Genomic DNA, 102,466 nt, shown 5'->3' with positions numbered 1-102,466 from the left:
CACACACACACACACACACACACACACACACACACACACACACACACAGACACACACACACGCCAACTCCAAGCCGGGCTCTGCTGGGTCATGTCACCCTGTCTTTTACTTTTCACCGCTGTCCGTCCCCAGCCACACATCACAGCATCCAGCATTCTCATTCCTCACTGATTACTTTGCCTTTTCTTTTATTGCTCAGATGGTACATTCTGGATGCTATTTCAGTTTTAGCTAACTATAGAGCAGATGGCTGTACTGCAGACAGGTCAAGAATAAAATACAGCCTGGGTTTAGATTGACACAAGCGTCCTCTTAAAGGCTGCAGCTATTGTTGTTTCCTTAAGGGCAAAAATATTTCTTAGTAAAACCGGAGCTGTTGAAGTCGCACAGCATTCAGGCCAACCAACGGTTAAAAGAGAATTCCACCTTATCGCTTCTAAGTAAAGCGAGAGAGCGAATCCAGCAGTAGACTAACAGCCCAGTTTGTGGGACTGGCTCTCTTTGTCTTTAATGAAGAGGCCGTGGCTGGAAGGGCATTGATAGAGGGAAGGTTGGGTCCATTGAGGAGGATGAGACACTGGAAGAGATTTACAATGAAGGTTAGAGTTGCTTAGTTAGTTATAGAGTCTGTTTAACTCTTGAGGAGAGTAAATCAGATTAGTCTGAATCTGATGTGTCAGTTTTAAATGTTGGTGTGGGGGTCATTTCTATGTGTTATCACCTGTCTCCGTCAAAACATCACGACCATCATGATACACAACACAGGAACACTTCATCATATAGAACCCTCTCCTCTCCTCTCCTCTCCTCTCCTCTCCTCTCCTCTCCTCTCCTCTCCTCTCCTCTCCTCTCCTCTCCTCTCCTCTCCTCTCCTCTCCTCTCCTCTCCTCTCCTCTCCTCTCACGACACATATCAATTTCTCCGTGTGTGTGTGTGTGTGTGTGTGTGTGTCCATGCCACACACTTGTCACATTCCTCTCTATGTTTACCTCCCTCTAAAAAGTGTTTGGAGCCCCTGGTGCAGTTGCATGAGATTGCCAGTTTTCTGTGTGCTGATATAGTCCCAATCTCTCTCTTGCTTTCTGTCTCTCTCTCTGTGTACTTGTGTGTGTGTGTGTGTGTGTGTGTGTGTGTGTGTGTGTGTGCGTGTGCGTGTGCGTGTGCGTGTGCGTGTGTGTGTGTGTGTGTGTGTGTGTGTGTGTGTGTGTGTGTGTGTGTGTTAAAGCATGCCTGTTGGTGAAGGAGAAGAAAATGGAAGGAATAAAGAGTGGACACTGTCGGAAAGTTTTTGCCAATCACAACTTCCTCCAGATAATTGGAGCTTTGTTGTGTCCCATGTTCCTCGGCGCTGTCTGTCGCCTCTCGTACGCAGGCTGTTCGAGGCAGCGCCGTTCGTCTGCTCCACCATTTTGTACAAAAGCTATGAAGATGAAACAGAGGGACATTGTTCCTCCATCTGTAGACCGGCAGTGGAAGTAGTAACAGAGTTGAACCAACAAACACGGTGCGGATGCAGACCGTGACATTTGAGATGTTGTTTCCTGTCAGGCCTCTCTTGCTTCTGGAATACAGGCTGTTGTTTGCTGTCCTGCAATATTCATTTGTTGTTGTTTTTTTGCTTTTTGCATTTAGGATATTTTTATACTGTTGTGTTTGTTCCCTGTAGCAGATTTTGACGCTATTGCAAATCCACATACACACAGACACACACTCCTACCTGTTGAGCGTCACTCCAGGCCACTGCCCACGGCTAGTGAGCATCAATACAGCATTGTGCAACAGCAGAGCCATCAGTAACTCAGCTGTCCTTTATGCTGCTCTCCTCTCGGCAGGCTGCCTCATTAAACTTTCAGCTCAATGGTTAAAAACTCTTCTGCTGTTTGGTCCCAACTGACTGCAGCAAGACTAGTAGATTAAATTCAGTCCATCCGTTCGGCTTTAAATCAGCGGCAAGGATGGAATTTGGAGCAAATGTAGCGAACACGACCACATGGAACACAGCGATAGACCTCACATGATGACCCGGGCTGGGTTAAAAGAGGTTTTGGTTTTTGTCTCATTCTGTTTGTCTGCCTGTTTTTGTCTTTTCTCCTAGTCAACTCCGGAGATGGCATCGACTACAGCCAGCGGAAGAGAGAGAATATTGGTGACCTGATCCAGGAGACTCTGGAGATGTTTGAACGCTACGGAGGAGCGGACGCCTTCATAAATATTAAATACATGGTGCCCACTTACCAGTCATGCATGATCAACTGAGGGGGAGGAGGGGGTGTCACACTGTTGCTGCACTGCAGAGTTATTCCTCTTCTTCATCTGCAGCTTCCAAACAAAACTGTTATCCATGCATTCTCAGTCTTATAACTTTAAAATTTATTTAGCTGACTGTTAAGGATCCTGTGTGACAAACAGTTCAAGCAGATGTGTTTTTGAAAACATACTGTGTGAAATTCTATTGAATGTGAAATTCTTGTTGCTCCCTCATGCAGGATAAAGTAAATTCCACTTCGTGGTGACAAGATTGTAAGAGAAAATGTCGCAGGTTTGTAGGTTTTTCTTTTACCCCGCAGGACGTGAGTGTGACTCGACAAACAGGTTTGTGCTGTTAAATCAAACATCACATACATAAAATACAGTAAAACCTTTGTTTTCTTGTGCGGAAAAAATAAAACATATTAATGCAGCTTCAGGGTAGTTAAGTGCAAGGATACGGTTTTTGTTGTGTTGTCCCGTGAAGCCTGTGTTGTTCAGGTTGTGTTTTGCTTTTTACAACAGCTTCTGTTCACGACTGTGATGCTGCTGCATTATTTTCTATCACTGTTCTCATTCTGTCACAAACGAAGTCGGAGACAGAGCCTGTCTAAACATGCAGGGAATGACGACCGACAGCATTCCACCGCGCGCGCTCACACACACACACACACACACACACACACACACACACACACACACACACACACACACACACTTACTCACACACTCATTCACACAACATCCTTTAAACTCAAGTGACCCCCAGTTATCTTAGTGTTGTGGGTGTGCATCTTGATGTGTGTGTTGGCTTGGCTGGGGCTGTTTTTGCCTGTAACCAACAGTGTGTTCTCACAAAAATTGCTGAATTGAAAGAGGTCTTTCCTACTGTAGAGCCACAGCGGAAACTTCTTCCTAGACGCTGTGTAAGTTTTATCAACTGCGCCCGCTCCCCATACGCTTCCACCATTCACACTTCTGCATACATGGTACATATGCAGCACAACCTTGTAACCCACGGGGGAACCATAACATAATTGATTTCCGACACTCACAGGGACTCTTGCGCCATCTCTTATTGTAAGTCATGTCCCAAGCAAATGTAACTTTACAAGCCTGCGGAGGAATCCATTCTCAACCAGAAGACGGTTTCATAACACTCATATTTCAACCTGGTCTCATCTTGAAAAGAATGTTGCTGAATAGTTCCACGCTGCTGAACCCATCCACGCTGCACCTTGCCTGCTGCTTGATCTGTGCGGTGACAGACGAAAGCGCGGTGCAACGGGGTTCCTTTCCAGCACAAAACACATATTTCGACTTAACAACTTTAGCTGCATAATAAAGAAAACACAACAATGGTGCAGGCACGAGAACTACTTCTACAGAGGGTGGATTTTCTCTTCTCTCGCTCAATGAGTTGATTGAACCCTCAACAGCCCGCGGCTCGGTTGAACTGTATCAGTGACGCCCCGCTGTCCCGCTTCACCTGTCCAATTTTACTGAGCCACAGGCTAGCAGCTAGCCAGTGACGAGAGCGAGGTTTTCAGATAAAGAGGACATAAAAAAAGGTAATAGGAAAACATGGTGAACAATTCCGTTAAGCTTCAAATATTGTTTTTTAGAACTGGCCTTTTTCTTTTTCTCAATTCGTTCATTATTGCCCTGAATATCAACCAAGTACACAAAGTCATACAAGTCAAGGCAAACAGAGTTCATTACACTTCTTCAACCTTAAAGGAGTCCGATTGCTTTGACTCGGTTAGGTCACACTACAGAAGCTAATGGGCATTAAATGCTAAATTGTGTCTGTTCAAACCTCTTCAGGGCCCCATTGAAGCTCATTAAGAAAGGTGATAATCTGAAAAGGAACGTCAGAGGATACATATTCCAATCAAGCTTCGTACACACATGCCTGGGCTTAAGCACGAAGACACACATATTAGAATGGCATAACAGCACCAAACAACAACACCAAGCTGTAATTGCTCATGCAAGTAATGGACTGAACTGTGAAATGAACAGGAATGAAGGCAGCCAGTGAGGTTATTTGGCTTATCAAAGGCATCAACGCTTCACTGGACTAGATCTACAGGCCGGAAAGACGAAGCATGATATTGCATGAATTCCCGCCTTATCTTTCCTCGTGCTTCAACGTGCAGTGAAAACAAATGTACCATAGAGGGGAAATCACCTGATCATCATAGTCTAACCTTTTTTTCCACATTGACGTAATGAGCAATTGATCATTTTGTGACTGTAGCTGCCCTAACATACCTAAGGAAATAAATTGCATCCTGCTCAGTGTATTTCCTCCAGTCATCGAGCACAGGTTGTAACACCATGCTCTACTTCCCCACGGCAGATTGTATCTGTTGCAGATAAAGCCACGCTATTATTTTCAGCTGAGCAGATTTCTAAGGTTTTTTTTTTCCTCTTAAATTCTTGTCTATTGTGAGAGATCTGCCTGATGACACGTGAGGGCGATGCTGTTGATTTGACTTTATTCAGCAATTTCGCAACGTCTTTGTGTTTCATCTAGTTGCCCCCCCCCCCCCCGATAGATGTTCATCTGTTTAGGAACATTTTGGCCTCAGCATTCCGGTTAAAAGACTGCATTTCCCCTAAGTGTGTGAAATCCAGACACTCATTTCAAACTGGGTTTTAAAAGGACTTTTATCAGCCCAATGTTTAATGTTTAAACCAATGTTCAATAGTCGTGTTTTACCCTGGTGCATTGATGGTGCTCTGACCTCAACCATTACCCACTCAGTGTGTAGCATTCCTGCACACCTGACCGTGTCCTTACGAGGGTGAAATAACATTCTCTGATCCAAAACCTGGCCTCACCCTGACTCTCTACTGCAACTGGACTCCGTAGGTCAACCCATGACGATGTGGGGCGCTTGGGCACTCACTCAGCTCCTGGGGTTATTATTAGCTAGGAGCTATCTCAGCTCCTCACAACAGCTGCCACTGCTCTGCAGCCAGCGAAAACTCCCACTGAGGAACACATGCAAGCCATTTCAATGATGGAAACACCAAGCATTGCAACAACATGGGATGACTTGTGCACAGGATCCACCCAACCATCACTCAATCAACACAGTTAACCACACAGACAGGAGTTTACATGTGTGTGCAGCTTCTGCTCTGGGTTAAGCAGCTATGTTGGAATGAGCCATGATTTTGTAAAAGCTGGCTCCCCAGAGCTCAAGTTTGTCCACGTGCATCTCTTTCTCACCATACCACAGTGGGGGGCATGCCAAAAAAGGCTTTTGTGTTGCAATGAGGCTTGCAACAACATCAAAAAAGCACGAACACACCAATAGTTTTCTGTTGACTAAAGGAAAAAAAGAGATTGAGGAAAGAAGAGAAACGGCTAAGACTTAGGAAGGACGGAAAAGACAATTATGGAAGAGGAAAGACGGCGTGAAGTGTTTGTGACATGTGTGTGTGTGTGTGTGTGTGTGTTTGTGTGCGTGTGTGTGTGCGCGCACGTGTGTGCGAGCCTGTGTGTATGTGTGTGTACATTTGGGAGAGAGAGAAGATGTCAAGTAAAGAGTAACAAAAAGAGATGCATTGAGCCTGAGCAAGAGACAGACTGGCAGTCCGAGATGAATCCAGGGAGAGAGAAATGAAGGGAAGGAGAGCCTGTGTGGGTTGAGTCAAGATGGATGTATAGAGGGAAGCGTGTCGCCTGGCAGAGAGAGCTGTCTCGCTTCGACCAGAGCCGAGATTTAGGAGCAGTCAGCTGCAAAGAGAGGAATAAGAGACCAAAGACAACGAGGAGGTGGGAAGGAGCAACGGATCCCATCGCTTGGTTGTCTGGTTTGAAAAACAGAAGAGACTTGAGGCAGCAACTGGCACTTAACAACATCTCTGCACTACCTTATCTGAACAAATAAGCTCAATGTGAATGCTCTGTGTTAAAAAGCATGCATCAAGTGTGTGTAAGTCCCACTTAACATGATCAAAATCGGGTTTTCGTGTCGCATGTTCCAGCCCCGTGGACAGCGGGTGATTTATTTTGCAGTCAGGATGTTGTCATTTGTCTTCCCCTTATCACTTCCTTCCCTGTTGTCCTATTGTCCCTTCCTTTGCTTGGGCTGTCTTCCTTATTCCAATGTTATAGTCTCAAAAGGCAGATTGTTAGGACCAGCAGTGGGGGGATTGTGCTGTGCAACAGAAATAAATGCCCCCCTGGGAATGATCTGTCTTGTTCTTGTCTGCCTCGTGGACTTCATGCTCATCTGGGGAGCCACTGAGCATGCGTGTGACGGGATGGCACAATGAAGATTTATTTATCTGCCTCTCCATATGCCAGGTGTCTGTTTCACAGGCTTAATTCTCCAATGGAGAAATGATGTAAACATTTTGAAAGGGGAGATCATGTACGTCTGTAAAAGCCCCTAACACACACACACGCACACACACACACACACACACACACACACACACACACACACACACACACACACACACACACACACACACACACACACACACACACACACACACACATATACACACACACATATCTGTAGCATGGATGTTCATATCTCTGAGTCGGCCATACCACGGGTTCAGTCCATCTCTGAACAGATGTGATCAGTGAGGATTCCCTCCGTCACACTTTGTCTCTTCTTTGCCCTCCTCTTCCTCTCCTACAGGTCTTATCACTCACAAACACTCATTTCTTCCCCTGCTACGGGCTGAAAACCACACACCACCAGGCAAATGAGCAAGTAAACAGATTTGGGCATCTTCATTAGGAGCAGGAATGGATCCACTGTGTTAACAATTGGCTGAGACGGCTGCTGCATCGGCAGGACTTCCTCAAGCTTTATTGACACCGGTGCGTTCTCCACAAGAGAAGTAGGACGAGGAACGGCAGAGGAAGAGAGGACACATGTTGCGTCTTAATGTAAAATGTGGGATTTTACGTGTTTCCTTATGTTGATTGATGACGAGCAGGTTCGAGGTGGGATTTTATATGTGATGTTTTCCCATCAGTCTGTTCTCACAAGTGGCTCCAGCTGTCAAACCCCCCTCCCCACCCACCACCACCACCACCACCACCAACCTCCAATCCCATTCTCTCCCCAACAGCCATACCAACAGGCATTTCCATCACCAGACTGCAAAACCACTGGAGCATTTAGACGACAACACCCAAAGGTGACCTTTAGCAAAATACAGAACTAACAGCTGAGGTCATAAGAGTGGAATTGGTTATTGGAAATGTCGGAATGTTTCAGCTTCAGATTGACTTGCAACATCATTTTCCTTGTGTAGAACTCCAGCTGGCACTTCTTCCTTTAAGCACACTAGTACGTAAATGGTGTACAGCCTATGTTTTGTGGAGTCAATCTATCACAGTCAAGCTATTATCCTTCTCTCGTCTCCAAATTGTTCTGCAGCCACTAGTAAGCCAAAATACTGCACAAGAAACTACAGAATTCTTGAGAATGGTTAGAAATAATAATAATAATAATAATACTAATGATAATACTAATAATAATAATAATAATAATAATAATAATAATAATAATAATATTAATAATAATAACAATAATAATAATAATAATAATAAAAACACTTCTGTTCATCTGTTCTGGTCTTCTGTAGCTCTGTGAGTCAGCGAGGAGGTGTCAGATATAACACAAACGCTAGAAGTCTACCCCCAATAACAGATCATCCTCAGGCATAGATACTATAAGACCAAAGGGGATGTGGATGTTTCTGAATCCAGTACGACCAGTTGCATGCGTTGATGCAGGACTTACCTGTCTTTGCTGTCCTGTCAGCTGTGGAATTCCCCACCAGCTCGGCAGCATTCTCAGTATTCACCAATCAATGTTGTGTCTGACTAACTTTTGCCATATGTTTTCTTTTCTGTAACTAATGGTATTTGTTTAAAAATTATTTAAAAGACATTAACTTAACATTAAGTTCTTTTATTGGGTAAACCATTGTAATGGTGATTTTTTTAAAGGTCTGATAAAGTTCTATCAGTTCTTATATTACAGCTACATCATCAGACTAAGTTACTTCTTCATCCACATTAAAACTCCCAAACAATGACAAAATGGCTAAATCGTATTTTCTCTTTGTACTTTTTGTTATTTTCACCCAATGTGTTTTAATGCAGCTAAATTCACTTCTTATATTTGCTTTCATGTCTTCTGTGCACGCATATTTTTCCACCTTATTGTCTACAATTCTTACATTAGGTGATTCAAGACAAATAAATAATGCTCAGTCACTGACAATAACAAATGCACACGTTACATTCACACACAAACAAGTGTGAGTGCAGCGGTGCATGAACACACGAGCGCGTACGGGGAATTTGTCATGTCATGCTTATGATATGAGTTAAAATGAATAATAGGTACATTATGTTTTTCTCTGTGTATGCTCAGTATGTGCTGTGCTTGCTCGGAGGAAATTTATTTCTGTTTCACACCTTCCTCAAAATGTAAATGACCCAGATTCTGCCAGCTTGTTTCACCCACAGTCCCTGAACTACTAAGTCAAAAGAAGAAGGGAATGATATTGGACTTGCTTGTATGTAGGCATGTTATCTGAGCCTGTGGGCCTCAGTTTGCCTCCTCCAGAGCTACAACCCTTATCTCAGGCAGCATTGCCTCGACAGAGTCACCGTCTCCCACTCACTTTCCTGTAGCCATGGCCCCCGAGGCACGCTACAACCAGCCACAGCACCCCTAACGAAGGCCCACTCGTCTCTTTGAATGCAGATTCAGTAGAAAACCCAGGGCATACTCCAGACTCATTGTGAGCGAGCAAACAGTCTCTCTTCAAAAGGGGCTAAAAGCATGTTCATTAATTATCTGGATCCTTGTTAATTGGATTAATTTGTTGAATAGAAACCGTGTTATTAAAAATGACGAAAACACAAGGGCAGGGGGAGCAAAAGGGAGTATTAATATTCTTTCAGTTTACTCTCAGGCTGTCAAACGACACAAGCGTGCACGAGCTCTTCCACACACATTTAGGAAAACACTGTTTGCCTATTTCCACGTCTTTCTCTTCTTCTAAGTCTGTCCTTGTATTTCACACACATATCATCACGCACACAGGAGCCATGACCCAAGTGAGAAGAATGCGTGCTAGGAAAGGTGCAAATTACCATGCGCATCGTTGAGATAAGAAGTAAACCCATTTTCAAAGCTCAGAATAAATGCCAGATTCTTTTTGATGCAAGAAGTCTGTGACTTTTTCCATCGGGTATATTCAAAGATAAAGTCAGGAAATAAAAGAGAAACATAAAGTCAACACCATGAACAATTTAGCTATCTCTAAATCACATGAAAAATGTGGTTTCTCATTTCCTCTGCCTATCTACACACTCTTATCCACCAAAATCACTTATCAGTATTAGACTTCAGGGGATGTTTTATCATTCTGGCTTGAAGATAGCACACTGATATTGGGGGGACCACTTAGATGACAGGACTAATATCAAATGTCCTGTGTAATTGGTGAAGGTGCACATAACAAGCCATTACGCCAAAACCTCATTATCTGCATTCCTTCCATGGTCACTGTTTGAAATTATGATAATAAATGCCAGACACCAGAAACACACACTCCAGAAAAGAACGCTAAGCTGAGAGGTTTTTCAGTAACTGGTCATCCTTTGCAGGGTTTCGGGAGGCCAGAGTTTGTGTGTATGTATGGGTGGGTGGGGGGAGTCGGAGAATTTGGATCAACTGGACAAGGAGACGCTGAAGCAGAATCCTCTTAATGTGAGGCATTTCTATTATCAGTTAAATACAATCAAGGCAGGGCTTTCAAAATGCAGCCCAGGGACTGCTGCTCGGCATTTTGTCCAGTCTAAAGAGCGATGTGCAATATATGCATCATATTTCAAAAGTCAGTTTAAATACTTTCACATTTAATAGCCTACATTTTACTGCATTAATAGCTTAATGCATTAAGCTACCCCCAACCCCCCCAAGATCATCCCTCAGGTTATGAATGACAATTAGATGAGAGTTTGGGATTGAATGGCAGCCATTGACACCTCTTGAGTTTGGCAGGAGTTTCATTCTCTCTATGTATGGGGGAGAAGAAAGGGAGGTTTCACTCAACAAAACTCTGAGGGGACTGATAAAGCGATCAGATCTTGTTTGCCAACAGGCGATTTAAATGGTCAAGGTATTCAGTGTGAAACACCGTCATTTGACCAATCGCAAACCCCAGGAAAAGCCTAGTGATTACTCTGTGAAGCCCCTCAGTCATACCCACTCCCATTCCATCAAGAAAACCCCAAAATGAAGGGATACTGGTTATATTCTGATATACAGTAAAGTTACAAAGAAAAGTTCAGAAATAAAATAAACATTTAATAAATGTACATTTTGGTCCCATTTTAAATGATCACTTCTGACAGATCGAAACAGGAGAACTGATTAAAATGAACATGTAATGCAAGTAACCAGACAACAGTGTCAACCTTAGCACCCCCATTATACCATTATACCTAAAAGAAAAAGTTCAGAAATAGTGTGATCTTAATAGTATTACTCCTTGTGCCCAATGCACAACTTCATGTGCATTTCATGTGGTTTATTACCACATGAATACACTGAATCCTTACCTTGAGACCAGTGCTCCTGAAGTATTTCCCAGCTCTAATGATTGATATATTCATTCCTGTCAGGTCCGCAGAGGTCTATGAAAAATTTCTTGAAGACCAGCAACTTGTGTTTTGAATGTTTTTTCTCATTTGTTTGGTTTATCTTCGACCCAACTGCCCCTCAACTATAAACGCAGATGTAAAAAGCTGTGGCATGTTGTGTGGACGCTGGCTGAAAGACGTTTAAACATATACAGTAGGTGTGTTGCACTGATTATTAATGCTGCTTTTATGTGGGGGGTCATGTCGCCTGCTCGCTCACAGACGTGAAACTGGCTGTAGGACTTATTTTCCGGAAAGTATATCTTTTGTGTGCATAAGAAAGTTTCCAGTTTATATATACAACATGTTTAAGTGTGTGGCATATGACTCTTGAGTTAATGATTGAGACAGTTGGATTAAACTTGTCCAAAAACATCACCAGATCTATTTTGTATGATCAAGTTATTGGACATGCCACTCTAATACTAAGATTTAACTTTCCTCCTCTCACAAGATAACATCTACATACTTCATCCAGAAGATCATAGTGCAGCTGTTTGAGCAATTATGCTCCTCGTGTGGGGACTACTTTTACAAAGATGTGCGAGGGTGAACAGTAAGCAGACAAATTGGATAAGGTCCAAGGTCAAAGCTCAGATTTTACTGGGCCCCTTTCAGCCAACAGCTGTTAAAATCAAACTGGACCAGTTGCGTATGTGTGTGTGTGTGTGTGTTTTTTTTTTTTTTCCACATTAAGCGGGATGTGAGAAACCGGAGGTAGCTGGTTTGTGTGTCCCATTGATCAGGGATGTTAATCTTTGGAGGATGTGTGGAAAGGTCCTCCCAAGGACAGAACAATGAAAAGGCCCTATTGATTCCTGGGACGTTGATCAATCTGTCCCAAGGCAGCTAACAAGACGTACAACTTTTGAGAAACAAAAGACACTGTTGTTGTTTGTTTTTTTTTAATATTTTGATATTCATAATTTATTAACTCTGTTATAATTATGAACCATATTACTGGTACTGCATGAAATTCAACTCAAACCATAAAATCACACCAGTCTTGATAATTCCTCCATGTGAAGCTTATGTGACAAACAGAGCTGTTGTGTTTCCATGTGGTCACTGAAATGTTGTTGTCACACTGAATCAGCAACGGGAAGGGCCGTGGTGATCATCTTGTGTAAGAGAGGATTTCTCTGGCTTCACACTGTCTAAACAGGATTACTGCATAGTTTTTCAATGCTTCTACACCACTATTGTACAACAGTTTGAGCCAAGTAGGCCTGTGGAAAAGGAAACCAAAATTAAATAGTTTTAATTGTATATGTATACTGTATATCAAAATCAGAAATTTAAAACCTCCCCTTGTCACAAATAATATTGCCAAAAGTACTGCTTTTGTATAGTAATGTATGAGACTATTGACAGAAGCGTTATAGTAATGTGGAACAGCTATAATACTGTCATTAGTGAAGAAAAACGGAAATAAGGAGATGTGTGGTATTTTGTTTTGACAACATTTCAAGGCAGTATGCATTCCAGCGCACTGCTCGCCACTGGCCCGAATACGTGTCATTCATTCGCCAGCCTCTTCAGCCCGCCCTCTTAACTTTAGTCTGGGCGCTCATTGGCTATCACAGTTGTCCCCTTGGAGCCTCGCTGGCCAATAGTTGTCGAGGTGGACGGAGCCTTTCCGGTGGAACAGTCTCGCGCCTACAGTGGTAGAATCGAACGTCCCCGAGCGCACACGACGTAGAGGAGAGTACGGCGCGCGAGTCTCCGGGAGGAAGATAACGGTTTCTTGTTTTGCCCCCTCAGCACTCAAACAGCAAGAACAAACCAAACCTGTATTTCGAGGGGGGTTACAGTATATTTTAATCAAAGGAGGAGGGAAGTGAGGGATTGGAGCCGCAAGTTTTTTGTTTTTTTTTTCTTTTTCACATTTTTTTTCTCCTCTTTTTTTTTTTTTTTTTTTTTTTAAAAAACAAAAAAAGAGGATTCTGTGTTTCGTGGTGGTTTGTTCTCCGCTCACGCCGCAAAGATGATGGTCGGAGAGGTCGAAGTGAAGGAGCGACCGAGGCCGAGTCCCGACTATTTGATGCAGTTATTAAACGAGAAGAAGCTCATGACTAGTTTGCCGAATCTCTGCGGCATCTTCACACACCTGGAACGGCTTCTCGATGAAGGTAAGCGGGGGGGGGGAGGGATACGACCACGGTGCAGTCCGGTCTTGGCATGGCTTCCCGTGTCGTCCTTGATGCGTCGCGGTTTTACCTAGATTTCTTTCAGTAGCAGACACAGTAAAGCAACTTCCACTGAGCAAGTAATCCCTAAAAAAAACCCTTAGTTATCCAGATAGTTTTAACACCACTACGAGCTGCTAATGTTAGGCTTCCACGGAGTTTGTTGCTGCACTCCCGACTTTGTGGTGACACGACAAAAACTTTCTCTGGTGTAAAAAAGAAATCACAACTATCCGTCAGCGTCAGCTTACTAACCAAAAAAAGACCCATCCAACCGGGGGTTATTTAACCCCACATGATCTCATTATTAACCGTGGATCTCCATACATTTTGACGGGGCCCTGATTCCACATGTTCCACAGCAGTTTAGCTCGCGTTAGCCACAATTGACGCTAGCGAGCCCGAGTGGCTGCGTTCCATTTGCGCTCCCGTGGAATCACAGCCACGACGCTGTAACTTCGTCCCGTCGTCAAACTAACACGTAACAAGTCAAACTAGTGTTTTCGGATCAATGTTAAAAAAAAGTGCTACTTAAGTTGACGATCGCTTCCTGTGTTGGTGGGTAAGACAGTATCGTGGGTCGTTGTTGCCCGGTGGCCGAGCTTGAAACACGGTGGAATGCGTGTGCTTGTTGCCCAAACAATGGCCAACGAGTTAACGCCGGAGGGAGGAACACGAAGACTGTTTTATCCGGACAACTTTTTCATTACAACGTGTAGGTCTGTCTTTGTTTCCCTTAACTCGCTCTAAACAGTATTTTTTTTTTACTCCTGTCCCTCGTTTAGATTTCCTTCCCTTGTGGCTGCAGTCGTCGTGGGGTTGTTTTTTTTTTGCCAGTCTTGTCGGCTCCGAACGTTTCCAAGATTGCGTAGCCGTTTATCGGCGGAGGGGAGTTATCCGCAGGGGGGGTGACCGTCTGCGTGGATTTTACGCCATTCGCCACCGGCGACGCAATCGGACGAGGTTTATTCACCATTTGTGTCGATAACATTAATAAAAAAATAAAAAAATCGCCAAGCTGGTCTGAGCACAAGGTTGAACCCATGATTTATGAAAGTGGTCTTGGGGACACTAGAGAGCGCCACAGCCACCCCCCAAGCATCCTGCCCCAATGCCGTGTGTGTGACGCTGGCTTTGGACGTAACTACCCCTGGATAGAATAAATCTCGTCCTGATTGCCTCTAGGGATGAATCTGTAATTTCTTCAAACATAACAAAGGGCGTGAGGAGCACTGCATACCTCTTAGTTTCGGTTGCATGTCTCTGTGAGTAGGCTCTGAAGTATGAAGTTGCAAAACCGGTCTGCAAAGATTTGTCGTGCTTCCGTGAATAGTGATAACTAGCCACTGTACTTCATATGCCTTCATGCACCAAAAGAATATAACAGCAATGCAGAAAAATAAATACATGATGGAAGAAAGAAAAGTAAGATCCCACTAAATTTGGTCATCGAATGCAGCAGACAGCATAGTCATGTTATAATTATTTCCTCCCCAAGAAAAATCACCATTCAAGTTTCACCTGCCTGCGGGAAAGTAATCTTTTAACCGACAAATCACTAGGTGTTTTTAAAAATGTGAGTCATAAATTCCTTCTCTTTTTCGCCAAGTTTAGCAACTCACCACACCCAATTGAATGCTTCACAGAAGGGGCATTTTAGGGCTTTCTCACTTTTTTTTTATACTCCAGAAGAGTTCGCTGCTTTTCAGACATATTTGGGAGTGATGGGTGTGCTCATATTTTTGCTGAGGGTTAGGTCCGAAAAAAGACGTTTTCTTTTTCATTTATGCTCACTTTTACTGAACTCCATAGTTATAGACAACAATTGTCGGGACAGGAAAGAAACACGATCGGACATTACCTATGTGTATCTTTCCTTTACCCCACAGTTAAGTCATGCAGCCAAAGACACCGCCAGAGCTACCTATCGCCAGACAGTTTTTCATCGATAGGATTTAAGCTTGCCTAAACTTATTTTTACTGAAACTTAGATATTGGTCTATTAAAAATATTCTACATGTGCCACGCTTACTGTAACCCTCTAAACCAGCTAATGGCTGAATGCAGGACTATAGAATATGAAAGAGAAGACACTGCATTTTGTAGATGACGTTTGTGCTGTGAGTTATTTAGTTTAATGAAGTTAATCCAATGACATGTAGACATATGTTAAATTGGATATTGTAAATAATAATTTGGACCTGTAGGGAATTTTTTTTCTGCACTTATATTAGTTAAAAGTAGACTGAATAACACTGAGCTCTCTCACTGTTTTTCATTGAAGGAAACGTCTCCAACGCATCTTTTTTTTTTTCTACCATATGGTTTTGTGGCCTTAACAAAATTTCTTTTGTAAGCGATTAAAAATCAATCCTGTAATCTCACTTTGGTCCATTGTTCCAATGAAGCTGTTATCACAGAGGAAACGGAACGAACAATCCCACCTATGGTGTATAATTAATAATAGCCAGGACGTTTTGCGATGTCTGGATTTCAGATATGCTCCTATAAAGCTTCACACAGCTGAGGTTTACAAGTGTTTCCATGGCACCAGTTTAAACTTTACCCTGCCACCAATTTTGCGTGTATTTGTGTGTGAGAGATGAAAGTGAGCTCCGTGCCGCCGAGGCCTTTTAGACAGCCAAATTCCCGTCAGGGGCTGTTTACTTTGCTTTCCCCTTTGGACTAGGTTCTCCTCGTGAGCCGCGTCCTATGCTGGTGTGAAGTGACCCACCCAGAGTAAAACCAGATGAATAATTATGTCTGCAATTTTATTCCAAATCTAAAAATACAAGAAATTAACTATGACTAACAAATAACAAACATTTTCAACTGCACTATTTTAAGTGTGTCGCGCTAGGCAGCATGTGCAGTCACGTTACTTCAATTCCAAAAGCCCAGTAAAAAATGTTTTTTTAGGACTTTAATACTACCTACTAAAATAAGGTTTTTTATTGCAGTGGTCTCAGCTGGTTGTAAAGTTAACACTGTGACTGTAACTCCCTAGTTTGATTATTTGTTATAATGTGCTATGAGTTCATCTCAAAGCTCTTCTGTTGCGTTCCGTTGAGTGCGCGTAATTATTAAAAAAATCTAACTAGTTGAAGCTGTACGCTCCAAACTCTCCCTCTAACGGTCCATCTCTCAAGAGTAACCCCGTCCGACAGCTGCACATTACCCACCCGGTGTTATGTGTAAGTCTGCACAGCTGTTACCACGGTGGTGGAAAGCCGACACCGCCCTTCAGTCTCATGACTACCCCGACCCTTCTTTAGTGCCACGGATGTCCCTGTTATGTTCCCAATGTGTGTTGTAGTACCTCAAGGTCACTCTGGACCGAGTGACAGTCCCCTTTCTGGAAGCCTCTTGTGTTGCAGTTGTTCGTCTCCCTGAGGTGACACCTGCTATGGAGGTTTTTTTTTTAATTTCTTTTTACGATTTGCCAGCCAACAAGCTGCTTCAAATTGCTATATTTTCTCTTGGCAGGAGGAGACAGCCCATATAACATCTAGAGATGTAGCCTAGCAGTGAAATACAGGCGCTGTTGTTAGGTAACACAGTATAGGAGAAAGGGAGTTTTTTATGTTGCTGTTGTCATGAACTGTGGCAAGTGTCTCTGTGAGGAACAGAACAGTCAAATTGATCAAGACTATTTAATCCAGGCTCATTTGTGTTCTGTTGTGTCACACCATGCAACGCACCGCTTGTCTCGTATTCCCTTTGCATATACAGTTTTATGTCTGCTTGTTTGGCTGCATGCGCTGTGATTTAAAAGTACCTTCCCAGGAGAGCCGTCACTATCGAGAGGACAAATTGTCTGCTGTCCACTGCGGTGCCCGAGTAGGAAACTGCTCCTCTGGGACAATCTGTTTAGAGAACAGACTTTGATAAATAGGAGCATAGTTTTTGGATTTCTACTTGATGTCCGATATCTCTCTTAGTCCGTTTCCGTGGTTCTCTCTCCCTCTTTTTTTTTCCTTTCCCCGCCTGTGTGTGAATGTCACGGCGCCGTACCCTCCCACATCAGGTTGACCCTGTCCGTACTACAGGGCCAGACCTGCACTAACCTCTGGCATGCAATCAATTTAGCACCTAACAAGATTGAGCACCGCTCGCAAAGTAAGATACGGCTTAAAGCCATGAGAGAGCGCCGATCGAGACTGACGTGAAGAGAGAATTGGGGCTGTTAGGCCAGGACTATTGTCTCAGGCAGAAACCTGTTAATCCCCCCTTGCCCCAACCCCCTCTCCCCACATTCTCTCCCACAGCACCACTTATAAGCTGGAATTTAATTAACCGCAAGCCATTCTGTGAGTTGGTTTACTGAACCGTCACCGCCGGTGAGAAAGCAGAATTGCAGGCTTTGTGCTGTCTTTCTTTCTGGGCCTCTCTGTTGCCCGCTTATGGTCCCTGTATTTCACCGTCTTTTCCTTTTAGTAATGCATTAGTTAGCAGCATCATTTTGACGGTATGAGGTCCAGTGGTCGTGGCAGTACTCAGCATTCCCTTGCCTGTCGCCCATCTGACATACCTACTGCATAATCCAGCAGCTCCTCAACGACGCCTGTCTTGGTCGGTCCCCCAAACCTATCTTGCTCCCTTGGCCCCAGTCCAGCCCCAGCAATGCCCACCACCACCACCCTTAGCAGGTACTGTATGATAAAGTCATCCAGTGACAGCTACAGGCTGTTATCTCAGGCTTCAATCCCTTGAGTGCTGGGCCTCCTTATCGCCGCTGCCTCTGCCTGGCCCCCTGTCTCCGGGCCGTGGCCGTCTGGCTGGCTATCTGCCTCGATGATGCCAAAACTAAGTGCCTTTCCTGCCTTGACTGCCAGCTGTATAAAAAGCACACAGTAAGGGCAGTTTGTCTTTGTCACCTTGTTCGCTGTTTATTTTGAATGCAATTGCTCTGCTTTAAGGCTTGAATAACAGATTCATAGTGAGTTCTACTGATGGAGCTTCGTAATGTGGTTTCTATCAAAGGGAGGGCTGTTGTTCTGTTTGTTTTTGTCTGCTAGGATTTGACAAGTGTCATTAAAGACAAAGATTAATGGAGGTTGTGCTGTAGTAATTACGCCACAAAGGCTTCCTGACACAAACTTGTTCACTCATTTCATTCAGTTTATTTCCTTGCCCCGCCCACTACCCCTCACCTTTGATAAGGCAGCTTTTATAGTATTTTTCTGCATTTTTTTGTGCCGCTTGTGGAAGCATTGAACAAGAATTAACTTTAGTTTTAGACAGAAAGCAACACATTGAAGCAAAGTGTTTTTTCAAAAGGGAGAGAGTTCCAGTCTTTCACTATGGATCAATGCTCCTTGTGAAGAACTCAATATTTTTTCAATATAGTCTTAAAGCCGTGTTTGCATGCATACATGGACCACGCCCTGTTACATTCTTGGACTGCTTCAAATCGCTCTCCCCCTCCCCTTACCACTGCCCACTCCCCCTTATCGCCTGTCTACAAGTTTGAATCTCACAATTTGCAGGACAGGATCTTACAGGTAACACTTCCAGAAGTCATACCAGCAACACTCATCACCAGATCCTCTTCACTTTCCCATTTTTATCCCAGAAAGGAGGTGGGAAAAAGAAGTGAATGCCTCCTCTATTCCTCTGTAACTCACCCACCCCTCCGCATTCAGATTCATTTGCCTTTCAGAGAAGGAATGTCAACCAAGCGTTGGCAGCTAGCACAGGAATTTTACCGGGAGCACAGTCAGAACACTTAACCCCCGGCCTGGTGTTTGTTTTCCTCGCACACTCTTATCGTGTGTTTTAGCTCTGTTTAATGTGAGTACCATCCACAGGCGAGGCGAAAGAAACGTCTGCTTTGCCGTTAACATCTAGGAGCATTGAATGCATCGTTTATCTTGAGCTTGCACCGACACTAGCAGGCACCATTCCACTAATTACTAATAACATCAGTAATTCAATAACCCGGTGTTGCCACAGTCTCAGTCGCCTGCGTTGTTGAAGAAATGGTTTGGAAGATGTGCTCTCACATTAATGCTTCAGTTTGTCAGTCATGCTTTTGTTTCTAGTTTACCTTGGGCAGTCATTGTGCGACTGCTTTTGTTTCCGGAATGCAGATGATGTCTTGCAAAGATTTTTTACCGTGTTGTTGTTAGACGCTCTTGTCCCTTTAGGTTTCCACGCTCTTTCTCTGCGAGAAATTGACGACATGTGGGAACATCTCCCTAACATGTGTTTAGTATCCACCTTAGAGGAATTTCTCAGAACAGAGGATAAATAAAATGTGCAGAGTATCGTCAACATTCTGTCACATAACTGTAGTTTGTTTTTTCAAGTCAAGATAGTAACTGCAATGAAGTGGAGAATATCCAATCCAGTGGTTTGAAGGTGATTACGGAGCAGAAATAATGGGTGGTTTTGTACGATTACACTTAAAACTGGTGAAACTGAAGCTCCAAGTCACAAGTCTGGTCCCCCCCCTCAGATGATTGGCTGTCTACACGATATGTCAATAGGATGACGAAAAGACAGAAGATGTCTATGTGCTCTGAATGAGGTCATCGTGTTGGTCATGAGGAAGGTCGCTAACCTCGTCTCCTACTCCATGCCCTTCCTCCCTGTCAATCCCAACCCCCCAGCTATTGATATACAATGGTGTTTTGTACTTTAATGAGCCAGAGAGACACAGTGGGTCATTCTTACAACATTCCCATGGTAGTCTGCACAAAAGTACGTCTTTGAAATGAACCCACAACATATCAGTGCGTAAGTATGTATGCATCTATCACTACTTCTATTGTCACAAACAAATGTACTGTATGTTCTATTGTCTGCGCTGCTGAGTGACGTGTCAGTCTTTTAGTAAAGCTTCTCATCAGATGAATGGGAGAATGTTAAGTAACACAACTTACTACATGTCACACATACTCACTTAACCTATGCATATGCAGATGATTCTGTTGTATCATATTTTTTTGTGGCTACCAAATAAGACGAGTGTTAAGGTTTTGTTATTGGAGTCGGCATGTTCTATGCTGGCAAAATACAGAAAATGCATAGAAAATACAGAAAGTACAGAAAATGCATTACTTGATACCCCCACCCCCACCCAAGCTGTAATTCTGATTAGTGGGTCTCAAACTTGGGTTACGCCCCTGACTTCAGGAGACAGGGTGGACAGGTCTGGCTGTGAGCAAAGTTTGTCAGCTTCTGTTGATACATTAAGGTGAAGAACAGTCTGCCAGGAGATGGTTGTCTGCTTCTCTCTCTCTCTCTCTCTCTCTCTCTCTCTCTCTCTCTCTCTCTCTCTCTCTCTCTCTCTCTCTCTCTCTCTCTCTCTCTCTCTCTCTCTCTCTCTCTCTCTCTCTCTCTCTCTCTCTCTCTCTCTCTCTCTCTCTCTCTCTCTCTCTCTCTCTCTCTCTCTCTCTCTCTCTCTCTCTCTCTCTCTCTCTCTCTCTCTCTCTCTCTCTCTCTCTCTCTCGTCTGTCCATTCTGTCCTGTTCTACTTTCTTGGAGAGTAATTGTCTTGCAGGAGTTGAAGGTGTTTGTGATGGGAACTCTTCCTGCAGCCTTATTTTTATTGAGCGTCTGACACTTTCGATGAACCGGACCTCTGTTATATCCTCATTTCTCCTCCTTCATCACCATGAGAATAATTCTTCTCCCCCGGTGTACACACAGACACAGTTTACTACTTCCTTTCCATCTTAAAAATGCACTTGCATCTCTCACATCTGTTTATTTTACGTTATCTTCTGTCATTGGCATCACGTTTTATAAACGAGTAGCTGCTCTCCCAAAGGGCAACAACTCCTTTTTCCAGTCTTTTTTAACCATTTTTTAATGCAATCAGTCTGTAGTGCCAGAACCCCACCACCACCACAATTGCTTTCTTCTTTCTAGTTTCTCCCATTTACTTCCCCCAGCTTCTTTGTCTACTCGTACGCGAGTGTGTGGCAAAAATCCAGCCTTGGGGCTACATTGCCTCTTTCATGTGAGGACCAGCGGTGACATTAAGGGCCTGCTACGTGGTCTGTCGCTTTGCATCAGCTCAGCTCCCACTGTCTGTGTGCTTAGGACACCGGTATGTGCTTGCCTCTCCGTTTGATCGCCTTCGGGCTCAGAATGTTGGTTGGTACAGAACAACATGTCTGCTCCCGCTGGCTGGAATTGTGCACATGTATATAGACTCGCGTATCTTTTAATACCTTCCATTGTCGAGGCAGATGTTTGAGAATTTAAGAATAGCAAAAGCCTTGTTAATGACAGCCGTGTCCATGCCCCTCTCCTCCCTTTACGAAGCGATGAATGGGTTGTCAGAGAACCTCTGCCGCGATTGGTTTTTTTTAAAAAGGCTCTAAATGGAACATTCAACACAACTTGGCAGATCGCAACAGATCAAACACTGAGCTAAAGTGCAGATCTGACGACCGTCAGACTGAAAGGTGTAGGTCAAGGGGGTTCTTTTCCTCGTCTTGCTGTTGTCAATCTTCAAGTGCGTCAGACCCAAAGAGCTCTTCCGAAGCTCTAAAAATTGACAGACCAGTTTGATCTTAATGGACAATCTGGATACACCAAATTCACTTACAAATATAGTCATAATCAACCTTATTGTCAAATGTACCATATATGTGCGACACACAGCACAGATGTCTGCCGCTGTCCTTCTATTGTTGAATGCTCCAGCAGAGGGACAACCTGGAACCACAACGTTTATGCTTACTTACATGTTACACATGCCTTGTATGCATTTATTTGTATTTTACACAATGAACTGATTGAAGTGGGAAGATTCTAGCCCTGATAGATGAGCACGATGACCTGTGAAGGCGATGATGAGCTGGTACAAAGACAACAACTTTGTAGCTGTGATTAGTCTGTCTGCTGTCTGTTAGAGTTGAACTTCACATGGTTGCTACAAGCCCCAGCAGGCCCGGTGCCTGGAGATCACACACTCATACACACACACACACGCACGCACGCACGCACGCACGCACGCACGCACGCACGCACGCACGCACGCACGCACGCACGCACACACACACACACACACACACACACACACACACACACACACACACACACACACACACACACACACAATGTGATGTAACACACACCATGTAGCACTGTCTTCATAGCTTACGCTACGCTGCTCTGTCTTCATCGAGAATGTCATTGTTTTCCTTGACCGCTATCTCTTGTGGTGTGTAGAATGACTTCAGAGGAAATACAGGAAGTACATCAGCTAATCGGCACTAAGGAATTTTTGGGATATGGTTAGACTCACATTGGGAAGAAGGGAAAAGTGAAGATCAGCTGCCTACTGGTGACATTTGATGTCAGTTATGGTACGATGGTACACAGCATGTCTGCTATGCACCAGTCTTTTCAAAAACATTGTGACATTATAGCCATTTTTCTTCCATTCTACTTAATATTTTAGAAGGTTTGAATTTCAACATTTAATTTTTTTTAAGGTAAGGTCCCATCAGTCTTAGCCACACGTAGCTATCAGCTAGCAATGGCCGAGCATTCATTTAAAAAGAGAAGTTGGCATTGAGCTTGCTTAGCTCTACTATTTCTTACTTACCCACTGAAGGGGGCACATAGGGGATAACCTTTTCCATCTATACGTAACAGGATACGGTCTATCTACATCTCCTGTACAACGAGTGGGCAGACTTCAACAATTTAACAATGAAATAAGAACACAAGCAATACAAATGTGAAGCATCCGTAGAGTTGAATCGATGCGTCTCTGGCAGGCTCTTATCAACAGCTGAAAATGATAGGTAGAAGTTATTGCAAGGCTCTTGTATTAGATTGCATCAGATTACAACAAGGCTTTCTTTGTATTGGTTTTAATATACTCAACTGAAGCATGTATAAATGCAAAAATTGTGTCAGTAATGTTGGGCTGGATGTTTTCCCTTTGTGTAAGTCAACTTTCAGTCAGCAACGGTGTGATCGATGCACCGTCTTTGACTCATTTTGATCCTATACTATGGCTCAGTGTTCATTTTTAGGTTTTGCTGAGTGAAAATGTGTTAGTCCCAAGAACCAGGTCAAGGTGTTCCTCAACCCTTGTTGCAATCAAAGAGATGCCATTTGCTGCTAAGAAAGAGAAACAAATGCGGCGGTCCATCATCTTGTCACCTCCCCACCTACTGAAAACATAAAATAAAGAATCTGTTTGTTGACATTCTTCATACCGCTCCCCTGGCAGGCTCCCGCTGCTTCCATCTGTTTTTCCCCAGAATCATGAGTCACATTGATGTAGTAGGTTTACTGTTAAATGTCTTATACTTTCTCTTGTTTTTAGCTGAAGGAAACAATCCACCCAATTGCTGCCATTGTTCCAATCACATTAACTAGGATGGTTTTCTGTTGTAACAATTTAATATCTCACCAAAAGCACTCATGCCCTCCTGTGAACTTTTTCCAGATGGTTTGTGAGTTCTAGGTTCTTTTCCGCTTGTAGAGGCGGAGACAGGAACCTCAGGAACGTTATCTTCTCCAGCCACGCTGACAAGCCAGAGCCTTTCCTTCCTCATCCTTTCTTGCTTGTTTCCTCTCCTGACAGCTGGACCTTTCCTGACATTGTGACATGATGTGTGGGGCAGCTGTGTGATTGTGTAGACAGAGTTAAGATGTGTACAAGATTAATATCACATTGTAGATCCCCTCTGATCAGTGGTCTGAAGTCTACAGGCAGTTATTGTGACTGAAATTGTCCATCTTTTCTGTTGGTAGGGCAAACAAAATGGATTCTCCTTTCATAGACCAGAGGAAATGGTTGTAAAGCAGCGGTCGGTCAACACAAAATGGGGATAACTGCTCTTCAAATCCACAGACATGCACCCCTCTTAGCATGCATCCTGTTATTCCTCCCATTCCTTATCTCGTATTGTCACATCTTGTCGGGCTCACAGCATGCATCCTGTGCTTCCTTTTACACAGCATCCCCTGCACCGTTGTGTTGGGTATGCCTGTGATAGTGCGGAAGGATGTACATTTGCAGAATTAAGCCCGTGGCCTCATGGGTCGGTAGCGTGTCCCCAAAACACCGGTAGAGTTCAACCCGGCAATGAGAGCATGACACTGCTCAGGTGTCAGCTCGTGTTTCCTGCTTGATGTTTCATTTGCAGGTAAAGTTTGTGACTGAAGTTCCCTTGAGATGCAGATGAACTGTTTCCTGGCATACTTTGTGGTTTTTGTAACTACTCCCTTCATAACATAAGAATGCTTTTTCGGATCCAGACCACTGAACCAAGAAGGCCTCCTGATGGTCTGCAGCATGTATCCGTGTAAATACTAATGTAAATGATGTGAAATGTTTAACATTAATAACATTAATACAAACATTCTGTCTGTATAACATTAAGTAATTCTTTGGTACTAAAAACCCTGGCAGTAATATGTTTCTACTGTGTTAACTTTTGTAAAACCTTATGCAGACAAAAATCAGCAATTTTATTTTTTCACTCATTTTCAATCGACAACCAGAAATGGAAAATGGAAAACCTTGAAGTTAATGGAGTGGAAAATATCTACCCATAAAATGAAAATACTTTATGAAATAATACAGCCAGTGAAAAGTATGATAAACTGAAAACACTTCTTTAAATTTTTTTTTGCCCACATGAAGCCTTCATATAAATTAAAATAATCCTCCTCCAGAAAGTTGAAAGTCAAAATAGGTTTTAAAAGTTGGCGTTACATTTCCATAGCCAAGTAGCAATGTTGAGCAAAATCTGTCATTAGAAGAATTTGAATATTGTTTAACATGTACTTTTTAACATGGATGTATGGTACAAATAGAGTCGCAGCAGCTACCAGGCTCACAAAATATTGCTATAGAAATTGCTCATTATTATACCATGAATACTTTGTTATTAAAGAAAGACAAACCAAGAATCTTCTTACCTGCCTGTCAAGACAGTATGATGGGGCTCATTAAAGCACATGCAGTGGAAGAGAAAGCAGAGAAAAGTGCAGGAATCACGGATCTCCATCCCGCCAAATGAAAAGTCAAATCAGTAAAATGGGAAAACTATCAAAGGTTTGTCTGCAGGGCCACCTACCCAAATTGTGAGAAATGTGGGCACAAATCAGATACTAAACAAGGGAAGACATCCGACTAGTTCACCAATTATCACAAACGCTGCCCTGCCTCAGATCACAGTATGTTCCATCCATGACTTTAATTCATGCTCAACAAATGTCAGTCTTTTAAAATCATTTTGCTGATCCCCTGCTGCAACATCCAGGTTTTCTCAACAAGAAAAAAGTTTTCATAGAATTTCCAATTCCAACCCAGTCCAGTGAGAAATTAACAAGTACAGTGGTACATCTACTTACGAATGTCTCTACATATGAAATTTTCTACTTACGGAACGCCTTAACAGGAAAATATTCCCTCTAGTTACAAAAGAAATTTCGAGTTACGAAAGGTAAAAATACATTGTAGGCTGCTCCCAAAGTTCCCTAAATGCAACATTCTTATAGCTGCTCTGCCATTGGCTATTACCTAGCATCCTGGCATCCCATTGGCTAAGAGGGACCTCTTTGTGTAGCTAGATAGGTGTCCAAGCAGCGTCTTCATCATTTGGCCCACGACCCATGAGGTGTTCTGATAGTTTTACGTAAATGTATAATTTACTATGGACCCCAAGAAAGTGACGGAGAAAAGAGGGGGAAAAAAAGACGCAGAAAAGAGTTTTTTTGTCCGTACAAAAAAGCAAGATATAATAGAAAAGCATGAAAAAGAGACGCGTATGGTTGATCTCGCCAAAGAATATGGTCGTAATGCATCTACAATCGCCACGTTATTAAAACAAAAGGAAGTTTAAGGCATCGCATGGGTGGTTGGAGAAATTTGGGGGGGGTTGGAACGGATTAGGGCATTTGCATGGAAAAAGCGTCTGTACTTACGAAATTTTTTACGAAATTTCTTCCATAACCAATTAATTTCGTAAGTAAAGGTACCACTGTTAAGTAATTGGTTTAGCTCAAATACAATAGGTACACATTTAGAATAGCGCTTCTCAAATTGAATATTTGAGAAAATCCATGATACCAAAGACTAATTGTAATTCTAGCTCTGCTAAAACAGGCAGTTTCTTTTTTTTAAGACCAGGATTTGTTGAAATAGTTTTCAAAAACACAAAGCTTCAGTCGTAAACCCAGTCTTTGAAATGAGTACTGCTGTGGCTTCCAATTTAACGCTACATATCGCTCTCCTGTAGATGGCAAAAAACAGTAGTAAAAATGCCTCTTTGGTATTTCAGCAGGAGCCTGACGCTGCATCTGTGTGCATTAGCTCGGCTGTTTTAGCTGAGTGTAGGATATCAGGGTGCTTTAAAAGGTGAACCAAAGAAAGAGGAAGTATTGCTACACAACTCCAGTTTCTGCTCTGCTGAACCAGATATTTTGTTTTTTTATCGCTGAATAATTTGCAGTGTTATGGAACTAACTGAAGAAAGCACTTTAAACTTTTTCACTTAACTACCATACAAAGCTCCCAGTTCTCCCAGTTGAGGATCTGCATCTATGGCAGAGTGGAAAGGCTGCCTGCCTTGTTCTCTCGCTTTGGGTTACCCTCCCTCTAATTTTAAGTGTGTGTGAGAGTGCAAGCACCCACCAGTTTCACACCGGGATCCTGTTGAAAGCCCCCCCCCCTCACCCCCACGCAAAGAGTAATGAACGTTAGCCCCTCGCGGCAACCATTAAGACTAAGCCATTATGGTTCAGTATTGAGCCAGCCCTGCCTGCCAGTTTCACCTCACTCTGTGATAGACCTCACAGTGTGCACAGAACTGGCACTCCTATGGCTCATTGAGCTGACAGCATGCCCCCTACCAAGAAAACAGTCCCATAAAGCAGTTACACATCATCAAATGTGATGATCCCTTGTTCTAATTTTAGTCTGAAGTCTTAATAGCCCAGGAGATACAGTCTCATTCCGCTGTGATGCAGTGACTGAGCAGGATGAGACCGCTGTTCGATGCAGTTTTTTTTTTTTTTTGCAATCATGCGAATTATTTACCCTTGAGTTTGAGCTACTGTGACTGATTGACTGAGTTAGCGTCCCTTTGTTTGCTATGGTATGAATACTCCTGATTTATTTGACTACGATTGAGCATTTTGTCTTTGTCTTTACTGTTGTGAATAATCGTATGAGGTTAATTCATAAACACTGTCGCAGTAATTCATTATTTTGTCAACAAGAACCACATGGTAAGAGAAAAGTCCCATTCCAGTAGAATAACCAAGTTTCAGTCAGAGTAGTTTTCCTCCTTGCTCCTTTTAGTCGGTTGGCTATTAAGCTCCCATGAACTGTGTCATGTCGTTTTCTCGTACAATCGGTAACTTTATTAACCTGGATCTGATCTGTTACTGCTGGAGTTTAAAAAGCCACAGCAGCAGTTCAACTCAGTAGTAATGTTTGTTTTTTTTTGCAGACACTACTTCGTGTGCGAAAGTAAAGATAGTTCGTCAAATATATGCTCACCTTTGCTGTTACATTTTCCTAACTAGAGTAATGTATTTTCTCTATGCACACAAAATATTCTTCACTTTGTGGCACATTCTGTTGCTTTTCTTTCCTGTTCTTGCTGCTTGACTCTGCCTCCGTTCAGTTCCGTCTTTGCTTTAGGTGCTCTGTCCTTGTCTTTGCTGTCTGTTTGCCTTGTTTAATCACCAAACTAACGTGCTGTGACACGTTCCTATAGCACACCGTCATTATTGCTGCCAGCAGCCACCAAAAGCCACATTCAGCTTGGCACTTCTTCCCTTTCCTGTACGCAGTTGCAGCGACAGCCGCAGAAAACATTGCATTAGCCACCGGTTATGATTAATGGCTTTGCTGATTGGTGTTCTTGGCCATCGCCACACCTACACAGTCTGCTTTTAGCGTGCATATATTCTCAGAGGTTCAGTCAGAATGGAGGCGGTAAACCTAATATACAACTTTGTTTCTGCTTTAATAAGGAACATGGGGATGCACTACACTTTATCTTGAATTTGATAAGTGGAATTTAAAATCCTTAAAAATTGTCCCCAATTGGTTTTTGTACTTTTCTTGACGTGACATAACTGTATTCTGCCTCTAAAGTAAAAAAAAAAAAAGAAACACAGAAAATTCTCAATTTTAGATAGCTTTTTATCTTAGTAAAATATTTGACCAGCTTGCATCAAGGGATGGCCTGGGGTTGATGTGTAAAGGAGAGCAGTCGGTGATTTTCTCCATCCCCTTTGGAAGCTTGTGGCAGCAGCTAATAAAGGAAGGCAGAGAAGAGCCATTTCCTGCTTGTTTCCCGTTGCATTTGTTTTGCTGATTCCTCTCTTTGGCAGTTCTGCTTCCACGCGGGGCGTTATGTCTTTCTCAGTTCTCTCTCTGGAGAGCCTTGCTTACAAACACACAAAAAAGGCCATTACCTCCTGTGTGTACAGGTTTATTTCTTGTTTTTATTTATTTATATAGGACATGTTCTTTAAATTCTGTCTGGGCATTGTTATATCATAGCTAAATATTACACAAGTTGTCATCTGTTTATTTTCAAGCAGCATCTTCAGATCATTATTGATGATGGCGGCGCAGAACACGCTGCTTTCAGGCTGGTAGTTGGCTGGGACTTGTGTGCATTGACTGCAGACCCAGCAGTCACATAGATTTCTGCACATTCTGCACCAACACCACAGGGCATGCACCAACATCATAGGGCAATACTGTGTTACCGTTAGTGTTTGTGTAAGCGTTTTATTGGTGTATAATGCATCAACCATCTTTTCCCAATTTGGTTTAGAGCATAGCCCTTCTGAGTCTTGGCTTGCTTTTTGCCCATGAGATGAGTAAGCATTTTTAATTCCATTGCTCACATAGAAAAGAATCCAGAAACCTTGTTCCACCATTCATTTATTTAGTGGCAGTTAATTTAAAGGCCGGATGTGTGAGCCTTTTATTCAGCCTGCCTTTCGGAGAATCCTTGGTTTGCTACTTAAATCTCTCCCTCCGGATGTAAGCAAACTGCACCATCATGTCACTCTTGAGCAATTTATACCCTTCAGCGCTATGCTGATATCATGTTTGCTGGGCTTGCATCAGGAGCTAGTATGACTAAGCCACTGTGGCTCACTGTAAACAAATTGAGTAAGCCACAAACAGCCACATTCTGTGTCCAAGACAGCGGCTTGCTACTATATAATAGCAAGTAAAACTTACAAGTAAACATTGAGTAATATTTTGTATGAATGCAAGTTTTCAATTGTTGGGGCGTGTAAAACCACACCTGTGTGTGGGGGGGGTTGGGGGGCCTCCCCTGGGAAATTTTTTAGAAAATGGGGTTGTTTTCCTGCATTCTGGTGCATTCTAAGGGCAAAATCTTCTGTTCAGTTTACCTACAAAAATACACTGGAGTCAACAGTTCGAGTTTAACTATCTTTATTTCTATCCTACTTTATGCAGGTATAAATGTGAGATTCAACAATTGAAAACTTGCATTCACTATGTGAAGATACAGTCATACAAAATATTAGTCAATGTTTACTTGTAAATTTTACTTAGACTAGACGACATTTTAACTTTGACTTAGAAACTTTGATTTTAATAAATGATTCTTGGTATTACTCAATGTTTACTTGTAGGTTTTACTTGCTATTATAGCAAGCGAGGTGAATACACAATTACATGCATCGCTGGTTATTCCTGCCAGTCATAGGGATCAAAAGTCAAAAAAGTATTGACAATATCTCTCATTTACCTTCTGATCGGTCTGTCACCACTCCTACCTCCTCTCAGCATTCACCATTTGTTGTTCAATTAGAGTTTTAACGCAAAATCTACAATAAAACACTCTATTCTCGTTTTCTTCAATCGATCGTCCTCACCTTGTCGTACACCAATTCGCAGGTTTAGCTTGTAAAAATAGAATCCTTGTTTTTTCATTGGACGAGAGGAGGTCATGACTTGAGTACATATTTAATGATCGGGAGCGTTCGGGTCACTTCGGCTATTTCCGTCAGCATGCGCGCCGACAAAGGAGAAGACGAAGATGATGCACGCGGCCTAGCGAGAGAAAAAGTTTGTTTTCTTTTGTTATTGCTCGGGGATTTTCGCGAGTCCAAAAAAGTTGTAAGTTTTAGTCTTTTTTCCCCCCTAAAAATAAGAACGCCACTACACAGGCTAAAAACCTTGTAACCACTCTGAAATTTTCCTCCACCCCGGTTTGGGTGGAGGAAAAGTGTGAATGAAGCTTAGATGATGCTATTTTTTATAGGTATTAAAAGTTTGTCCATAACACTTATGCATTGCGAACTTGTTTGTTTTTTTGCTATATTTCTGGCTGTCAATTGATCCCATATTTTATCTGTCTCCTATGTATGAGGGACAAGAGCAACGCAATCTGCATCCAAGCAAAACTAAATTGTTGCTACAACAGTCAATGATGTATTCCAGAGTTTTTTCTCCTTAAACAGAATTTGTCTGTGCTACAGCTCATTCAGGAAACACTTTAGGAGGAAATACCAATAATGAGTTTTGCACAAGAAAGTCTTATAAATTTGCAAGATACCTAATAAATAGTCTAAAGGGCTCAAGCACCTCTTTCCATGACTGCCAATCCTGGCATGTCCTTTGTGATAAACACAGCCATGCTTTTCATTATTTCCTCCACCCCTGAATCTGTGGAAAGAAGCTGCTTGGATACCACAGGGAGCTCATTGGCACAACGGTGTTTTAGACTGCAAGTTAATAGACACACTCCGATAGTTCTGTTTCAATTGAGTGTGTGATGAAGTGACTCCAAAAGGCATAACATATCGTCACTGGTGTTGAACATTGTGTATCTGGAGTTTTTTTCCCATTCCGTCTTGCTTGTCCAATGCGGTTATCTGCAGAGAATCCATTATTTCCTTTAACCCATAATTACTCCATTTAAAGGAGAAACCAAACTCCAAACCAAGCATTTATTTAGATTTTAATGTCCATACATTTGCAAACAATGACAAGTGAGGTGCTTGTGGTCACATGATGCGGGCATCAAGCTTTCCATGCAGACACTAAAGACAGGGCATTCCAAACTTAATCCTGCACTTAATCATGCGTGTCCTAACTATTCTCATTAACTGCACAGGAATACCTTGTGCATGAACGTCAAAGATTGTGCAGTGGAGTCCTACTCCTAAAATCAAAGATTAGGAAGTAAAAAATAAAACCGAAGCAAAAAGAACATTTCTGTCCTCCAGAAAGAGGGAGGAAAGAGAGAGAGGCAGCTGTGAGTTGATGATAAGACCCAGAAATGCATACGTTTTCATGGCTCAGTCACCCACACCAATGCACACTATACTCTCACTTGCTGCATTAAAAGAAACCTCCGTCTTTCATATGCTTGGCCCGCCAAACCTCTAAACTGTTGAAGTGGAGTGTCGTCTTGGATAAAGTTGTCTCTTCCATGAATAAAGGGCAGGAATGCATTAAGCGCCCAAATCTTTTCGCTTGCAACGGGTACCCAGTCTTTGTGACTGCTTAAGTGCACAGCTTAAAAGTGAAAAGGCCTGTTTCTTGCCTCATTCTTGTTTCACTCAGTTCTGGCACATTTTTCAGCTTTGTGAGTGCTGTAGCTTTTGGACACATATGCTATATTTGTCAATGTTTATCTGCACGTCATATCCAGTAGTTTTCACCTGTTAAAATCGCCAAACATGGATGTCTAAGCAGGAAAGATGGAGCAATGCAAGCTTTTTTCAAATGCCAGATATAATCTGCATAAGACTGTGTGTCGCAAGCCATTTAATAGCTGTTTTTCTCAGGCCAAATAAGCAAATGGATTAGTCACTCATTACTTTCCATTTGCTCTTTCTCTCACACAAACTACACACATATGTGGACATGATCTGCAAAGTGAGGCAAGATTTTAGTCTTAGCCACAGGGTGCCACAGGGTGAGGACAAAAATTATTGAGCAGGTCTATTTTGGGTCTCTTACTGGACTTGTTGGGTTTTGTGGAGCAGGTCTATCTGAACGTTAGACCTGCACAAGTGCTCTTAGAAATCTGTTTTTTTTTGCCGTGTGCCAAATGCTTTGGCCTAGCTAAGTGTTAGCTATGTCCATTGGGTCACTAGGAAGTGATGGAAAGTCATACTACATTAGAAAATATTACCACCTCAAGCAGCTAGTGTTTCTTCTTCATGCCCTGCTCTGCCTCTTCTTCAGGACTGCTTCTGCACCGTTGTGTCTTCAGTAGAAAAGTACATTGTACTTGGTTGACGGCGTGGCAATTGGCCAAGGTTTAAACTACATTTTTCAAGGTCAAGAACTGTCTTTCACCCTTGATTCCAAACCACACATTGATCCTTGGCTCTCACTATACAACCACTTTCTCCCCCAAAGTTCCTCAGTCCAACGTCTCTCAAAGGCATTCCATTTGCTTTTTTTTCCTCACACACACTGTGGGTGTTCAACCATCCTTCATTGCCAAGATCACCGAAGAAGATGAGGAAAATCGTCCTTTCCTTGAGCTTACAAAGGACAGATGGATCCGCAGCCACAGCCTGTGACATTTACTTTTTTCGCCTAAAAATTTGAGAATTAAAGGGCAGGCATTGAGAGAAACAAGAGAAGGATAAAATGAATGTGCATTAGCTTAAATTGAGGCAGGAAAGAGCAGCGGAAGTCGAGTGGAATACGACTGAATGCTGCTTGCTCAGCACCTCTGTTCTCCTTCTTTTTTGTCTCAAACATCGTTCATCCACTCTGCCCTCAAACTACTCTCCAGATTGATTTCTGTCTCTTTCTGACAGATGTCTGGGCAAAGCACAAAAAAGAGATATTATGGTCTGTCTAACCGCGTGTGTGTGAGTGAAACCTACCCCCCCACAGGTAAATAGACTGCTTCGGCAGAGGTTACTGTTTGTGTGGTTTGCTGAGTCAGGTTTCGAATGACACAAACATATCTGAGAGATGCTTAAAGGGGGCAGTGCGAGTTTCAGGATCTGTATATGCACCCTCATGTAGCTATTAAAACGCAAACTCCAGATTTTTACCATCTGAGATAAATCTTCACAAAGGTTCTCATCTGATTGCCCACTCTTGCTTCACCCAAATTCAGTCTTCCCTTTTGCTTTTCTGTCTATTCGCTGCAAAGATTGTAGCCCTCAACCCCCCCCCCTTTTTTTTCCCCCCAGTCTTTCTCACAAAATCAAACCGTTGTTCTGGCTTAGACAGCTAGACAAATGATTTTGTCGGCTGTGCAAGGCAGGGGGTAATTTCTAGGTGAGAGCAGCGCTTCAGAACAGACTAGCCACACTGAAATTAGAGGTTGTCAAATGCTGCACGTCTCCATTGATGGCCTAGCACGGCCCCTTTATGTTAATGTGGCATTTTAGCAAGAGGAAATTGGGAGGCGGGTAACTGGTGGCAGTCGTTGGGGTTGCTTTGTTACATGTGCACATTTAATTTTGCCTCATTATTTAAGGAATGAATGTCTTTATATTTAAATAGCATGCAGTGTATTTTCTCAGTGTGAATAGTTGTATTTCCAACCAGGAGAACTCTAAAGTGATCCTTATGTGTCATTGAATGCACCTACACACATGCTTAGCCGACCAGTGGTTGGTTAAATGTAGTAACCCTTTCGTGCTTCACTAGCCAAAGCACAACACTTTAAAATGCATTTCTGACATCAAAATAACAGGTATGAGCATTTAGGTTTTATAGAATGACACTTAGCAATGATGTTCTATGTCAAATACACCAACACCAAGCCATGAAATCATACATAAATAGATGGAAAATAAAGTGTTCAAGGTTACATTGATTAATTCTATCGCTATATGGTTAAAATACTTCATTCATAAGTTGGCCTTTTTTCAAGATCTTCAAATTGAAGGTTTGTTTGGACATGCAACGAATAATGGATTGCAATTATATATAAAATTATTCCCATGACTCCTGCCCTGATATCCTTGTATCAAGTGTCACTTCCAAGCCATTCATACATACATCCAACATGTGGCTTCAAGCCATTGGTCTCAATTATGACTGATGCAATCTGTCCTTTAGGCTTGATGCCACACGGATGAATTGATCTTCAGGAAGCACTGGGAGTGTATGGGCCAGAGTACCGAGGTCATGTTATTTGGGAGGGGATCACTCTGGGCGACATCTTCTGGCTCGTTTGTGTGGGATCTGATCTGTCCCGCAGGTGTTTTCCATGCAGCTGCTGGCCAGATGTTGCTGTGTATTCCTGTCAGTTTCTATGAGCCCATCACTCACACGTTTATCATTCTGTCTTCAACGTTTTACACAGGAAACACTTCGTACTCAACAGGATTTCCCCACAAACCGATGGCATGGCCAGTGTTTTTTTTTTTTTAAACAAAGAAATTCCAACACAACCACACTCAAACCTAAGAGTGGCGTTTGGCTTTTCTGTATGGTTGAGGCTTTGAGTCAGTTATGGTTTCCCCAGCCAGAGTTGCATATAGATCTCCCAAATGTTCCGAAGTCTCACGAGAGATGAAAACGAGGATTTATGTTTTCCCTCCCCCTCTCTACCTAATTCCTTGAGCCCCTGCCAACCTCTGCCATTTTGTTGAATCTTTTTTTTGGATTTCAGTTTTCCTACATCTGACGACTAACCTTTTCTTTTTGCAAACATGAGACAATTACAACTGCATGCAACCTTGACACACTGTCATGTGCTATACACGCAATTACAGACCCACAGAATTGATGAAGATGAATGCTTATCCCCCTACCCAGCTTGCATAGCATTGTGTCTCTGAGTGATGGATTGAGGTCCATTAGCTTCATCTGTCAGCGTTATCAGATCATAAGGTATATACCTGAATGGTTCTGTCTCTTCTCTCCACCTGCCTATCTGCTCCCAAAGGTTATTTCATTAGCTACAGCTACTGGGGAGCTGGGATGGGGGGCATTTATCGGCAATGACCCTTAAATGATGCAGAGTTTAACTTTCTTGCACATAAAGCAAGATGCACACAACACGTTTGTTTTGTGTGTGTTTTTTTTCGTTTTCTGTTTCCCACAGGCAATAAGAAGCACCCCTGCTCAGCTGTCATTCAGAATATAATTTTTTTATACTCTGAAAACACACACACACTTTTGCCTATAAATAATAAACAATACTCAAGGCTGTCTACCATTCTTTTTTCTTCTTCTTTTTTCTGTACAACAGAGATTTATTTGCTACATTAAGGCTTTGCCCAGAAGTCAAAATCAATATGACAGTGATGTATTAAACACCAAGTAAAGTAAATGTTTGATTGTTCTGTTCTCAGTTGCTTATCCTTGCGTGTCTGTGTGTTTCAGAGATCAACAGAGTGCGTAAAGACATGTACAGCGACACAGTGAATGGCCTTGTGGACAGACACCCCCTGGAGCTGCCGGAGCCCATGGGACCCATCGTCCACCTGCAGGAAAAACTGTTTGTGCCTGTCAAAGAGTACCCTGATGTAAGTAGTTAGTCCTCATACAGTATACTGATACAGCTCTGTCACAGTGACAATAATAGTGCATTTTAATTCATTGTTTCATGAGTAATATTTATGCTGGTACCAGCAGGCAAATAGCATCTTAAAAATGTAATTATAAACGGTGAAGCACTCTTGAACTTGAGAACTTTGTTCGGCAAAATGTTTCTGTCAATGGCTAAATCTGATGCATTAAATTAAAGCGTCGTCTGTCTGTGGACATGCACGCCAACGCACATCCTTTTGCCTCAGGCCATGCGTCTTTTTAATGTGTCATCGCTGGAACAATGACTGCTGGTAGCTCAGCAGTCTGTCGGCACGGAGGACATGTTGTTTCACTCATTCTTCTGTTGTACATTCACACTCCCTAATGCTTTCCTCATGGACTTCATTCTTAGTCCTCTGCTTTCCTTTCCCCCCCTCTTTTCGCATTGATGATGACACTATAAACATTCAGCCTTTGATTATATTGCTCGTTTTATTAGTTGGTCTGATGATTGCTCAGGACTTGAAGCAACCCAAGTAAAATGTTGTCCAAAACGAAAATGGAAAACGAAAATGCTTCTCAGCATATCGATTAGCAATGTCTTGTAAAACACAGTCATATACTGCACATGTACAGTGCGCATTCGCGCATCAATGCTCGTGACTTCACCTATCATTACGGATTTTTGGTAGGCAGTCATGTGATACTATACGCACATTCTATTGGCTGACTGCATCCGGAAGTGCGCTATGTTCCGTGAGTGCGCTATATTCTGTGAGTGCGCTATGTTCCGTGAGTCTCGGACTTAACGTGAGACACATTAGTGCTTTGATAAGTCGGTAAGAGTGTGGGAAAAGGTAATACAGATAGAAGGTAGTTTAATATCAGTATGGGGAGGGTCATAAACGTTTAAATTACAGTAAATAAGATAAGTTTGTAGTTCTATCGCAGAATTTGTTAATCGCGTGTGGTTCCTGGAATGCATTACCTGCGAGGAACGGTGGAGCATTGTTATGTTTATTGCTCACGATTAATGGTTGTTGAATCGAATGCACGTCATTCGTAACCATTGTACATATAGCTAAACATATCGCTGGTCCAACCACATGACATTAACCCAGTCATAGCAACTTTTCTATAATGTGAGGCATTTCGGGGCATTTATAGACCTTGTTAGTGGTAGATTAGTGCTGAGACGTAGGGAGGGAGAAGTAGAAGGTTTGCTGTGATTCCTAAAATATTAAGCTGAAGGAGATGGAAATATTTTGGACCCACGACTCACACTGAGAGCAGATGGAAAGACACACATACAGTTGGGAATGAATTAGTACACTATGGTGCTGTGATGGTGGTTTTAAAGATGAGATGGTTGGTGGCAACTCCTTAAAAAGCATGTTATATTCATGACGAGTGTGTTAGTGTCCACAATGTGAAGAGCCCTACAGTCCGTATGTGTGTATGTGTGCGTGCGTGCGTGTTCATGGTTGTGACCAGTCAGGCAGCCATCCTTATGTTCTTATGCTAATCTTTGGTATACACATGAATGGCCGTGCCACGTCTCGTGGAGCAACGCTTCTGTTCATAATCCCAGCAGCCTGCAGTGAGGCAATGAATAGAGGGAGGTGACGACGGATAAGAGACACTGTCGAGTAGGGCCACGTCTAGCTGTGTGTGAATCGTATTTTCCTCCTGACAGAATTGATAAAGAGCACTGGGGACTCACTGGGATCAGCTTAGCTCCAGCTGACTGTCAGACCAGACCCAGCCTCTGAACTCTGGCTAAACCGACCAACCACACCCCAACCGTTCCCCTGTCAGCTCCAGCAACAGGAGTTTTGATTTACCGTCTTTAATTTAATTTTTTATTTGTAGCCCTAAAAATTTACCTTGATGTGGGAGTGAAGATGGTTCCTGGAGTTCCGTACAACAGTTGTTGCTACGTAAGACTGGAAAGTCTCAAATGAAATGACAAAGATTCAATTATGAAGCTTGGCACCCTCAGAGTTTTTCCTTGGCATGATTTGCTGTTACTCTGTGCAGTCTGGGCAATTATTTAGGCTTCCCCCTGGTGGCTGAAGTGACTCACTGATGACCTTAGTGGAGAACGTTCGTGGTGAACCTATAAAGGTCACTTTGACTTTTTAAATAATTTATGGCACACACACGTGCACAAACCCTGACCACCAAATATGGTAATTATATTTGCGAGAAATAAAAACACATCATATACCTGCAATTTATATATATGTGACTGCTAGTGATGAGGAAAATCAGCAGCAGATCTATGAAGGCAGTCATTCCTATTGGTCTGTTTGTGGACCCCCTATTTTCACATTCCTCTAGATTCTTCCCTTGCCCTCATGCTGAGGTCACACGTCAGGGCTCAAAATTGCGACCATTTTGGTCACATATGCACCCAAGTTTTTGTCAGTGCGACTATTAAATATATTTGGGAGCACCAGTGCGACTAGGGAAAAAAAATCTGGTGCGCCTTTTTTTCCTCTTCTCTGTCTCCATAGAGCAGGGGTCACCAAATGGCAGACAGTTCTGTACGGACCTCGTGACCACTCCATGATAAATTCACGCGAGTAGATTTTCTTGGCGCATTTTTACTTGCAGTTCGCAGCTACAGACGGCGGGCACTGCTCCTCCAGTTAATTCGGTAATAGCTCCACTCAGTTCAGCCAATCAGATCGTTTGTCTACCCTGAGCTGTCACATACCAGGAAGTGAGGCAGCTCACTGCCGCTACCGCTGTGAGTTTACCGCAACAGCGGAGCACAGAAGAATTGAGACAGCAGCGTTTAACGAGGAAAACCGCTGGTTAACTATGAGTGGACGAAATTTATGTTTATGCCTCCGTCAGGCAGTTCAAAACCATTTTACCTCATACGGTCTGAACATGTAGCATGAATTAAAAGTGGTACCATGAAGCGCCACGATGAAACAAAGCACAGATCTTTTGCGCAGAATTATCCCCTGAAGTCCGAGCTGAGGGCAAAATGACCGAGAAAAATTCAAACGATTGTTCACTAAGTTTGGAGTTTGGGGCAACATAAAACATTTTATATCAATGTTTTAAAATACAAACCAATTCAATAATAACCAAAATAGTTCAGTCCCGGTACAGGGCTGGCCTGACACAATGCGCTATTTAAGCCACATCCAGGTAGTGCCTCGGTTTGGCCCCTGACCCGGAGGCAGACCAACGCATCTTCGGTAAAGCGTCTCTCATACAGTTTTGTGTGGATGTGGGGAAAACGCGTAGGCGCCGAGTGTGCACCCTCGAACGCACTACTGCGACAGTTTGTTTGATGCAGACACATGAGTGCAGACCTGCCGGAGAATGTGTGCAAAACAGTCTGGAAACAGGAAACAATGAGAGCGCAGCTGCGGCCGCTCTCCTGGGCGAGGGAGAGAGGCACACGGGACGGAGATGGACAGAGTGGTCTCTATCACTCCGTCACTGCCTTACTTTTGGGTAGGTGCTGCTAAAGTCTTTGCTGGTGCTACTAACTTCTAAATTTGGGAGCGCCAGTGCTACCAAGAAAAAAAGTTAATTTTTAGCCCTGCAAGTACACTCATAGTGGATTTCTTTGTCTCCTGCTCTGGTTTTACCAATCGATGATTCAATTGCCCTGTGCCTAGGATGCACCGCATTACCATTCTACCAGAATAAACCCACCCTGGCAGCAGGTTTTGACTCCAATTCCCTGTAGTCTGTCCCGTCTCTCTGGCCCTTGTGCACACGTGCCTGTGCACCCCACATTTGTCCATAAGCTTGTTTGTGCGTTTAGCCTACGCGTCACTTTGCCGACCCGCGGACTCGTCTACACACCTCGCTCCGTTCTTCAAAGCCATCCATTTCCTGATGTCGTTAGCAGTGCAGAGCGCCATGAAGCCTCGGCGTGGTGACTGCATCTTGACTGACAGCCGAGTTGCAGGCTATCTGATAACTTCAGCCTTCAATTAAATGCTATCTGCCGCTCGGCTTTTCTCCCAAGCGCATACTCACACAGCCATCAATACTGACAGCTCAGCATGTCATTTCCGCTGACCTTTGTGCCTCTGATAGGGTGGGTGACACATCTTTTAAGTCTGTTTGCCGCTTTATTTTGTACATATCTGTATTTGCAAATCCTCTCTTTAATCCTCCCCTCCATCCCGCCAAAAACCCAATACTTTTTACTGTTTTTTTAACTGGAAAATATGGCATCTGTTTCCTGGTCAAATGACAGCCAATAATAGCAGTCAAGAGGTCTGCATCAATTCCACTTCTCATCTCCAGTCATGGAAACATGACACCTAGACTATGATGTGTGTTAAAATACATGACTTTCCATCAGAAAACTTTTTTGCACTGAAATTCAGCGCTTAAACGTCAGTTTGTGTGTTTGCCAAGGAGCAAAAAAATTACTTCCAATTTAAAAGATCTCCTGTCCTGATTTCCTCCCTTTTTTTCATTAAAATTTTGGTTTGGTGCATCAAATGGGGAGGAAGAAATCCCCTGCTCTACTTGCAGTGTATTTGTTCATGCTTGAAAAATGTGTCAACACACTATGGTGTCAACCACTTTGATGGACTGCAGGTAGGTCAGTGAATATTAATAACTGTTTAGGATTGACAGCCTGTTGATAAAATGAGATTGACTGTTTGATGTATGCCATTGAACAACTGTTAAAAAGAACCGTCTGACCACAGAAGTACCCGGACGGAGAAGAGTGATTAGTTCCAGACAAACTTCTGTAAAAACATTTTTTTGTGAAATATAACCACTCTGTTGGTTTTTTTTCATGGCATTTACTACTTGCCTGTCATCTAGGGGGTTGTCATGGTACCTTAGGGTGTTTACCTCAGTAATGGAATCCTTCGAAAAGAAGTAAGGTTTTATAATATAAGAATATGAGGTAGGTCAGCTCAGACTCAATAGTGCATTTGTATTCTTCAGTCCTTACCATTAAGCTAAATTCCTCTTTTCAGTGCCAGGGAGGAAGAAATTTATCAATGATGCACAACAACATGCATTTATGCAGTAGTGTGTATTTTGTTTATTTTTTTCCCGTAGGTTTCGGAGAGGATGGGACATTTATTTTTATTGCCCGAACTGATGAATCACGTTGACTTGAACGGTTTTAACAAAAAAAAAAAAGGCTCTGGTAATTAGACTCTTCATGTTTTACTGCTCTAAAACAGCCCAGATGAAAACCCAGCCAGTTCCTACTCTGGGAAAGTCATTAAATGTGGGCCCATGAGGGTGACATCACTTATCATACCAGCACCTGATTTCCTTCTGACCCCTTGAGTCATAACCAGTCCTGAAAATGTGCCACGCCACACCACACCAGTAGAAGGACAAGATTGAGGATTTTGATGCCTCCAGCTATCAAAAACATACGATAAATAAAAGGTTTTTTTTCTTATTATATTTAATGGGGAGGGTGATTACAAAGATAATCTAAACTGTGTTCTTTCTATGTTGCTGAAGCACAATTGCATTAGCAGCGCATGTGGCTTATATGTAATGGCGCTTACTCCAGTGATTTGTTGGACATCACCAGCACACGCTGGAAAGACGTAAGCTGACAGAGACGAGCGAGGGTCCTTCCTCCCTCGCCTCTGCAGTCGTTAAGCCGAGAGGTGAAAACACAGTGAAGGACGAGGGAAGCAGGCTGACCACACAAGCATCAAAGGGAACACTAGAGATTTAGTGTCACCTTGTTATGTTTATGTGCTCATAGATCAGATCCAATAGATACTGGATTACAGACACCAACCGTTGTTGAGATGGGGGGGGTGCACAGTGATAAACCGTGTAGGCAGTAATATGCTTGTAAGCACATTTGTATAAATGCAGTTATTTTTACAGCCATTTCCATTACCATCCCAATTACACCCAGATCTAATGTGCTTGATCAGAGTCTGTGCAGTACTTATTACCGGTTGCCCTTGTCTGTCATCAGACTCCTCAGTTAGCCGAACCATTTTTTAAGCAGATCAGACACAGAGGAATTGTTTTGAGAAATAAGTCATCACCTCACCCACTGGACAATGGTTTACGGATTTAAGAAGGAAACTAAGGTCACAATGGGGAATTCTGCAATAATGGTAACCATCTCAGGAAATCAGCAATACCAAACCTTCAACTGCACTCCAATATTTGTTGATGACGTTGGTTTTGTACCCCCCGGTGGTGCAGGCATGACATTAAAAGCTGGACTAGGTCTGGCTGCACCTTCATGCCTTCTTGTAGCTCTGTGTGGGGTTGATTGACTGTCACCAGTCAGGTTGTTGCCATTGAGCTCATTTATGAGCCAGCCGTGATGATGCAAGAGTAAAACCAGATGGTGGCTGATTAGATGATGCACGTCTGACTTCAGCACCTTGACTGATATAATTCTGTTAACCAGATTTGGTATTGGACAGAAGAAAGCAGTCCAAAGCAGATGGCGAGAGGGATGCATGTGAGATGACATCGCATGGCTAACAATAGCCACCTTTTCATCCACATTTTCCGCTGTACTGTCAAAAGGAAGTCATTTAAATTAGTGGGATTCACAGCTCTGTAATACATTGACCAAATTTTATTGTCCCAAAATTGGACAAATTGGAATTGTCCCTCTTGTGCTGCCTATTTATCTAAAAGTTCACAAAAATCTTTTTTCTTTCCCGTCTTCCGAACTTCCAGCCTACATCAATTTCTACTCTTTCAATCTTTCAGTCCCCCCCCCCCCCCTATCTATTTCTTCCGTGCCTGGAACCTAAAAATAAATCCAAACAGAATTATCAAAGGAGCCATGGATTAGGAGCTAAATGCTGGATCTACTGAATAGAAAGCTTTGAAGTCTTGGGCTTTGAGGCGAAAATGTCACCAATGGAATCTAAGTCTAATTTTCCCTCTGTCACCCCAGCCTCAGTGTCGCTGTCCCTCCTGTTGATCAAGCATGTAGACTGTTGTAGGTTAGGCACCTGTCTGCTTCTAGATCTCTATTTAATCCCTCCTTCATGTCCTTTTATTGTGTGGCAGAGGCATTCAGAGCGTTTGTGTGTGTGTGTGTGTGTGTGTGTGTGTGTGTGTGTGTGTGTGTGTGTGTGTGTGTGTGTGTGTGTGTGTGTGTGGTTTTAATAGATCAAACAACAGAACCATCGTTTAGATAAGGGATTCACTCATTATTGGTCTGATTACTTTTTTTTCATGTTCCAGTTAATGAAAAAATGATGAATATAATTTATTATAGTAATGATATATGGTATTTGATTTTTAGATCAATATTACGAAACTGCACGAAGAGCAATTTTTTAGTTATCCAACAAGAAGTTTGTTAAAAAAATGAAAATATATTTTCACCAAAATATATTTGAGCAAGCATTTGGGTTTTCAAAACATCATAGATAATCAATGTATACAAATATACAATTTAAAAAGTAATCTCCAAAATTGCTGAAAAATTACTGGCCATTCTCAATCATGGGTTTTTATTGGTTTTGCCTATAAAAAATATTTTCATCACTGGTTAAGATGGATCGGTAGAGCATTTCTGCTGAATGACTGAAAACTTTTAGTGGATAGGGTTATAAGCTGTGTGTAGTCAAAGAGAAAAAAAACGTTTGCGCTGTGACAAATCATATCACTGCAGAAGGGAAAGTAAAGATCTTGCAGGCAGTCAAAGAGAAAGAAGCAAGCTTTGATTGGATTGAAGAAACTGTGCAAAGCAATGGTGATGGTATTTCAGCGGTTGCGAAAGTCCCAAATTTTATACATTGTAGTGAAATGAGACAGAACATGAAGTTTTGCTGGCACGAATGGTCAGCTGGTGGTAGGAACCATTGCCCAGTGATCAAGAGGAAGCGATGTCAGTGTATAACCACAAATTCCACCTTGCGAACTGAGTGCAAACCGAATGAACTGTCCCTCATTTCCATAAGCCGAACAAGGCCGGCTAATAAGTGATTGGTATTCTCCTCCCGTCCTGGCCCTGCTCTTCGATAAGCTCCGTGCGCACACAGCCAGAGCCCTCAGCATGATCTCATTTCCTGTCTCCTCACCGCCCCAAACAAACGCCGTCAAAGGCACAATTGTCCCGCGTCTCTGAGGTTTGTTGGTGGAACCGCTCTTGATTCTCAATTGTTCAAACAAAAACAAACCGCGACACATGCACTCCAAAACGTGTCTTGTGCGTGAGGTTGTCTGCGAGAGCTCACCCCACACACTCGCACTCACTAAACACACAGCGGAGTACCCGTAGATGTGCTGCAAAGTAACCCATCTGTGGAGCAGTGATAACTGGGGCTAAACAAAGGCCTTTTAATGTCAGTATAAGCCCTTGTCCTGAAGGGGGCTTAATATGAATGTGCAAGAGAGTGCACATCTGTCTCCTTCCATGTTTGCATGCGAACAATATTGTGTAGAGTGTATGTGCCCTTCTGCATGTGTTTGTTTGTTGGGGGAAAACTCAGCGAAAAAGATAAAATGAGACTGAAACAAAGACGGGAGGAAACATTTGTCCACTAAAGGGTCCTGGTCTCTCTAATCCTCTAATGCTGTAAATGAGAAGCGAGTGCAGCAAAGAGAAAAAAAAACTTAAGTTTACACAAAGCACTGTCTAAGTTAAACTTAGCTTGCTGATATACACAAGTCTTATTGTTTAACTGTTTTGTTCAAAACTAGAATTGCTTTTTTTGTGCCATGTATCTCCTCCTGAGGCAATCAAGCAGCTTTTTGTTTTTTTGAGTGCAAACAAATTTTAACAAACTTCCTTGAGAATATGAAATGTGAAAAACTAGACTGAGCTTTGAAAATCGAGCCAACATACCACATTGTTTCCTGGGCATGATATGTTTCTCAAAGACCTCAACCCCGGGAGCCAGTGAAGTTGATGGAAGAGAATAAAGAATAAGTGCTAGCGTTTTTGCGTAGGGGCTGAGAAGGCAAGGTTCCCCAGCTAGAGAAGTTTAAGTGCAATTGGCACAGCGTTGAATCTATTGTTCTTCTGTGGCTGTGATGAATTGAGTTCCTGACATGCTGGAAGACAACCCACCCGCTTGGCCTGCGGTTGTCTACATTCTCGTGGCTTCAGATAGAGGCCAACACCATACCATCATCCACAAGAAGAATGTCAAACGGCCAGTTCAGAGCAGATAGCTCGAGTGCAAGGGGAGGTTCTGCGTTCATCCCAGTCAAGATCGAGTGATGTCTGTTTCATTTGACTTCATGAATGCTGCCCCCGTCAGGGGACGGAAGTTAAACAGCTTCCGACTACCAGCCGCAGCTATTATCAGCCAATTTCCAATTTTATGGCCAATAATTTTTTTTTAAAATTTCTGTTACGCCCCAATTTCTTCCTTCAGTGTTTCCTGTAACATGAAAGTTGATTTGACACATGGAGCATCGTCTGTGTTGTGTCCCGTTAACCACATTTCTACTCGAGGTTTACTACGTTTGGTGTTGACCACTGTCAGGTTTAATAATCAATGTGTTCGTATCAGAGAAAAACCTTTCGCTTTCAGACGTAGGGTAGCATTAGGTACAGAGTCAGGAGGGCAGACAATCAAATATTAAACAATCTCTTTGTATCAAGTCAGGGTTTCCCAACTACCTTCACACTGAGCCTGATATATCGTTACCCCTCTGTCATGTCTACTTGACATCGCAAGCTCGCTCTGAAATGTATCTATTGTACGAATTTAATACATTCCTGGTGCAGAACCCACTATGTCCTGTTGGACAACTGGAAACTGTCACATACAGATAAACAGACAAACTGGTTTTTATGCCTTGCAGGTATTTATATCACCCAGGACACTGTTAGTGTCGTTTATGCATGAAGTTTGGACGCCATACATGTTTATTTGTGTTGTCTAGGAATACCAGAACATCACTATAATGCCCAGAGAAGCAGGCTCGCCATTGTCTGCAGTGAGGACTGTGATGCAGACTGACAGTTGTTTCCTGCGCTCCTTCAGGTGTGTGTGTGTGTGTGTGTGTGTGTGTGTGTGTGTGTGTGTGTGTGTGTGTGTGTGTGTGTGTGTGTGTGTGTGTGTGTGTGTGTGTGTGTGTGTGTGTGTGGTTGTGTGTATGCAGGCCACCATGTATCAGTGGTGACTGACCTTCAAAGACAGCTGTACGTATGTCAAGACAGTAGTCACAAAAACTCCCCCAAATAGCCCCTGCCCCAGTTTTCTTGAATCACTTTAGACAGTAAGTTGCCCTGTCCAATGAAACACACACATACAAAATGTGTCTTTGCGTGCTGTGATCATCCACAACAACCCCCCCCCCCAGCACTTTTTTAGAGTGGGTGTTTCCTGCCAGAGTCAGACAGGTTACAGCTGAAGGCGAGCCCCAAGAAGAAGACAAAGAAAACAACATCCTGGAGGTTTTGCTTCAGTGTTACTTCACATATTTTAAGGAAAACACACCAACATTGTGTCAAATCTGTAATCCGCCTCTAATTAAATGTGACTACCCCAATGGCCTTTTGAATCTCGGCGCAGTGAAGTACCTAAACAGATGCGGCTGTACTTAAGAGTCATCGTTTCTCCTTTGTTTTTGGCTTGAAATTATCCTGGATTATTTTAACACATTTTTCCTTTATCCTCCGGAAGCCTATTTCTAGTGGAGTGGATTACTTTAGTAAACATGTTTCCTTTTGCTACAATGCTAGAAAAACCACACACCAGTGAAGGAGTGTGTATGTATGTGTGTGTGTGTGTGTGTGTGGGGGGGGGGGGGGGTGGTAAGAAAAATGTGTCAAGCACCCCGCTGCACCTCACAATTTACCTCACTCTCGAAATCCTCTCCACTCAATTTTGCCCTTGTTTTCAACCCGGCCATTTTACCTTGTGTTATTTCCTCTTGTGTGTTTTCTAGTGAAAATTTGTTATTTAGTCGTGATAAATATGGGGGCACTTCTGGTTGGAAATTCAGTTTGGTATAACATTAAAAATATAAATTATTTAATCACCTCTTCCCATATATTCAGCAAAATTAATTCCCTTAAATTAGGATGTAAAGGAAATATGACTAATGAATTCTGTAGTTTCTTACATTCCATGCTGACTGGTTTTATCTCTTTATCTACCTGCAGTATAACTTTGTTGGGAGAATCCTCGGCCCTCGGGGACTGACAGCCAAACAGTTGGAAGCAGAGACTGGATGCAAAATCATGGTGCGAGGCAAGAGTTCCATGAGAGACAAGAAGAAGGTATGCTCATCGGAATGGCAGCGCGATAAGTGGCTTTTGTGCATTTTACTGCTTGATAACAATATCAGGCATTAGCTAAGATTCCACTCAACGCAAATACAAAACCTTACATTGATGCTACAAAACAAGAACATTCTAAACTTCACCTCAGGGATTTATGCTCTGTCTGGCGATATTACACAGTAATAATGTTATGATTAATATCAGGCTACCTGGTACTACCGTAGCATAAAAAACACCCCACCAGCAATGTAGAAACGAGAGGCGGACACATGCTCAGCCATGTCTAGTGGCTGCGTCTGATAAAACATCTGATAGCACTGCTGGCAACACAAACTGCACAGTGGATAGGCTAAGGCTAGGGGCAAGCTCTATTTCTGGACCCCAAATTAAAGACATAAAAGGCTAATGTTGTGGGTCTGTTTATCCAGAGACTAGCACTGAACTTATGTAACAACCATTTGTGTTACTGTACCTAAACACTGTGTGTTTTGTGCGGTTTTTAAAGTATGTTTCTGGTCACCCACATCGCAGCACTGAGGGAAAAAAAAAAGAAGCCAGATTTGCTGTTGTAATTTTGATGAACGAATTTGGTTCTCCACCCAGGTCATCCTTCCAAACATATGTCTTTCTAAGCTTGAAAATTGGATGCAGTCGTTTTGCATATTGATGACACCATACCATTCAGAAAAAGCAGTTCATTTAGCAATGGAAACCTGGATTTTGAAAATTATTTCAAATTAAATAACGACACTCCCAAAGCGATTTGTTGATGTCTTTTGAAGTGGACATTTTCAAGCAAATATACTAATCGATTAATCACGATTTGGCCACTAATTGACCACTGTTTTTTCAATGCATACACGCACAGAGACACACACTTCCAAAAAATGCTAAAAGACAAGTGCCTTTCAACTATTCTTTTCCCCAGACATAACCATAGCTGTGTTCACTAATTTCTTTGTTTTTATGACTCATCTAAAATTAACAAATCAATCTAATTTGGAGCGTCTGTGCTTTTTTTCTTCATGGGATTTGACCTACTATGAAGTTTGTTCTTTTTAACTGGTGTGATTTGACAGTCATTTCTCCAATTTAATGCATTAACACAAGTCAGTAGTTCATGATTTTCCCTAGCTGAATAACAAAAGAAAACAATATTTTTTTCCAAATGACCAATCTAGATATTTAAAGTGATGCAATTACCCTACCTCGAGAAAAGAAAAAGATCTCTTGTGTCTCTCCTTTCTTGGTTGGCTCTATCTTACGGCAAATTTTTCAGAGATTCCAAATATCCCAGACCTTTTCTGTCAGTATCTTCCTCTGCTTTGGAGAACAACACAAGTTCCGAGGCAGTGCTTGAGCATACATTATGGATGTTGAAAGCAGGCCAGGAGTGGCTCAACAGTGACACACACTTATTTTGAACAGAGTAGCCATAGCATTTCTGTTGGCATTCTTTCTGCATTTTCTTAAGCCTTTATCCACCTTCAATGAGCCAAACCTGTGCAGGGCTGGCTACAGAGTCCAGAATCAGAGAGGCTGGCATTTAGCTGTTGTCATGTTTTTTCGTTGTTTTTTTGTGATAGGCTGTTGGATCTATCTATATAAGAAAAAGCAGTCCAAAGCTTATAATTATAACCATACCCACAATTATAACTTCGATTCAAACAAAGCCTCGGCCGTCGCCTCCTGCCGCCACGTTCTCAACCTCAGTATTTCCAGCTTGATGCCCTGTGGCAGCAGAGGAAGCCACAGGAGCAGCTTAGCCAGTGTGTTTATTCAGGATCCATTAGCGGCAGCGTTTTTATGCTCTCAATAATTCAGCCGGTTGCTCCCTCCTGGGCCGCACTGGCTGGCAGGGAGTCGGCTCACTGGAGCTACGCAATGAGAGAGAGACAGAGAAATGAGGAACAATTGCAGGAGACAAAAGGCAGATCAAGTAGAAAACGAAGAAACCGATGGAGCGGCGGAGGGAAGTGCGGTACGCCACACTAAAGCCAAACACAACTGAACAAAATCACCATTTTTCACTTCCACTTCCGCTTGAATTGTGCACTTTTGCTTTTTAATTACACTTTTTTTTTTTAAATGTGATGCTGCACGATCACATTCCGCAAAACGGTGATACATTATAATTGTCAGTGTTTGTGTGTTCGTCCATCCGTCCACCAAATATCTTCACAACCGTTGCGGATAGAACTCAGGCGGTAAAGGGGATGAAAATGAGATGGTGAAATTTTCACCTTTATACCTTTTTAGGTACATATTTCTGAAACCTGATGATATATAATCATAAAACCAAAAGCAAGATTTTCAGGAAGCCAGAGGCACAAAAATGTGATGACCTTTACCTTTGGAAAACTAGGTCAATATCACACTTGATAGAACAATATACAGTAGAATCCATTGCAACGACCATTGTGAAAATAGGTCAGGGTAAAATTTTGAATTCAGGGGTGTCGCGGGATGTTGCAGTCTCTGACTGCCTTGTTAATTTGGTTTGAAATTGTGCTTGTATTGCACACCTATCTTACCCTCATTATTTCCTGTGCTGTATTTTGTGGAAATGATTCTGACTGCTTTCCTTTTATTCTTCCCACGTGTGCCGTCACAGAATTCTGATATTACTACCCCGTTTAAGCAAATTTTTACATGCCGCCAGACGGGAGAGGGCTTCTTTTATTATACATTTCCTGTTTCTATTTAAAGATAAATGAGCATCTACAAACTGTTATGGCTGGTTTTAAAATTTAAGCACACTGTCATTTACAAAAAACAACAACATAACAATATTGCTACTGTGTTCAAGTCGCTGTAGAACTATTACAGTTTAAATACCAGCAGACTGACATCTGTATTTTAAATGTTACATTTTTTTTCTGGAAGTAAATATTAGCGTAAATAACAGTGTCTACTGGACTCGACTCGTTTCCAGTCTCTTTTGTTTGAGACATTTATATTTTATTTATTTGGTTTTTCTTTGTCTTCTTCTTTTCTGCGCAATATCTTGTTTCCTCTTTTCACCACTGACATTTGGCGACCTTTTCAGGACTGCCCCCCATGTCCTCTGAATAAATTATTTTTTAATGAAGAATCAAGCAATAAATCAAAATTGTCCATTTTGCTCTCCGTACATAGAATTTGGACCTTTAAGTTTCAAGCTGAGAGGTATGAAGGTTCAGCAGGCAAACAGGTGTTCACCCCATGAAAGTCAGGTGACATAATTGGAAGCGGTTTTCCCCCTTCGGTCCTATTCTTAGATTTCGTCTCTAGATGTTGGGCCAGTGCTATTTATTCAGGTTACATATTTTACCAAAATGGAATACCCCCCCTGGTATGTGGTTATCGTAACGGAATTTGATGTTGGCGAGTACGGACAATTCTATTCCAAGGCCTTCTCAGTATTCCATTTACCGCTCGCCTCACTTCCCCTCTTTTTCCTTGCCCTCCCCTGCCTCCTCCTCCCCCACCAGCACCACCCATGGACGTGTTTGTCATGCTGTCACTTTTTCTCAGAGGGCACACTGTGACCTTGTTCACAGGCAGTCATGCTGGTGTGTGTGTGTGCGTGTGCGCATGCCCCTATTTTTATTCTGCATATCTTTGGTATGATCCTAACCAGATAAAAATCTTCCAGGGTGTTTGCATAGACACACATTCACCCAGGAAAACGTGATTGACTTTTTGACTCTTTTTTTTTCTTTACTTCAAGCCAACTAATACTGCTGTCAACTGTGTATTTGATTCTAGCATGTGGTGTTAGTGTCCTCTCTATAAAATGCATAGTCGCCTTCTGGTCATCATGTTCGCTAGTAAGCCCCAAGGAAGCAACCATGGTGACATAGTGGCTTGAATCCCCACGTGCTGAAAAGAGGAAAACGAGACAGAGATATTGAAAGTGTGTGTGTGTGTGTGTGTGTGTGTGTGTGTGTGTGTGTGTGTGTGTGTGTGTGTGTGTGTGTGTGTGTGTGTGTGTGATAAAGAGCAGTGCCATGGCAACAGGTCTCTGTGGAGTAGAGAGCAGGTAGGTGGCACTCAGCTGTAAGCTGTGTGCCTGTGCAAGTTCCCCCCTCTCACTTTGCGGTGTCTGTTCAGTGCATTGAAATCATGTCAGATGGACCCTCCCGCAGTGCGCCGCAATGCATTGTTTGTAATTAGACACCCTGCGAGTGGCTCACTACTCCAAGCGATCTGAAGTTGAGGTGTTTTGTATGTGTGGGAGATGAAGATCACATCTTCATCAAATGTGTGTTCAGACCTGCACACACAGCAGGAGGGGAGCACACCGGGTTGCAGCAGACTGTTTGAGAAGAGAAAGTACAGATACACATTCGTTCGACATGCATCTTTTGCATTCATAAAAAATTACATGCCGCCACTGCGCCGTTTCAAATGTTTTAATGTGGTGTCACACATCAGAGAGACTGAGGTTATGTCATCTTCAGACAACTTAGACCTCAACCCCTCACCTCCGGGGGGTAAAAGTAGTCGGTTTTCAAAACCGTGAGCTTTCATGGCTGTTCGTTGACACACGATACACTCTCAAAAGCTTTTTGGAGAGCTCTCATAGTTTGCTCACCACATTTACTGTCAGAGGGGGCCACCAGAGGTGAGATGAAAATAACTATGCTAAATGGAGAAGCATGTTGAAAAAAAAAAAAATCATCATGTGGGCTATCCTGCACACAAGCTATTATACCTTTTTAAAAATGAGCCAGGGGTGACAGGGCTTTTTGCAGGGCGTTGGAAAAATGTAACGCTAGCATGGAATATAGCAACTTTAGCCTTGCCCATTCCAATTCTTAAGGTTTCCTATTAAACAGTGATGAATTGGCTGTTGAGAGGTGAGGCGGGTTTTGAGTACGGCCCATTTTGCCTTTCAGGTTACTGCTAATGCTGCAATTTGGTGCCCCATAAATGCTTTAGAGTTGCCCTTTGAGAAGGGATAACAACTCCCACAGAGAGCAATTGTTACCAGATAGACAGTATGACACACTGCATTCTGCACTCAATCTTGTGGAACTCTTAACTAGAGCATCTCCATGAGTCTCAATAACAATGCTAGGTGTGGCGTTTAAAAAAAAATTGAAACACACCGATCTCTTATCCTTTCACCCATCCATCCTTTGCTGCTATTTATTGCCGCAGGGCTATCTGTCGCCTTTGTCTCTGCAAAAAGGGCCGCCCTTTGAAAGCTAAAGCTAAGCAGCAGACCAATGGGCTGCTCTTGTCATCTTGCTCCTCTTCACGGCGGGGGCCACATCATCCTCTTTGTATGCCTGGTTTTTGCCTCTGCTTCTTCTGACATGCTCTATTACTGCACTGGTGCTCCAACATATTCACACTGCCACACTCACTCACTCTTTCTCTTTCTATCTCTTGTCTAGGAGGAGCAGAACAGAGGGAAGCCAAATTGGGAACACCTAAACGAAGACCTTCACGTCTTGATCACAGTAGAAGATTCACAGGCCAGAGCTGAGATCAAGATGAGGAGAGCAGTGGAGGAGGTCAAGAAACTCCTCGTACCTGCTGTGAGTACACAACGCACATGACGCCGTAGCTGCCTTTGGCCCAGGAACATATTTCATGGTATCTTCAATTGAAATCCTTTGACTTTTAGGAGAAGATAACCTAAATGTTTGTTTTTTCCCCTCATTTAGTAATGCTGAGCGAAGCCTTGCCATGCTTAAATTTCTTTGTTGAAAACGACAGGATAACATGCGTACATATGGCCCGCTCCGTTTATCCCACTGTTAGCATCCTGTTTGCTTCCATATATAGACCAGAGGAACAGGCTGGCTGCACCCCTAGCGGAGTGGAAAAACATAGCTAGCGGCACCACACCTCCTGTGGCTGCCACATTTCATCTCTGCTTCCCATCCGCCCCACTCTCTGCCCCAACGTCCTCACCTGCTGTACCACCGTCGATCGCTGCTGGTATTTTCTTGGCATGCAATGTGTTTTTGTCCGTCCCTTTTTAGGTCTGGCCACCAGGTGTAAATTCGCTGGACGTCAACTGTGAAAACGGGACAAAACCAGGCTCAGAAATCAGCACGTTTATATTCACATCATCGCAAAACTTAATCCAAAAAAACTGTCAGAAAGGGGTCATGTGTATTTGATGCCATGTAAACACAGGCTAACTGTATTACGGCTGCATCTCGGGCCATTATTTCTTTTTGTTTAGCTCTTCTCCGGTTATGGATGTAAAGAATAAGCACCGCTTATGGATCTAAGATCTGACACAAGATGCCATCATGCCAGGTTGTCTCCTGTCGGATACGATGGTTCCCCTTCATCCGTCTCAGCCAGGCCTCAGCCCAGCCTGGCAACGTGGAAAGCACTTCAATTTATATCTTCTTGTTTTAAGGATTAGGCGTCTATATTCAGCCTGCCTGTCACTTCTTCAGACCTCCCTTTTTGCCTCTGAGTGCAGCGATGTTCAGATCTCCACAGCCTGTATGTACGCACAGAGGATTTTGGCACAGTAATATACGCACCCACAACTTAAAGGGTGAAGTCATATCTGGAAGCTGCGATGTTGTAAAGAGTGGTGCAGAATGAGTCACTGCTGAAACACATGGAGTCTCACACACAACAGAAACCCCCTTTTGGCAACTGTTAAGTCAATGACGGCTCTTGGCCGACACTCATTTGAGTTGAGAGCCACAAAAATAGCTTCTCCACCTTTTCTGAAATCTCACTGCGTTTTGCGGGCTATGAAATTTATCGAAGACAATCTTATTAATGTCAGGTTGAAGAGAAGCTCTCTGCTTGTCTTTGTCTCACACACACACACACACACACACACACACACACACACACACACACACACACACACACACACACACACACACACACACACACACACACACACACACACACACAAACCTGACACATTAATGAAATCGTCCTCATAAGAAGTTACACTATACCCTTAATTCAAGTAAGAGTTTTATCGAGACAATTAATGATCCATTCCAACCCACCAGAGGCCGTTTTCCTTCAGGCAAGGCATTTGTTCATTTGAATGAAATAAAAAGACCCCTCCATTAGATAGGCATGACTTGTTATTTCGTCTAATTCATCACGGTGCTTTGATTATTGAGGCATAAAATTTCTTCCTCTTTTTTTCTAACTTATTATCGATGGCAAATATGTCTCCTCAGTTTAAGACACCTTTTGAAAATCAAAAGTTTATTACTGCAACATATATTCAGCTAATATTAGCTTTGAAACAAATTTCGGTGCTTTTTATCATCCAAAGAAGTCACGCAAAGGTTATTCTTGTAAATCACATTAGCAGTCTGTTAATCCACTCAGCAGTTTGACTGTGTTCCTGGGATTTGGCAAATTTAAATGTCAGTGGCAGTGACATAGTTTCTGTAGACCAGAATAAACGTCCGGTCCTTCTGTCTTCGCTTCTGTCCTGCCCGGCTTTTTTTTTGCTGCCTGTTTTTCCATGTACATTTCATGAGGGGGTGGCCAGTAAGGCTGCCTGGCAGTAATGGCCTTTATCATGCTAAAGTAGATTGGATTAAAGTGTGGATGCAAGGGTATGCATTGTTATAATGAAGGGCATCTTTTCCACAGTCGAAAACCGTAAAAATCGTCTTCTACAGGAAACAGAACGAGGTCATACTTTTAATTTCCTTCCAAGGTGCAGGCTTTACTTGTCATTGAAGAAAAGAGGGTGAATGGAATGATAGAATAGATGAATGGTTGTGAATAAAAGTTAAATGATTTGTAATAGTTTTGCTTTTAAGCAATCTGATTATTGACAGCCAAGGATTAGGTATGTTTTGACATGATGTGTAAAGACCATATTAAACCAACTCAGATATACACAGTGATGAGAGTGTCAGGCTTTTGGCTTTGGTGGGAAATGTATTATGTATAGAATAGTTCAGGTTTTATTTATTGGATTCACCTTTATTATTATATTAGGGGAGAAAAACCAGTTGTACCATTTTATTTTGCCGTATGTATCAGTCACCTCTTAATGATCGGTCCTTGAAAGTATGTCTGATGTTAATCCCAATCCAGGAGGCAAAAAAGGTTGGGTACCACTGCACTACAGCACCCTCTTTGCTCCCTAGTTCTGTGAACTCTTCAACTCTCCGTGAACCGGAGAGCAGGGGGAACATCTGCGAGATAAGAGATACGACGGGAGAGAGATGGGTGGGAGAGCTTGATTGAGCTATTCTTTCAAGTGTGGATTTACTCCGCTGATCCTGCCTGAGCGCGCACACTCACACTCACATACACAATAACCCCACAGATAGACATGCCCACAAAAATACTTCCACATGCATGCACACACACACACACCCACTCAAATGCTTCTCTCATCCTTTGAGTCCCGGGTTAAGGCCCTTGATGGGGCTGACTGCAGAGCCCCACTGCACTTTAAGTAACCACCACTCAAGTGCTTGCAGAGCTGTATGCACGAACCCTGACTGGCCCTTTCCACTTCACCTTTTTTTTTGTCACTGGTATAGCAACGATGAGCGACATGGATGCACACATTTAACAATGAGGGAAAACAGACCCTGGCTAAGGAAATGTATCATGAGTGTACGCCGCAGTGTCAAATGATTTCGACCTCAAAAATCCAAATTGTCCCTTAGCAAAGCACGCTCGAATGAATCCATCTAATCAAAATGGTATGATTTCAGTTAAGCATGCTGCTTAACATGACAAAAAGGCTTGGATGGCATCGAATTTCTTATGGCGTATAATAAGACATAGGAACTCCAGGGTGTCACATTAAAACAAAATGACTTGTGTCTCTAAAGCAGTTTAGTAATCCCCATTCAGACATATAGCACATCATACATTTTAAATGACCTACAATCATGTTGGGCAGATGAGCACACAACTGTTTAGACAGTATCAAGACAATTTCAATTTTAAAAGGTGTTCATTCTGTAAAGTGTAGGTGAAGCGCAATAGTTTGTCCATTGAGTGTGATTGCTTCTTTAGATTTATCACCTTACTACAGGAGGGCATCAGATGTGATATGATGGTGTTGTTTGTCTCCACCCACACATTCTGCTCTGTCTGACTGTATATAAGCTGTTGTACGGCTGTCTGTGTACTTATGCACATATGTGTGTTATTGACAGGTGTGTGCACTTGACAGTTTTGTGGATCTAATCATTTCTCAGTGGTCTCTTCAGGTCACAGTGATGCTTGAAAGGCTTATGGGAAAATGACAGACAGGCAGAAAATGGGAAAGGGCACTTATGGGGCCTTGTCCTGTTGTCTAGGTAACCTTTGGCACTCGCACCCACAGACACCTTTTTCTATTAGATAATAGGTGGCCGCAAGATTTTTGTGTTTCTATTTTTGTTTTAAGGTACTTGAAAAGGTACTTAAGGTGCCGAATCCCAGTGTAACTTGATGTAGTTACTTCGTTTTGGAAAAAAATAAAGGATGTGTAGATTTTTTATATTTGAAATTTGGCTGGAGACTCATTTTATGTCAGAGGAATAAAACATTTTTACACTTCACGTGTTTGAGCCATTCTAATTTTCTTAAGGGTTCTGTTAACCTTTGCAGTACTTTAAGCTGGAAAGCTACTGATCCAGAAACGGTATCCTGCAAGGTGAAACATATACTATTCATGCACATATCACTGCAAACTCTTAAGCTAGCAAAATTTAAAAAGAGGTAACTGTAGCCATATTACCCTGGTAACAGGTTCCCGGTATGGCATCTCAAGCTTTCTGAGAGATAAAATTGGTATGCTTTGCAGTTGATACTTGGTTCAATTCAAATGTTTTATTCTGGTGAGTAGTGAGCGGAGTCTGGCTTTTTTGTAAATTTAAATATTTGATATACTGGGAGTGGTGAAAAATGTTTGAGGATTTTGAACCAGGGATTCTAAGAACCGAAGCAATTCCATGTACAGTACTTCAAATTGAAATTTGAGAAAGGAAGCTCAAGACAATGAGTGCCACGGCTTGGCATTTGATTTTAGTTGAGTGAAAGCAAGCTTTCTCCAAATGGGACCTGCAGTGCATTGAGGGCGTGTTCCGCTTTCTTTGAGTCCTGTAATGCACACAGATGCTGCTATAGAGCACATGAGAAGAAGGAAAGGTTAGGTTTGAAAGAAGAAGCGCACACAGAGAAAAGAAGAGACAGTTGGCACAGGGCCACTTTGGCCCTGGAGAGCCAAGTGCACGTCGCCCTGAATGAAACTTTTATAGCTGAGAACAAAGCGAGGAGCAGCTTGAGCAGACCAGCGGCCTCCAGCACTGCTCTTTATTTCTAACACTGAGGGAACCTGGTCCTACCCCTCCTGCTTCCACATACCGCTCCCTACTTCGCACCGTTTTCCTATATCCTCCTCCATCCTTCTCCTGCTCTGCATCTGACTCCACATTTCTTTTATTTCCCTCCCCTCTTTCCTCTACTATGGATCATCTTTAAAGAAGGGACATTCAGGAGAAGGTGTTATTACAATGCCAGACAGATGGAACTTGACAGACGCCAACTTTGGTGATCTGCAGACTGTTATGTCTTTACTCACCAGCATGCATTCGACTTGGCAGGAAGCTACAGTGACAGCGCCATCAGAACCTCTCAGACAGGAAAGGCACAAATGCACAAAGATGACGCAGGGCAAGCGGAGTTACATTTGAACACTGGAAGTCATCTAGGCAGCAGTGGATGGACTTCCCAATCAATAAACACCTCTTTTTCTTCTCTTTTTCTCACTCTCAAAGTCTCTCCTCTCTCACTTTGTCAGCAGTGTTTGACAAATGAGTACAAAACGCCATCTGGCTGCATCCATCCATGTGTGCCTCCCCAATTAATGATGTTTATTCTCTGTTAGACCTACCTAACACTACCATTTTCCTGTTATTTACTCTTTACTAACTCTACACACACACACACACACACACACACACACACACACACACACACAGGTGTCATGCACGATTTCGAGCCATGTCTACAAGCACAATGCTTATTTCTCACTGAGCCAAGCTCACTGGCTTGTGGAGTACATGTCTTTGACTGTTCTTGATGCACGTTTCATTAGCCCTTTAAAGGGCAATCGAAGGCATTGGTCTGCAACAGCGTTTTGAGTCGACCAATTTATGCCAGAGATGATCTCTTTCCAATTCCTTACAGTGAACACGGGCAATGAAGTAAGCCTGTACAAATCAGCTGCAAGGATTTACAGCCCAGCTGCAGGGTAAATTAGGTGAGGCGCACATGTCACCACCGCTATATCTACAAATTTTACATAAGGCTGCACATAAATACAACGAATAACAAAAGTGGCTTTTTTACTTATGATGCCAGCAAGTTCAAGTAGGCTTTGAGGCCTTGCAGTCCTCCAGTAGGTGGATAGTTTTAGTCAAACCGACAGTCTCTGTGTCCCTGCAGGCCGTTATTACCTTCATCAGGCAAATGAAGTAGCTGGATTGGATCATATTAACCTCCTGATCTGCACCTCCCAGGACACCGCAGTTACAACTGGCTGGACTCCACTATTCAGTGCTCTCATTATTAATGTGTGTGTGTTCACTAGAGAATGGCGAGCCCATCCCACCTGCATGTAGACACCGTATCTCCCACATGAATGTTAATCATCTTTTTAATTGGCTTCCTTGACTTGGTGACCTCTACTTGAGATGGCAAAACTGCAACACTGTGCTCCTGCTTCGGTGCTGCTATGCGCTTTCCTGTCTTTGCTTGTAGTGTGTGTCTTTTTAGCTTCCATTCTCTGTGAAACAACACAGATTGGATCAGGGTTGGAGGCAGCGTGACCCTTGATTTCCACTTATCCTCTTGTCCATTTTCATCATTGTCCAGCCTCTGTTGATCAAGATTTTTCTGCCCATTTTCCAGGACCCTGTCTTTAAATACTGCATTAATATATTTCAAAAAGGGACTTAACCCTGTAGCCAAGACAGAAAACAATAAAAAACCGCCACGAGAGATATGAGTCATGTTTGATTGATGATCTTGAGGCCATTAATGAGTAGAGGTAAAACAAGTCGAGATATTTATAGTATCAGTCATCTTAGAAACTATTACAGTACATTGTGTATTGTTATTAGTAGTAACAGTAGTAAGGAATGAAAACTGGAGGCACACCAAATTCAAATTTCAAACATGTAATTAAAAAAAGGACAAGATTGTTGTCCTTTTTTGTTGTCCACAATGATGTTACTATGTCACATACTGCATGTAGAGATCTTTTTTCTACTGCTTTTACTCTGTGTTCTCATCTTTCACCCCATCCTGTTTGCCCTCGGTGTGTAATTTTTTTTTCTCTTTGGTGATTGAGGGGATGAACCGTTCGCCGCCGTTTTCCATTATCTGCAGTAGCCTAAAGGCCACAACATCCTGTCGACAACACACAGGTTGCAAACCACAAAACAAGCTGGAGCTGTCGGCCTCTACTCTGCCAGTCACCTATTAAAGCATGACAAAGAGTCACTGATGTATAGTAAATCTATATAAATATCTTCCAGTAGATTGTGAGAAGATGTGTCAAAAACATTTTAGTAATTCCCAAATTGCATTTATTCCTATAGTCTCATGCTACACTACATACAGTAACATCATGCCTTTGTTCATGTTTGGCCCATCTCAGCTCAAATCATTGGGAGGACTCTGTCTAGTCTTTGCCTAATGTTTGGTCCATTTGTAGCCATCCCCTCCACTTCTCGGACTATCTGTCCTTCTCATTTCCAGTAATATTGAGGGACAGGCAGGTGGTCCTAACCCTAAAGAAACTGTACCCCAGCAGGGAACAGCTTCCTCACGCCTGGCTAGCTTCTTTTGTCTTGTCCTCATCCTATTAAATTTCCTGGCCCCTACAACTGAAAGACAGGCAGACTTCTTCAGCCAAATTGGAGACCGGCCCACTTTACCTCCCAGATATTGCTGCAAATGCCATAAAAAAAATCTACAGCAGGTGTGATCAGATATAACCACATGCCATTTAAATGGATGCTAATTAGTAACAGTTAAATTACAACAATTTCAAGTGTTCAACCAACAAAGGACCTGCTGGTTGCACTGGCATTGTGAACATGTGGGCACATAGTTGACATTACAAGAGGAAAACTGGCAGCGTGAATTTGAAATCCATTTCGTCTGATGTTCTGTCTACCATCAGGAGTCTGCTCACTGAGCCAGTCACAGAAACTGAAAATGTCTGAAGAGAAAAGATTCTAATTGCAGTGATAACTATGCTGAATGGCCTCTGTCATTCATCTTCTTCACCTTTTTTCATTAGTTTTATCTGTCTGTCCTTCATAGGCTCCCTGATGTAGACAAATAGCAATGAAAAATAGAACAGCAGCACGTATAAATACAATTAAAGCCATGCACAAGAGAAATTATTGGTACAATAAATAAGTCAATTAAATTGGGCACGTCATGTCATTTTCACTATAAACTCTGCCTGCAGTAAGATCCACCTGAATGAGGCACGCATGCAGCTGTCAAAAGAGGATTAATCACAAATGAAAGGAATGTTATTCATAGTCTGAACCAAACCTCAGCTGCATCATGCAGCAATTAGCGCTTTCTCTCTTACACTCTCTCATGAGCTCTGGCTTCCCTTATTTCTTCTTGAAACATCATCCTGTTGCTAATCCGTCAGTTTCATTTCTTCCCTCTGAGGGGAATTAGTCTTGTTTATTCTCTTGTCTCATTCATTTAGATTTTTTTAAGTCAGCCTAGTGAAAGTGCATTATATGTACACAGGCCCTCTGCACAGCTTTGTCTTGGCCACTTGTACTGTCCTTTCAATTTTAGTACACACAGATGCACTTGGGGCCCTAATCACTCAGGCCTCTTACATCATTGTAGAATAACCTCTTTTCTAATCCACCTAGTCGTGCTAGGCTCCTCCGGGGTGGGTTTTCAAGCATCCTAATGCAGTACGCACAAAGACAAGGCGGCAGACTGAGAAGCTTGGGCAGTTTTAATCTGCCCTGGTCCTCTAGTAGCAAGGAGAAGGACCCTGCAAGCCCCTAGACAATCTCTGCCTCTCTTTGAAGGTCTTCTTAATCCCCTTACAGAGAGGCAAATGCATGCAGATGTGTGTAGATCTTTTCATGTGTGCATGCTTATGGGTTAGTGCTGTGGTTTGTGCCCTAAAACATTCAAACGTCCACTGATGGTTGAGACTTGTCATTGTTTCTCTGCTCTATCTTTGTTTCTCATGCCCACACTCTAGACATTATCCATCCACAGTAGTTTGTGAACTTTCTCGGGGTGTACCGGGACCAAGCTTCAACACGTGCAAAGCAGGAAGTCACACACACTACCACAGCACTTTAATCTAGTGCCCCCACCCCCCCAACTGCGTCCCTCTGTTTAGAAGGAAAATAGGATTTTGTAGAGCTCAGCATTTAGAGAGCCCAAAGGCTGCTCGTCAAAATCATCCCCTACAGTCTGTGATGGCGCGCTTTGCCAACCGTTACTCAAGTCGTTTCAAACTCCATTCTTTCAGTCCCACCAGCCAACTGTGGACTAATGGCTTTGCCTCCCCCATCATGTTTCCTGTGCAGAAGCTTTTTTTCGTTGTTTTTTTATCATTTGCTTTATCATAGTCCATTTTCCTTTTGCTTTCACTGCTAATGTTTAAAAGTAATAATGCTACCATTACTTCATTTACTTCATGGATTTATTTGTTTTTAAATTTTAGAATTTGGTTCCTGATTTGGTGCTTTATAAATGGAATTCAAAAGAAAAAAGGCCAAGCACATCAGCAAACCAATTAGGCCAGGTGCATTTCTCAAAAATGCAATACAAATACAGTTAAATAAATAAAATTCAGAAATAAAATAAGGCTGAGTCTCAAATAGGTACATAAGCAGAGTGTCAATAAAAATGAATACTAAAACTGACTCAATACAGCAATTCAAACTGAATAGTATAATATGCCTCTAAATAAGGCAACAATAGAAAGATACCAACACACATTTCCTTTAAAAGGGTAAGCTAACGTTACAGGTACTGACAACGGACAACTCTGTGTCCTTGACATGTTTTGCATTTAAATGACACGTTAGGCTGGAGCTGCTTCGGTGATATGAAAATTCTCTTTTACAAAAGGCACACATACTATTATTATTATTATTATTATTAATAATAACAATGGATTTGATTTATATAGCGCTTTCTCAAAGAGGCTTTACATCGGATCCATTATTCATTCACTCCTCATTCATTCTTGGTGGTGGTAAACTACATGTTTAGCCACAGATGTCCTGGGGCAGACTGACGGAGCGCAGATTGGCAGCACAGAATCACTGCGTTTTTGTTGATAGTCCCATCTTTGTTCTTTTTATAAATAAGCTTTCCGCCCAAAGGTCCGGGTTTGCCTCACTCTGCTGTTTCGCGTCCATCTCTGTTGTCAGTCACCCTGCTTTTGACTAGTGGCGCAGGTACGAAGTGACATGCAACCTACGGGTCCTTCAATGGGCCCAATTTAAAATGCTTGCGCATTGACTGGCCACTCGCGATTAATTGCGTTAATTTTTATAGCGATTTAATTTGCAGCGTAATTAATCTAATTAACGCGTTAAAAGTGACCACACACACACACACACACACACACACACACACACACACACACACACACACACACACACACACACACTTACACTGCCTGGCCAAAAAACAAAAGTCTCCAACAAAAAAAGGTCACATTCAAATATTTTGTTGGTCCGCCTTCAGCTTTGATTACAACATGCATTCGCATTGTTTAGTTAAGCTTCTGCAATATCACAAGATTTAATTTAATTCCATCCAGTGTTGCATTCATTTTTTTAAATGCAAGAGCTTACTTTGAAGACTGCTAGACAAAGCCTTCTCGAGCACATCCCAAAGATTCTCAATGGGGTTAAGGTCTGGACTCTGGTGGCCAATCCATGTCTAAAAATGATGTGTCATTCTCTGCAAACCAGTCTTTCACAATTGAGCCAGATGAATCCTGACATTGTCATCTTGGCATATGCCCGTGCCATATCTGACTGTTTCTGAGCCTATACCTGACCAACTGCAGCAACCCCAGATCATAACACTGCTGGTACAGGAAGCACTAGGCATGATGGGTGCATCACTTCATGTGATTCTCTTCTTACCTTGATGCACCCGTCACTTTGGAATAGGGTAAATCTGGACTCATCAGACCACATGACCTTCTTCCATTGAGTCGTTTAGGGTTAGGGTTAACAAAACAAAATGTTCACGTGATTGCCAATCATGATCATTCAGGATTTTTTTTCAGCCACAGTTTTTCTTCAAAGACGATGGGTCCAAACTATCCTTACAATTTTTAAAAATGCACTGGACAGTTCTCAACCAAATTTTAGTAGTTTCTGCAATGTCCTTAGATGTTTTCTCTGCATGATGCATGCCAGCGATTTGACCCTTCTCAAACAGGCTGAACATTTTTTCTACAACCATAGGATGTGTCCTTTGACATGGATTTTTATGAAATCAGAAGCACCTCATTGCATCAGTTGGGATTAAATTACTTGTTGCCTGCTGAAAGATATTCACTCATTCAGTAATTATCCAGTATGCCGCTCATCCTTATTTGCTTAGTTTAATCAGATAGTGACTTCTTTTTTGTGGTGTATATACTCCAGATCTGCCCCATCGGGTAAGAATGACGTTAGAAGGCTTGTTCACTAAAACCATGACTTCCACTATCCTGACAATAGTCTGTGTACAGCTGGATAAACTAAGGACTCCCCAAGGAAGCTAGCTACAAAATATTGTATTTTTGAATGCATGTCCAGGTAGATCCATCCACAGTTTCAGAGTTGAATCCACGCTAAGGTACATGGAGGTATTTAGATTCCTGTTTTATGAGTAGGTGCCATTGATCAATACTGAGTCAGGATCTCTGAATGATGCAAATCCCCCTAGCAATATTTAAGTCCTCCAAATCATCCCTGGCCAAATCCCCTCAAGATATTCCCTGCTTCGATTGGATGGAATTAAAGGATCGCAGCGACAGAACAATACGCCGTCTGGCAGCCTCATGGAATGAGGGATAAAAGGGATGGAAAGGGAGTGAAAGTGGAAAGAGAAATAGAAGTAGATGGTGTTTAGATTTTTGCTGTGGGTGAAAATTGGGAATATGAGCAGGAAGGAGAAAGGAAAGAGATTCTTTGGGGGTTGGCAGGGAACAAATGATGATGGGAGAAATGCCTGGAGAAAACAGCTGTTTGTTGGGCAGCTCTACATAAGAGAGACTGAATGATCCCTCCAGCTCTTAGCCTGTAACATCATCTGTTTGACAGAACCATTGCAGGCCAAACATGCTTTTATAATATATCTAAATCTTGTTGTTAAATCTGTATATTTTTTTTAGGTTATTTATACGAAGTTTAATCCCCTCTCCAAGCTGTTGCGGTACATGGAATACCAGCCTGAGCCCGAGGATAAACAAAATCGCTCAGTTTTTCCTCTTGTACTATTGGAAATGGTTTTGATGGGAGGGACAAAAACTTTCATTTCTCGATGGTGCATCAAGTCAAAAGAAATATTTTTTTCTCCCTCCTCCAGTTTGTGGCTTTTAGTGTGTCAGTTGATGGGGGTTTGCGCAGAGCACCCAGGCTGCCATCTGCACGCCAGCCCAGAAAACGGTTGTTTAAAAGACCCCACAGACACCAATGTCAGAGTCCATCCTGCACAGGAATAACCCCAGAGAAGCTTTGAGAATAAAAACGATGCTCTTGATTAATTTACTGCTTCCCTGAAACAAATGACACCCTGAGCAATCACCAATGCTAACATGAGGGAGAACACCCACAAAATAACTCATTTCCACTTATCAGCTTTGTTAAGCTGCAGAAAGCGAAGCATCAACCAAAGAGTTTAGTTTCTGACTTTGTAACGTGCCACAACTGAACCTCAGAAAAGCCGTGTGATTGACAGTAATGGGGCGGAGCAGCCTTGATGTGTGTGTAATAATCTGACTGGAGCAGGTTCACTTCTATGCTAATGAGCGTGCGTGTTGGTGGCTTAGCATGAGTAATGGCGCACATCGCTAACAGAGTTGTCCGGGAGTGAAGAGGGGGAGCAGAGGAGAAATAAAGAGGCTTTACAGAAGGCGTTGCACAGGTAAAAGACAGTCGGAGAGGAGTTGCTGAAGATTGCGTTTGCTTGTCTTTGGGGAAAAGGAAAATACAATTGAGGCATGATTCCCTCGGCAGATATGTTCACAAAGGCTGAGGAGCAAGACAGAAGAAAGAAAATTGTCTTTGAAAATTCAGCAGTGCTTATTTCACAACACCTTTTACTTTATGAAAGAACAGCAAAAATGTTTGTGTAGAGCCTCGCTTTGTTTTTCTGCAGCTGATTGATATCCAGAGTCATGCCTTCAAAACCGCAAAAGTTCGTGTTCATGCAAACATAAGAATTACACAGGCACAGCCTCCAAATTTGCTTTATGTGACCTCAGTCGATTGAACTTCCTTGTCGCTAACACGTTTAGTGTGGTGGTGTTTTGAAGCTTCTGAATGCTCATTCCTCCTCTCTTCGAACAGTTTGCTTTCTGGGGGAGTGTGGATTTGTTGATAAGTCATCTTGGCAGCATGGTGAGAGTAATCATTGTCCTCCAGATGTTAGTTTGGAAAAGACGCAAAAGGGAGGTGAGAGAAGGAGGGGAATGTTAGGAGAACCAGCTGCCGCCACTACCAGTACCACCCCTCCACTTCAAGTAATCTACCCCAATCCAGCCCAGGACCCCCACCCCCACACTGATCCCCCTCCCCCCCAACACACACACATACACTAGCAGTCCTTTGCATCCTCCGTTTGTATCTCAGGAGGCAGCCGGGCCAGGCTGTGTTTACTGCTGAGGTAATTGGAGTAGTTTGGAGAGAGCCTGACCCCGGCCCCACTAAGGTCTGAGAATGTGTGCGCCGTTTGGGTGTGTGTTTGTGTACCCATGTGTGCATACTGTCTGTTTGTGATGACTGGCAGTGAGGCCAGGGAAGGAAAGCAGGCCTTAGCCGGTGTCAGCCCACTGGGGAACAGACAAATTGGTTTTCACTATGCCGTCTGTCTTTTCTGGTCTCATATTCTCCAGATATCCCTTTCTTCTTTTTCCTGCATATCTCTTCTCAGACTCAAAGACTATCATTCACGCTTTCTCCTGTTCTTGCTCCGCAGCACTTTTTCTCCTCCTGGTCCTTATTTTCAGCCATTCTTTCTATTACTTCATCTCTGCGCTCATCATTTAATCTCTGAGCTGAGCTGTTGGTTGAGCTGCATAGACGGTGAGTCTTGCCAGATATGATCATAGACGTGAACAACTTCATCCATCCTAATCCAGGCGCCTGTTGTTGGTGTGTCAGATGGAGAGTGAGGTTGCAACCCTGCAAACACTCAGACCAACACTGATCTAGTGTGATTTGTCCTGCAGCGTTACACAGTATATAATCTGAAGAAGAAACTCTTGTCTGGAATATTTTCAGTCAGCGGCAGTTTGTTTTCATCAACACATAAACACAAAGCTGCATCCAGAAGACACTCGCAAAAGAATGACGCATAACCAGAATCCAGAATGTATCTAGTGACCTCATCGCAGGTTTGTCAGGTAGTGACGGTGGGATACGGCTCACCTACTTTTACTCATCGCACTCCCATGTCTGCTCTCCATCCTCCTCCTCATTTCCCTCCCTCCCTCATCCCTCTGCCTTGCTCCTCCCTGATAGCTTTTACCGCTCTGCTGATTTCACAAATAGGCCTCATTGATTGAATCTGATTCTTGTGGATAGAGCAGCTTTATTGAGTGGCTTTTTCACTGATGGACAGCGGTGTGTGTATGTCTGTGTGGTTGTGTGTGTTTGTTCCGTGCACGACAGCGTGAATGTTGGAGATGATGAAAACTTCCTTTCTGCATCCCTCTCTTTTCGATAACACGGCTATTTCTCTCCCGGGTATTCAGCCAGATCATTAGAGACCCGCACGTCCTCAGTCAATGTTTCATTATGTGCGGCGCATGATGACTGACGAGTCTGTTGGCTGTGGCAGCACCTTGAGCAAGGCAAGGCATTAAACTGCTCTCCATGGTGCTTTTAAACTGGCCCCGGACTCCCAGGGAAGAGTGATTTAAGTCCATCCAATTCTAGTCTGGCATCGCCACCAGCATTATCTTTATGGTCTCTGATCTTGTTGCTCCTGTCTGCAGCCATTGAGGACATTCATCTTACTTGTTGCATAGCTCAACTCAGGAAACTAATACTTTACTTTTACAGCACTGAGGACTAAAATGAAAACAGAAATGTAATTGAGGGAGAATTTTATGATGGAGAAAATCATCTTGTTTCAAATGTATAAGAAAAATTCATCTGGGTCCGGGCTTTACCTCACAAATGTCCTCATCGAGATGGGGACATGTCAGCCGCATTGGGGATACACACAATTCCCAAGTATCCCAACGTCCCAGCAGCAGCATCTGTGCTGTCCCCCTCTCGCTGCCCTCTATTTTGTCTCTCTCCGCTCAACAGGCAACATGCCACCTATGCGGCGTTGGATGGATGGTGGCAACCTCTCTTTCTGTGCGCCCATTTAACCCCAGCGACCATACAGATCCATCATCATCCAACACACACAAACACGAATGAGCAGCACTAATGCCCAATCTCCCAACACAGCGCTCTCCCTGTGCCATCCTCCTCTATGCACAGTCACCTGATCATCTAATAATACTGGATAGTGGATCTCCAAGCAGCAAAAATACAGTCAATGACAAATTTGTTCTATGTTGTCACAAAGGTACGGGACTTCCAAAAACACTTTCGGATCTCCCTGTAAGGTGCATCTGGCTAAGCAATGTTCTTGTTTTGTGGAGTCTTTCACTTTTTTTCCTTCCCACATTCGTCTATTTTGTCTAGCAAGTCGACTTGGCCCACTTCCAAGGAACCTCTGGGAGAGTTTTTAGAGACAAAATCGTACATGCAAAAAGAAGGAGACAAAAATAAGTAATCTGTTAAGACTCATAAGAGTCATTAGCAAAGTGTAGTAAACGTGTGTTTAGCTTTGTTTGCGCAAGGTCCTGGAGGTGAAGGGCTGCATTCATTTGTGACATAAAATAAGGAAACAAGAAGATAGACGATTAACAGATAATAATGAGCAGCTTGTACTGTTTACTTTGCACCATTTCAGGTGTGATTGTTGGCTATTTTAAGGCTGGCTCATTGATGTATGTGAGTGTTTATGTTGCGATCACTGAATGTAATCAGTAGTGATTTTGTTTCTCAGTCGAGCAGGGATTGCTCGCCCATACCAGCCATGCTAGCCTCTGACCTGGGCTGCTTTCAATTAGCCTACTGTGGTTATTAGTGTGGACTCAGTATGTCAAATGTGCACTTCTTCACCTCCAATACTGTTAGAGGGAAAAGAATAGATGAGCAACCATGCAAGAGTGGTCTTAGTTTGTCCCTGATTGGGTTTGTGTCACCAGGCCTTCTTCGCATCTTATCTGACTAGCGAGGAAAGTTGTTGCAGCTCTAAGGAAGAAAAGGGTCATTTTTGTACTTCCGGACTTCCTCATTTCAAGTGAAGAGGACAGTGGAAGCAGCGAATGATCTCCCTATCAGTAGAGAGGACTTCTTTGCTTCATTAATTGGCAGCTCTGCGGTACACTAAACATAGCAGACACAGACACACACGATCACAGCTGAATATACTGTAACAACTGAGTCCACTGCCATAGATTTGGTCAAGGAAGATTAGCCTCTGTCACTTTTTCTCTTGCTTAACCCAGCACTGTCTCCCCTTCTCTGGCTGTGTTTAAGAGTGGCCTCTAGGGGGGAGTTTTAACTCTGAGTCTATTTTCATTTTCTCCTTCTTTTTCTCCTCATCCACATCTCTGTTTCCTTATTGTTGCCTGAATAGAGCTGCAGACTGTCATTAAAGTTGATCCAGGAGAAAAACACTGGGCAGACAAACATGCATGCATACTTGAGTCATCTTTCTTTGTTGGGGAAAGAATTGTGAAGTGACATTGCAACCCTCGAATGGGGAATCAGAAGCAACTGACATTCTCTTTGGAGACGGTTTCACCTTCTAATCCAAGAGGCTTTTTTCAGTTCTAGCTGACTGATGGGGAGTACAGATGTTTAAAGTCTTCTGAGAAACAATGACAGTTGTTAAGGTCACACCTCAACAGTAGAGTCAAAAAGCACTCTGTGTTGTTTAAGTTACTGCAGGCACAAGTGGTTTGGTTGCCTTCAGGGATTGCATGGCCCCGATGAGTGGGAGTCTACACCAACACCAGCATCGCAACTTTATGTTTTCACAAGAACAAGCGTGGCATCAACAGTTCACTTGAGTGGCTTTGATGTCAGTAGAGCTTCACAGGCATGTCTTTGCACCTTTTAGCTTGGAGAGCAGTTCACATCGGGTCCTGCTTAAATCATGATGTACAGCCTGGAAAAAATCACAGGGCTTTTGTGTTGTCATGGTTATACTGAGTGTTTGGTGCCTTCAGGGGAAATGGAGTATCGGAGGGTGGAGGTAGAGGAGTGCTTACAGGAAGGAAAATGGTGAGGAATGGATGGGTGTGTGAAAGAGGAGGGGAGCTATCTAAATTGCTTTCCATGGATAATTTTGGTCCCCTAATTTGGCAATAATGACAGTAGCTGCTACTTTTGTATTTATTTATCCAAACATTAATTGACAGGACTGACATTAGCCAGGGCGGTTATAGCACATTTGATTGCGCACAAGGGAGCAAAGAAAATTACAGTAATTATCATTCTGTTATGGATTATGAATATGCATTCCTACACTTAATGTCGCTGTCAGCATTTTAGCAACAACAAGGCACTCTGCCATGACAACAGCACTTAAGCTTATCTCCATCTCTGTTTCCTTAAACCCAATCCATCGGTGCTTACGGAGAACAGATGACATACAGTATAGTTTCTAAATGATTTAGGGGCTCTGCAGTCTTTTTTTTGTCATTTACAACATCCAAGACGTTATTAGCTGAAATAGGAATCACATGCTTGTGTTTTGTTGGTCTGAAAGTTTCTGTGTTTCACAGGCGGAGGGAGAAGACAATTTGAAGAAGATGCAGCTGATGGAGCTAGCAATCCTCAATGGGACGTACAGAGACAACAATATTAAAACGCGTAAGTGAGGTGCCACCGAGCCCCATGTACCCAGAATTCGTGCAATCCTTTTTTTTTTTTACCAACATCTTTTCACTGCACAGATCATATGTAGAAGCCACAACTTCTTTCCATCTTTATCATCAACTAATGATGTTAGTTAAATGAAATGTAAAAATCATTTAAGAGTACTGAGCACCATTTTGATCAGCTGAAGGAAGGGCAATGTCATATTTGTTGATGACATCACTGACTTCTGTCCACATGCTAATGTTGTGACTTAAATGACCAAATCTTTATTTAGGGGTATTTAATTTGCGGTTCTATCACATAAGCAACTTATTTTTAAATGATTTATATATAGAAAGCCTTCAAACTTAAGAAAAACTAATAAATTATTATAATCTGCAGCAGGTGGATTTTGGCATAATCTTTGCAAATGTTATAATATAGATTACAGTATTTTCCGCACTATAAGGCGCATTGGACTATAAAGCGCACCTTCAATGAATAGCCCATTTCAAACCCTTTTCATATAAAAGGCGCACTGCATTATAAGGTGCACTGTAGGTTTTTAAGAAAATTAAAAGCTTTTAGGTATGCCTTATAGTGCGGAAAATACTTTATTAAATGTGCAATTGATAGTTCTTATTAGTCAATAATATATGGAAGAAGTCAGTCATCATCAAAGCAGTGATGAGACAGGAAGCAGCTATTGTATGGATGCGAAACCCTGACAAATATACCAAAATTGATATGGGCATATCACGAATCCAATTTTTAAACCAAAAGAATAAATCTAAACATGACCGTTTTCTTTCTCAGCTGACCCCAGGTAGGCTCCAGTCAGATTCCCTGTTTACACACACTCATATAATCTATGTCCATTATCAGACCTCACCTCTCTTAAGCTCTCCAAACAGGTCATGTTTACATATCTTATCCACGAATGGGATGAATTCCATTCTACTCTCTTCTTTCCTCTTCATTCATTCATTCATCATTCATTCATTCAGTCATTCATTCTTCCCCCTCCCCCCCAATCCAGATGCAGTTACTCTGTCACTTGCTGCTGTTGGCGGATTCTAAACTTCAAGCACATTTTTTTTTTGTATCCCACTTTCTCACGTTTGCATGTTGGTCACTATCTCGCTTATGTTTGGTGTTTGCCTCTTCAAGCCCAAAATTTGTGATTTGAATGTAATTATGTGGACCAAACTTTTGCAAAAAAAAAAAAAAAAGTCCTAAAACCATAGTCAGTGATTCATTTCACAGTTTTCTACATTTAAACTAAATTATCATCTCTAAAGAACCGGTCCACCGTCTAACAATTGGTCCAGATTTGTCCTGCTTACTCATTCTGGTCAATGGGAAGCTTTTGTGGCATGGTCACAGCACATGCTGACTCAGAACTACTTCAAAAATGATTTTTTTGCATTTATTTTGATGTTATCCAACTCAAATGGACTGCTGACTGTGTAGGGGATTGACATTTAGGGGCTAACAACAGTGTGGTCTTTCATATTCTGACCAAATTTATGCTTTTGGGGGGGGGGGGGGGGGGGTACCTTTAACACTCATCTCTGCTCCACACAGTCAACACCTCCATTTCTGTTGCCCTGCTTATTGTTGTTTTGCCCTCATCTTTGCAATTTTCAGTACATGAATTGTAGCTGTCGTGGTGATTTGTTTGCTTTAGATGCATTGGGATGACTGTTGCACCATTTTGTGCTTCTTTGCGTTTGGGTGTGATATGTATATATGTTGGGGGTTTTTTTGCTACACTTTTTTTTTTGACTGTTTCTTTGCCACAGATGCTTTTGTGGTTCACCACCATGATCATTGCATGGACTAATTTTCCCTTTTGCCCCTCCCCCCTCCTCCCCTTCCTTCTTCCTCTCACTTCCTCTTCTTTTCCTTCCTTTATATTTTCACCCTTCATTATTCATCTGTGATTATGATCGACCACACAACACTTTATCTTTTTCCTCTTTCTTTCTACTCCTGTCCTTCACTCTCTTGCTTATGGCAGCCACCCTTGCATTCTCTCTTGCAGCGGCGGCAGCGGCCGCTCAGGGCCCTCGTCTCATAGCAGCCCCAACAGGTCAGGTGTTGCCTCCCCCGGCCCTCCGGCCTCCGACACCAGCCGGGGCGCCCATCATGAACCTCATCCGGCCCACTCAGATGGCCGCCATGCTGCCCAACGGCACGCCCACCTTGGTGCCTCCCACACCAGACGGCGGGCTCATCTACACCACCCCTTACGAGTACCCGTACGCCCTGGCACCCACCTCCCTCTTGGAGTACCCCATCGAGCACAGTGGGGTTCTAGGTAAGAGAGCCTGGGGGAGCATGGGTGCGGCGGGTACAGTGCTCAACTTTAGCCAGCCTGGACAGGAGGGCAGCTTGTTTTACCCCGGGGCAGGGGTGCTGGACGCGGCTTCCATGAGCCACAGTCAGGACTTGTTGAAAGGTAAATATGTCGTATCCACCTGAGGATCAAAACAGACAAACCTCACAGTGTGGGGGTGCTGAAGAAGCTCTTGGTAATCGGATTAGCAGCTATGTGGCTCGTATGGACACTGCAGTAAAAAAAATAAAGGGAGACAGACGTTACTCTGTGAGGGCTAGGCTCCTGTATGGTTCACTTTTGCACCTGAAACAAAGGTTGCTTCATTGTTCTTTAGTTATGCTCTCGCCAAACAGTTAATGCTCTCAGGTTTACATCGCCTCTCTTCTGCAAGGTTTATATTGGATGACTTGCCTCGGTGTGAAATGAGGCCCGCTGACAGAAATGCTCTCACACACACACACACACACACACACACACACACACACACACACACACACACACACACACACACACACACACACACACTCTGCTCTCTAACCCTTTCATGCACTGGCCTGCAGGCATATTCAGTCTAGCAGCAGATCCCTTCGGATTTCTGCAGCTTTTGAAATCATTTCTGTGTGCGGTTCTCTGCAGGCAGGCCTTGATGCCCGCAGATAGTCCCTCTCTCACTCCCACTGGGGATGTTCATTAAATTCTTCCCGTCTTCCCGTTTTCTTGTCCCCCCACCCCCTTTCTCCCCATTGTGTAGCGTTGGCCCCTCGTGAACTTCAGCTTCTGTTGATACCTTACGTTCCGCTTCCTCTGCGTCAGGACTACGGTTCAGTTAGAGGGTCAACATATTATACTAATTATCAATAGTGCTCTAAGCTCGATTTGTACGCAACCAAAGAGACAATTGAACATGTATTGATAAAATAGAGTCTGATATGATCACATTGGGGGTCAGTGCTTGATAAAACCAAAGTCTTTCTTCTTTGGATTGACGAGGCCTTTGTTAGTTTATCTCCAGCTTCTAGTATTCCTTTAATATTGTCTGCAGCCTCATCTGAGCAGGCGGGTGTGTTTGAGGAGCCTCTGGTAGACATGTGTAGAACCGACGGGGGCAACTCACTGGCTTTTCCCTCTTTAACTTGCAGGGGTACACCAGCTTAGTGCATTTTATTTACTCACATATCGATTGGTGCCTTCAGCAACACAGGGACATACTCATGCTAAAACACACACACACACACACACACACACACACACACACACACACACACACACACACACACACACACACACACACACTTGACTCAGCTATTCTCGCTACTGTATTCAGCCTCCTTTGGGCTAATCTTAGAAAAGGGAATGTCAGGCCATCTGCTTTATCAGAATAGAGGAGGTGGCTGTGTCATCACAAGCCAAAAAAGTTGCTCGACGATTCCAGAATGAAATCCCTTTGTCACTTCTTCCTCAAGGGGAGGTGGGGGGTATGCTTAATTTATCTCAAGTCCAGCTTGCAATTATTATTTTTTGTAATTCTTGGAACAAACGCTGCATCGCAAACCATCGGTGTCTCTTACACGAGGTCGAGTCGAGCACTGAGGGCAGAAGGAATCAGCTGTGACAAATATAGGGGGGGTGACTCTGCCAGTGGACAGATTGACCTGTAGAGAAATGGTGAAGGAGAAAATGAGCGGGGGGGAGAAGCAGGTGGTGTCCGCCACAAATCAATTACCATCAGAGCTGGATTAGATTTTACCACCTTTCAAAATAAAGGGACACATTTCTCTGAATCCCAGAAGGAGAATCAAACTAATTTTTTCCCCCTAGACAGCCCAGCAGCTTGTACCCTTTTTATACCTCCCCTCCCCATCCGCTACACAGAGTCCTCCATATAACCCTGAGCACTGTGGAATTCCTTTACTGAAGTTATGCAATTTTTAAGTTAAACTCTAAAAATTAAAAAAAAAGATGTATTTTTTTACCGTTGTGTATTTTTTAGTTGTTACCAGACAAGTGTGATGTGTGTGTATATGTACTATTATAACCTGTATTATGTTGCCATTCTGTGTATTGTTGTATTATCCAAACATTTATATGATAACGGCTAAAATGTGAATGTTACTGTAAAGATGACTGTTTTCCCCCTGCTCCAAGTGAACGGTTTCTAACCTTGTGGACCTGTTACAATCTAGGTGCAATGGCTACTAAAGTGAGACGGCATGACACGCGGGTCCATCCTTACCAAAGGATTGTGACCGCTGACAGAGGTCAGTTTAGTCTCCTAGCTACTCTCTATTGACTGATGAATTTCAATGCTTGTTATGCCTATTATTCTGCCTCGATGCCTTAGTTGGGATTTAGTATATCGCCTGCATTGTACTTCATTTTTTTTGTTCCCCTCTCCCCTCCCCACCACCACCTTTCCCTACCCCATACATCCACACACCATTTAAATGGTGGTCTGTGGTCTGCACATTTTGTTTACATTCAGTACCTAACATATATAATATATACTGAGAATGTGTGTATGTCAAAGCTTAGGCAAAAACTGATGATAACAGCGTTTGGTTGGTGTAGCAGTGAAGCCAGGACAGGTAGTACTTTCAGGCAGTGTTGCCGGTGTTTAATGACATTCCTCTGATGTGAGATTAGAGCCTAAAAATGGGGCGGGCTTGTTCCCATACATGATTTATCTCTTTGCCTCATGAGGAGCAAAAAAAGAAAAAGACACAACAAACAACAGAGAGGCATTTCTATACTGTATATGAGAGACACAGCAGGCAAAAAAAAAAAGAAAAAAAAAAAGACAAGCAGCCATGCTGCTACCAGGCATCATTTCACATTGAGATTTAAACTTATTTTGCATTTTTGTTTTTCTATGGATGAGAAACACGCACAGACATTTCTCTCCAGTGTTTTGCAAATAGATCGAAATGAAAAGCTAAAATACATTTTTTTACTATTTCAGTTGTACATGGAGGTACTGTCATTTTATATTTGAGCATTTTATATCAAAATGTATTTATGGTTCTTGTGTATATTTATATTATAAGAAAATATACTGTTAAATAAAGAGAATCGGGAAAATATCGATTCACCTTTTTCATTGCACATTTATCACTAGTCAGTTACCCAGCGTGTAACAGTAGTCACTGGAAGTCTCCTTCCCACTAATCACACTGTTTTTAACTTGCACTCCAACTTGACAGACACTAAAACACTAGATTTTTGTTTTTTCTTATTGTGTTTGTCTGTTTTGACCTCTTTTGCTTCATGATTTTTATTTTTGTTTGTGGGGCAATGTGCGTTTAAAATTAAACCACCAAGCTACCTGATTCCGGGTGGGGGTCTGTAACTGTAACTGGGATCATGACAGTGTCATGATGTTTAATGAGATTAGCTGGCTTCATCTCACATCGGCAGAGGGGTGGGTGTTTTAGCAGCATGGGAGGGGAACAGCCACGTAGTAGATTGCATTCATTTTATTGTTAAAATGATGTCATTCCAGTCTCTTCTTGCTGACACTAATATCCTTTCTATCTTTTTTTTCTGTTTGTTTTGTTTTTGTTTTCTAACCACCTAGCCGCCACCGGCAACTAACACATGACCTTCTGACCTCTGAACTCTTCACCCAATGACGAGCCGCCCCAAGCCTGCCTGCTGATCAGTTAACTGGTAATTGCCTTTTGCTAGCCTCTCGGACGCAAGTGAGAGAAAGAGAGAGGCGCCTGCCCATACAGTTACCCTAACACGTAAAAAAATAAAAAAAATAAAAACCAACGCAGAATCTTCACAGAAACACAACAAAACCCAACAACATGTGTAATATTCATTTTTTCCCTCTGTTCATTGAGTTCGATTCCCATTCTTTCTCTTTCTTTTTCTTCATGAATCATACAATGGGTGGATGTGCTGCGGTATTACTCATGAATCTGCACTGAATTATATAGCAATAAAGACCCCCACCCGAACCTGCCCACCCCACCCTCCTATAATCGCTCCAATTTGGTGACCTCATTTGTATGAATCAAAAGTTCAACACTTGTTTGACGAAAACCATGTGGTTTCAGAACAATGGCATTGCCCCCACTCACCCTTCACCTCCCTTCAAATGTAAGAGCCCCCCCCCCCCTACCTGCTGTCACACTTGTCGTGACCACCACCCCCCATGGTAGAGAAAAAGAAACTGAAGGAAAGAGAACGTACACTCACATTAACTTGTTTAATTTCTGTCATATTTCACATGTGCAGTTGTTGAGCTCTGATGTCATTCTGAGCTGACACATTCTGGGTGTGCACTTCCAAACAGCTTTGTGTCTGTTGTTCCAAAAAGCATGGCTCAAATGTTTGCAAAAGGAAGCTTTTTTTTTTTTTTTTAATCAATTGTGTTTCTGTCTTGAGTGTTGTTGTTTTGTTTTGGTTTTTTTTGTATATTTTAAGTCATTTTTCTCCTTTTGGTTTTGTTTTTCCTGTCGTTCATGTTCGACTAATTAGCTTTGCTTAAATTGACTTAGCCAAAATAAACCAGATGGTTATCTCTGGAAAACGAAATGCAATCGAGATGTTTGAAGCAGGCTGCAAGAAAGTAAACCATGAAGGGCAAGATGGGGGAGGGTCACTATTTGGGGAGGATGTGTGTGTGTGTGCGTGTGTGTGTGTGTGTGCGTGTGTGTGTTTTTAATTAATACTACAATGAAAGTAGGGTGTGTTGAGGCTTTGGGGCCGTCGGAGCAGTGCTTAGCTATTGATCATTGCTATGCCCCCATCCACACTACATCCGTTATACAGTGCCTGATGTATTTAGTAGAAAAAAAAATATCTCAATTAGTTAGCTGAGCTTTGATCGAAAAGACAAAAAAGTATTAAGTGTGCATATTTAGCCAAAGGGGTTTCCAGTGAATTATATCTGCAATTATGCATCTATCTCATGGAGAGAGCTCTGTGATGTTAGAGATAGGTGAGGTGTGTTTGTGGTGCCTGCCTTGAGCTGGAACAGACAGCCAGTCACTAGATGATTTTTCACCCATTAATATGTTGTTGTTTTTTCTGAGGGGGGGAGAATGCAGACAAATAACACTAAATCAACACGTTAATGTCAGCTAAGGGGAAAGGTATTTTGAAGGTTTGTACATAAAGGTGCTCGTGACGATGCCTGACTTTCCGTATTGAGTTGTATCATCAGCCTCGTTGCCAAAAGAGTGTCTGTCTTTATTTCAGTTTAATTTAGTTTTTCTTTTTCGGCATTTGACCATTTCCAAATGCTTTTTTTTTTTTTTTCACCTTTTTTTTTTCCCCAATAACCCCATTAACTTTAAGTTGAGACATCACAGGGTGGGGGAGGGGTGAATTTTTTTAAATTTAGACACAAGGCAACCCATCCAAAAGCGCATCCACAATGTGTCACACTTCCCTGTGGTCATATTTAGCTTCTGAGCCCACGAACCTTTTGTTAAACTCTCTCAAGAAAAAAATAGGATGTGAAAGCCATGCCTGCCTGTTCAAATTGCTTTATACATACGTCTTATATATATATATAAATATAAATATATATATAAAAATGTAGATATCTGTCATTGCATATAAAAATAAAGAGGAGAACAAAACATAATTTTACAGGGTGCTGGAAAAGAGAAAAATGAAAATTCTATTTTTGGCAATTTTAGCTTTTGATACTTTACTTGGATTTACAAAATCAGAAAAAAATTAAAATTAAAAAAAAAATAAGACGGCATATGGGAGAAACAGAAAACTGAGTGGGTGAGGGAAAAAAAAAAGTGCTGTTACCTTTTGGATATGATTAGAAAGAAGATGAAGACAAACCAGTCATAACCCTTGAAAAGCTAGCGAGGATCAGAAGCGATACAGACGCCTAGAGAGTTTTGAAAGGATCAAATCAAAGTGCCTTATCAACTGTGGTTTCTTTCTGAGTATTCCACTTGTGTTCAGTAATATCCAGCACCCACCAAGGTGGCGCAGAGAGGAATGGCAAGTGTTTCATGCTCTGAATAGTTGAGCAGGGTAGCTCCCACCAGATCGTGGCGTTACCCAAGTTATTCTATGCAAAAAGAATAGCAGTCGTTCCGACCAGCTAAAATATGTGCCATGGTTTTGTCTTCCTGAAATTGATTTTATGTTTCTTTATTCCTCGACTCGATGGCCCTTTACTCTGCTGTATGTGCAGGATTTGTTCTTTTTAAATTCAGATTTTAACAACCATATGAATTATTGTCTTGATTTGTTGTTGTTTTTTTTCTCGCTTGGTTGTTTTTTTCTGTTTCTTTTGTTTTTTTGTTTTTTTTTGTTTTGGTTGTTTTTTTTATTACTGTGACTTCCTAGAACAAATTGAACTGCCAATAACAATGCAGTAGTCTGCCAAAAGATATTTTGATCATGAGCTGAGAAGAATACACCACATTTAAAACCCAATAAATAACAGATATGTGTGAGGGAGTCGTCACCCGTTGATCGGTGACCTTTGTTTCAACATCTCCAAATTGAATCCATATCTGTCAATTAAAGCAATCGTCAGGACAATCCTGACATTAATGACGGACAAATGCTGGATAATAAAAAACAAGCAACTCTTATTTCCTCTAAATACTTCTCAGTTATTGAAACAGCTGACAGTTTATTGCAGGAATCTACTCGATAATATGAAATTTGAGGAATTCTCAGATCCCAGTCCTGTACTTGGCAGTTTCTATTATTCATAGCTCCATCATGCTGTTACACAGAAAAGGTCAATGAAATCCTCTTTTTTTTTTCAGTGTTATTATTTTAAATTAAATGCAATATTAATGCGGAGCAAGCGATGGCTATTCAGCATTTGACAGTATTAGAAAATTCCCTCTGCAATGTTACAACTTGCTGTGTCATTGTGAAAGGCTGGATAAGTCCATCAGGTGAAAGGTTATCTCTATACCTACCGTATTCTCTGGCCTGCCTACTACATGTATGATAATGTAATTAACAGCAGCCATTGTTACAGGTTTATAATGTATTTTTCTAATCTCATTTTATATGTATATTAATCATGTTTCTGAGTGTGTGTGTTTTTGTTTTTTAATGAAACCCACTGCACCACCGACCCCCTCCCTCCCCTCTCCTCTCTCTTCTCTTTTACTTCTTGAAAACTTGTCTCTTGTGGGGAGTGTTGCCTTTTCCCAGTTATATTTTGTTTTGTTTTCTTGCCAACTCCCAGCTTGTTTAACTCATGAGCTATTTTATTAGTTTTCTTGTCATTTTCATGGTGTATGCTGTTATTTTTCTTATTAACCTCTTGGCATTTATTTTAATAAAACATTCTTAGTAAGAATTTTACTAACTTGCTGATATTTTGTCTTGTGTTTTTAACCAGTTTCTTGAATGTATTACCCTGGTCTGGTTCACGGACTAACAATTAAAACTGGTGTCTGGCCTCCACTTACACTGACTGACTTGATAGGAAACACTCGGTCGCCGACCGTGTACATTTATTTGCTCGACATGGATCACTCGGCGCGCACACACACATCCTAACGGAACCTGCACGAGTTGATAAGTGTCCTTCACTCCCGCTCACGCGCTCAGCTCTCACCTCTGTGCTGGAGAAGCCTGCTCACACTTTTCATACCTGCCCCCCCTCACACCCCGCCGCTCAGTCCAAGCGCTGCTGTTGTGTCCCGCCGCCTCTGTCGGACACATCTGTCTTGTTAATCATCCTATCTTTCTTTACCATTGCAAACCCCCCCCCTACCTTCATAGGAAGGTTTCTTCAGGTCACTAGTCTAACATGTGGGTGAACTGTTCCCTCTTCCAAACAGTTACACACCTAAAATCCCTAGGATAAGAATCTATTTCCCGTTTTTCCTAACCGTTGGTTAGTGCAGGATAATCTGCGCAAATGGGGATAGAAAAAAAAATAAACGCTGCACATCATTCATCTCAAAAAGTATTAATTTTACTGTGAATTATGCAAAGCATTATGCAGGACATCTCATTTCAGCTCACATTATAGATGTAGTGAGTTATTTACAGCAGGAAGTCCAGGCACATTTATAAATGACAGTGGTGATATCATAAATCTGCCCCGTTGTGTGTGTTTTTTTTCTCCGTAGTCGTTCTGCCTGGTTTGCAGTGTAACAGTCGTCACCAGCTGCTGTCCGTTTGGTGAACACTTCTCCACATACGGCTTATTGATATAATGGCTAATACTGGGCCATTTGGGCGCAGCCATAACACTTAGACACACACCAGTACACTATGCCAGTATGAAGTACTTTGGGATCAAAATAACCTTAATATTCCTTCCAGTGTGAAGTCCTGATAAAGCTCTTGGCTAGCTAGTATTTATTGTTTGTTGGGGGGGGTACGTTTTGTTTTTTTTGGTCTGGAACACTGCCAACACGTTCATTCTACTACTGTCAGCGCACACAACCGAGGGTTCTTTCTTTCTTCTTTCTATTCTTCCTCCTTCACTAATACAGTTTTGACATTGACACACAAACAGCAGATTAACTTCATTAATCCTGATTATCACTTTAACCCACTGAGTGATGCCTCCAGATCCCCCCCCCACCCTTTCTTTAAATCTGCACAACAAAAGCAACTTGGCCTTAAATGTTGCAAATTATTTCACGTCTCAGCTGCAAAGAACAAGGATTAAAAGTGTCTAACATCAAACTTAACATTTCTCTCTGGAATTAACACGTGTCTGATGTGACAACAGTTGTTTTCACCTGCTTGTTTACCAGCGGGTGAAAACAGATTGGTTTACCGGCTTCCAGCCCCTCCTTTTAATGCATTTAAATTTCTCAACCATGAACTTTTTTCCTCTATGATTTATGTAAAGTTGTCCTCTTAATTTTTTTGAATGACTCCTTTGTGCAGCACTGAGCAACTTGAGCTCAAATCCGTCCATCCATTAGCAATTTATATAAACCCTTCCATTTTTTTTTTTATGCTAGAGGTTGTCTGTGACTCACAACCACTGAGTGATTTTTCCACATCACAATGTACAACAAAACACTGCCTAAAGTGGTGTGTCTGTGCAAGTAAAAAGTGCCTTCTGTCACGAGATTGAGAAATTATATTTTTGTACTCAATCATTCAAGTGCCATTTTTCTGTCGCCCTCTGTTTCAGTAAAAGCTTTTTGGGTGAGCACAGAAAAAAGAATGCCAACACACTTGTACTTATTCCTAAAAATAGATACTGGGAAAGGTTTGACCAAAAAAAAAAAACCATCAGGACTTACTTTTCCCATTTGATAACCTTTTTTAAAATTAGATCACCAGGGAACGTTTTATAGGATGATATACAATAAAAGTCCCTTTATTGCTGCCATTTCTGCCAATGATTCTAGTGCCTTTTCCAGATTTGTCACAGGGCATTCACTGTTTTTACCTACTAACTGCCTTTTCACCTGTCAATCCTTTATTTTTCTTCTGTTTAACAAACATTCCTCCAATGAGTTAAACAGCAGGTTAACCAACCAGTATTGGTCTCAGCGATGTAGCACTCAGGTGTTCAAAAGGCTATCAGATCACATCATAGGAAAAATTTTTACCCCCACTGGAATTTTTTTTCTTTGTTGACTGTGATAAAACTCCGTTTTTTCCTAAAATTATACTAGTAAGGTATAAATTGTAAGTTTCTCATCCATATAGTGGTGCACTAAAATCTGTGAGATTTTTTTTTGTTTTTGTGGAGTTGTAAGTTTCCATGTGAAAGTAGCCTTTATTTTGTTTTTTGTGTTACGGTGTTTTATAGCAGGTTAGACTCAGAATTTTGAATAGGGTGTAAAACATGTAATACCAGTTATTGTTGCTCACGCCCAAACAAAAAACAAAAAACAAAAAAAATGTCATGTGTGCAATAAAGAACCTTATTTACAAGCTTCCCTCTGACTGTTCTACCTCGACTGGTCTTTTGCTTCTTTATCGGTGAAATCGTGTCTGGATTTGACTTTGCCGTTTAAAGGTAGGTGTGCTGCATCTCTAGGAAATAAAATGTGAAAGTTCATCACTTGGAAAAGTAAATCACTTGAGCGCCAAAAGTGAGATCAAGCTCTCTCTTGAATTTCTGTGCGTTTTTGGTGAGATTTTTGACGTGTTGACAAATGCTTTCCTTTTGGAGACGGTATTTGCTGGTGAAATCCGTTTAAGTCATTTTTAATATGTCTGTTCAAGGGAACAAATAGCACATAAACCCTCAGCATTCCACTCTGGTCTGCTGCCATCGATCCTTCCCCGCCTCCTCCAGCCAACATGTGTGACAGATGACACAAAGCACCATGGCGATAGGTTTGTCATACTTCTGCTGGACACGGACACCGTTTAGCAACCGATCTATTCCAATAAAGACTGATGGTAGTTCCACACAGCTTGTGTGTCATTCCTGCTCGGTGAACTCCACACAGAGGTCAACCAGCCATTATCATACGTCATAATGGGAGAGCTTGTTTACAACCATGAGACCAGAACGTCGTACATCAAGTTATTCCTATAATAAAAAAGTATTAGAAGGTCATGATGAGATTTACCTGGTGAAATTCAATTTTGAGTCCTGTCATTGTACCTTAAATTTATTCTTAAGGGGTCTCACATGGAGTTGGACCCATTTGAAGTCTTATGTTATCATGAATACATCATATAGTGACCTACAGCTCTGTGGGAGACCTTATTAAAAAATGTTCTCAAGAACAGCTATAAATTCAAGTGAAATAGTGACAACAGAAAGCGATTCCACTTAAATGTCTTTACTTTTTTAGTTTTTAATCACAACATTAAAAAGGATATTCCAAACATGTTGATTTTCACGCATAAAGCTGTGGTGCTCTGAGATCCTTCTCATGCGGGCTTTAAAAAACATCACACATTAAAAAGTTGTGGCCGAATAAAAGAAAAATACCAAATCAGTATCGTCACATATATCACATCTAGAGATCCTACATATTTATTTTAATTCAAACTTGAACAAACTATTAAACCTTAACATTGGGCTCCATTTTTCTTCATGGTGTCATTGGGTGACGTTTCAATCTGACCACCAAAACTGCGGATCAACTCTGAGGGAATTGGAATTAAGTAAAAGTGCTCGCAGAAGCGACATTAGTCTCCCTTTGGAAGAAATGGATCAACCCAGTAATTAAATGATGTGTCCAGAGGGCGCCCTGCCTCCTGCCCGGAGTCAGAGGGGATTGGCTCCAAGCGCCGGCGCAGCAAAGTATAATCACTTACAGAAAATGGATAGAAGACAGTAATGGCAACCTGACACTCGAATGGGTGATTATCACTTCTTTCCTTGTCAAACTGATGAGTCGGTGCTGCGTTTACAGCGCTGCACAAGTACACAAGTCTTATGGGTTTCCTGACGCCCTGGGAGAGACAGACCGGCTGTTACGCGTAAAGGAACGCAGTGCAGGTGTGTAGTCACAGATTCCCATTCCTTATTCCGATACGCAAAAAAAAAATTAAAAAACAACCCATAAGGACTTTGAAATGAACCTCATTACGCTTCAAATCGGGTAAGAAAAAGAAATCTTCCTCTCTTTTCTCTCATCTTCCTGGAGGATGTTGCCGCTGGTGCTGCTGATGCTGAATAGGACAGTGGGGAGTAACGGTTCACGAAGGAGGGGGGTGGGGGGGGGTAACTTTAATGTCATGCAGGGAGGGCGAGAAAAGGAGTCGAGAAGTAGAGGGGAGGAGGAGTAGGTTGCGGGGGGTGCTGATGGTGGCTCTGGCCCCCGGGAAGATGCATCAAAGGAGCATTTGTCGCAGAGACCAGCTGGGAGACTAATCACAGAGAGGGAGCCTGTGTGTGTGTGTGTGTGTGTGTGTGTGTGTGTGTGTGTGTGTGTGTGTGTGTGTGTGTGTGTGTGTGTGTGTGTGTGTGTGTGTGTGTGTGTTGTGAAGGGTGGAGTGGAAGGGTTGCATCAGTAGTGACAGATGAAGCAGCTTCCTCTGGAATGAATAGAGAGCATTCATCACAGTGCAGCTGTTTCTCTGTGGGTCCTGATGCCCGTGTGTGTATGTGTGTGTGTGTGTGTGTGTGTGTGTGTGTGTGTGTGTGTGTGTGTGTGTCCTTTTAATGCGCACAGTTGCTTCGGGTGTTAAGTTTAGTTTCATGAATGAAACGCTATTGTTTTGCGGGCACCTGTGTCGACTGACGCGGCCGAGCAGCTGGGTTTTGCGCGCAGCCCGGTGCGTTAGAAAGAGGAGCAGCTTTATTTATTACTGGGATCCCAGAGGAGGGAATCAGTCATTCTGAAGCCCACGACGCTGCGCTGAAAAACAAGAGACCACTCTGTCCTCTGAAGAACATCCATCTCTCCGTGGGAAACCTCGAGGCCCCCGTGACGCCACATCACGTTTAGTCTCCTGTCCCACATGTTGCCTGTGTGTTGACTGACCCAGACAGGTGTGGATTCCACGGGCTTCACGGCGGCACCCGGTGCTGACAGAGATGCGGAACAGGTGCGGCTGTGACGTCACGTCGGGCGCGCCTCAGCGTCTGAGGCTCCCAGCAGGTGGACGGAAATAAAAACAACTGCAGACGGAATTCAGCTCCAAGTCGATGAGTCGGCCTTAATATAAGTGATTGTTGCTCTCTCATCTTAAACTTTTAGTTTTCATCTTGGGAGATTAGAACAACAGGACGGAATGAATGTTTTGTCAGAAGAAATTCACCTACTGAAATATGAGAAGTCAACAATGAAAGATAACATTAAAAAAAAAAAAGAAAAGGAAAAGGGAAACACCTTTACAGCCATTTCATTATCATCTCTAATTGCTTTGGTGTTGGATAAAAAGATGAAACTTGCATTCATAGTTTTAATTTTATTTATAATTTGAGAAACCTAAAGTCAGTAAGACCTAATTTCTTATTGAGGTTGGTAATATTACAAACGCTACCGTTACTTCAATACCAACAAGTCAATTAACCAACATTTGTGTCATTGAACACATTCAAGGTTTATAATATGAATGATTTAATATCACTGCTGACAAACACCTCAAAGCCCATTGCATGTAGTATTCTATAAACTGAAATACATGTCTATAGTTATACTTTTCCCATAATCCTTTGAGTTTTATATCAGTGAAGAGGAGTGAGGGAGACATAAATGTAGCGTTGATCTCTGGTGATCGATTCCACACATTCCGCTCATCAGGAAGTTATGTGACATCTATCTTAGTCTCAGTGGCGATCAGCCAATCACCTCCGCGCTTTTACTTTGAAAGGTCAAAACAAGGTCAATAGCAGGTATAGGTAAACTACAGCCTGTGGGCCATGTATGGGCTCGTATGCTGGCCCTCCAAACTTGTATAAACTATGTAATAAATTTTCTGTCATCAATTGTGTTAATTGAGCAGCACGGTGGTCCAGTGGGCAGCGCTGTCGCTTACTGGAGTCTGTATGTTCTCCCCCTGTCTGCGTGGATTCTCTCTGAGTTCTCCAGCTTCTTCCCACCTTCAAAAAAATGTGCACTTCCGGCAAATTGGTCGATCTCAAATTGTCCACAGGTGTGAGTGTGTGTGTGTGTGTGTGAGTGTTTTGTCCGTCCTTCATGTGGCTCCGCGGTGCACAGGCGTCGCATCCGGTGTGTACCCTGTTTCTTGCCCCAACTCTGCTGGGATAGGCTCCAGCAACCCCATGACACGGGAACAGTGGAAGAAGCAGGTAATCAAGATGAATGAATGATTACTTTTTAAAAAAATTTACAATAAGCCTTGTATATGTATGCTTTGTTGACTGTTAAATGTCAAAAAAATTTATATCATGATTTTATATGCCTTTTGCATTAGTACAAATAAAAACTCCATCCATCTGCTCCTTACAATGTGATTGGACATTAAACGTGAAGTGTCAGACTAAAAGTTATCACCAGGGTTTTTCCTCTCAGGCAAAACTAACGGTTCAGTTTGCTGATAAAAAAATAAATCATAAACTTTCTGCTTGCATCATTTACCCTCTGTCACAGTGGATTAGTTATCCTATGCTAATCTGTGTTTTGTAGTCCTGTGTGTCAACTACTCCACATTTATTGGACTTTAAGATCTTCAGCTGGTCCTTCGAATGAGGCAGTAGAAGTGAGAGCACAGTTAATTAACCTCTGCTAATTGTTTACTAGTGCTGGTGCGATAATCATGCAACCCGTGTATATAAATAGCTTTCATTGTGAGCCTCCTTGTGTCTCAGGAACATTTTCTGTGCTGATTCACAAATAAGAAGATATATTCACCAATATTTCCGATGGTATATGATGTTTTATTTTAAATCATAAAACCATTGAGGGAACAAAAGGATAATCGCTAGAGATTTGAACCCAGATGCAAATGGTTGCTAACCAGTGCTAATTCCTGGAATCATGTTAATGTCTGTGGTCCAGAGGGTATTCTGTCCCTGTGATTCAGTAGGAAAGTGACACCAGAGTATGGCAGCACCTATTTTCTGGTTTACAATCAAACCGTAGTCTAATGTAGTCCTGTTAGCAGGATACAAATAGCACTAGTTGCATAGTTTCAAAGCCTTTCTGTCTGTGTTTTCTGTTTCTTTGTCTTACTGTGTGTTCTTGCTGCTGTCAACTCCTGTTGTTGCTGCTGTAATAAAAGGCTTTTCAAGATAAAACAGACTTCCGTGCTGGAACACCAGGAAAGGTCATCCCAGAACAAGACACACACACACACACACACAAGAGCAAAGTCCACGCTTCCTCTTTACGGAACCTCAGGGCTCTTTGAGGGGAGATGACCTTTGACCCATCCTCCCTGTGGTTTGAACCTAGGACATTACAGCAGTGTAAACATTATTTCCACACACAATGGTGATTAAACACCATAAATATCATCACAAAGCACAAAATGAGCGATAACAACTTTTCTCAATTTTCTTGTTTCTGACTCAGGCTATGAATCTCTTAATCCCACTTATCTGGGAAGTGTTAATGTGTGTATGTGCACGCAAGCTATACTGTAAAAATATATATGTGTGTGTGTGTGTGTGTGTGCGTGAGTGTGTGTGTTACTCTGCAGAGCGTGTACTGAATTGTTTGTCTCAGGGTTCACTTTGAAATAGCACTATTCTGTTCTGTGTGTGTGTGTGTGTGCGTGTGTGTGTGTGTGTGTGTGTGTGTGTGTGTGTGTGTGTGTGTGTGTGTGTGTGTGTGTGTGTGTGTGTGTGTGTGTGTATACACCCTGGGAAATGAAAATGCTGACCCAATTTAATACACCTGTGTCTCGCTGCACTCTGGCCCAGCACTCAATCACACACGCGCACGCACACACACACAAACACACACACACACACACGCGCGCGCACACACACACATGCACACACAGACTCCAGTGGAGTGCATCTCTCCAATGACATATAATCCTCCAGCGCTGCTTATGCGATACAGATAAATTCAGCCAATTCAAATATAGAAACTGTTTTTTTTTCTCCACTTTTTCTATTTTTTCACTCCAAAGTCAGGAAATAACAATAAAGCCTGAACAGGAAGGTTAAGTCATAACATCTCAGGAGATTTGATTAGTTCTATGCATGGCTAAGGCAGGACACAGATGATTATGTTCAGCTCTATGCTTCAAAAATATGCTCATATTTGAAATCATCATCAAACAAATCTACTTGAATTCAATCTTGATTTTTTTAAAATAGACCTATTTGTCAAAACGTACCTGTGCACAGCGGATGCATCTAATAATAAAGGCAAAATTAATCATGTGTAGAAATATAGAGTGGAAACAGCAGGTGTAATTTATTCTGGGATTATTTGTTTTCAGATTAATGTTTATTTTAAATGTCTGCTGTTAAGGATGTACATCCATTCTGGGTGTGTTTCTCCCTCAGGCTGAGCTCCCAGCATGCCTTGAAGTCACGGCGAGCCGCTCAGTGCGCGGCGGCCTCACACTGAGCGGAAAGGCAGTAATGAACTTCCTGCCATACGACTTCCAAATATACACGCAGACATAATCTCATCCCTGAGGCATGGAAAGACGTCACATTAGCATGCAGCAATTGTTTTTTTAGTGTGTGTGTGCGTGCATGAGTGTGTGTGTGTGTGTGTGTGTGTGTGTGTGTGTGTGTGTGTGTGTGTGTGTGTGTGTGTGGTTGATGAGGGAGACAAATGACTACATTGTTCTTGGATGTGTATTTCTAGTGTGTCTGTAATTAATCCAGGCAGACATAAATTTTAAACATTAGAAAAGTCTTTTGTTCTGGTTTTCATACCTGTCCGTCTTCTCAGAACATGTTGGCATTCACACACACACACACACACACACACACACACACACACACACACACACACACACACACACACACACACACACACACACACACACACACACACACACACACACACACACACACACACACACACACACACACAGATGTATAGAGCTTGGTGAAGGGAGTGCAGACTGTTCTCAAACTTGGGGATCTTTTCTGTTGGAGTGGAGGAATTAGAGAGATAGAGTGATTGGATGATGTAAGAATTATTTACTGCCAAAGTAGCGAAAGGTTGTTGTTTTTTTTCCCATAATTCCTACAGTTCTGAGATATGCTAATTTTTTCCTCCCCATCCAACCTTAGAGTGAGAAAAGAAGCTTCACATTCTCTATAATCAGCTATAAGGTTAAAGATTAATGCTGAACCTCAACCCTTTTTATTTCAAAAGCATGGTTATATATGCTACTCATTATTTTGATGTTTTGGGCCTCGTTGAAAAGATGATGAACAGTCCGAACCTTTGTGGGAAGTTTTAGTTTTGTATTTTCAAGTCCTGGAGGAGCAAGAAAAGATGGACGGATCACAAAACCCTTTGTCTTCTCGCTAAATATTTGTTCTTCATTCATTCCCAGACTCTCCAGACCTCCTCACACCAGATTTCAACCTCTAGTCTGTCCTCACCCTACAGTTGTTGTTCTTCAGCCCCGGGTTGCCATGGTTCCCCTCTCTGACCTCCTCAAACCCTCCCTGGGTCCATCCCACTGCTCTGATCCAAGACATTACATCACTAATTGAAGCTGACAGCTGCATCATTCCCCCAGCCTGATGGAACATGGTGCCGGGCTGTCACTGTTATTCACTGCTCTACAACTTAGTGAGCACAAGGAAAGGAGAGCTTATATAATGTTACCCTATTTATTATTGAGCTCACACACTGGGCCGCACTGTGGGCTGTAAGTGCCACAGGTGAGTGAGATAATTGTGTAGTAATCAGTTAAAAGAAAGATCTTACCTCTTGCTGTTTCTACTACACTGATGTTATCACAATGTAAGATTCTGAGCTGCGTCTGTGAAACTTAAAGCCAGTCAGGAAAATGCCAACTCTGATTTAGTGGCTGGAAACCTGCTGGTGGGTCACGAGGAGCAGAGGTGAAGGACGACCACATATGAAGGAAAACAGACATGGAAATGAAGGAGACATTCACTGTTCACTATAACCGCTCAACAGGTTACTCTACAATGAGCAGTAAGTTGAGAATTTGAACTTTTATGATGAATTGTCAAGGTTTTTGTCCCATGTCAGTGAAATCAATTTAATGCATTGCATTGTGGGATTGTTTGTGGAAGTAGTTGATGCCAAACATCCCAGTTCGTAGACCGTTTTGGACAAAAGCCTGTCCTCTGCAACAAGGTCACTGGATGCCTCTTCTGTGGTCACCCTGCTGGTGGAGCTGATGTTGTCATTTGGTGTCCGGTTGCATTTGGCTTTTGACTCTGCAGCTGGCAGCTCTACACCGGTGGTCCAACCCCCCCAACCTCCTGCTCCTGGTTTTCTCGAGCCTCTTCCTCCTCTTATTCCAGACCCAGCATGAGGCTTTTTCCTATTGCCTAACTTAACCTGTAATGCTTCCTGTCCTTTCCTATAACACCCAGAGTAATGAACACATTGGCCTATGCCTGGAATCCTCTACCGCCCATCTCCACTGGCAACAGACAGACCTGCCACCTCTTGTCCTTACAGTCTTGGACCAGCTCCAGGTACTTACAATTTTTTCTTTCATGGTTTTGGTCACACACTTCTTCCAAAGTCAGTTCCCCGACCTTGGACCCGCCCTCCCCCCATGCCCATCCCCTCTGGGACAGGGGCCTTCAACCCCACCCTGATGAACTGGATGGATGGTACTTGTATCCTGTTTAAAGACGCCTGCAGTTCTTATGTCGTATTGCTGCCATCCTTGGTTAAACACTGTATTGCATCCTGCCAGAATATAATACATAATCATCTTTCCAGTAGTGATTTTTTTTTTAAGTGGCAATGAGTGCATGTGAACCAGCCTTTAGAATCCAAGGTTACTGCCTTTACATTATGATGGGCGTAATGATTTGAAAGGATGAGTCAACCTTGTTCACTTTTACTTTTTCCATAATCACTGACAACAGTGCATCCGCTCACGATCCGGTTGACCTCCTGACAATACGTCATATTCTCTTTATTAAAAAGATGATATGAGCAGTTCTCTACAAAGGTTTCTTTTTATTCTGCATAATTTTCACCACTCCATCTTTTATGTGGATGAGTAATTTATCTGTACCCTGCTGGGATTTCGTCTGCAGTTTTATCTGACATTGCAATAAAGCTACATTATAATAAAAAGTCTACAGATATGGGGTTTTTGGGAAGGGTTATTGCACATGCGATTCAACCATGTGCATTTTCATTTGAGAAATATTTGCATTTCCTGATCCCCATGGTCATTATGTGATGCAATCCTGACGTGGCATGAACTTTGAAATAACTGAACATAACTAGTCAACAACAGCGTGTGTTCGCTGGAGGGATCGAAGACGTCACACAAATGAGCAACACCACGAACACACAATTAAACGTGGATAAATGTTACAAATAAAACGGAGCATATGGACAAAGCTGCATGGCAAAATAATGTAAAGACAACAACATGAACTCTCACAGTAACATTTCCACTGAGTTATGTTAAATGCGGCTTATCGCAAATCTGTTCTCTCTCACTTACACACACACACACACACACACACACACACACACACACACACACACACACACACACACACACACACACACACACACACACAACCCAATCATGTAGGCCCGGGGCAACTTTTCATTAGCGTTGTGATATTACTTCAAACCCATTAAAATAGGCTCCTCCTAATCTAAATCCAATAATTTGTGCACTTCTCCCTCCCTCCAGTTGCATCATGCTTTCCTCTATCCAGCCAAATAGTGAACGAGAAGATTCATTATCTCTTGTTTGGACAGGGATTATGCTGATCGGGCAGCTTACGGCAGGAGATATAAAGACTCTTAATAAAATTCTTCAGCTGTTGCAGCAATGCAATCTAATTTAAAGTGGACACGCCCATTCACACACCGCTTCCATCACCTGTCGCTGACCTAAATCTCAGTGTTCCTTTCACCCCCTCCTCAAATAACCCTTTTCCTGGTCATCTCTTACTAAAGCCTGAACAAACACATTCATTATCATTGGTATCTGCTCTTACATAACTCTGACTGTCCTATATCATCCACAAAAGCCAAAGTACCACGCAAATATTTATTTCCTCTTTGCATCTTCTGCAGATTATGGAGGCCAGCACTGAAACATGCTCAGTTCAGTTTTATAATACAAAATATAGCTGACCTTAGTCTTCAGATGAACTACAAAAGAATTTTCATGTTGGATTGTAAGCAGAGATTGAAGTCAAACAATATTAATCATTTGGTGGACTTTATGTTGGGTTAAAAAAACAATTATTCACACCTTTAGTCTAAATGTTTCTAAATAAGCAACAGGAAAATCCTTTATGTCTAATCTTGTCTTTGTGTAGAAATAAGATCATTTTTGTAATCCGACCATCACCATCCTGTCAATCACACATCTCACACACGTCGGTCGTTATGTCCTGCTGTCATCGGGGTCATCAGAACCGTGGGTCACATCTATTCAATGGCACTGCAGCATTACTTTAGCTTTGGCCTATCAACATTTCAAAAGCTGTGCTTTTGAAATGTTTTTACAACATCAGATTCTTCAATGTCACGTCTCAGCAAAGTTATGAGCCGCCACCACCACCAGCGTCTGGACTCTAATAAGGAGATGTATCTCGCCGCTGCTCAGCGTAGATGTCCTTCACTCATAATTTCCTTGAAGAATTCAAGCTGCATTGATTTTTCTGACAAATTCCTGTATCTATTGAAACATAACTGCAGTTATTAGAAACTACTTATACATGCGTTTCTCCTTAAGCCTGATTTAAGATCAGAATTGATTGCTTGTCTGTTTTATAAATGAGCCCCCAGAAGCAGTTGGAACCTCTTTTTTCGCTAGTTTCTATTCACAGTGGCACCAGAGTAAAAGCGTGTGGAATTCAAATTAAGAGTTCATTATTTCTAGAAAAGAATTATATTTCCTTCAAAATCTGAGCCTCATCATTCAGAGCTTAAGTATTCAGTACGTGAAGATGTAGCGCATTTTGTTTATGAACGCTTTCTTTTTCTTTGTCAACCAGGGACACAAGCAGTGCCATGAATGTATTTTGTTCAATCAGTCATCCTCTACAGTTAGCATTCCACTATTTTTCAGAAGCAGGTTTCAAAGAAAATGATTGCTGTTACTTTAGAATTATTGGAAGACGAACCCCGGAGAAAGACTGCGCTTAGACATTTCAGGTTAAGTCAGGAGATTTGGCACCGATTACCTGTAGAGCAGCATAAAAAGACTCCGAACAGGAAGCATGGGCATCTATTATACATGCAGAAACAAGTCTGGGGAGATGCAAAACAGTGATATGAGATTTTCACATAGTTCAGAGGCATAGAGGCAGCGTATCTGTCCATCCACCACCACACTGCTCCTCTTCTTCCTCCTCTTCTTCAGTGATTTAACGATCATGGACCTCACCACGCTCGCAGTCCTTTGCATTTCAAACCCCGGTTCATTTCCTGCTGCTGTTTATGTGGCACTGAAGGCAGCCTTTTTTGAAGTTATATGTCTTCTTGATGTCAGCACCATTTGACAACTCATTGTCAGCTGAATTGGCTGCCAGAGTGACTGTCAGCCGCAGCACTTTGCAGAAATAACACCAGAGGTTATTTTTTACCCAACTAACTCTGCCTTTGTTTTTGTTTATTTGTTTTTTTTTATTTATGTCATTATGGTAAATAATTGACTTCATGGCGTCTGAGTGCAATCACATTGATGCATGCATTTGGATTTCCTGTGCATTTGAATTTTAACTCGGGAAGAAAATTGTTGATGGGAGTAAACAGAAGTTACGTATGCGCTTAATGCAAATAGACAGACGTGCAATGCAGGGTCAAATGGGAACTGGGGAAACACTGCAGTCATTTTAAGGCTGCAGTGAACACACACACACACACACACACACACACACACACACACACACACACACACACACACACACACACACACACACACACACACACACACACACACAGACAAACAAAAAAACAATCCAATCGCATTTCATTAGGTGTGAAGGCTTCTGAGGTGACCAGGCACTGAGCGTATGTCTGCTTCAGTCATCATTAATGTTAATTTACAGACAAAATTCCTCTCTCCCAAAGCTCAGGAGCACTGGAGCGTAATTTCAAAATCTTTAAAACAAATACATAAAATATGACCTGTTCCGAAAGAGAATCAATATTGCATGTTTGTCTGGAGGAAAGCTGCTGATGCATTTGCTGTGCTGACTTTTCCAATTTCTACATCTGAGATTACCATCGCTTTCGAGTATGCTGCTCATTTTGAAAAACAGAATTTTATTCAGTCGCTGCTCGAGCTGTATGCCCCGAGGCTCTGTGAGAGAAGGAAAGTGTATTAATGAAATGAGAGACAGACAGTGTTATTTAAATCACCTCAACAGCATAACCTGAGGCCTAACAGAGGCTCTCTGCTGCTTTCCAGACCTGTTTTCATACCTCAGCCAACCAAACAAATTTAATCATATCCACTTAATCATAACTCCGTCAAAGACAACCAACCTGAAACACCCTGAGCTCATCTTAACCACGCTGAAAAGGTGCATTGAGGCCTCAAGGGAAAACAAATACAAAGAATCCCACTGAACAGGGTAAAGCATGAGGGTTACTTTTCTGTCATGCTTTCAATCATTTTGTGTACACAATGCGAAAACGAATTACAAATTTTCTCAGCCATGTAAAACCAAGAAGTTTCAAAATGCACCAGTGTGAACATGTAAATTTGCACTTATAGTTGAAGAGCTATAATGGAGGTATTAACCTGTTTAATTAATGATCAACATCATTTAATCAGAAGCAAAAAAAACGTGTTCAGCTGTTGCCTTTGCTCGTTCTGTTGACCCCACAGGTTTTTGATGTGGATGAGGTCAGGGGTCACCACTGGTCAACCCAGAACTATTGAAATTTAAGAATTAAAATGTTAAATCTTGTGTTTTTTGGATTCCCAACAGAACCAAAGGTCAAATTGTGGTTTGGTTGGTCGTTTGTATTCCTCAGACTATTTCTCACAGAACTTACAGGAGAGGGGTTGCAGTAAAAAGTGAAAATAAAGATTTAGTTACAAATAATAAGGGGTGCTTGTGAATATTTAATATGGGTAACATGGAACAATTGTGGTCATATGTCAATAAAACCAACTCGGCCTCTCACTGTGTTTTTCATTTTTAGACAGTTTCTGAAAAATAAAAGGTGCTATCATTTTTTCTTGGATTTTGTCTATTATTTCTTTAAATCCTGCAGTTTACAACAAAAAACCCACAGCATACACCCTATGAGATCCACTGACTGCATGAAACATAACATCCACTTACACAGCTTGCAGACAAGATGGTGACAGAGCTGGCTCAACATCTGCATACATGAATGTAGCCAGCTGGGAGGTGGGAGAGAACATTAGTTTAATGTTTTAAGTCGGTAGAGTATTAGCATTAGCAGCTAACTCAAGAAGAAGAAAACAACTGAAAAATTCAAATTCAAAGAGACGAATACAGACAGTAAATTGTCTTTACTATATGTTCAATTCATTAGTTTCTGCTTGACAGATGTGTAAAACGTCTCACTGTACTCCAAAGCTTCTGTATAGTTGTGCTCATAAGTTTATATACACTTACAGAATTTATCCTTTGGTAATTTTTCATAAAATATTAAATCTAACTCAAAACTGACTTCAAGCATGGTTATTGAATTGGGGTGGGGGGGGGCATGCTGTATGTTGTCACCTATCAGTTACTGCACTGTGCTTTCATCTGTTTCTAGCTCGTGTGTAAGCTGTAAGCGATGTGCTGACGTTGGTGCAATTCCAACAGTTTAAAGGCTGATAAAGTTGGAGGCTGACAAAGATGTGGAACATGAAGCATGTGTCTTTACTGTCTTGTTCATGTCTGTCATTGTTTGGTTTCTTCAGTTTTTCAAATGTTTGTTGGGTTTGAATTGTGTGATGTACTTTGTGATTTGCCACCGGGCATCACGGGATCATGTCATTTCTATGGTTGAAGGACTGAATACACCATTTGCATTGACTTGATGCAAACGATGCAAATATTTATATTTTGTATAAGAAGCCTCTACTCCTTTTTTTGAAGGTCGGCAGATGGTAAAGCTGCAGAAAGACTTCAGATCTACTCACTATCTCATTTAGAAATTGTTTCCTAATGAGTTTATGCTGATATAATCTTAAATGTTTTTAGTTGTTTGTGACAATCAGAACATTTGTACCTTGCAATTCATTATTATAAATTATATACACTAAATAAATGCATTTGATAAGTCACTGTTCGTGGGACTTTTACACAGAGGGGAATAAGTACAGTATTGGGTTAAAACATCATCTTTAATTATTTCCACCTTCTTAGCTTCTACTACATCTCAATAAGCAAACTTGGTAAACACTTTTCACAACTGTGGAGAATCCTGTTTGTGCATTCAACAGGAAATCTCAAAGAAGTCATTCGCTTAAAAACTGATATGTGCGTTTCGATGTGTGTTTGTGTGTTTGCCTGTGTTGGATGCATTCCGAAGCTTCAGACGCTACCTGCTCTCCCAGAACAATTAAGCCAAGCCTCTTTACAGTATCTCTCTCCAATTAATTTTAATATTTAAACAGCCATGCAGAGATTTCTGAACTCGCTAACGCAAGATTAGAGTAAACTCAATTAAATATTGATGGCCATAAATAAACATTCTAATTTGGAGAGCTGCCATGGTGCGCAGTAAATCATTAGAAAAAATGGTTTCAGCAGAAAGGCTATGCTTATTAGCTGAGCAAATGTTGAACTGGAGGGGGTCAGGAGAGGAGGTGAGAGGAAGGACGGAGGATTAATGTGGAAGGACTTCACAGGGGGTAAGTGGGAAGAAAAACAAGAGGATGAACCGCAGGTGGTTCTGTCCTCAGCGAAATATATCATGATTTGTATGAGTTGAAGAGTGGAAGCATTTAGAAATGTACACATGGATATACAAATACAAAATGCTCAGAATGGTTTAAAGTGCATTTTTTTGCGGGTTCTTCTGTGCTAGTGACAATAATAGGAGTGGGGCTGAAGCCGCTTCAGAAGTGATGGTTTTTGTCCCGTTTGAGAGAAGTTCTAAACGCCTCAGTCCTGAACGCTACATTGGTGGCAGCGGTGGGAGCCGCTTGCAGTATTATGGGATGTATTCATGCAAGTTTGACTAAGTAGAACATCGCTGAAGGCCTAGGTGTGAAATGCACGGCCCGCCACTGGTAGGAACAGACTGTAAGGATTTACGTGCCTTTGAAACTGTAAAATCTGACCTGAACTTTTTAAGGACTAAGAAGAACAACGGCCTCATATTCAGGCTTCATTGACCTGCAGAGCACCACTGTGGTGAGCGTTCATCACAGGAAAGCCCTCTGTGACATTAGAATTTTCCCATTTTAATCTTTTGAGTACCTGGGATACTTTGGTGTCATCCAGCAGAAGACTGGACAATGTTCCGCAGCCTCCAGAAAGAATACAAGTCCTTGAGAGGCTGCGCAGATGCTCAGCTCTGACTGACTGTGAATCATTCATGGAGAGCAGAAAACATGATGAGAGTTTGATTCAGGACAGGGAGAGATGGGCTCCAATGTGAAATCAGTCCAGGATGGAAAGGGGTGAGGCCAGAAGTTTTTAGGACGGCTTGGCGAGCCTCCGTTGCTTTGTAGCTGCTGAAGGTCACGTCACACACCGCAGCTATGTTTGCAATTTAATTCTAAATTATGCGCACACTTGTAGAGATTATCTATAATTATTGCTCACATTAATTTTTCTGCAGTGTTACATTAATGCAACATGTCGTCGCACCTGTGCCACCAATATGCAAATGCAGAATCAAAGACGTGCATGCACGCACACCCCCCTGCTACCTCTACCCGCACTCCCCCATACACACACATACATACAAACACACACACCTTCAAGCTCATGAATACATAAGACACTGTGTATGCCAAGCAGAGCAGACTAACATGACAGCCTCCTGACAGCTCTCGTACACAGACAGCCTGCTCTGTGTTTTAGATATACAGTATATTTTGAAAGTTATTCAAGAACGAGGGGGCGGAGAGGCAGAAACACTGCATGAATAAATAGAAATCAAACATTCGCCGGTGTAGGTTTTGGCACTTTGAGCGGCGATATGGGGGAAGATGTCAAGAGGTATGGCAACAGGGTTTGACAAGGGGGCCACGACGGGCAGCAGCCTCTGTCGAAGCGCCAGGTGGTGATGCGTGAACTGGGGGAAAAGGAGAAGTGACGCAGTGGATTCCTCTGCTGGTTGGTGGAGAGGACCAGATGCTGCAAGAAGGGTCCCTGAATGCACCGTCCACCTGTCAGAGCTCTGGCCAGCTATACACACACACACACACACACACACAAACATGCGGATGCATAAAGACACAAATTGACGTATGTGTTTATGAAGTAGAGGGAAGTCATGATCTGTGAGATCTGAAGAAATCTCAGAAAACATCACAACTGAACTTTTAAAATCACTTTTACTAAGTGTGACATTGCAGATGTAAGCAAGTACAGAGCTGTGCAGTGGGGTTGTGTAGCGTTTCGGGCTGTTGCCTCACAGCAAGAAGGTCCTGGGTTCAGATTCACCTGTGGAACCAGATTCCTCCTCGTGGAGTTTCTTTGGGTCATGCAGTTTCCTTCCAAGATCCAAACATGCATTACGGTGAAACCGTTTCTACAAATTGATCTCTGCGTTCCCCATGATTTATCCACTCCAAAAACCATTTTGGAAAAGTGGTGTAATAAAGTTATAATAATTGTAAGGCACAATGAAGATTGGTCATCATCCTGGGGGAAATGTGTGAGAGATTTAAAGAAAAACAACAACAACACACCAACATGGATGCACTTCTATGGAAGTGTGCTGACGCTGAGACCCTGAGTGATTTCTATCTTAAGAAAAATAAAATGACTTCATTTACTGTATTTTATCTAACAAACATAGTAATCAAGGCCAGAATCTTTTATTTGTCCAATTTGTTCATTTTTTTCCCAATACCAATGTAATGATTCTCTTGATGCTTCAGTAATGTATCACAATTTTCAAACAGTATTTTTAATTTCCCTCTATATTTAACACAATTTATTTTTACTTTACAGGGCAATTCAGGGCTGTAGTGCCCTTTTAACATCATTTCAGTTATTTGAAGAACGTATAGATATTTAAATGACCCCGATCCTGAACTGGTTTATCAACCCTGTGGTAATTATTCTATTGAGAGTTTTAGCTTTATAAACACAGGCTACGTGCTCAAATTATCTGCTTGTTTTCTTACTGTGAGTGAAGTTTTAAACCACAAATCACAATGGCCATCACATCCCAAAAATAATCTTTTATCTGACATCGCTCCTATCTCTTTCTCTGTCTCTCTTTCTCCATCTGCCTCTTGCATTTCCTGAGGGAAAAGCCGGACAGTGGGCAAAGTGTTTTTTTTTTTATTCAGCTTGGGAAGCAAAGGCAAAAGGCAGAGAGGGAGGAAAAAGGCTTCCATTCACAGCACCATAATACTCTATTCATGAAGCCCCATGTGCTTTTATTATTTAAAGCATTCTCCCAGCATAGAGAACTCGAATCTGTCTCATTGTGATGCCATCATCAGAGGAGCCATTTCCACAGAAGCAAAAAAATAGGTCTATTTGTGAAATAATGATTATTTAAAATGGGACCACAGGGCCTCGATTGAAGGGAAAGCCAAATTCCAAAGGCGTCCACGTCCCATTGGTGGATTTTTTTTTTCTTTTTCCTCATTTTAACTTTGCTTGATATCAGTACACAAGTCTCTGTTACCGTTTCTCAGAAGATGCATCTCTAATACCTCATTTTTCAGATTGAAAAATATATTTATTAATCTAATATCAACCTTGCTGGGGGGAAAAAAAGTTAGCTTTCTCGTCATTTTGCATGAAATGTGCTGTGATGACAGCTAAAAAAAAACAACAACAACAAAATATGCTGAAAGAATGCCAGTAAATAAGCTTCGCTTCTGGGTGCAGGTGTTTTGTGGGAGTATTTGCCTCTATATTTGTGTTGCAGTGCATTGCCTTACTTACTCGTGCTGTTTGTTGAATGGTGACACCATTGCACGCACCTTGACAGGCCGATTGTTGTCTCCTTCATAATCACACGAAAGCAATTTGGAGGAATATTCCCCTGACATGTAGAGAGATGCATCTGTCATAGAAGACAGACAGAAAGAACTGAGAGGGTTAATCGCTACCTGTCACATCTGCGGTAAATGTGCAATCAGAGTGGCAGTGCTAACTACTAGCAATCAGGGCAAATTCATCAGAGCCCCCTTTTCCTGGAAGGCAGCACACTGTAATTATGCAGGCATCAGTCTTTGCAACAGCCACCAGCGCTACTTGTAATTTTGCCAATCTACATTTGAATGCTTCAAAGCACCTATAATTTGAATCCCTTCATCTTTATGCTAATATGTTAGCATTGACTGTTGCACCCGTTGTGCTCACCTTAAAATGAACACATGAGCTGAAAGATTTGCTGAAGAAACTCTGAACATGTTTGGTCCAGAAAAATATTGTTCAAACTAACTTCTTAAAAACAAAAACTGTAGCCCAAGTTTAACAGGGTGTATGGGGGGTGGTTACAAGTTATTTTAACTTTGCCCAGTTTTTATTGCGCGCCATTAACTAGAGTTGATCTACATCACATGTGTCAAACTCAAGGCCGGGGGACCAAATGTAGCCCGCCACATCATTTTATGTGGCCCACAAGAGCATGAAAGGTAAGTGGAAAAAAAACCCTCAAGTGTGCTTTGACGAAAAGTACATTCCCCCTACATTCCCTACATTCAAGCCCATTTTAACATTGAAAAAAATACTTTGAACAAAGTTAATGTCCTAACTTGTGTTTAATGTTATTTTTCTTTATTCACTTGGATAGTTTGATCCTTGATTGATGGACTTATGTGGGTTTAATAACTTGATAAATTAAAAGGATTTTTTTTATAATGGAGTAACAAGCAAACACAGTTTTTTGGTGCAACTGTAATTTTGAATAAGTAGTAAATTCAGAGTTATTAAATTTATTTTGCATTACACTGTTACATTTAGTTACATTTATGAGTTACATCTGGCCTTTTGAGGACAGCCATTATGCTGATGAAAATGGGTGTGACAGCCCTGCTCTAGATCCAGCCCGTCCTGCAGTAGGACATTTCACTGATTTAACCCATTACACCTTAATAACATTTATACATTCTCGTCCGAACCAAAGAGATTGGTATGGATTGAAACAGACAGATGCCGGCAGGCTGTGGACACACATCCACACACAAATATTGACATTAAATGCATCCTCTGTGTTCTGCCCTGTGGATGTGCTCCATTACCGGTGTAACCTGAAAAGTATGGAAGAGGTCATGGATCAAAGAACCGACCGGTTAGGGACTCTAAAAACTCTTCTCTGAATTCTACACAACACAAACAGTTCCATGAAAAGAAACAAAGGTGTCGGGGTCAAGGTTTGCCCTGCTGTCTGACTAGGATTAATAATAAGACTCCGCTCTGCCCCCACCCCACCCTCACTTTGCCTCTTCTTCCTGTCTGAGGCCCTCTTTAATGACTAACCTGTCAGGATTAGCATCTCTTCCTGTTTCACACTGTGGTATCCAGCGTCCTACTCATCCCCTAATGAACAGCCGCGGCTCCAAGGACGGAGCAGACAGGATGAAGACGGATGAAAAGCTCAAACTCGTACAGAGCTTCACATTTCAGGCGTCCACGCCACCCGCGTGGAGCCAAGCCGGCTCTTTCCCTGTCTTCTCACCACCTCTTAACGTCCTCTTTCGTCTCCGGCTTGTTTAAGACAACTTAATTAATCACAGTACGGCTCTAATGACTTGACCAGCCAGGGTATATTGATCCCTGGGGTATCATCGGCTCGCCTTTGTGAAGTCTAAAACCCTCTTCTGAGCTCAGAGATCAAACATCTTGAGGCAAAAAACAGGGAAGGAATATCACACTGAAACCTTTTTTTTTTCTCCAAGGATCGGGAGGTCAGCTCAAAAGACACAGATGTCACTTCAGCAAATATGTGTAGCAGACAGAAAGCAAATCTTCGTCTTCATCCCCCGCCCACTCCCTTTCTCTCCTACTCCTGCCACAGCTCGCGTTACATGTGTCACATTTTTAGAAATAACATTCCTTTCATCAAGGGAATTAGCGTTATATTTCAGGTTGTCTTAAACCAGAAGAGGAACTTACAGCTTATTAAAGTGTTGTCACTGCACAACCACTAAGGCTGCTGGGGGATTTGGCAGCCTTCTTCCAGCCTGGATCGCTCAGATCTTTTTCCGGGTTGAGGTTAGATTAGACGTTGATCTGAAAGGCTAATTTGAAGCCACATTACAGCTGTGAAATTACAGCACTGTTTTCCTCCCATTTAGGGATATGAGCTGGACAACTCCCTCTCCACTTCCCAGAAATCAGTTATGTAAATGCACACTGAGTGGCTGCAAAAGATTGGCCACGTACAATTATAGCATCAAAAAATGGAGGAGCGGGAAGAATTCAATTATGGGTTTTCAAACGTTAATTTCCGAACATGGTACACACCTTAATCTGAGCTACGTCGGGTCAAAGCAGAGGTTCTGCAGGAAATCATTTGGAATGCATAACACTCCAGAAACAATGTGCTAATCTGCAGGTTCTGTGAGTCTGATAAGTCCATTATTAACCG

General features: G+C 42.2%; 2 protein-coding genes across 8 annotated transcripts in view; both read left to right on the top strand.

Annotated features, from left to right (window-relative positions):
* Positions 1-2,662, top strand: part of pacrg (PARK2 co-regulated) — a 122,511-nt gene extending 119,849 nt beyond the window's left edge. For both annotated transcript variants that reach the window (XM_068338016.1, XM_068338015.1), the window contains exon 5: positions 2,096-2,662. In XM_068338016.1, coding sequence (XP_068194117.1) covers positions 2,096-2,256 — 161 coding nt within the window. In that variant the 3' untranslated portion in view covers positions 2,257-2,662. The remainder of the gene's footprint in view (positions 1-2,095) is intronic.
* Positions 2,663-12,273: 9,611 nt separating this feature from the next.
* qkia (QKI, KH domain containing, RNA binding a) lies at positions 12,274-82,145 on the top strand. Of its 6 annotated transcripts, none has more exons than XM_068338010.1 (8): positions 12,313-13,089; positions 35,456-35,598; positions 46,686-46,802; positions 52,193-52,336; positions 69,862-69,949; positions 71,961-72,401; positions 74,465-74,539; positions 75,856-82,145. In XM_068338010.1, exons 1-8 carry the CDS (start codon positions 12,945-12,947, stop codon positions 75,870-75,872), a joined length of 1,170 nt encoding a protein of 389 aa, XP_068194111.1. In that variant the 5' UTR covers positions 12,313-12,944; the 3' UTR covers positions 75,873-82,145. The 6 variants fall into 6 exon arrangements, with proteins under 6 accessions (XP_068194112.1, XP_068194115.1, XP_068194110.1 ...); XM_068338013.1 differs by having other exon boundaries at positions 12,330-13,089; positions 71,961-72,260; XM_068338011.1 differs by lacking the exon at positions 75,856-82,145 and having other exon boundaries at positions 12,274-13,089; positions 71,985-72,401; positions 74,465-75,363.
* Positions 82,146-102,466: the final 20,321 nt, after the last annotated feature.

The sequence above is a fragment of the Antennarius striatus genome, chromosome 17, assembly GCF_040054535.1.
Source record: "Antennarius striatus isolate MH-2024 chromosome 17, ASM4005453v1, whole genome shotgun sequence".
NCBI lineage: Eukaryota > Metazoa > Chordata > Actinopteri > Lophiiformes > Antennariidae > Antennarius > Antennarius striatus.
This window is presented reverse-complemented; position numbering and strand designations above follow the sequence as displayed.

Excerpts from the sequence above, each read along its gene's own strand:
- qkia (XM_068338009.1), top strand. The coding sequence starts at position 12,945 with ATGATGGTCGGAGAGGTCGAAGTGAAGGAGCGACCGAGGCCGAGTCCC. Across the intron at positions 46,803-52,192 it reads CCATGAGAGACAAGAAGAAG|GAGGAGCAGAACAGAGGGAA; the intron begins GTATGCTCATCG and ends TCTCTTGTCTAG. Across the intron at positions 52,337-69,861 it reads AGAAACTCCTCGTACCTGCT|GCGGAGGGAGAAGACAATTT; the intron begins GTGAGTACACAA and ends TGTGTTTCACAG.